Here is a 144,179-nt window from a genome sequence, read left to right on the forward strand (position 1 = left end):
GAGGGGGAGGCTTGGAGGAGGGAGGCTGATGCTGAGGGAGGCTGATGCTGAGGGAGGCTGATGCTGGGGGAGGCTGGGAGAAGGGAGGCTGATGCTGGGGGAGGCTGGGAGGAGGGAGGCTGATGCTGGGGGAGGCTGGGAGGAGGGAGGCTGATGCTGGGGGAGGCTGGGAGGAGGGAGGCTGATGCTGGGGGAGGCTGGTAGGAGGGAGGCTGATGCTGGGGGAGGCTGGGAGGGGGAGGCTTGGAGGAGGGAGGCTGATGAGGAGGGAGGCTGATGAGGAGGGAGGCTGATGAGGAGGGAGGCTGATGCTGAGGGAGGCTGATGCTGGGGGAGGCTGGGAGAAGGGAGGCTGGGAGAAGGGAGGCTGATGCTGGGGGAGGCTGGGAGAAGGGAGGCTGATGCTGGGGGAGGCTGGGAGGAGAGAGGCTGATGCTGGGGGAGGCGAGAGGCTGATGCTGGGGGAGGCTGGGAGGAGAGAGGCTGATGCTGGGGGAGGCAGGAGGCTGATGCTGGGGGAGGCTGGGAGGCTGATGCTGGGGGAGGCTGATGCTGAGGGAGGCTGATGCTGGGGGAGGCTGATGCTGGGGGAGGCTGGGAAAAGGGAGGCTGATGCTGGGGAGGCTGGGAGAAGGGAGGCTGATGCTGGGGGAGGCTGGGAGGAGGGAGGCTGATGCTGGGGGAGGCTGGGAGGAGGGAGGCTGATACTGGGGGAGGCTGGGAGGAGGGAGGCTGATGCTGGGGGAGAGAGGCTGATGCTGGGGGAGGCTGGGAAGGGGAGGCTTGGAGGAGGGAGGCTGATGCTCAGGGAGGCTGGGAGGCTGATGCTGGGGGAGGCTTGGAGGAGGGGGGCTGGGAGGAGGGAGGCTGATGCTGGGAGCAGGGAGGCTGATGCTGGGGGAGGCTGGGAGGAGAGAGGCTGATGCTGGAGGAGGCTCATGCTGGGGGAGGCTGGGAGGAGAGAGGCTGATGCTGGAGGAGGCTCATGCTGGGGGAGGCTGGGAGGAGAGAGGCTGATGCTGGAGGAGGCTCATGCTGGGGGAGGCTGGGAGGAGAGAGGCTGATGCTGGAGGAGGCTCATGCTGGGGGAGGCTGGGAGAAGAGAGGCTGATGCTGGAGGAGGCTCATGCTGGGGGAGGCTGGGAGGAGAGAGGCTGATGCTGGAGGAGGCTCATGCTGGGGGAGGTTGGGAGGAGAGAGGCTGATGCTGGAGGAGGCTGATGCTGAGGGAGGCTGGGGGGAGAGAGGCTGATGCTGGGGGAGGCTGGGGGGAGAGAGGCTGATGCTGGGGGAGAGGCTGCTGCTGGAGGCGGGGGGAGAGAGGCTGCTGCTGGGGGAATGGGAGAGAGGCGCCAATGCTAGAGACAGAGGACAAGGGTTGAGGGATAGAGCAATGACAATATCGATGGGGGGGAGTGTAAGGACTCAGAATAAGAGGGGGGGCAGCATTGGGAGCTCATTATGGAGAAGGGGCAGCATGTGTGGGCTCAGTATGGAGTGGAACAATGTAGGGGGAGTCAATATCAAGAGTGGGGTAGTGTGTGTGTGTGGGTCTCAGCATAAGCGTTAGTGTGGTGGTCTTAGTATGATGAATGGGGCAGCATGGAGGTGTCATTATGGAAAAGAGGAAGGCAGCATTAGGAGCTCATGGAGAGGGGCAGCATGCACGGGACACTGTGAGGAGGGGGCAGCATACACGGGACACTGTGAGGAGGGGGCAGCATGCACGGGACATTGTGAGGAGGGGGCAGCATGCATGGGACACTGTGAGGAGGGGGCAGCATGCATGGGACACTGTGAGGAGGGGGCAGCATGCATGGGACACTGAGGAGGGGGCAGCATGCATGGGACACTGAGGAGGGGGCAGCATGCATGGGACACTGTGAGGAGGGGGCAGCATGGGACACTGTGAGGAGGGGGCAGCATGCATGGGACACTGAGGAGGGGGCAGCATGCATGGGACACTGAGGAGGGGGCAGCATGCATGGGACACTGTGAGGAGGGGGCAGCATGCATGGGACACTGAGGAGGGGGCAGCATGCATGGGACACTGTGAGGAGGGGGCAGCATGCATGAGACACTGTGAGGAGGGGGCAGCATGCATGGGACACTGTGAGGAGAGGGCAGCATGCATGGGACACTGTGAGGAGGGGGCAGAATGCATGGGACACTGTGAGGAGGGGGCAGAATGCATGGGACACTGTGAGGAGGGGGCAGCATGCATGGGACACTGTGAGGAGGGGGCAGCATGATGTGAGGACAATGTGCAGATCATATTTCATAATTGAGGAAGGTGTGGTGGGTATAATTTATAAGGGAGGACAGTGTGTAGTTTATTAGGGGCAGTGTGACAGTCACAGTATATAAGTGGGGATGGTGTGGTGGAAATATTTTATACCCATGCTATGTTTTGATGTGCCCGTGGTGATCCCCATTGGGGGGGGGGGGGGGGTTAGTGCCCTTCGTTTCTCATTGATACTTTTTAGGCTATGTGCGCACGTTGCGCAAATACATGCAGTTACGCTGCGCTTTGTAGCGCAGCGTAACTGCATGCGTCCTGCGTCCCCTGCACAGTCTATGGAGATTGTGCAGGGGCCGTGCGCACATGGCGCTTTGGAGCGCAGCGCTTCGGCTACTGCCGAAGCGCTGCGTAAAAAGAAGTGACATGTCACTTCTTTCCTGCGCTTTTCCGGCAGCTCCTGCTCTGTCTATGGCAGGAGCTGCAGGCAGAGCGCATGGAATCGGCGCTCACTACGGACATTTTCTGCAGCGATTAGAAGCGCACATGTGCTCTTCAGATCGCTGCAGAAATTTCTGCAGTGAACTGTACGCAACGTGCGCACATAGCCTTAAAGTGTTTTACAGAGTAGATCTGCCTTAAACAGATGTCGTGTGCGAAAACTCAGTTTTACGTTGTCAATAAGGGGCGCGACCACTTAAAGTGCCTAGGGCAGCACAAAGGCAAAATACAGCCCTGCTAGGCGGCTTTATTCTTCAGGTCAGGCGATTGCAGCGATATCAGATTTATAAAGTTTTTTTTTAAATTTGCTATTATTACACTAAAAAAGCTTTTCTACAAAATAAAGGTTTTTTGCATCACCAAATTTTGAAGACTATAGTTTTTTTTTATTTTTCTGCCAACAGAGTCATGTGAAGACTTGTTTTTTTTTTTCAGAATGAGTTTGAGCTTTTATTGGTACCATTTTGGCCCACATAATATTTTTTGATCACTTTCTATTCTGATTTTTGTGAGGCAGAATCAAGAATAAACAGCAATTCAGGAACTGTCTTTTTTTTACGCTGGTCACCATGAAGTAAAAGTGATAAATAGTCTTATTCTTCAGGTCAGTACAATTACAATGATACCACATTTGTATTTTTTTTGTTTTCCATTTTTACACCATAAAAACTTTTATAGAAAAAAAAATTGTTTTTGCACTTCTATGTTCTGAAAGCTATAGCTTTTTTGGTCTTACGCTGACAGAACTGTATGGTGGCTTGTTCTTTACTTGCATCAGTGATACCATTTTTATTTACACAAGACTTTTTGATCTCGTTTTATTCCACTTTTTTGACGATAGGATGAAAAAGCAGTTTTTTGCATCCTTCTTATGATGTTCACTGAAGGTGTTAATTACTGTTACAGTTTTATAGATTGGATCATGCTGGATGCGGTGATACCAAATGTGTACTTTTTTATTTTTACACAAATATTATTTATTGGTATCCTTTTGTCTGCTCTTTATTTTGTTTTTAGATTTGTACAATGTAACTTTTTTTTTTACTTTCTGGTACATTAATGTTAAGTACCGTACATACTCGAGTATAAGGCCTTCTGTTTTTCCTTGCTTTTTTAATCAATAAAAGCAAGAAAAAAAAATCATCCCAGCAAAGTCTATGAGAATTGTGACTTCTTGTGCACACATTGCTTTTTTTGTTGCTAAAAAAAAAGCTACATTTCAATTGTTTTAGCGTTTTTGCCTGCTTTTTTCCCCCAATTGACTTCAATTGAGTCAGTGAAAAACGCAGGAAAAAAACGCATGTGTAATGCTTACGTTGCTTTTTCTGTGCTTTTTGAGGTCACTGGGGTACCCTGCAATAGAGATTAGCGATCCTGATAGGCAAAAAATGTACAATCATTGGCCGGATCGAACATCCAATCATTTACCGCAAAAGATCTTGCCAAGGATTGGTAAAATGATCGGATGGCAAAAATATCCTCTCCCTGCTCTTCTCAACCATGTCAAATGTTGGCATGGCTGTGATTGGCCACTGTAAAAAAATAAATAAATAAAAAAAAGGAAGCAAAAGAGTTAAAGCACTACATACTTTCAGTGTCCCCGCAGCTGCAGCATTACTTCTGGGCCCAACAATTATTTCTAATGAACATTCACTGCTTTCCATGCCCACCGGTGTATCTGATAGGCTGCAGTCAGTCTCCACCCCCAGACAGTGTCTGTTGGTTGGAATCACAGGCGCTGTCTCGGGGTCTATATCATAGTATAAAATAAATAAAACAATTGGCGTAGGGTCCCTCCCCATATTGATACCAGCCCAGATAAAGCTGGCTTCAAGCTGCAGCCCCCAGCCTTGCGCTTATCTTGGCTGTGTATCAAAATAAGAGGAACCACATGCCGCATTTTTAAATTATTTAAATAAATAATTTAAAAAAACAACGTGCAGTCCCCCTTAATTTTGATACCCAGCCATGATAAAGCTCAACAGCTGGGGACTGCTATTCTCAGCCTGGGAAGTTCTATGATTATTAGGCCGCACCCCAGTCTAAGAATAGCAACATGCAGGCGCCCGGGACTGTCGCATCCATTAGATGTGGCAAGCCTGACGTTTTATCTGGCTTTTCCATTGTGCTGTGGCAATCAGGGTGATACAAGAGGTTTGTAACAGGCCACAGCTGTCACTAAGCTTTAGATTAGCGATGGAAGGCATCTATGACATCCCCTCATCACTGATCTGTAAGTTAAAGTAAATAAACATAAACACCGGAAAAATCCTTTATTTGCAATAAAAGAAAAAGAAACACCCTCTTTCACCACTTTATTAACCCCAAAACACCCCTGAAGGTCCGACGTAATCCACACAATGTCCCATGACGATTCAGCTCTGATACATCTGACATTACAGCATGGAACATGACAGAATGCTGTAACTGCAGGCAGAAAGTGAGCTGTCATTAGGCTCCTTTCAGATTGCGTTTTGCCTTACGTTCACAGGTTCCATCGGAGCATCCGTCCGAACCGCCCCTCCCCCACTCTGCAAAGTGTGTTTCGGACGCATGCGCCAGCAGGGCCATTGACTGTAATGGAGCACACTCCGTTAGCGTGTGCTCTGTTTTGTACCATTTTAGCACATATATGTTTTCTGCAGACGGACACCCGAACGTAGTCGACTACCTTCTGCCTTCTGCAACCGCAGTGATCGCAGCATTTAAGGGGTTAGATTGTCGGGAGCAGCGCGAGTACCACAGTGAGAGTCCTGGCTGTAACATCAGCTGGAGACTCGGCGGCGAGTCTGTGATCAGCTGTCAGTGCTCAGTTGTCAAACAAGTATAAAACTGATATATGTTCATGTCCTCAAATGGACACTGTACCCGTGATCACTTTCCAGGGACCCGATTGCCGGAGAGAGGTAATAGATCCCTCGCCCCGCCTTCTGACTGCTGCAATTGCACTGATCGGAGCATTCAGGGGGGTAAATTGCCGGGAACGGAACCCCTGCAATTGCCATGAGTAAAAAAGCACAAAAAAAGCATGGACATAAGCATAAAAATAATGCATGAAAAAAGCACATTTTTCAGCAGCTTTTTTCCTGCCAAGACATGCTTTTTTGTGCTGAAAAAAAGCACTGTGGGAGTTTTTTAGCACATATTTTTAGCTGAAAAAGCCCCCTCATTGTTTCAACAAGACTTTTAGGAGTTTAGTGTTAAGGCCCAGTCACAAACAACGACTTACCAGCGATCCCGACAACGATACGACCTGATAAGGGTCGCTGGTAAGATGTCACACAGTCAGACCTTACCAACGATGCAGTAATGATGAGCGACCTGTATAACGATCTCGGCGGCGGTGGGACCGTTAGGAGGTTGTTAGTAGTCAAACACAGTGATGTGTCCTTCCCAGCAGGACATCGCCTTTGAAGAAAATGGTCTGGACCATTCGGCAACGACTAGCGATATCACCGCAGGGGCCTGATCGCTGGTAGGTGTCACACATAACGAGATCGCTAGCGAGATCGTTGCTACGTCACAGAAACTGATTAGTGATCTCGTTGTGTGTGACAGGGCCTTTAAAGTTCTTGTTGACTCATGTAATTGCCTTGGCCAGTGAAGGGCAGATACCCAGACAAATCAATTATACGAACCTCCCATTGTATTACTAGGTGTATTGCTAGATGCGATGTAATTTAGCTGTGTCTCCCTCGTGTCTGCCAGAGACCATTACTACTAGGGATATTTTGTATACGGCTTGAAATCTAGCCAATAAGAGCCCAGTCTTATCCACCAATCGTGAAGACCCCAATGGTCTGAAAGGAGAGCTCAGGGGTATAAGAAGGAGGACAGTCCATTGCACAGGTAGACTCTTGCTACAGGATCTGCGGATCCAATTGGCAAGCCATAACCGAACCTGGATTATAATACTACATAGTCTTCAGCATCGAATGCAAGGATTCGGCTGAGATATCAACGACTACCTAAGGAAGGAATCCAGCTTGGGACAATACAGTCACCTGACTACAGGCTTTGCGGACTTCAGCCAGCTTCCTAAATCCAGCGTTATTCCATTCTCGGTGGGTGCCAGCCGAAAGCGGGGTGCTGCTGGTTTGGAGTAACTAGGACTCATATATGTGATAACAACTAGGGAATAACAATATACGTGAACATAGACTGTCCCTATAAAACTTAAATACTTTATTCACTTATTTAAAACCACACTGTGATTACTAAAAGTGCACAGGATAGATTGCTAGCCCTCAATAGCTGCACCTATCTGTGCACTGCCTATCAGCGGGGGTTGGCACCCTAAAAATGCGATATGGCGCCCCCACTCCACGACGACTCTCCCTGCTGCCCCTGAAGTCCCTGCTGGAAAAAGGTGCAGTGCCTAAGATAAGTGCAACAGACAAATTGGTGTGGCAGGTGGACAGTAGGGAGGAAGACAACTTATCTCATTGCTGTAAACCGAATGATAATTTCAAGCCTCAACGCGTTTCTCCCAGAAGTGGGTTCTTCAGGAGGCCAATAGTAAACTACAATGGTGGTTCAGGGAAACCATCTGTAGCCAAATAGATGATTCAGAGAGGGGATCCTGTTGATAAATAGCACACTGCAGACCCAAATAGGGCTGGTGTCCAAGCGAAAACAGCCTATTCAATGAGATCACTGAATAGTGTTTTCCCTTGGATGCCAGCACTGTTTGTGTCTGCAGTGTGCAGTGGGGGCGCCATATCGCATTTTTAGGGTGCCAACCCCCGCTGAAAGGCAGTGCACAGATAGGTGCAGCTATTAAGGGCTAACAATCTATCATGTGCACTTTTAGTAATCACGGTGTGGTTTTAAATATGTGAATTAAGTATTTTAAGTTTTATTTAAAGTAAGTAGCCCTGGAAGTTCTGAGACATGGACATTCTAATCCCTGGTGAGCCAGCGGAAGGGTGAGAAACTGTTGCCGGTTACATTTTGTGGTTTTGCTGTTTATGTGCCATATGCCGTTAATGGTTTGGGGATCTAATAAAGTCTTAATATTGTGATTCCCTCATCCTGTGTTGTCTGAGTAGTGTTACACCTATGGTTAAGGAGGTTGGGCGTTCAGTTGGGATGAGCCCAGGGCCATGCTGTTTTTCTAAAGGCGTCCGGATCAGCGGACGAGAACACCCACTGACTTCCGTGTCTCCACACCCACTTCCGGATTATAAAACAGGGGGGGGGATGGGGGTGCGTTTTATAATCCGGATAATACTTACCAGGTCAGCGCGGGGGTCACAGAACGGAGGGTCGGCAATATTGTGGCTCCGGGCTGTTGTGGTGGTGTCATGGTTCAGGAGAGTTGGCAATACTGGGGCTGCTGCGGCGGTGTCATGGCTCAGGAGGGTCAGCAATACAGTGACTCGGGGCTGTTGTGGCGGTGTCATGGCTCAGGAGGGTCAGCAATACTGTGGCTCGGGGCTGTTGTGGTGGTGTTATGGCTCAGGAGGGTTGGTAATACTTTGGTCGGGGCTGTTGTGGCAGTGTCACAGCTCGGGAGGGTCGCCAATACTGTGGCTCAGATGTGTTGTGGCGGTGTCATAGCTCAGGAGGGTCGGTGATACTGTGGCTCAGGGCTGTTGCGGCAGTGTCATGGCTCAGGAGGGTCGGTAATACTGTGGCTTGGGGTGTTGTGGCAGTGTCATGGCTCAGGAGGGTTAGCAATACTGTGGCCTGCGGCTGTTGCGGCGGTGTCATGGCTCAGGGGGTCGCCAATACTGTGGCTCAGGGCTGTTGCTGCGGTGTCATGGCTCAGGGGGGTCAGCGATTCTGTGGTTCGGGGCTGTTGCGGCGGTGTCATGGCTCAGGAGGGTCGGCGATACTGTGGCTCGGGGCTGTTGTGGCGGTGTCATGGCTCAGGAGGGTCGGCCATACAGTGGCTCAGGGCTGTTGTGGCGGTGTCATGGCTCAGGAGGGTCGGCGATACTGTTGCTCGGGGCCCTTTTTGGCGGCGATAGTGTGGCTCAGGGCTGTTGTGGCAGTGTCACAGCTCAGGAGGGTCGGCGATACTGTGGCTCGGGGCTGTTGTGGCGGCGATAGTGTGGCTCAGGGCTGTTGTGGCAGTGTCACAGCTCAGGAGGGTAGGCGATACTGTGGCTCAGGGCTGTTGTGGCGGTGTCATGGCTCAGGAGGGTCGACGATACTGCGGCTCGGGGCTGTTGGTGCGGTGTCACGGTTCAGGAGGGTGGGGGACATTGTGGCTCGGGGCTGTCGCGGTTCAGGAGGGTCGGCGATATGAGGAGCTAAGAAGTGTCGCAGCTTTCTGCGGGGCGGGCTCTGTTGAGCCGGAAGGCAGTTCACGCGATAGACTTCAAGAAAACGGCCGCGGGAGCGGCGCATGCGCAGATTGAGATATCGGCTCTCAGCTCTACGAGATCTCAATCTGCGCACGCGCCGCTTCCGCGGCCATTTTCTTGAAGTCTATCGCGTGATCCGCCGGCTGGCTCAACGGAGCTCGCAGACAGCCGGCAGGCTCAATAGCACCCGCCGCGATACCCTGGTCCCCCAGTATCACCTACCCTCATGAGCCGCGACACCCCCGAGCCATAAGCATTGTCAACCTTCCGTCCTGTGACCCTCTTGAGCCACGGACACCCCCGTCCTCTGAGCCCGCAGCATCACCGACCCCGCCTCCTGAGCCACTCTGGTGAGCTAATTAATATAACACTACAAGGCCACGTGCACACGTGGGGATATGGCGAGTTTTTCACCTCAGTATTTGAGGCGTGGGTGATGCATACACCGTGGAGCAGAGCTTCTATTCTACTTTTCCTCTGCTTGTTGCACTCCTGTTTTTTATTTACAAATATTGAAGTAAAAAAAAACAAAAACAGCTCAACAAGCCCTGTGCACGTGGCTCCGAGCGACCCCCATTGTAACATTAAGCATTATTTTTTCCAAATCTATCCTAGGTTTATAATGGAGTCAATAGGTTTACCCAGTATTTGGTGGTAATTAGCTGCCTCGTCATATGCTGGGGTCGGCTTATATTCTGGTATATACGGTAACTGTATTATTGTAGTTTAACTGCTGGCTGTTTTGGATTACAGAATAACATGGACAATCCAGAGGAAGTGTCTGCACCTGGAGAACCTGCAGATATACCGCCAAACCATCACCGTCCTGGAGCCGACAATGTGCCGCCTTATTCAGCAGAGCCCTGCGCATCTGACCTGGCCCCGCTGCCTGTGTGTACTGATATCATACATGAAGCGGCCCACGCTGCACCCCCAGGAGAGGGCTCGTCCCATGATGCTGGGGTACAGATCATCACTGAAGAGGGTACAGCGTCTCGTAACCTGGAACCCCATGAAGATATGGAGGTAGCCGAACACCTGGAAGGCTTATATTTCAAAAATCATACCATAGGGGACCACAATGTGGGGGCTGTGAATGATTGTCCTCGGGATTATATTAAAATAGAGGATGAAGATAGTTCTTCAGAGGACTCCTCATCACACAGGTAGGATACAGTGTGCTTTGTCTCTTGTTTTAGATTTCTTAGCTTAGTATGGTATCAGGGTCATTTCCCTCTGATCCCCCATGTACCACTCATAGTTTATCTGCTGCAGTGTCTTAAGCCCCCGTCACATTTAGCGACTTACCAGCGATCCCGAAAACGAAGCGATCTGATAAGGATCGCTGGTAAGTCGCTGGTGAGATGTCACACAGTCAGACCTTACCAATGACTCAGTAACGATACAGGTCACAGTAGCGACCTGTATAACGATCTCTACTGTCTTTGGGACCCTGTCACACAGTGTCAAACATAGCGATGCGTCCTGCCCAGCAGGACATCGCCTTTGAAGAAAATGGCCCAGGACATTTAGCAACAACCAGCGACCTCACAGCAGGGGCCAGGTTGTTGCTGGATGTCACACACCGCGACATCACTAGCAAGATCGCTGTTGCGTCTCAAAAACCGTGACTCAGCAGCGATGTGGCTAGCTATGTCACTTAGTGAGACGTGGCCTTAAGTTTCACTGTGATTATTCATTATTACAGGCAACCTGTTAGTCAGTGGCTGCCACTTAGTAATAGGTTCCCTTTAACCTCTTATCAAGATGTGATGCACATGTATGGCAAGTGGTAGGTGTGGGTGTATGGAGCAGGCTCTGGAGCTGAGCCTGCACTATAGCTGGAAGATGGCGTAAGTATTTTACAGCTGGCATTGGCCTGTAACACCAACAATCGTGATACTGTTGACCCCCTTAATGCCAGTGTCAATCTATGACTGATGAGTTTAACCCCTTCAGCCCCGGGGCACTTTCCGTTTTTGTTTTTTGCTCCCCTTCTTCCGAGAGCTGTAACTTTATTATTTTTCCGTCAATCTTGCCATATGAGGGCTTGTTTTTTGCGGGACAAGTTGTACTTTTAAATGAAACCATAAGTTTTACCATATAGTGTACTGGAAAACAGCAAAAAAATTCCAAATGCGGAAAAATTGCAAAAAAAGTGTGATGGCACAATAGTTTTTGGGATGTTTTATTCAGTGTTCACTATATGGTAAATCTGATGTGTCGGTGTGATGCCTGAGGTCGGTGCAAGTTTGTAGACACCAAACATGTATAGGTTTACTTGTAACTAATGGGTTAAAAAAAAATTCACAAGTTTGTCCAATAAAAGTGGCGCACGTTTTGCGCCATTTTCCGAAACACGTAGCGTTCTTATTTTTTGGGATCTATGGCTCAGTGACGTCTTATTTTTTGCGTCTCGAGCCGACGTTTCTAATGGTACCATTTTTGTGCAGATGCTACGTTTTGATCGCCTGTTATTGCATTTTGCGTAATTCTTGCGGCGACCAAAAAACGTAATTTTGGCGTTTGGAATTTTTTGCCACTACGCCGTTTACCAATCAGATTAATTGATTTTATATTTTGATCAGGCATTTCTGAACGCGGCAATACCAAATATGTGTATATTTATTTATTTTTTAACCCTTTAATTTTCAATGGGGGGTGATTTGAACTTTTAGGTTTTTTGTTTTTTTTATTTTTTAAAACTTTTTTTTTTTTACTTTTTTTTTATTTTACTAGTCTCCCTAGGGGGCTATAGCGATCAGCAATCCGATCGCTATTATCTATCTGCTGATCACAGCTATACAGCTGTAAACAGCAGATACAGTCACTTTCTTTTTCCCTCTGCTCCGTGCCGAGGGAAAACGAAAGTGAAACATCATAGCTGCAGGCGTCATCACATAACCCTGTGCTACGATGGCAACCACTGATAGTCACGTGATCATGCACGTGACTTCCGGTGGGGGCGGCGGTAAGTAAAAAACATGGCCGCGCGCATTTGGATCTTGCTGCCAGACTTTGGCAGCAAGATTTAAGGGGTTAATGGCCGCGGGTAGAAGCGATTCCACCTGCGGCTAGCAGGCACACATGTCAGCTGTTAAAATCAGCTGATATGTGTGCCAACCGCCGCCGCCTGCCCGCGGCAGGGGGCGGGGCTTAACGGGACACGCTCCATAACGGATATATCCGTCCATGGTCGTGAAGGGGTTAAAGTGAACCGGTCAGGTGCAATATGCACCCTGAACCACGAGCAGTTCTGGGTGTATATTACTAATCCCTGCCTAATAGTCCCTGTATACACTAGCATAAATTGATCTTTCGAAAAAGTATTTCTAAAAATCATTTATTATATGCTAATGAGGCCAGCGACTAGTCGAAGAGGTGTTAGTTCCCTTGGCTAGTCGGCGCACATAGCATATTAGCCCACAAGGGCGTACTAACATGCTAATGAATTCACAGTGACACTGAACATACCTCACTTTTGATGGCGGCCGGTGGAGGGTGGATGCTCATTGCACATGATCCAGAGTTCCAGGCATCCATCCTCCGCCATCAAGAGTGAGGTATGTGCAGCATTGCTGCGCATTTATTAGCATGTTAGTATGCCCACAGGGACGTACTAACATGCTGTGTGGGCTGACCAGCCAAGGAAAGTAATGCCCCTGCGACTAGTTGCTGGCTTTATTAGCATATCATATAGGATCTTTAGAAATACTTTTCTTTATCTATGCTAGAGTATACAGGGACGATTAGGCGGGGATTAGCAATATACACCCAGAACTGGTCATGGTTCTGTGTTCATATTGCACCTGACAGGTTCACTTTAAGGTGCGTTCCTGGGATGCGCTTTCAATGACTATTGCTTTTTCGTGACCAAAAGCCATGCGATCATGTAGTGCTAATGGATCACCATTGTAGTCAAAAGAAAAAAAAGTTGGTGGTAAGATAAATTTCTGACTGTATATATTAATCCCCTCAGTATACAACACATTATATAATTCCCTTTAGTATACTGCACATAAAATATATAATATAAATCTATATCTCTATATCTCTATATCTCTATATATATCTCCCCTCAGTATACAGCACATACCGCCAACTCGGGAACCATTTTATTGAAGACACGGTCTCTGAAAATCCCCAGTTTGTTTCAGATGATATTTGTAGACAATGTCTTCAATAAAACGGCGCCACAGTTGGCGGTATGTGCACACTCTAACTCCGACGCCATTTTATTGAAGAATTCAACTTCAACGTGAACATAACACTGTGCACACGACAGCCATAGGGATGATAGCCATTGCACAAAATTGAAATAAGGGAGGAAAGCCGCCAGGGGAGGAATAGATACCCATTTTTATACCCAGCCATGATAAAGCCCAACAGCTGGGGACTGGTATTCTCAGCCTGGAGTCCTATGGTTATTAGGCCACCCCCCCAGCAACCTGCAGCCGCCGGGATTGTCACATCCATTAGATGCGACAACCTCAGCACTTTACCCGGCTCCTCCAGATTGCCCTGGTGCGGTGGCAATCGGGGTAATTAAGGGGTTAATAGCAGCCAACAGGTGCCGCTAAGTCTTAGATGAGTGATGAGGTGTCTTGAGACACCCCCATCACTAATCTGTAAGTGAAACAAACACTGAAAAAATCCTTTATTTGAAATAAAATAGGAAAAAAAACTTTCACCACATTATTAACCCCCCAAAACACTCCTGCAGGTACGATGTAATCCACACAAGGTCCCACAATGATTTCAGCTCTGGTACATCTGAAGGCATAGTGCACGATCATGGAGCATGACTGCCCGCTGTGAACTCCTGGCAAAGAATGAGCCGTGCAATCAGCGGTGACGTCACTCAGGTTAGCCACAGCTGGTGGATCCCACGATCATCCACCTGTGATTGCAGGTAACTTGACCTTAGGTGACTTTAGTGACCTCACCTGAGTTCATTGAGGTCCCCTGATGTCAGGTTACCTGCGATCACAGTGGAGAACGTTTGGAATCTCCAGTCGTGGCCGTGGCTAACCTGAGTGACGTTACTGCTGATTGCTTGGCTCATTCATTCTCTACCTGAACCTCACAGCGCTTACTCATGTTCCATGATCGCACGCTGTGACTTTACATGTAGCAGAGCTAGAATCGTCGTGGGACCTCGTGTAGATTACGTCGGACCTGCAGTAGTGTTTTGCGGTTAATAAAGTGGTGAAAGAAGTTTTTGGGGTTTTTTTAATTTTATTTCAAATAAAGGATTTTTTTTGGTGTTTATTTCTTTTCACTAACAGATTAGTGATGGGGGGGGGGGCTCCGATGCCTCTCATTACTCATCTAGGGCTTAGTGGCAGCTGTGGGCTGCTATTAACCCCCTAATTACCTCGATTGCCACCGCACCAGGGCAATCTGAAAGATCCAGGTAAAGTGCTGGGGTTGTCGCATCTAACGCAACAATCCTGGGTGGCTGCAGGCTGCTATTTTTAGGCTGGTGGCTCCCAATAAAAGTGGGTCTCCCCAGTCTGAACATCCCAGCCCCCAGGCGTCTACACTACGTTTTTAAAATTATTTAAATAATTTAAAAAAAGCCGCATGCGGTTCCTCCTATTTTATTATACAGCCAAAATAAGCGCACGGCTGGAGGCTGCAGCCTGTAGCCGTGGCTTTATCTGTGCTGAGTATCATAATATGGGGGGGACCCTACGTCAATTTTTTTTTTTTTTTTTTTTTTACTGTACAATATAGACCTGCAGACTGGGTCTGTGAGCGGGGTAAACAGTAAATATATATGAGCCTAAAGAGCTGCCTCGAAAGAATGAGAGGCTGCGGGAGCAGTGTGACACCTACACTGGTGATTCGGTAAGTATGAAATGCTTGCTCCTACCCCTTTGCGCTGGATTCTGGTCCCCACAGATTTATATGGGGACCAGCATCCGGCCAGATACCAGGGATCAATCCCCTGCCGACCCCGAGTTGGCGGGGATTGATTTCCGAGTTTTCCCATATCTAGTGGGAAATGCAGGGACCAAACACAAAAAGAAAGAGCATGCTGCAGTTTATATTTCAGAAGTTTGTGACAAACTGCAGATGAAAAAAACTGCAAGGTGCGCACAGCAAATCTGAATTCTGATAGACTTTGCTGGAAGTCAAAAGTGAGAACTTTCTGACAACAAAACTGCACCAAAAAATGCGTCCAAAATGCAGCGAGGGCATGTAGCCTAAGGCTAGGTTCACACACTGCGTTTTTTTGACGCTGCGTTTTTGTGCGTTTTTTGCGGCAAAAAACGCACAAAAACGCACCAGTGTCAAAAAAATGCTGCAAAAAACGCACGCGTTTTGCCGCGATTTGGTGCGTTTTTTTGCTGCGTTTATTCTCGCTGCATCTTTAGGCTATGTGCGCACAGCGCGTTTTTCGGTTGCGGTTTTGGCCTTAAAACTGCAGGACTTTGCTTCCCCAGCAAAGTCTATGAGTTTTCATTTTTGCTGTCCGCACACATCTGTTTTTTTTACCTGCGTTTTTGAGTTAAAAAAAAAAAATGGACATGTCAGTTCTTTCCTGCGTTTTCCTGCGTTTTCCGCCCATGCAATGCATTTGAAAAACGCAGAAAAACGCAGCCAAAAACGCACCAAATCGCGGCAAAAACGCATGCGTTTTTTTATGCGTTTTTTCGACGCAGGTGCGTTTTTGTGCGTTTTTAGCGGCCAAAAACGCAGCGTCAAAAAGACGCAGTGTGCGAACCTAGCCTTATGCAGTTTTTTTTATCAGTGAACAATGCCATTAAAGATTGTTGAAAAAAAAAAAAAGGTCTGATGTCATTTCCTTCTTTAATATGTTCTTCATTCTCCACTAGTGTATGCAATAGAGCAGACAGCTGCAGAACTACAAGGCTCAGCATGCTCCATACAGGACTGTATGCTGGAGAGAGAGGCAGAGGGAGCAGAACTACAAGGCTCAGCATACTCCATCCAATAGTGTATGCAGGAGAGCAGACAGCAGCTGCAGAACTACAAGGCTCAGCATCCTCCATCCAGGACTGAATGCAGGAGTTTTTTGCCCCCCAAAAAAATGACGTGGGCTTCGCCATATTTTTGTATGCTAGCTGGGTACAGCAGGCAGGTACAGGCTGCCCCCAACCCCAGCTGCCTATTTGTACCCGGCTGGGAACCAAAAATATAGGGAAGCCCTTTTTTTTTCTATACTTCATGAATTTCATGAAATAATTTAAAAAAAAATGACGTGGGCTTCGCCCAATTTTTGAGTCCAGCCGGGTACAACTAGGCAGCTGGGGATTCGAATCCACAGTGCAGGGTGCCCATGCTTTCTGGGCACCCCCGCTGTGAATTGCAGTCCCGCAGCCACCCCAGAAAATGGCGCTTTCATAGAAGCGCCATCTTCTAGCGCTGTATGTAACTCTTCCAGCTGCCCTGATGCCGGGTGGCTCGCTGGGTAATAATGGGGTTAGGGCTAGCTGTATATTATCAGCTGGCCCTAAGCCCGAAATTCATGGCGTCACGCCAATATTAGACATGGCCACCATGAATTTCTAGTAAAGATGAAAACAAAACCACAACACACAGAAAAATATTTTTATTAGAAATAAAACACAACACAATTATTGACTCCATCTTTATTGAAATAAAGAACCCCCCTCCGCAGTAATCCTGGGTCAGGGTTCCGCGCCGTCCAATCCGTATCCAATATAATCTGATGGGTTTGCTGGAAGGCAAAGCGATCAGATGATGTGTCAGGTTCTAGGGGCTGAATCACATCACACATCAGCTGATTGTATAAAAGCCGTTTATACAATCAGCAGATGCATCGGTGCAAAAAAAAAAAAAATCACTTATGTGCTGATTACCGGCAGCTCCTGGAGCGAGTCTGATCCCGTCCGATCGCTGCAGCAGCTGTCGGTAATCAGGGATGAAGTCTCCTGACGCATCCGCTGATAGGTTAAACCGGCCGGGCGCCCGCGTCACCGCGATACTTACGATCAGCTGATGCGTCAGGTGACTGCATCAGGTGATCCATCACCAGGTCCTGCATCTATCGGAGGTGACCCGGCCGTCTGCACACAGCTGGAGCGGCGATACCGTGAGAGGAGATGGGAGCGGGCATGGCACCGGGACCCTGCAGACAGGTGAGTATGACTTTTTTTTTTTTTTTTTCTACTGTTCACTTTTGTTTTCGCAGCCGCTTCCACCTCCCGCCCGAACATGGCGTCGCACGGCAGCATACATGCACAGGACTGGAGGTGGACGCGGCGGTGACGGTACCGGGAGGATTCACGCTTCTGTGTTTACTGACAGAAGGAATCCTCTTCCTGTACATGTCACTTTACTACCCACCTCCTGCGTTTATAGCTGCGTTTTTGGTCTTAGAAACGCACTAAAATGCACCAAAACGCAGGTATTTGCGTTTCTCATTGCGTCTTTCAACATCCCATTGCACTCAATGGATGAAAAGCGCAGTGAAAAATGCGGGAATAATTGACATGCTGCGTTTTTGTGGCACCACAAAAAACGCAGCTGAAAAAAACCGCTGTGTGCAGACAGCAAAAATGAAAACTCATAGACTTTGCTGGGGAAGCTAAGTCATGCAGTTGTCTGAGCAAAAACGCACCCGAAAACTGCGCAGAAACGCACTGTGTGAACTTACCTTAAGCTTGCATATAAATTTCTATATACAGTATGATCCCACACACAACCACCCTACATACATCATGAGACCCCATATAGCCCCTCTATCTACAATGAGAGCCCCCACATAGCCTCCTATATAAAGTATATAAAGTATGAGCCTCCAGTTTCCTATATACATTGAGCCCCATTTTGCCTCATATATATATACTGTATGAGCCCCACATCCACATAGCCTCCTATAGAATATAAGCCCCACTTAGCCTTTTAAATGCATCCACATAGCCTCCTGTATGGGGGTTTGCGGCCACTTCAAATGTAAGGGGATATTTACAGGCTGGGGGCTGGTATTTTTAGGGGATGAATGTTTGTGACGCCACCTGCGGATTGCGGTAAAGGGGAGTACCGCCACTGCCGAAGGCAGTACCGGGGCAGATGGTGTGGGACAGCCAGGTGTCAGTCCCTCCACAGGTAGTGAAGACCCCGGATAGTGGGGATTTGGTGATTGGGTAGCTTGCCTGGCCTTGGGAAGCAAGGTGCAGGGGTTCTTGTGCTGGATCAGGTGGATTAAGTAGACTCTGTCACATGATAAACCAAAGTCTCTAGGCACCGCAGTCTCTACGTGGGGAGCTCGTCCAGGTCCCGCTCCCACCAGTGTCACTTTGTAAGTCCGGCCTCCGTGCACAAATTGTTTAACAGTTGTTGCCCCTTGGCTTGAAGCTTTCGGGGCCCCGCTACTAGTGTGTATGGCAGCTGTGCTTTTGGTGGCTGGCACTTGGGATTTCAGTGGGTTGTGTGTTTTGGAGAACCCTATCCCTCGCGTTGTGCTGATGCCTCCAATCTCTGAGCTCTTGGGGAAAGTTCACAAAGAAACTATCCTCCACAGGTTAATTATCAGGTTGCTTGAAGCTACTCCCCGGTCTAGGGTCCTGTACCCCGCCGTGCTCTGTACCGGTAAGGTGGCTGGGCTTTCTGGTGCCAACAGTCCTCCTAGACTGCGTCTGTTACACTCCAGTCCAGTGTCCCTAATACCGGTCCCTGACTTCTGTGGTCCCGGACCACCATCTTCTACCCAACCTGGGAGCTCCAGCTCCCTATCACTTTGAGAGCTGACTCCAAACTGACTTCCTCCCTCCCACCAGTCTGACCCCTAGGTGGGCGGCCGTGCTCCAACTCGACTAACCCACTGGTGTGTCTGTCCAGCCCTGGTGTGAGGTGTGGTTGGGATGTGTAGTGCGGATGTTAGTGACACTGTTGATGGGACACTTGGAACCACGGGGGGGTAGGCCCTGCACCCTGGGGTACAGGATGCAGTTCCCTTTAGCACCCTGATATAGTCAGGGGCGCTACATTATGAGCCCCACATAGCCTCTCTATATACATTTCTGAGCCCTCACATAGCCTCCTGTACACATTTTTGCCCCCACGTAGCTTTGTATACACGTGTGCCCCCACGTAGCTTTGTATACACATTTTTGCCCACTTATAGCCTTTTATATGCATTTCTAAGCCCCACAAGGACTCCTACATACATTCAAGCATCCCATACACATGAAAAATAAAATACCACTACCTACTCTCCTTGCTCCCGCTCCCTCAGCGCTTTACTCCAGCCTCCGATGCCCTGACACTCCGCACAGCACACGCAGTGATGTGACGTTATCGCGTCTACTGTGCCTCACCCTGATTACTGACAGACTGAGCGGGCAGCGCCATCCTCCACCGTTGTATTCTCTGCCATCCTGAGGATGCACACAGCAGTGACATTAGAAAGTGAGCTTCAGATTTTTCTAGAAGTAAAATAAACCAAAATCATACTTTTATATTACATAAACTCCAACTTCTTCTAAGGTCTGAGACTCTAAGGGTACTTTCACACTTGCGTTATTTTCCTTCCGTTACAATCCGCCCTTTTGGGAAACAGCGGAATCCGTTAACGGATTCCGCTGTTTCCCATAGACTTGTATGGTTGACGGATTGTACCAAAAGGAGCTGCGTTGCTTCCGCTGGGCGACGCTCCGTTGCTTCCGCCCAGCGGGAGGAACGCAGCATGTAACGTTATTTTGAGCAGCGGAATCCTCTGGATTTCACTGCGCATGCTCTTTTTTTTTTTTTTTTTTTTAAATCAAACTTTATTTTGGCTCGCGGTGGCCGAACGTTCAGCTGAGCGCCCGGCCGTCGGCAAGCGACAGCGCTCAGCTGAATGACCGGCCACCAGCATGCCCGGCCGCCGGCAAGTCACAGCGCTCAGCTGAGCGCCCGCCCGCCGGCATGCCCGGGCGCCGGCAAGTGACAGCGATCAGCTGATCACCCGGCGGCCGGCTGCAGGGAGCGATCAGCTGATCACCCGGCGGCCGGCTGCAGGGAGCGATCAGCTGATCACCCGGCGGCCGGCTGCAGGGAGCGATCAGCTGATCACCCGGCGGCCGGCTGCAGGGAGCGATCAGCTGATCACCCGGCGGCCGGGAGCGATCAGCTGATCACCCGGCGGCCGGGAGCGATCAGCTGATCACCCGGCGGCCGGGAGCGATCAGCTGATCACCCGGCAGCCGGCTGCAGGGAGCGATCAGCTGATCACCCGGCGGCCGGGAGCGATCAGCTGATCACCCGGCGGCCGGGAGCGATCAGCTGATCACCCGGCAGCCGGCTGCAGGGAGCGATCAGCTGATCACCCGGCGGCCGGGAGCGATCAGCTGATCACCCGGCGGCCGGCTACTGGGAGCAATCAGCTGATCACCCAGCGGCCGGCTGCAGGGAACGATCAGCTGATCGTTCACTATAGTCTGCCGCTGGTAAAACCGGGAAAAAAAAAAAAAAAAAATCAAAACGAATTGCGTTGTTTTGCAGCATCCGTTGCATCCGTTGTGTCACTATATGCAACACATCCGTTGCATCCGTTACACAACGCAATGCAACGGATACCGTTCAACGCAAGTGTGAAAGTAGCCTTACCCTCCTCACCCTTGTCTACCTTACATCTGAAGGATATCTCTCCTACATACAGCTCTGACCTTTCCATGTGGAAACTAGTGGTGTACCAGTGAAGATGAGTCTCTGCAGAGAACGTGTTCCCATAAACTCCTAACAAGCCTTTCAGTTCTGCTCTATTTCCTTAATGTCTATTTCACTGTAATAGGAGCAAGAAATGTTTTAGACATAAAGCGCATCCTCTTTTTTTGGTAACAAAAGTACAATTATGGTTTTTCATGCTTCACAAACTTATTTTTTCCTTTTAAAGATCGGCCTTTTAGTAATTTAATCGAGGTGAATAATGCTAACATTTCATTTGTATACCAGTTAACTGTTGAAAAGCTTTGATAGAGATGACTTCTATGTGTATTTATGTCACCATGAATTTTTAGACAAATAGAAATTCTTATATTTAAAGGCAAGCTGTCACCAGGTTTTTCCCTTATGAGCTGCGGCCACCACCAGTGAGCCCTTCAGCATAACAGAATACTGTATATAAGAGCCCAGGCCTCTGTGTAACGTAAAGAATACCTTTTAGGCCTTGTGTGCACTAGGCGTTTTTGCTGCGTTTTTAGCGGCGTTTTTTACCGCGTTTATGTGCTGAAAACGCAGGGACATTGCTTCCCCAGCAATGTCTATGGGTTTTCATAAGTGCTGTCGACACACAGCGTTTTTTGTAGCTGCGTTTTTGTGGTGACCACAAAAACGCAGCATGTCAATTATTTCTGCGTTTTTCACTGCGTTTTTCACCCATTGAGTTCAATGAGATGTTCAACAACGCAATGAAAAACGCATATAGCTGCGTTTCTATGACTAAAAACGCAGCTATACACGCAAGGGGTGGGCAGTAAAGTGACTTGTACAGGAAGAGGATTCCTTCTGTTGGTAAACACAGAAGCAGGAATCCTCCCGGTACCGTCACCGCTGCGTCCACAACCCGCCCGGTGCCATGTCAGCTCCGTGCGGCGCCATGTCTGGGCGGGAGGTGGAGGCAGGGGCGAAAACAAAAGTGAACAGTAGAAAAAAAAAGTCGTATATACTCACCTGTCTGCAGGGTCCCGGTGCCATGCCCGCTCCCTGCTCTTCTCCCGGTACCGCCGCTCTGGCAGTGTGCAGTCTCCCCGGGGCACGTACGAAGCTTGCAGGACCTGGCGGTGGATCACCTGATGCAGTCACCTGACGCATCAGCTGATCGTAATTCTCGCGGTGTCGCCGGCTTTTTCGCGCCCAGCCGGCTATCAGCTGATCCTGCCATCAGGAGACTTCATCAGCTGGTTACCGGCAGCTGCTGCAGCGATGGGACAGGATCAGACTCTCATCCGATCGCTCCAGGAGCTGCCGGTAATCAGCACAGACGTGAGTATTTATTTATTTATTTTTTTTTTTTTGCACCGATGCATCTGCTGATTGTATAAAAGCCATTTATACAATCAGCTGATGTGTGATGTGCTTCAGCCCCTAGAACCTGACACATCATCTGATCGCTTTGCCTTCCAACAAACCGATCAGATGATATTGGATCCGGATTGGACGGCGTGGGACCCTGACCCAGGATTACTGCGGAGGGGGGTTCTTTTTCAATAAAGATGGAGTCACTAATTGTGTTGTGTTTTATTTCTAATAAAAATATTTTTCTGTGTGTTGTGTTTTTTTTTTATCATTACTAGAAATTCATGGTGGCCATGTCTAATATTGGCGTGACACCATGAATTTCGGGCTTAGGGCCAGCTGATAATATACAGCTAGCCCTAACTCCATTATTACCCAGCGAGCCACCTGGCATCAGGGCAGCTGGAAGAGTTGGATACAGCGCCAGAAGATGGCGCTTCTATGAAAGCGCCATTTTCTGGGGTAGCTGCGGGACTGCAATTCACAGCGGGGGTGCCCAGAAAGCATGGGCACCCTGCACTGTGGATTCCAATCCCCAGCTGCCTAGCTGTACCCGGCTGGACTCAAAAATTGGGCGAAACCCACGTCATTTTTTTTTTAAAATTATTTCATGAAATTCATGAAATATAAAAAAAAGGGCTTCCCTATATTTTTGGTTCCCAGCCGGGTACAAATAGGCAGCTGGGGTTGGTGGCAGCCTGTACCTGCCTGCTGTACCCGGCTAGCATACAAAAATATGGCGAAGCCCACGTCATTTTTTTGGGGGGCAAAAAACTGCTGCATTCAGTCCTGGATGGAGGATGCTGAGCCTTGTAGTTCTGCAGCTGCTGTCTGCTCTCCTGCATACACTAGTTCTGGAGCTGTCTGCTCTCCTGTCCTGCATACAATGAACATTTTGAAGAAGGAAATTACATCAGACTTTTTTTTTTTTTTTTTTTAATGGCATTGTGCACTGATTAAAAACACAGTGAGCAAAAACGCAGCAAAAAACGCACCAAATCGCGGTAAAAACGCATGCGTTATCGCGTTTTTTAGCCGCGGGTGCGTTTTTTGAGACAAAAAGACACATAAAAACGCAGCGTGAAAAAAACCGCCTAGTGCGCACATACCCTTATACTCACCTAGGGAGAGATTGGGGGAGTGACTGGTCTCTGATCCGGCGCCTCCTCCATCTTGTGCAGTTGCCTTCCTCCTTCCTAGCTCTATCTGTATGACAAGTCCTCCATCATCCACACAGTGGCCTCTTTTGCGCATCTGCACTTTGATCTGCCCGGCTGAGGGCAGATCAATGTATTGTAGTACAAAAGTGCTGGTGGCCTTTGACCTTTCCCCACACAGGCACATAAGTACAGGAGCGCAATCGTGGCCTCTGTGTGGATGACGTAGGACGCATCATCCACACGGAGCTGGGAAGGAGGACGGTGATGGAAGGAAGAGAGGAAGTGCCGGATCGAGGGCAACAAAGCCCATCAGACCTGACCACCCCCAGGTGAGTATATTAAAAGCTCTTTTTTTATGTTTTACAGAGCAGCCTGGGCTCTTATATAGAATGCTGTATAAAAGAGCTTACTAGTGGTAGCTTACAAGGGAGAGTCCTGGTGACAGGTTCCCTTTTTAAGTTTTTTTTTTTTCTTATCTATCCAGTTCTACCTGGGTCCTTCTGTTTTGATCTGACAGCACAAACCCTTTTAATATCAATGAAGATACGCAGGGGGTGGTGTCCCTCGCACACAGTGTCTGCGGCCTTAGGCATTGTGCACACGTTGAGTAGTTGGTCAGCCTTTTACCTCCCTTTTTGTAGCCAAAACCAGCAGTGGGTGATAAATACAGAAGTGGTGCCCGTGTTTCTGTTCTACTTTTCCTGACTGTTCCACTTCTGGTTTTGGCTTATAAATATTGAGGTAAAAACTCACCAAATACTCAATGTGTGAGGATCATTTTGGAGCAACTAGAGGCTGCGTTAGATTGTGCCTCTTGGCCTTCTCACGTAATTTCTGCACAGCTCCGATAAGGTGCACTGAGTTGGGATGGGTGTAGCGACCACCGCTCATCAAATTCATGACAAGTGGTGGAGCTCACTATATTTTAGGTCTTACTCCAACATGGACTGGAGTATGACTGACTTGTGAGGCACACGCTACTCGCCAGATTCATGAATCGGGAGCGTCTGACTCCAGTGCATCTCCTCAGGACTAGATTCAACAATGCCGGTGTTGCTCTATCAGACCTTTTGGCCTGCACTGTAGGTTTTTCAATATTTGTGAGGGGTGTAAAGAAGCTGTGATCCACGTGTATTTCCAGGTATTTTTTCTGATTGTTAGTTTTTCTTTTTTTGTCTGCACTCATTTCAAACATTATTGTATTTTTAGAAAAATATTCTAATAGTCGTTTTGTGTCTTTCAGTGACAGTGATTCTGATTCATCATCTTCCTCTTCTACATCATCATCTTCATCTTCTCTAGCTTCAATGCTCCAATTTGATGAAGAACCACCAGAAAACAGTGATGTGCCTTTGAAGACTAAAGATGAGCTACTAATGGCTGTGAGTGAATCCTATCACTATATTTTAGACTCCAGACAGTTTTACTTAAGTTTCACATTATGAAAGGGAACTTGTCACCAGTTTTGGGGCCTTTAAGCTGCGTCCACCACCAGTGGGCTCTTATATATAGCATTCTAATATGCTGTATATAAGAGCCCGGGCCGCTGTGTAGAACATAAAAATGACTTACTAATATTTAGCTAAACGGTCGGTGCTGTGCAGATGGGTGTCTCAGTTCTCCGGGTGTGGCGCCGCCTTTTTCGGCCATTTTTGTCCTCCTTCTTCTGAAGCCTGGGTGCCATGACCCTTCCTGCGTCATGCACACAGGCTGGCATTGAGGTTCTGTGCAGGCGCATTTTGATCGGCCCTGAGCAGGGCCGACCAAATTATTGTAGTGTGCATGAGAGGGACCTCATTGCTGGCCTGTGGGCCTGATGTAGGACGCGTCATGCACCCAGGCTTCAGAAGGAGGACAAAGATGGCCGAAAGAGGAGGCGCCGCACCCAGGGAATGGAGACGCCCATCCAACCAGTCTGCACCGCACCGACCATTTAGCTAAGTATTATAAAATCATTTTTACGTTCTACACAGCGCCCTGGGCTCTTATAAACCGCAATCTGACATGCTGTATACAGTGTGTCCACCCATATCCTGTCCACCGCCATTAACTTGAGAACAGCGGCAGCTATAGGCATAGAAGTGGTGTCTAGGTATAGTAAAGTAGCCATACGCTACCCAATGAAACCACCTATTGCGCCACCTGGTGGAAAACTGAGTTAGCATTTTTATCTCGGAAACGGAAGGAGATAGAGAAAAAAGTGAATTAAAAAATTGTAGGGCATCATCAATTCAATACGAAGCGACACCTTGCATACAGACATGCTATGATAGGAAACCTATGACCCCCCCCCAAAAAGATTGAAGGCTGGTCACGCATATGGCGCTCATTTAACTTTGATGCTCAAAGTGGCCACCGTCAGCTGCAATGCACATCTGGACTCTGGACAGCATACTGTATCTTGCTGCACGTTCTGCAATATGGTAGGTGACACGTTTGCACAAGCATCTGTGATACGTCGACGTAAGTCCTGCAATGTTGGTGGAGGGGTCGCATACACCTGCTGTTTGATGTGACCTCACAGAAAGAAGTCCAATAGGGTTAGGTCAGGTGAGCGTGGAGGCCACTCTATGCAGCCACCATACCCAATGACTTGTAGGAAGGTCTCCATGAGGTATCGCTTTACGTCCGCAGCCTTGTGAGTTTTACACATTCTAATAGCATTTCTGTATGTAAGGTGTCGATTCGTATTGAATTGATGATGCCCTACAACTTTGTAATTCACTTTTTTTTCTCTCTCATTCCGTTTTCGAGATAAAAATACTAACTCCGTTTTTTTCCACCAGGTGGCGCTATAGGTGGTTTCATTGCGTAGCGCATGGATACTTTACTATACCTAGACACCACTGCTATGCCTATAGCTGCCGCCATTCTCAAGTTAATGGCGGTGGACAGGATATGGGTGGACACACTGTATAAGAGCCCAGTGGTGGTGGCCGTAGCTTATAGTCACCAAATCTGGTGACAGGTTCCCTTAAATAAAACAAAACCCTTTTAGAGTAGGAATTACCAACCATTTCACCCTAACAGCAGCAATCAGTTCTGAGAGGTGATCGTTTATAGCATATTAATTCCAATGTAATGTGCCTGCTTATAAAGTAATAAGTAGTGATGATTGGACTCGCAGATAACCATGACTGACTGATCCCGGTGATCCGGATTTTAAAAGCCGGTTCCGGGCCAGATTCCGGTCCCTATATAAGTCTACTAAGTGTACTTGCCAACGCTCCGGCATGGCTGTACACTGCTCCCAGGCCGCCCGTTCACTTGTGATGCCGCTCATTACGTTCATTGAATATGTACTGCTTTCCCTGCCCACTGGAGTCTGTGATTGGTTACAGTCAGAGACGCCCCCACCCTGAGCGACAGTGTGTCTTGACTCTTCTAATCACAGGCGTTACATGTATCTATTGTGGTATAAAAATAAATAAAATATTTGGCGTAGGGTCTCCTCATATTATGATACCCAGAACAGATAAAGCATACAGCTGCAGCCCCGAGCCATGCGCTTATCTTGGTTGTGTACAAAATAGGAGGTACCGCATACGACTTATTTTTTTTTTTTTTTATTAAAAAAAAAAGTTTAAAAAAACCCCCAAAAAATAACTGTGTGCGGTTTCCCCCCCCCCCCTCCCCAATTTTGCTACCCAGTCAAGATAAAGTCCAACAGCTGGGGACTGGTGTTCTCAGACTGGGGAGGCCAGGCCTAAAAATAGCAGCCTGGCAGCCGCCCGGCATTGTCCATCAATTATATGCAACAAGACCATCGCTTATTCTGGCTCTTCCTGATTGCCCTGATGCAGTGGCAATCTGGGTAATATAAGCGTTTAATGGCAGCCCACAGCTGTCACTAAACCATAGTTTAGTATTGGCAGGCGTCTGAGACCACCCCAATACTAATCTGTAAGTGAAAAGAAATAAAACACAAACACCCCTAAAATTCTTTATTTAAAATAAGACAAAAAGAACCCTCTTTCACCACTTTATTTACCCCAAAACACCCCTGCAGGGCCCCCCTCTGCCGCTAGGGCCCCCCTCTGCCGCTAGGGCCTCCCTCCTCCCGTCGTCATGTAACCTCATCAATGACAACTGCCATCTCCTATCTCAGTAATGGGAAAGTTTTCGCTGAATACGGATATGACCTCAGAATTGAGAATTTTGATAATGACCGATCAGTTCTGGCAGAGGAAGACGCAGATTCCTCTTTAAGATATGTTACAGTGTTGCTTATTTTCATGGCACTAATGAAAACATCGGTTACGCTTTTAGTTTACTTGCTGTATTTTGTTCATTACTGTTGCTTATTCTACCTTGTGCAAAGTATGAGGAGTTTGGATTCTTGTCTGAGGATTTTCTGGTCGTTGCTAGAATTTCCTTTTGATGTATTTTTTTTTAAGTGAATATAGATCAGGATTAAAAACTCAAAGCATCTGTGTTTACCATTAATCTACTAAATTGCAGTTATTTGTATGAAAATTAAAGTCATTATTCTGCCTTTATCACTTAATTATCTAATTAAACTACTTACATTTTTTGTTTGAGTAATTGCGGAGTCCATACTTCTAGGAACTTCCAGCTAATGCCAGGCACATTTGCCTCTTCAGCTTACAGGAGGGCTATCCTACCTCAATTATACCGAGTGTTGCATTTTATACAGTGTATATTTATAGTGCATGTTTTTGTGTTCGTATATTACCTACATAGTGCAGATTTTCATTTAGTAAACTTATTCCTTTCTTGTCGGCTTAACGAAGCTTCCTTTCAATCTAATCTGTTTGTAGCACAGTTTTGTCGGGCTTCAAAGCGTTTTTAGCAAAGTTAAGCACTGTTCACACTTAGGTATTTTGCGTCAGTATATGCCATGTATTATTTTTATTATTCCATGTGTAACTGCTACTTGCAGCATTCTGTATCTGCTTTCTGCGTTCTCCGTTCTCCTTTCTGCGTTCTCCTTTCTGCGTTCTCCTTTCTGCGTTCTCCTTTCTGCGTTCTCCTTTCTGCGTTCTCCTTTCTGCGTTCTCCTTTCTGCGTTCTCCTTTCTGCGTTCTCCTTTCTGCGTTCTCCTTTCTTTTATCTTCTCCTCATTAGCTGAGAATGGCATAAGTCATTGGTCTGCAGTCCAGATATATTACATGTTAACCCTTGGAAGGAATGTGCAGCTAGTTTTTCTGCCACATGGATTATCCCCTTTTGTGTTTAATTGTAGCTAATCTTTTTCTTCTTTAATTTTTTTTTCTTTGACATAATCCACAGCAGTCGTGAACACAATGGGAACAATTTATTAAGACTGACATGATGTACGCCAGTCTTGATTAAGTGCTCACTGCAGTACTCTGACCTGATTTATTAACCCCTTCACCCCTGGGCGATTTGCCGTTTTTTTGTTTTGTTTTTTTTGTTTTTTTTTGCTCCACTTCTTCCGAGAGCTGTAACTTTTTTTATTTCTCTGTCATTCTTTCCATATGAAGGCTTGTTTATTGTGGGACGAGTTTGTAGTTTTAAATGAAACCATAAGTTTTAGGCTATGTGCGCATGTTGCGTACTAGCCCTGCAGAAATTTCTGCAGCGATCTGAAGAGCACGCGTGCGCTTCAAATCGCTGCAGAAAATGTCCGTAGAGAAAAAAAAAAAGCAGATTCCATGCGCTCTGCCTGCAGCTCCTGCCATAGACAGAGCAGGGGCTGCCGGCAAAGCGCACGGAAGAAGTGACATGTCACTTCTTAGAACGCAGCGCTTCGGGCAGCAGCCGAAGCGCTGCGCTCTAAGACGCCACGTGCGCACGGCCCCTGCACAATCTCCATAGACTGTGCAGGGGACGCAGGACGCATGCAGTTACGCTGCGCTACAAAGCGCAGCGTAACTGCATGTATTTACGCAACGTGCGCACATAGCCTTACCATCTAGTGTACTGGAAAACAGCAAAAAAAAAAAAAGGTTTTAGGATATTTTATTCATGTTCAATATATGATAGACCTGATGTGCTGATGTGATGTCTTAGGTCGGTATAGGTTTACTTTTATCTAGGGGGTTAAAATAAATTCACAAGTTTATCCCAAAAAAAGTGGAGCACATTTTGCGCCATTTTCGGGATCTATGGCTCAGTGATGGCTTATGCTTTGCGTGTCGAGCTGACGTTTTTAACGGTAATATTTTTGCGCAGATGATACATTTTGATCGCTTGTTACCACATTTTGCGCAAAATTTGCAGCGACCAAAAAAGTAATTGGCGTTTCGAATTTTTTTGCCGCTACGCCTTTTACTGATCAGATTACTTGATTTAATATTTTGATCAAGCGTTTCTGAATGTGGCGATACCAAATATGTATATTTTTTTTTTTATTATTTTTTCTTACCCTTTATTTTTCAATGGGCCGAATGGGGGTGATTTTAACTTTTTTAGGTGTTTTTATTTTTTTACGTTTTTAAAACTTAACCTTTTTTATTTTTTTCTTATTTTATTAGGTCACCAAGGGGAATATAACGATCAGCAATCTGATTGCTCTTCTATTTCTCCAGATCACAGCTACACAGCTGAAATTTGGAGAAAAGCTGCTTTACTCTCACACGCTGCCCTCTGCCGGCATTGAGAGAAAGTGACTCATGATAGCTTCAGGAGTCATCACATGACCCTGTGCTACCATGGCAACCACCGGACGTCACATGATCACGTCACGTGACTTCCAATGGGGGTGGGTAAGTTATCTTTACGGCAGCGCGCTCTTACATCTCACTGTCAGAATTTGGCAGCAAGATGTAAGGGGTTAATAGACACTGGTGGAACACAATTCCATTCGCGCCTGGCAGGAACACGTCAGCTTTTGAAATCAGCTGATATGTCCGCGGATCACCGCACACTGCCCACGACAGCCTGCAGGGATTAACCTCACATGAGCCATGACGTACCCCATATGTCATGTTTCGTGAAGTGGTTAAGCAGTGATCACCGCTTAATGAATCGGGTGCGTGCATGTAGCACAGAGTGCGTAGCCGTCAAAAATGTACACCAGGCGCGCTGGCGTACACTTCTGCAGTAAGCATTTTAGTGGCTATCTTATCATGAATATTTGACAGGTAAGCTTGACCCACACCACTGCCATATTGGCATAGCTGGCCTGTACTGGCATATAAACACCAAGAGTCGCAGAATTTTTGTGCTAAGTTGTACAAAAATAATGGACTTCTTACTCTTTTTGCCAGATTTCTGGTGTAAGCACTTTTTGGCCCCTATTTGAATTTTAAAAACCATGGTGTGTTCGTTATTCTGAGTATATATTTTCCAAGTCATGTAGCTAAGGTATAAAATCCTTTTCCACATAGCAGAACTATACCGGAGCACCCTTAGTACTCTGCATGGAGCTGTGCCTCTGTATTTCTTTGTGAAATCTATTAATGAAATGAGAACTGTGCATTAATTGATTCAGCCTGTGAATATGGTGTATCCTGCCATGTACAGTGCAGTTGGGTGTAAGCTTTACCACAGTCCTGATTGCTAGAATTTAAGAGAACCTTTTTGTACGATTTTGTAATGTAAACTTCAGACATGGCTGTAATGGTGCTGTAATCCTGATTAATTTGATACCTTTGGTTGATGAATTCCATTTTTTGGTTCTTATTTAATGACCATTTGAAGTTTTCCACTAATTAAATTTTGGTGCAGAGGAGTCAACTGTACACTGGGTCTTTACCTCCCTGTTTGTGATTTGAATGAGGAGTTAGTGCTGAGATTTCATACAGAGGAGTATTACTGTTTTTCTTATCTTAGCATTTCTGGCATCCCAAGTATTAGATCAAAAAGACACTGCGGACAGCAGTGTGAGCAGCCCTTTCTTACCTCGGCACCCCGGAGATCTCCAGGATGGGTAGCAGGGTGAACAGCAGTGTGAGCAATCCCTTCTTTCCTTCGCATCCTGATTTAAAAAAGGAATGCTGACACTTATCCACCTTGCCTCTTTGATCTAACAGTTACTATTGCAGGGGTGCTGAAGTAAGAAGAGGCTGCTCACACTGCTGTCATCCCGGTCTTTCTCAACTAATGCTGGAAACGCCAGGATTGCTGAGGTAAGGACAGGCCGCTCATACAGCTGTCTACTATGCCTTACTGAATATTGAGCAGCAGCTTGATAGTACAAGTGCATCTCAATAAATTAGAATATCATCAAAAGGTTAATTTATTATAGTAATTCAATACAAAAAGTGAAACGCATATATTATATTGTCATTGCAAAGAGTGATCTATTTCAAGTGTTTATTTCTGTAAATGTTGATGATTATGGCTTACAGCCAATGAAAACCCAAACTTTATCTCAGAAAATTAGAATATTATATTAGACCAACAGAAAAAATAATTTTAAACTCAGAAATGTTGGCGCCTACTGAAAAGTAAATACAGTAAATACCTCAATACTTGGTTGGGGCTCCTTTTGCATGAATTACTGCATCAATGCGGCGTGTCATGGAAGTGATCAGCCTGTGGCACTGCTGAGCTGTTATGGAAGCTCAGGTGGCTTTGACAGCAGTCTTCAGCTCATCTGCATTGTTGGGTCTGTTGTCTCATCTTCCTCTTGACAATGCCTATAGGTCAGGTGAGTTTGCTGGCCGATCAAGCACAGTGATACTGTCATTATTAAACCAGGTATTGGTACTTTTGGCAGTGTGGACAGGTGCCAAGTCCTGCTGGAAAATGAAATTCCCATCTCCAAAAAGCTTGTTGGCAGAGGGAAGGATGAAGTGCTCTAAAACTTCCTGGTAGACGGCTGCGCTGACTTTGGTCTTGATAAAACACAGTGTACCTACACCAGCAGATGGCATGGCTCCCCAAACTATCACTGATTGTGGAAACTTCACACTAGACCTCAAGCAGCTTGGATTGTGGCCTCTCCACTCTTCCTCCAGACTCTGGAACCGCGATTTCCAAATGAAATTCAAAATTTACTTTCATCTGAAAACAACACCTTGGACCACTGAGCAACAGTCCAGTTCTCCTCCTTAGCCCAGGAAATAAGCTTCTGCTTGACACAAGCAATGCGACAGTTGTAGCCCATGTCCTGGATACGTCTGTGTGTGGTGGCTCTTGAAGCACTGACTCCAGCAGCAGTCCACTCCTTGTGAATCTCCCCCAAATTTTTGAATGGCCTTTTCTTAAGAATCCTTTCAAGACTGCTGTTTCCCGGTTGCTTGTGCACCTTTTTCTACCACACTTTTTCCTTCCACTGAAGTTTCCATTAATATGCTTGTCAACAGCCAGTTTCTTTAGCAATGACCTTTTGTGGCTTACCCTTTTTGTGGAGTGTGTCATGACTGTGTAGCCTACTGAACCAAAATAAGGGACCATTTTAAATGCTTAGGAAGCCTTTGCAGGTGTTTTGTGGTAATTATTCTAATTTTCTGAGATCATGACTTTTGGGTCTTCATTGGCTGTAAGCCATAATCATCAACATTAACAGAAATGAACACTTGAAATTGATCACTGTAATGACGCTATATAATGTGTTTCACTTTTTGTATTGAATTACTGAAATTAACTTTTTGATGATATTGTAATTTGAGATGCATCTGTATGTGGTATAGGTTATCTACATGGCATAGCAGTGGCGCTTCCTTCTGCATGTGCTCACGTATGCCTGTCCCGGTTAACATTCTAGCACAGGTCTCTGACAATGTACCAACATGGCTGCCCCTTTGATGTATTACAGGGATTCTCTCTAAACAAAAATGGTTGTGATTTGCTAATTAAAGGTATGTTGGAATTTTATTTACAATGACGTTTTCTTTTCTTTATTTCCCAAGGACCCCCTTTAAAGAGAACCTGTCAGGTCGCCTTAGCTGGTTTCACACTACGTTTATTTAACATCCGTCCATAACGTTTTTTTAGCGGAAAAACGGATCCAGTGCAAATGCGTTTTCACTTCAATGCATTTGCAATGGACTCGCGTCCACCTGCGTTCGCATGCGTTTGCGTACGTTAGACACAGGATCCGTACTTTTGCGTTATTTTAACACGTTTCAAAAACGCTACTTGTAGCGTTTTTTACCTTTGTCAAAATAACACATCTCACAGGATCCTTCACATTGCGCCGCGAGCTGCAATGCATTTCAATGAGCGCTGGATCCTGCCTAGCAGAATGCGTTGAGTTGCGTTGTAACAGGATCCTGCTTTTGTACTGAGCATGCCCAGAAAGTACTGAGCATGCCCAGAACCAGTCTCGCGTGATCTGTCTCTCTCTCCTCCTCCCTCCCTCACCCTCTCTATCTCTGTCTTTCCCCCTTCCTCTCCTCCCTCTCTCTCCCACCTGAGAGCTGCGGACACTCTTAACCAAGGTAAATATCGGGTAACCACTTCTCTTAGTTACCCGATGTTTACGTTGGTTACGTGTGCAGGCAGCCCTGCTCCTAGCAGCTGCAGACACTCGTAACCAAGATAAATATCGGGTATCCAAGCCCGATGTTTACCTTGGTTACGAGCGTCTGCAGCTGTCAGAAGCCGGCTCCCAGTCTGGCACGTTTAGTTCCCCTCACTCCCGATCACATGACTCCAATGCCCGCCCCTAAACATCCAGTGACAGGATCCTGCAAAATAACATGCGTTAGCATGCTTTTTTGCTGTAAAAGCAGGATCCGCTTTTGCAGCAAAAAACGTTCCTGACGCATGTTAAAAAAACGTAGTGTGAAAGCAGCCTAAGCCCTACAGCAGAAGTCATATCCATGTTTAAAAGAAGTATTTATAAGCTCCACTTTTCCTATGCTAATTATTGTGTTGACTAGTTGAAGTGTTATCTGCCCAGGCTAGTTGGCCCTCCTTCTGTGTTGGTGTGATAACATGATTTCCAAGAGCTGACATCATCGCCAGGAACTGTCATTGCTGCCTCTGAAGCTGGATGTCCATGTCCCGGCCTCAGAGAGGCGCACTGCGCATGATTGGAAGAACAGCTTCTGCATTTCTGATCATGCGCAGCGTGCCTCTCTGAAGCCGCAATGCGTACACCCAGCTTCAGAGGTGCAATGATGCTTCCTAAATAATGCATGCACAATATTTCAATCATCTGGCGATAACTGGCTTTTGGAAATCATGTTATCATGCCCACAGCGGTGTGATAACATGGAAAGAGGACAGACTAGTCTGATTCGCCATCGACTAGTCAAGGCAATAATTAGCAAAGGAAAAGCTGAGCTTCTAAATACTTTTTTTAAACTTTGAATTAAGTGTGAATAACATTATACAGGGCTGGTTAGGCAGGCAATTTAGTCATGCGTATGTGATTACTGGGTTAGAGGGCAGAGGGGACCTGACAGGTTCCCTTTAATGTCACACAGTTCCACATTCTTTTACTTCACTGATTTCTTGTGTTATGGGTCGATACACACTAGCTCTGTGCCCGGCTGCAAATTCAAGCTGTGTTTCTTGTGACTTGATCCAGTATTAGTCGAGCTGCAGACTGGTTACAACGTCGTCCTAATGGTTTTACGGAGAGCATTTGGCTTGCATGAATTTCTCTATACTGGCAATAGTAATTAGCTGCTATTTTCTAACATTAGTACAATCGTGATCCTGCTAAATCCTCCGGTCTTGCATTCCCGTACTTGCTGTAAATAAGAATTTGACCTTTCCATTTTCTGCCAGAAGTAGAGTGTTACACAGAGTTTTCTAGGTTCATAATGTCCACTAGGAATAGATGTGAAGCTGCTTATGCAATTGCTTTACCCATAGCCCACTAATCTGGAAGATTATCCTGATAAATATACAATATATAATTAGTAGCTGGGATTATTTTCAGCCTCTGGTTGACCACAAGCTTGAGATTTCCGGGATGTTTGTCTTTTTGTGTGAAGGTGCACACATTGCAGCAGAGTGAAGGCAGATAGCCGTAACGTACATGACTGAGGCAGTGATAGATCCAGGAAAGGGTTAAGGCTATGTTCACACTAGAAAAATGATTTTTCTTAAGAAATTTCTTAAGAAATTTCTTAAGAGTGCACCTGTGTTAAAAAACGCACCAAAAACGCACCTGCGTTTTAGGTCCGTTTTAGGTCCGTTTTAGGTCCGTTTTAGGTCCGTTTTAGGTCCGTTTTTACCGCTGGTTGCTCCCTGCGTTATTGTGCCAATTATCTATGGCAAAAAACGCAGTTAGCTGCAGAAAAGAAGTGACATGCTCATTCTTTTTCTTAAGAAAATCTACTGAAAGAATTTTCTTAAGAAAAAAACGCAGTGTGTGCACAGCTAATTTTTTTTGCCATAGGTTTTGCTGGGGAATGTCTGCAGAAAGGTTACAAGAATTTCTCAAGAAATTTCTGCAGCAAAAACGGACCCAAAACGGACCCAAAACGCAGGTAAAAAACGCAGTGTGTGAACATAGCCTAAGGAGTAAGGGATGGGGTTTTTACCTAAGGAATGTGGTGGTGGACAGCGAGCAGGAGGAGAGACGGGGGGGGGGGGGCAGGGGCCATATAAGAAATAGGTCCCATGTTAAGGTGTCATTCCTTTGTCCTGGACTCAAAGACTGAACCAGCAGTATGGATGCCTTGCTGAGGACTGTTCAGGCTGCGGCTTTGACATGTAGGCCCGAATGGATTCAGGCCCAGCTAGACGAATTGCTGAAGAGTGCCCGGGATACAGCATCTGTCCCTTCTGAACTTTCTGAACATCAAACTCTAAGAAGATCCAGACCTCCTGAGAGACTAACTTCTGAAATGGCCAATAGGACTCACAATAGGATCATAAGTCCTTCTGTTACTTCTAGGAAAAGAGCAAAGCGCAGCACGGCCTCTGATCCTTCTTACAAACTAGGAAGGAAACTACAGTACAAGAATAACAAGGTACAGAGAAAAGAGCCCGACCATCTAACCAGAGTGACACCAAGAAGTCCAAGGAGAAAGTCCAGCTTTACTGAGGTGCCAGCCAGAGAAGCAGCCACACAAGCTACAACTGACGTGACGACAGCCCACCATGGATCCTTAGAACTTCCTCAACAAACTTTGCATCATTCTAGAGGACATCATACGGTCTCACCCCAGGAACTGAACCAACACGGGGGGATGGGCTTAGGACACACAACATTTCCGGATCCGGGTTCTCATTACACGAGGAGTGGTAGGAATCCAAAAAGACAACTGCGCAAAAGTACTTTAACCAGACAAAGACTTCATCGGCCGGCTCAGGATTTGAGTCAGGCAATAAATCTACAGCTACAAGACTCAGCAGAGATTCCAGACAATGACTATGACACAGATAACGACTCCCCACTAGAGGGCAGCAGCACGCAGCACTTCAATAATGAAGGGGCTGTAGAGACTATAACTAATACGTCACGGACGGCTGGTCAACCTAGGACGCAGCCAGGTATTGGTGAGAACACTTTTTCTTGTCCTATATCTAGTGTAACAACACCTGTAATGAGTCCAGTGGGCGCAGTTGGGGGTACAGTTCCCGGCAATGTAGGATGGGATCTTAATTCAGTAGTACAGCAATTAGTGTCAGGGGTTAAGGAGGCTTTGAGTCAGTCTAGCTTACCCATAACTTCTTCTCCTATTGCTGCATGGTGTGGAAATGGTCGCCGGACATCGGAGGTGATAAGTCAGTCGTGTGCTGATCCAGAGACACAGGAGGACGCAGTAATTTCACAAGGGGTTACATTATCTGATGCAGCAAAAGGAGAATTATATGTATGTTTTGAGGGTCCTCTAGGGATTCATTTGAAACAGGAGGTTAGGGAGAAGATTTGGGCCGACGAATATGTGGAAATATTTTCATTATTGCCCTTAGAAAAATATAACTTGGATAGAGTAAGGTTTGATGAGAGAAAAAGAGAGGAACAAGAAAGACAGTATCGTCTCATCCCCCAAACATTTGCCAATTGGTTCCAGGCCTTTGCCATATTAGCAAGTGTAATAGGCCAAAAAACTCCTGAACATTGCTCTGCTTTATTTTGTTACATGGATTCTATCGGGGAGGCGCACCGTGTGTATGGAGGTTTAGCATGGCTGCGCTATGATGAGCAGTTTCGCCAACGAAAGGCTGGTCGCCAAGGGATTCGTTGGGATCACAAAGATATTGGGTTATGGATGCGTCTCATGACAGCGCCACGTGGGGTTAATCAGCCCTTTCAGGGCTATGTCGGCAGATCACCAGCAATCGGATTGTCGGCAGCAAACAGAAAAGGTTGCTGCTGGCAGTTCAATGATAGCCAGTGCAGATTCGGAAACACATGCAGGTACAAACATGAATGCACCTTCTGTAGTGGAAACCATAGCCTATCAAAATGCTTTAAACGAAATAAAACCCCAACAGCAGAGATTAACCAAAAAGGGGGAAACCCCAATTAGACTCGGGGAGATGGTGGGCTATCTAAGCAGGTACCCAGATAGAAAAGCAGCACAATTGCTGGGGGAGGGTTTCTCAGAAGGTTTTAAGATCCCATCTACTTCAGGCCCATTAACCTGTTCTCGTAACCTTGCTTCAGCTTATACATATTCTCACATTGTCTCCACAAAACTAAACAAAGAAATTGACCTGGGCCGCATGGCAGGCCCATTCCCCAAAATGCCAATAGAAAACTTAAGGGTCTCTCCATTGGGAGTGGTCCCAAAGAAGGAACCCAATAAGTTTAGGCTGATCCATCATCTGTCCTTCCCTCATTGAAGCTCAGTTAATGATGTAATCGATCAGGAACTTTGCACAGTCTCGTATACTTCATTAGATACAGCGATTGCATGGGTTCAGAAGTACGGCAGAGGAGCTTTAATGGCAAAAACAGACATTGAAGCTGCTTTTAGACTCCTACCAGTCCATCCAGAAAGCTTCCATCTCTTGGGTTGTCAGTGGCAGGGAATGTTTTATGTAGACTTGTGTTTACCAATGGGCTGCTCCATCTCATGCTCCTTGTTTGAATCATTTAGCACATTTTTGGAGTGGGTAGTAAAGAAGGAAGCCGGCGTGCGTTCTGTCCTGCATTATCTAGATGATTTCCTATGTATTGGTCCACCAAAGTCATTTGTTTGTGCTTCATTATTGTCAGCGATTCAGTCGGTTTTTAAGTGTTTTGGAGTACCGTTAGCATCAATTAAAACAGAAGGCCCATCTACACTTATCAAGTTTTTAGGAATTTTGATTGACAGTGAGGCCATGGAGTGCAGATTACCAGATGACAAGGTCAGTGATCTGCTGGAGGCAGTCAGAGAAGCTAGATCTCACCGTAAGATCAGATTAAAGGATCTACAATCGCTGTTAGGAAAAATGAACTTTGCGTGTCGCATTATTCCAATGGGTAGAGTTTTTTGTAGGCGCCTAGCTGCAGCTACCTCAGGCATAACCTTTCCACATCACTTTGTGCGGCTGGCTAGAACATTAAAGGACGATCTGGCGGTATGGGAACAGTTCTTAATGGAGTTTAATGGGAGGTCATTGTGGATTAGACCACCGGTTTCAAATTTTGATCTAGACATACACACTGATGCAGCGGGGTCAACTGGTTTTGGTGCATATTGTTCTGGACAGTGGTGTGCAGATAGGTGGCCAGAGAGTTGGAGAAACAACGGGTTAACACGAAACTTAGTCCTCCTTGAATTGTTCCCCATAGTGGTTGCTTGTGAAATTTGGTGCAATATTTTCCAAAACCGAAAAGTCAGATTTCATTGTGATAACTTGGGAGTTGTAGAAGTCATCAACAAACAATCAGCATCTTCCCTGCCTGTTGTTACTTTGCTGCGTCATCTAGTGCTGCGCTGTTTAAAGTCAAATTGTCAGATTACAGCTGTGCATGTCCCCGGTGTGTGTAATTCTGTGGCTGATGCTCTGTCTCGTTTTCAGTGGGACAGATTCCGTTCGTTAGCCCCGATGGCAGAGGTACAAGGCAAGAAGTGTCCGGATTTTCTGTGGTCACTGCCAGTGACACCGCATACGCTCTGATAGAACGGTCTGTGGGTGTAAGCACATGGCAGAGGTACCAGTCAGCATGGAGGGAATGGGAAGACTTGTGTGCTCTAGTGGGACATGATGCCAGGTTACATGACAATGTTTCCTTGTTGTTATTTTACATTAGCAGGGCCTTTGTGGACGGTACTTCATTGTCCAGTATTAATAGTAAAATGTCTGGATTAGCCTTTTGGTTTAAGTTGCACGACTTCACTGATTACACAAAGCATTTTTTAGTTAAGCAGGTCCTAAAGGGTTACAGGAAAAGTTGTAAGAAGACCAGAGATAAACAGCGTCCGATTTCTTTCCAGTTATTGCAGCAGATACTGAGTGTACTAGGCCGAGTCTGGAGCAGTCCGTTTGAAGTGTTATTCTTTAGTTGTGCATTCACACTGGCCTTTTTTGGAGCTTTTAGAATCAGCGAGTTAGTGTCGAGTAGCTCCATCAGACGTGGGGGTCTACAAGCTGAGGACATGCATCAGTACACAGACAGATTGGAATGTTTTCTGGCAAAGTCAAAAACTGATCAACAGGGTAAAGGAAAATGGATCACATTGTTTCCTTTAAGCGGTTCCAGGGCCTGCCCGGTCATCTGTTTTAGAAACTATGTCTCAAGAAGGCCAAATATCCAAGGTTCATTACTAATTCATGAGGATTGTAAGTCATTGTCACAATTTCAATTCACAGCAGTTCTTAAAAAATGCCTGACAATATTGGGAGAGTCTCCAAACGCATTCACTTCACACTCATTTAGGATAGGAGCAGCAACAGAAGCTGCTAGATGGGGCTTAGGGCCTGACATAGTTAAAAAAATCGGGAGATGGGAATCGAGCAGATTTAAGAGCTACATTAGATTGCATTTATTATAAATGGCGTACATGTATATATATATATGTGTACAGGTTGGTAATCTTATAGTAGTTGTGTCTTCATTTAGACAATTGTGTGATAATTGTGTTTTGTTTTTGTTTTAGCTGAACAGCAATGCCTGGTTTGGATCATGGGACATTCATTTGTTTTTTGGGGGGCCTTACGTGCAGCAGTCAGGCCTAATGGCAAACAGTTGGGGTTGCCCAGTTCCTTGGCACGGGTGACATGGATAGGAAAGAGGAGAATGCAGGGGCATCAGCTGTTAAAAGAAATCCAGTATCATGTGGAGTTCTACCGCCCCCCGGACGTCTTACTTATCCATTTAGGTGGTAATGATTTAGCAATAAGAACATCAAGACATTTAGTTAGGAACATAAAGCTCGATATGTTGAATTTATGGAGGTCTTACCCAGAAACAGTGGTGGTCTGGTCGGATATAGTAGCTAGACAAATGTGGAGAACAGCGCGATCAGTGGCTCGCATCAATAATACAAGGATAAAGGTTAATAAAAAAATAACAAAATTTGTGTTGGAAAACGGAGGGGTTGCCATACGTCACCAGATGCTTGAAAATACAAAGGAACATTTTTGGAGAGATGATAAGGTACATCTTAATGACATTGGCATTGATATATGGATGTTGGGAATACAAGAAGGAGTAGAACGAGCCATTAAGTTGTGGAGGAACTCACTCTTGTAAGGTGTCACAAGAGCGAGTCTTGGCGGGATGTGGTTGTTTAAACCCCCTCTTTGTTGGTTGGAGAATTATGTTTTTAATGGGGTCCCTGGGCCAGAGCTCAGCGGACAGTGGAATATGGGTCCCTGGGGAGGAGCTCAGTGGACAGTGGAATAGATGGGTCCCTGGGGAGGAGCTCAGCGGACACAAGGAAAATGATTAAGGGGTATACCCAAATTCCCCCTTGAGCTAGGTGTACACGGCGGAGGGGGATATGGGGCTGGGATTTATAACAACCACATCTCTGGGCCGATAATCTTGTTTTTTCTTGTTGATGTTTTTTCTTATAAAAATAAAGGGCTGCTGTGGCCAAAATTTTAATCCATGTCACGCAGTGGTGTGGTGTCTTATTTATTAGGTTACCAGGAGCGCAATTCACTAGTCCATCAGTCAAGCAGAGTGAAGGCAGATAGCCGTAACGTACATGACTGAGGCAGTGATAGATCCAGGAAAGGGTTAAGGAGTAAGGGATGGGGTTTTTACCTAAGGAATGTGGTGGTGGTCAGCGAGCAGGAGGAGAGACGGGGGGGCAGGGGCCATATAAGAAATAGGTCCCATGTTAAGGTGTCATTCCTTTGTCCTGGACTCAAAGACTGAACCAGCAGTTGTCCCACCCACCCTCCCTATAATAAAGGGAAATGTATCAATATCAGGACTTTGCAACACTGTCAATATGCTAACAATGTTATTGGTATTCAACATCATCGGTATTTTATCAACATTATTAGTATTGTATCAATTGTTATCAGTAATGTATCCAAATTGACAATGTCATATCAACATATTAATATTGTATTAACATTTTAATATTGTATGTTACAGCAGCATTTGCGGCGGGATGTGGTTGTTTAAACCCCCTCTTTGTTGGTTGGAGAATTATGTTTTTAATGGGGTCCCTGGGCCAGAGCTCAGCGGACAGTGGAATATGGGTCCCTGGGGAGGAGCTCAGTGGACAGTGGAATAGATGGGTCCCTGGGGAGGAGCTCAGCGGACACAAGGAAAATGATCAAGGGGTATACCCAGATTCCCCCTTGAGCTAGGTGTACACGGCGGAGGGGGATATGGGGCTGGGATTTATAACAACCACATCTCTGGGCCGATAATCTTGTTTTTTCTTGTTGATGTTTTTTCTTATAAAAATAAAGGGCTGCTGTGGCCAAAATTTTAATCCATGTCACGCAGTGGTGTGGTGTCTTATTTATTAGGTTACCAGGAGCGCAATTCACTAGTCCATCAGTCATGAGTTCCCTTCTGTCTTTCTCCTTCTGTAGGAGTTACCCGAAGTTGAAGCGCTGTCCATCATCCTGCCAGATCATGTTGAATTAAAGCCATTTGGAACAATCTCCAGCATCATTGAGCAATTAGGTAAGAGGCATTGTGTGGTAATGAAGGCTGTGTCTCATGTGATCAGTATTTGACAATATAGTCAGCTTCTTGTTAAAGTGTAACCGTCATGTTAATTTTCCTCATAAATCTATAACACACATGAAAATAAGCAATTTTGTAATACCGTGTTTCCTCGAAAATATGACACATTTTTTTTGCCCCGAAAAATGGGCTAAGGCTTTATTTTGGGTAGGTCTTATTCTTGGGGAAAGTTTACCTCCCCAAAAAGTAGTACGATTTACTGTATAAGCTCCCACATTTCCTATGCTAATTAGGGCCTTGACTAGTCGTAGGGCGATAGTTTTGCAGATTAGTCGTCCATGTTATCACGCCCCTGTGTGTGTGATAACATGATTTCTACAAGCCTGTGCATCGCCAGCTCCTGGAAATCTTGTGCATGTGCGCAGCTCATTTTGGCAGCGTCACTGCGCCTCTGAAGCCAGGTGTATGCGTCCGGCTACAGAGAGGTGCACTGCGCATGATCTGAGGTGCAGAGGCTGTTTTTCCGATCATGCGCAGTGCACCTCTCTGAAGCCACTGCCAAAAAGAGCCACGCATGAGCGAGATTTCTCTTTGCTCACAATAACACAAGCTCATGGAAATCATGTTATCATACCGATAGGGGTGTGATGACATGGAAAGAGGGCTGACTAGTCTGGGGAACTAACACCCCTGCGACTAGTCAAATCCCTAGTTAGCATATGGAAAGCGGAGCTTCTAAATCCTTTTTTTTTAAACATTCTTATTAATGAGTAACACTATACAGGGCTGGGTAGGCAGATAATTTAATCATACAGATGGGAATGCTGCTAGATTGGAGGGCAGAAGAGACAAAAACAGGTTCCCTTTAAGTAATCGTCCTGCTGGCATGGCAATCCTTTGCATCTTGTGATTGCAGTTGTTTGTGGGTTGAAGAGGGTGGAACAATGGCCACTGCTATCCGTAAATGACAATGGCATATAATTGATTTTTTTTCAGCAGCGAGTGGAGCAAATCTCTATTAGATGGAATCTGTCACCAGATTTTTGCTCCCCCATTTGAGAGCAGCAGAATGACAGAGACCCTAATTCCAGTGATGTGTCACTTTGCTGTTTGCTGTCATTTTGATAGATCTGCAGCGGAGAAAACATTGATTTTATCAGTTATACAGAGTTCATGAATATGCTGGACTATCTGGCAGCACAACAAGTAGTCCTGTAAAGATAAAATCACTGATTAATCAGCAGTACATTATCAAAACTATGCTAAGCAGCCCAGTGACACATCGCTGGAATCAGGATCTCTGCTCCTACATCATGCTGCTCTCAGATTAGGTGGCAAAAACCTCGGACAGATTCCCTTTAAAGGCATTTGCTGGCAGGAATTGAGCCCACCCCTTACATATAAAAGGGGGGAGGTCTCAGGCTACGCCAGAGAATTTTTCAGTTGCTTAAGGCTATGTGTGCACTGGAAAATGGAATTTTCTCAAGAAAATTCCACAGGCATTCAAAGATTACCGCACCCGCGGTAAAAAAAACGCGGCAAACCGCACCCGAAAACCGCATGCGGTTTGCTGCGGTTTTACCGCGGTATTGTTCGCGGTATTGCCGCGGTTTTGCCGCGTGCGGGTTGTTATGTGCTTTATTGCATTCAATGCAATAAAGCACATTGAAAAAAAAAAGAAAAAAAAATCATTTCCTTCTTTTAGATAGATAGATAAAGAGACAGAATAGATAGAGGGATAGATAGAGGACAGATCGCTGCATTTTCCCACGGTCGGCAGTGAGTTCACATTACCGGCCGTGGGAAATGACCGGTAATTACCTCTGCTGTCTCGCTGCGAGGCTGCATTCATTCAGCAGTGTCTGTGTCAGTCGCGGCTGGATGTAAGCAGCGCAGGACCTGTGGATTACGCCGGATCTTTGTTTCGGGAGGGGTTAATAAAAGGGTGAACGAGGCTTGTTTGTGTTTTATTTAAAATAAAGGATTTTTCTGTGTTTTTTATTCACTTCACTTACGGGTTGATCATGTCAGCTGTCACATAGACGCTGCCATGATCAAGCCTGGAGTTAATGGCAGTGATCCACCACCATTAACCCCTTGTATTACCCTGACTGCCACTGCTACACGGCTGAAGGAAGAGCCGGGGACACGCCGGTACTGCCGCATAATGCATGCGACAGTCCCTGGGCAGCTGCGGCTGATATTCTCGGCTGCGGGAGGGGGAGTGAGGCGGGGGACATTAACCCTGCCCCTCTCCCTCCCCAGCCTGAGAATACCGGGACGCCGCTGTGTGCTTACCTCGGCTGGACGGTAAATATACAGCGGAGCCCACGTGCTTTTTTTTTTTTGTATATTTCCGTTTTCTTTCTATGTGTGTTCTATGCGTCTGTGATGTCTGTGTGTGTCTGTGTGTGTGATCTGTGTGTGTTTACTCTCTGCTCCGCTTCCTCTTCCTGTAATGACATCACTTCCCTGAAAAACTGCAGACAAGCGATGTACATTACCGGAGGTAAACCGCGAAATACCGCAGGGAATAACGCAGGAAAACGCAGTGAACCGCACAGAATTTGCTGCGTGCGTTATTCCCTGCGGGATTTCACGATTACATTGCAGTCAATGGAGTGAAATCCCGCAGCGACGTGCGGAAAGAATTGACATGCAATTGTTTTTGCTGCGGGAATCCCGCAGCAAAACATGCAGCTGTCAAATTCTGCCTACTGCGCACAGGATTTTTTTCCCATAGGTTTTGCTGGTGATTCACTGCAGAGATGTTATGAACATTTTCTGCAGCGAAACATGCAGCAAAACCGCAAAAAATCCGCGGCAAAATCCGGTAAGTGCGCACAGGGCCTAAAGGGGTTTTCTAGTTGCAGAAAGTATTTGTCCCTAGGTACAATTATTTTTATGCTTTAATTACCCTCCCCGGGTAGAACGCTAATTTCCCGCCACTGTTCCCGCTTGCCTCTTGTTGTCTGCAGCGCTGAAATCAAATCTCCAGTGCTACAGCCAGTAAGCGAGTCCAGCAGTCTCAGATACTGAGCTCAGTGATCGGCTGCAGCTGTGACAATGTCAGCTCAACCCTTCAGACATTAACTCACACAGGGGGCAGCAGCAGAGTCTTGGCGCTGGACCCAGGGAGAGTAAGCAAGGAATATTTTGTATATTTTTTTTTTTTTTTTAACGGTTCTTCTGAAACCAAAAAATCCCTTTTTGAGTTCAGTATACAGACATGGGTGATGTACAGGGGTGATAGAAGGTAGCGTCTTTATGCACAATACAGCCAGCCTGCGGTCTTGTCCTTCAGACGTGAGGGTTTGTGTTCTCTGGAATTGTAGATCGGTTTTTATTTTTCTCTGAACAGATTTGTCCATTTTTTGGAAGACACTGTTGATTTTAACCATCGCAGCTGTTCCTTAGCAACACTGCGCTGAGACTGATGAAGCTTTCCCAGTGATCTCTTACCACCTCTGTCCAGACCTCTGATTTGTTTTTAGCACATGTTCTTTGATGGAGCCTGTAAACGCCTTTTGATTAGGACCCTGTGTCCCTGCTCTTCTGTTTTATACTATTTTTAATCGTCCCTTTAGCGGGCTCCACAATAGCTGGACACATGGCTGATGTCTTCAGACGCATTTACATTAAAGCTTTCTAAATGTACTCGTAATTCAGAGCGTCAAGTATTAATTATAGAGGCAATAATGACTTGGAAACGGCCCATCTAAGTCCGGCGTGTTGACTTTTTGTGCTTAAGGCCCTGTGCGCACTAGGCGTTTTTACCCGCGGTTTTGCTGCGGAAATTTCTTGAGAAATGCTTGTGATCTTTCTGCAGACATTTCTCAGCAAAACCTATGGGGAAAAAAAATAGCTGTGCGCGCACTGTTTTTTTTTTCTCAAGAAAATTCTTTCTGAAGATTTTCTTGAGAAAATGTGCATGTAACTTCTTTTCCGCAGATACCTGCGGTATACTCCCGGTATTTCCCTCCATTCACTGTAATGTAATCGCGAAATACCGCAGGTATACCGCAGGTAGCAAATGATGTGCGGTATACCCCCGGTATAGCCGCGATTTACCTGCGGTAATGCTCATCACCTACTGCGGTTTTGCAGGGGAGTGATGTCATTATGTCAGGAAGAGGAAGCGGAGAAGAGTAAACGCACACGTCACACTCCCTGGACGCCGCACAGAAGCACTTCCGTGTGACCTCCAGGTGCCCGTGCAGTCTGTCCCGCTCCAGCCCCGCCGCTGCCAGAACAGCAGTGTCAGTGTCTGCCCGCAGTATCAGCAGCTTGTCACCCTGTAGTGCGTGCAGCCGCAGGGATGCCGAGCGCTGCTGTCAGGAGGTGAGATGAGATCATTACCTGCGATGACGATCTCCTGCCTCCTGACATCACTGCCGTCTATGCCCGCGGCCCGAGACTGTCACTAGCGGTGACGTCACAGGCTCTCGCGATACTGCTGAGAACGCGGCGGGCATAGAAGGCACTGTTTTTTTTTTCTCAAGAAAATTCTTTCTGAAGATTTTCTTGAGAAAATGTGCATGTAACTTCTTTTCCGCAGATACCTGCGGTATACTCCCGGTATTTCCCTCCATTCACTGTAATGTAATCGCGAAATTCCAGGGGTATACCGCAGCTCGCTGAGAAGGGGGCCACTCCCTGTTTGTACTGAATACAAAAAAACTACATAAAAACAAAAAAGTGAGCCGGAGTATGAGATGGTATACATGGAACTTGTGAGACCATGTTCACACTGGCCATGAGACAAAGAGAAACCAAGGAAAAAAATTGTGAAAACATACCCTGCTGTAACTAAATAAAATCATAGTGCATATAAACATAGGGTACTTAGTAAACACTGTTTTTGATCAAAAAAAGCATAAAGCTATCCCACCAAACGTCAAGGTGTACCCAGTTGGGATAGTACCTACACTCTCTAATATTAAAACCTTACCATGGGTCTAAAATAGGCCTCAATGTGGCTAAGGGCTGAGAGCGACCGGGTCACAAGTTCCATGTATACCATCTCATACTCCGGCTCACTTTTTTGTTTTTATGTAGTTTTTTTGTATTCAGTACAAACAGGGAGTGGCCCCCTTCTCAGCGAGCTGGACATTTCATTCTGTGAATCCCCCTGACTGTGTGTGTCCTGTTGGGACCCGGTCGCTCTCAGCCCTTAGCCACATTGAGGCCTATTTTAGACCCATGGTAAGGTTTTAATATTAGAGAGTGTAGGTACTATCCCAACTGGGTACACCTTGACGTTTGGTGGGATAGCTTTATGCTTTTTTTGATCAAAAACAGTGTTTACTAAGTACCCTATGTTTATATGCACTATGCTTTTATTTAGTTACAGCAGGGTATATTTTCACAATTTTTTTTCCTTGGTTTCTCTTTGTCTCATGGCCAGTGTGAACATGGTCTCACAAGTTCCATGTATACCATCTCATACTCCGGCTCACTTTTTTGTTTTTATGTAGTTTTTTTGTATTCAGTACAAACAGGGAGTGGCCCCCTTCTCAGCGAGCTGGACATTTCATTCTGTGAATCCCCCTGACTGTGTGTGTCCTGTTGGGACCCGGTCGCTCTCAGCCCTTAGCCACATTGAGGCCTATTTTAGACCCATGGTAAGGTTTTAATATTAGAGAGTGTAGGTACTATCCCAACTGGGTACACCTTGACGTTTGGTGGGATAGCTTTATGCTTTTTTTGATCAAAAACAGTGTTTACTAAGTACCCTATGTTTATATGCACTATGCTTTTATTTAGTTAAAGCAGGGTATGTTTTCACAATTTTTTTCCTTGGTTCCTCTTGGTAGCAAATGATGTGCGGTATACCCCCGGTATAGCCGCGATTTACCTGCGGTAATGCTCATCACCTACTGCGGTTTTTCAGGGGAGTGATGTCATTATGTCAGGAAGAGGAAGCGGAGAAGAGTAAACACACACGTCACACTCCCTGGACGCCGCACAGAAGCACTTCCGTGTGACCTCCAGGTGCCCGTGCAGTCTGTCCCGCTCCAGCCCCGCCGCTGCCAGCACAGCAGTGTCAGTGTCTGCCCGCAGTATCAGCAGCTTGTCACCCTGTAGTGCGTGCAGCCGCAGGGATGCCGAGCGCTGCTGTCAGGAGGTGAGATGAGATCATTACCTGCGGTGACGATCTCCTGCCTCCTGACATCACTGCCGTCTATGCCCGCGGCCCGAGACTGTCACTAGCGGTGACGTCACAGGCTCTCGCGATACTGCTGAGAACGCGGCGGGCATAGAAGGCAGTGACAGCACTGACGTCAGCAGTGCAGGAGATCATCACAGCAGGTAATGATCTCATCTAACCTCCTGATGGCAGTGCTCGTCATCCCCTGCAGTGACCTGGGCTAACCTATTGATGTTAGCTCAGGTCACTGCATTGCTCTCCCAGCCAATGGGGGAACATTTTGTTTTTCATTGACTGGGACAGTGACTATGGTATGAATTGCTGTGGGACCCCCTTATGGGATTATGCCGGAGCCGGATTCGATTGTTCTTGTCAATAAATTGGTAAAAGAGGAAATTTTTTGGGGAGTTTTTTCCAAAAAACCTTTTTTGTTGTCTATTTTTTATTTATTACTGACTGGGTTGGTGGTGTCAGGTATCTGATAGACGCTTGACATCACTAACCCCAGGGCCTGATGCCAGGTGACATTACACATCTGGCATCAACCCCATATATTACCCCGTTTGCCACCGCACCAGGGCAACTGGGTGAGTTGGGGCGAAGCGCCAGGATTGGCACGTCTAATGGATGCGCCACTTCTGGGGCGGCTGCAGCCTGCTATTTTTAGGCTGGGTAGTGTCCAATAATAGTGGACCTCCCTAGTCTGAGAATATCAGACCCCAGCTGTCCACTTTACCTTGGCTGGTGATCCAATTTGGGGGGGGACCCCACGTTTTTTGTTTTTAAATTATTTTATTTAATGTAAAATAACAGCGTGTGGTGCCCTCTGTTTTGGATTACCAGCCAAGGTGAAGCTGCCAGCTGTGGTCTGCAGGCTGCAGCCATCTGCTTTACCCTAGCTGGCTACAAAAGATGGGGGAACCTCACGTCGTTTTTTTTTTTTTTTATTTATTTATTTTTTGGCTAAATACAAGGCTAGGCACCCTTTTAGTGCCACATGAAAGTCACTAAAGGGTGCCAGCTTAGAATATGCAGGGGGGTGGGACATTATATAGGTCTTTCTCATTTATCTATCTATCCATCTTTCCCTCTATCTATTATCTGTTTATCGATTATCTATCTATTATCTATGTTATTTATTGCAGTTCAGCATAAAAAAAACCGCAGGGACCAACCTGCCGGAAAACCGTGGGACTAACACACGCGGTTTTTTACCGCAGGTGCGGTAATCTTCAACTCCCAGAAGTTTCTCAAGAAATTTTCTTGAGAAAAATCACTTTTCTAGTGCGCACATAGCCCAAGTCTTCAGAGCAGCCTAATTGTGTGCTGATGCCAGGCAGCGGCCGTGCTTGTGCCAAGGTGCTAGGGGTAATAGGCTGCACTCGGACATCTGCACTCAGCTCTGTGCAGTCATTATGTATTTAATGTCGAGAATCGTTTTGAAGTTTTGTTTTTTTTTTTTTCCTTTTTTTATTTTGGCTTTGCATTCTTATGGCTGGATCAGATCCAGTACTTGATAAGAAACCTTCAGCCAGAAAACAGAGCCTTGTCAGAGCTGCGGATTTGACCTGAGGACCTGAGGATAATCTGAAAAGCCTTCTGTAAAGGCTGCTACATTTCTTCAGTAGGTTTCATTGTTTCGTCTATAAATCACAAGCTTTTAGATTTTATTGGCCAGATCAGTCTGCTGTAAATTTGTCATATCACCTTACTGGTATTGGAAAAAAGTTGTGTGCGTGTAACCTACTAATGAGCAGTGTCCTAATGGCGGATCACTGGGGCTTCTGGCGCTGGCAGTCTTTACACCTCGGGTTTACACAACAAATTATTTTCCGTTTCTTTTTCAGTAATTATTGAATCTTTGCGAGACATTTTGCCATTGAATGAAGACACTATTGTCTTTAAGGAGGATCGGAGCACTGTTGGAAAGGTAAGGCTTTAAAACTCTAAAAAATGCATTAGTGTTTTGTTTTTTGTTTTTTTTTTTTTAAAAAAGGAGCTGTTGCAGTAGCATGACCTATCGAACTATAGGCTATACAATTGCTTGAATCGTCTATTAACTATCATTAGGATTACGTGAGGTATGTGAACACGTTAAAGGGTACTTTTCACCAGGTTTTTCTCTTATGAGCTGCGGCCACCACCAGTGAGCCCTTTTGCCCAGGCCGCTCTGTAGTACATAAACGCCTTTATTATACTCCCATAGGAAGGCTGTCAGGCGTTGCTGATTTCGGTCTGGCGCCTCCTCCATCTTATGTAATTGCCGTCCTCCTTCCCAGCCCTGTGTGGACGATGCATCCTACGTCATCCACACAAAGGCCTCCATTGTGCTCCTGCGCATGCACACTTTAATCTGCCCGGCTGGAGGCAGATCAGAGTACTGTAATGCGCAAGCGCAAGAAAAAGTCAGACCGCCCACGCATGCACACTACAATACTTTGATCCGCCCTCAGCTGGGCAGAGAAAAGTGCGCTTCCACAGCAGTGCAATTGCGGCCTTTGTGTGGGTGATGTAGGACACGTCATTCACATGGAGTTGGGAAGGAGGACGGCGACTGCACAACAAAGTGGAGGCGTCGGACCTAAGAGCAGCGATGGCTATTGGACTGGACTGACCTCTAGGTGAGTATAATAAGGGTATGTGCCCACGATCAGGACTTACTGTGTCCTCTGCAGAAGAACGCAGCTACTCGTACCGACGATCAGGGTTCTGTGCGGTCTCTTGCTTGTGTTCTCCCTACGGAGGATGCATGAGACTGCAGCAAACAATTGACATGCTGCGGTCTGGAAAGACGCTCCGCAGGTCAGTGTTTGTTGTGGAAAAAACAAGCACAGTGGGCATGGGAATCCTAGAAATCCATCCATTATACTTGTACTGTACGACACAGCGTTTTGGATGCAGCTGAAGCAGGCTGCGTCCAAAACGCTGCAAACACTGATCGTGGGCACGCACCCTAAAGGTGTTTTTTTTTCTATGTTACACAGAGCAGCCTGGGCTCTTATATACAGCCTTCTAGATTACTGTATATAAGGGCTCACTGGTGGTGGCCGCAGCTCATAAGGGAAAAAACTGGTGGCATGGTCTCTTTTTAAGTATTTTCTGTAGACATTTGGCAAGAAATACGCTGCATAATAAACGTGTATAGTGTACATTTTGATGCATTTTCTTCCCCACAACTGTTAGACTGGGGGAAAAAGGAGGAAATGAATTGACATGCTGCCGAATTGAAACTACTTCACATCTGAACATGTGCTTCAGATTTCAGAAATCTCATTCACTGCTGGGACAGGGAAAGGCTGCATATTTTTCATTGTAAAAACACGTGTGAACACATCCTTATGCTTATTAACCCCTTCAGCCCCGGGGCACTTTCCGTTTTTGCGTTTTTGTTTTTTGCTCCCCTTCTTCCGAGAGCCGTAACTTTTTTATTTTTCCGTCAATCTTGCCATATGAGTGCTTGTTTTTTGCGGGACAAGTTTTACTTTTAAATGAAACCATAAGTTTTACCATATGGTGTACTGGAAAGCAGCAAAAAAATTCCAAGTGTGGAAAAATTGCAAAAAAAGTGTGATGGCACAATAGTTTTTGGGATGTTTTATTCACGGTGTTCACTATATGGTAAAACTGATGTGTGGGTATGATACCTGAGGTCGGTGCGAGTTTGTAGACACCAAACATGTATAGGTTTACTTGTATCTAAGGGGTTAAAAAAAATTCACAAGTTTGTCCAATAAAAGTGGCGCACGTTTTGCGCCATTTTCCGAAACACGTAGCGTTCTTACTTTTTGGGATCTATGGCTCAGTGACGGCTTATTTTTTGCGTCTCGAGCTGATGTTTCTAATGGTAGCATTTTTGCGCAGATGCTACGTTTTGATCGCCTGTTATTACATTTTGCGTAAAACTTGCGGCGACCAAAAAACGTAATTTTGGCGTTTGGAATTATTTTGCCACTACGCCGTTTACCAATCAGATTAATTGATTTTATATTTTGATAGATCGGGCATTTCTGAGCGCGGCGATACCAAATATGTGTATATTTATTTATTTTTTAAACCTTTAATTTTCAATGGGGGGAAAGGGGGGTGATTTGAACTTTTAGGTTTTTTGTTTTTTTTTTAATTTTTTAAAACTTTTTTTTTACTTTTTTTATTTTATTTTACTAGTCCCCCTAGGGGGCTATAGCGATCAGCAATCCGATTGCTGATCGCTATCTGCTGATCACAGCTATACCGCTGTAAACAGCAGAAATAGTCACTTTCTTTCTTCCTCTGCTCCGTGCCGAGGAAGAATGAAAGTGAAACTTCGTAGCACCAGGCGTCATCACATGACCCTGTGCTACGATGGCAACCACCGAACGTCACGTGATCACTCACGTGACGTCCGGAGGGGGCGGCGGTAAGTAAAAAAGATGGCCGCGCGCATATAGATCTCGCTGCCAGACTTTGGCAGCGAGATCTAAGGGGTTAATGTTCCGGGTGGAATGCGATTCCACTCGGAACATGTAGGCACACATGTCAGCTGTTGAAAACAGCTGATATGTGTGCCGATCCACGGCGCCTGCCCGCGGCAGGGGGCGGGGCTTACCGGGACACGATCCATGACGGATATATCCGTCCATGGTCGTGAAGGGGTTAAAGCACCACTCCAGTGGGTTGTTTTTTTTGTTTTTTTTTTTGTTTTATTTTACCACAGGAGTGGTGCTTTTAAATGTAAGCTATCTGTCTTATACTTACCCTCCGTCTGTTATTGATGGTACTCCAGTCGGTCTTCTTAAGTTTGTGACCTGCCGGCTGCTCCATTGTTTCATGGGGCGCAGCGGAGGTCACAACTCAATACATTCTGGTTCTCATAAGCTTGAATTGGGAGCTTGGGACTAAGCTTCTGACTTCCGGACAGTCAGAAGTTACGGTTAGAGATGGGCGAGCACTAAACTGCTCAGGTGCTCTGTTCTAGAGTTGAGCAGGTCAGATGCTCTGAAAGGTCTCAATTCGAGTATCCAGTATAATGAAAGTCACCGACAGTTTATAGCTGGCTGTATGTTGGCGGAGACATAAAAAACATTTCCAGGAAGGGGGAGTTGGGGATTATGTTGGGGGTGTTTCTTTTGACACACTGCATCTAAAAGTTGCTTTAACTCCAATGAAAGCTAATCAGACTTTGAAAGGCCCCGGTGGTGTCTACACACCTCATGCAGTGAAGCAAGCCTGTGTGTTGTAGTTCTTCTTTCACGGACGCAACATCAAAGCACATGCGATACTTGCCCCAGATCTGTGAGTACGCAAGCAGCCCAAAGCTCGATCGAGTAACGAGCACTGTTGAGCACGCTCTCTCATCACTAGTGACAGTAACAAGATGGCGCCGCGGGACCAGAGTGACACCAGAAAAAGGTGAAGCCATCGGAGCGTGAGTATTAGACAGGGGGCAGGGACTGTGGATTTAACACACCACTCTTAGGGGTGAAATAAAGCACCACTCCAGCATGTTTTGGTTTTTTTTTCTGTACTTACTGCATGATGCTTGTATGCTGCTAGGTGGTGTGACGAGCCCTGCCGCTATGTTGGGGCAAAGAGTCATCTACAGGTTCAGAAGCACAATAAATTAAAAGCAGGTCGCCAAATATATTTTCTGGTCATAATAATGTAAGATGTCTTGTTTTATATTTTACTGTAGGGTTTCTTTGAGAAATGTCTTACTGAATACTCATCCATCTGTGTGTATTAAAATTTTCTGGAAGATTTTTTTCTATCTTTGGATGAATGTTGAGCTGCAGTTCACGGAGTTTAAATAACACCGTACATGGAAAATGTTTGCCCCAAACAAGGCAGGACATGAATCGTGTAAGACGTCCTGCCATGAATAAATGTGCACGTTTGTTTGGGAGCAGACAAGGTAATAAAGCAGTGTGTTGAGCCTTTTATACCTGCGCTTCATAGTGCGGCTGATTTAGTGGAGGAGTTCTAGTGAAAAGAGACAGACTGTAGAAGAGACACCAATATAAATTGCCATACCCTACAGCTTCGAGAGACGTACATACTTTTGCAAGGGAAGGTATTCCAACATTCAGAGGAGGTCTCTGCTCACAAATACTTCTTGCATGCCTCATTCGAGCAGGGATCGGACACGTGTTTTATCAGCATTTTGGATAAATGTATAAACTCATGATCTCCACTAATTTTACGCCTATTGATTCACATGCACACGAAAAAACTCATCCTTTCATAATCTTTAACGTGGCGTCTATGCCTAAAAAATAGTTTTATAAAAGCGTGAACAAAGACGTGATTAGTAAAATTGTCAACCGTGCCACACTACTGAAATTTGTCACTATTTCCCGCTGTGGTTACTACAGTGGATACACAGTATCTTAACCTTTTGAGGTCATAATTTGTACTGTCCAAAGCACATTTATATATAGATTTGATCACAACAACAAATGTGTTGCAAGAATAAATATACAATTCTGAAATATTAGAAACTGAGTCACAACTGACTCGCAACTGATTCAGAATATCACACACAAATCCTGTGGTTTAACATAGACCTATTGCAACTCAATCCCAATAAGCAACTACACCATACATGTAGGATTTGACTTTGGTCCAGAATCCTCAAGGTTAAAGACACTTATCAAGGCTTTCATTTGATCGACAGTGGACAAATCCAAACCTGACATCCATACATGACAAGGTTTCATTCCCAAAAATTGGAATTATCTCACCCATTCATGAAGAGTTCTGCAGGTAAAGTCAGCAGCATCTAGGTGTATATCGGGTGGTCCATAGAGGTGCTCCTCGGGCTTAAAGGTCCTTCCTTTGAAACAATCTGGACCTCACCATAACAAGAACAGACCACAGATTCCCTGTGATCTGATCTAAGTTAGTCATCCGTGTCTCTGCCCAACGCGTTTTTTTCCTTCAAGGATTCATCAGTGGAAAAAATAGAGAGGACCACAGAAATGCCCAACATATCTGCACGATAGCAGTAATTGCAATGAAAGAACGTTTGCCTTTAGGCCTGAGGGGCAGAACTATGGACCACCCGATAGACACCTGGTTGCTACTGACTTTACCTGGCTCTTCATAGATGGGTGAGATTACAGATGGAAGAAATTACTTGCTAGATGTGCAGGACCTGCGGTTACATCATGCCCATGCGACTCATGGGGAAGAGCCAGGAGATAAAGGAGAAGCGGTAGAAGTTGAGGGCACGTGTTTAAGGTAATAAAAGAGGAGGAAAACATGGGGAGTGCGGACTGTGACCCGAGGGGAAGGGGGGGGGATGCAGACTGTCACAGAAGGGTGCAGACTATGTGGGATAGAGGGGCGCAGGCTATAACAAAGGGGTAAACACGGTTACCTGGTTAGGGACACATTCAGACGTTTTTCTCCTCCTTGAGTCTAACACCTAGCTACGCTTCTGGTTACAAGATCTCTGATGTAAATTTGGTGTTTTCGCTCATACGTTATTTGACTGGTCAGTGAAATTTTAACATTGCATCTCATATCAAAGAATTCTGAGTATCTGAAAAAAAGAATTGTTGCTCTACGTAAAGATGGTCTTCGCTATAGAAAGATCGCCAGCACCCTAAAACTGAGCTGCAGCACAGTAGTCAAGACCATACAGCGGTTTAACAAGACAGGTTCTACTCAGAACAGGCCTCGCCATGGTCGACCAAATAAGTGGAGTGCTTGTGCTCAGCATCATATCCAGACGTGGTCTTTTCAAAGTAGATGCATAAATACAGCCAGCATTGCTGCAGAAGTTACAGGGGTCGAGGGTCTGCCTGTCAGTACTCAGATTATGTAATGCACACGGCAAAAAATTGTTCTGCATAGCTGCTGTCCCAGAAGGAAACCTCTTCTAAAGATGATGCGCAAGAAAACCCGCAAACCGTTTGCTCAAGACAAGGAGACTTAAGGACATGGATTACTGGAACCATGTCCTGTGGTTTGAGACCAAGCTGAACGTATTTGGTTCAGATGGTGTCAAGCGTGTGTGGAGGCAACCAGGTGAGAAGTACAAAGACAAGTGTGACTTGCCTACAGTTAAGCATGGGAGTGGGAGTGTTATGGTTTGGGGATTCATGAAAGCTGTCGGCCGTGGCAAGCTACAGTTCATTGGAGGAAATATGAATGACAACATGTACTGTGACAAACTGAAGCAGAACATAATCCCCTCCATTCAGAAACAGTTGCAAGGCCGTATTCCGACATGGTAAAGACCCTAAACATACCAACAAGACCACCACTGTCTTGCTAAAGAAACTGAAGATAAAGGTGCTGGACTGGCCAAGCATGTCTCCAGATCTGAGCATCTGTGAGGCATCCTCAAAAGGAGGGTGGAGGAGCACAAGGACTATAACATCCACCAGCTCCATGATGATGTCATGGAGGATGGAAGAGGATTCCAGCAGCTCCTAGAAAGTGCTAGTGAATTTCCTGCCAAAGAGAGTCAAGGCAGTGCTTGAAAATAATGGTGGCAACACAAAATGTTGATACTTTTACATGAAAAGATATAATAAAGTATGCTGCATAGGTATGTTACTTTCTCTTTTGGTACCTTTTTCTTAGTCTTCATATATTGCCTGGAACTCCACATTTAATAAGTGTTGCCCGCTTGCCATCCTGTACTCTCCTTTCCTAGGTCCACCAATGAATGTCCACCAACGACTCTACCGCTGCTCCTGGTGTGTGCCAGTGTCAGGCAATCTGTGAGCTTCGTGCCTCTGCATGACACGTTACAGAGGGAACACCCAGCTCTGAGCCGCTGAGATCACTGATTGACTGTCAACATTTCATCAGTACTGCAGCTAATGCAATACAGCTGGAGCAGTGGCGGAGACTCGTAAAGTGAGCGCTACATGGTTTATATTTTAAAACCTTACACAGCGAGGGGCAAATTATATTTAAGAGAAGAACCTCTTTATTTCCCGTGCTAAGTAGTTTGTTGGCTCATTTTAATGAGATGTTCTAGGGAAAAGACATACATATTGCAGTCCTTTAGGGATTCTGGAAATGTTCTTACTTCTGCAAGGAAATGGACTCTGGTGTCTTCTCAATGACCACTACTGATGACGTCACCTTCCATGTCTCAGTTGCTTCCCTTGGTAGCAAAATACATATCCTTCCTTCCCAATTACAATAAATTCAAAACTGTTATTTGACTTTAATATAGATCTTAGCAGAATATTGTCACACTAAAGATTATGCAAAACACTTTAGTATCAATCCGACATTCAGTCAGCGTAAACAACTATCACACCCAGTGACTTATGGAGGACACATGTTCCGATTGGAGCCATTCACGTTCTTTTTTTTATCCAGGTTTTTTTTTTTTTTTTGCCAGTTTCACTGCTACAGTTAATCTCCACCCTCTAAAACAGGAATTCACAACCTTTTCTGATATGAAGGTCAGACGCGATTGAACAAATCCTAATGGCCGTAGTTTTCATTGTAGAAAGTATGAAACTATGTATGCATGCACCTCTCTTCAATGTAGTTTATGTAGTACGATCTTTAGCTGCGAAGTGTTTCACTACTCCCTTAAGACATCCATTTCAAAAGACCAGCAAACCGGCACTGTTGCAAGTATTTAGTACTGAAGTATGCAATGCTCATTTAAAAGAGAACACCAGACATGGAGATGCTCATCTGTGCAGCAATACAATCTTTAAGTTATGAGCATAGAAGGCAAATGAGGGGTACTTGGCACTGGCAAATTATTTTGTGTTATTTTTCCGAGGTCATATGGGAATACAGAGTGAAGACAGGCTGGGTTACAGCTGTTTCACGTCTAATTATGCTTCACCCTGGCCTTTTCTCATAACTACCGTACTACTGTGAAGTTTCATATATACATGACCATCTGTGCACATCTACGCCCTACTATAGTGCCACATGGGTAAGGAGACCCCAGTTTTGTGTCTACATGGTGTTCCAAACTTGGCCACATTGCTCCATTATTGCCTGTCTTTGCTCCTGCCTACGAACCAATCCTCTCCTATTTTTACATGGAAAATTCATATGCAGCCATATTTTTGTCACATTTTGCTTTGTAAGGCAGCCCCGATGTGTTTAGGTCAGGGCTTTGTACCCAGAGCAGAGCTAGTGACCTGACTTTTGAATTAGATAAGGCGCAACATTAGCATAGTTTGTAGGCTCTTCCTGTGGTTGCATTAATTTAATTTTGTTTAGCCAGTGTCCACCCACATTACAAAATTACTATTAAATTGGTCTGTGTAATTGTCCTTTTAATATAATGTAATTATTATGCCTACGTTCTTCTGGACCACACATTTTCTCATGTTTAGTCATTTTACCTTGTGTCCTTTGTTTGCTTCCCATTGCCTCCTCTTCCCAGCAGGGCTGTGGAGTCAGTAAGCCAAACCTTCGACTCAGACTCCTCAATTTCCCTTGCACCGACTCCAACTCCGACTCCACGACTCCGACTCCTACATATATTGCTTATAGTTAAGTTAAAAATTTATTGTAGTACATGAACATGTGTATGTGAACATCAAACATTTAATAATTTTTCTGATACAATAATCAAGATATTTGGATAGAACATATAATATATTTATTGGAATGTAACTTTGTGTTCTCAACTGTAATAAATTGTAAATATGTAATACACTATGTAATTAATATACAGTAGATTACATATATATCTTGTGTGTGTGTGTGTGTGTGTGTGTGTATATATATATATATATATATATATATATATATATATATATATATAATTGCCTTATTCTGTTTGTCTGTCTGTCTGTCTTGCTCCAAACTTGTGTCCTTACGGTGACACAAAGCTGATTGGCCGCTGGGCTCGCTATGGCCCCGCCCCCCCACACGAATTGGCCACTCGCCCAGACTGCGCCCCCACACGGATTGGCCGGCCGCTCGCCCAGGCTCCGCCCCCCCCACAGATTGGCCTCTCGCCCCGGCACCCTGCAGGCATTGGCAACTCGGCCACGCCCCGCCCCCCCTCACGCAATGCACGCTAGCTCTGGCCCCGCCCCCCCCCCCCGCATTCCCCGAACCGACACGGTCACGGAGCTACGACTACCAGGTGAGTACTGTACCCCTGGGAGCCCACATCAGCGTACGCCGCCAAACCAGCCGACACATACCCTCGCATTGCTGGGGCTGGCCGGCGTATGCTGGTGTGGGCTCCCGTGCGAGCGGGGGATGAGATGCGCTGGTAACCATGGTAGCATAGTTACCAGCGCATCAAGGTCCTGCAGCGGCGAAAAATACACACACGTACATACATAACAGCACACACACATCAGATCACACTCACTCTCACACACACATCACATCGCATCCACATACTCACAACATCCTGGGATATCGCTTGCTTCTCAGCGGCGATATTGTGCTGTGAGCTTCCAGGACCTGCCGGAGGATCACATGGCCAGAAGCATGTGGTATCTCCGGATGTTGTGAGTATGAGCGCGTATGTGCAATATCGTCAATGTGTGTGTGTGTGTGTGTGTGTGAGTGTGTGTGAGTGTATGTGATCGGATCTGTGAGTGTCGGCAGAGGAGCACGGCGTGCTGGAGGAGGCTGGGAGGAGAGAGGCTGATGCTGGGAGGAGAGAGGCTGATGCTGGGAGGAGAGAGGCTGATGCTGGGAGGAGAGAGGCTGATGCTGGGAGGAGAGAGGCTGATGCTGGGAGGAGAGAGGCTGATGCTGCGGGTAGAGAGGCTGATGCTGGTGCAGCATAGGGGATGGAGCACGATGGGGGGTGCGCAGCATGGGGGATGGAGCACGTTTGGGAGTGCGCAGCATGGCGCATGGAGCACGTTTGGGAGTGCGCAGCATGGCGGATGGAGCACGTTTGGGAGTGCGCAGCATGGCGGATGGAGCACGTTTGGGAGTGCGCAGCATGGCGGATGGAGCACGTTTGGGAGTGCGCAGCATGGCGGATGGAGCACGTTTGGGAGTGCGCAGCATGGCGGATGGAGCACGTTTGGGAGTGCGCAGCATGGCGGATGGAGCACGTTTGGGAGTGCGCAGCATGGCGGATGGAGCACGTTTGGGAGTGCGCAGCATGGGGGATGCAGTACGATGGGGAGTGCGCAGCATGGGGGATGGAGCACGATGGGGAGTGCGCTGCATGGGGGATGGAGCACGATGGGGAGTGCGCAGCATGGCGGATGGAGCACGTTTGGGAGTGCGCAGCATGGCGGATGGAGCACGTTTGGGAGTGCGCAGCATGGCGGATGGAGCACGTTTGGGAGTGCGCAGCATGGGGGATGCAGTACGATGGGGAGTGCGCAGCATGGGGGATGGAGCACGATGGGGAGTGCGCTGCATGGGGGATGGAGCACGATGGGGAGTGCGCAGCATGGCGGATGGAGCACGATGGGGAGTGCGCAGCATGGCGGATGGAGCACGTTGGGGAGTGCGCAGCATGGCAGATGGAGCACGATGGGAAGTGCACACCTCCCCCCAACACACACACACACACACACACACACACACACACACACACGCGCGCGCGCGCGCAATGCACAACACACCGCACACACTGGGAACCACAAACAACTGCCCTACACAGACACCCACACACACAGACAACGCTGCACACACAAATATACGCACATACCGCACAACACACATTGCACAAAACATACCTCCCCCAAAACACACCACACACACAAACCGCGCAACACACACACAACGCTACAGACACACAGCGCTCCACAAACAACGCAACACACATACAACACCGCTCTCACCCCCGTCACACCCAGACAACACCCAGAACATGTACAGCGCCCTACACAAACACTTGGTAACTACACACAACAACATCTATGTTATATATATATATATATATATATATATATATATATATATATATATATATATATATAACAATCATACAGGAACTACACAATACGTAAATTCTAGAATACCCGATGCGTAGAATCGGGCCACCTTCTAGTATATATATATATTTATTACATATTATATTACATATTTATAATTTATTACTTTTTTGTGTTCTAAAGTTGTATTCCAATAAATATATTTTATGTTCTATCTAAATATCTTGATTATTGTATCATAAAAATGATTAGATGTCTGATGTTCACATTGTACTACAATAAATTTGTCACTTAACCCCTTAGGCTATGTGCCCACGCTGCGGATTTTGCCGCGGATTTCCCGAAAATCTGCAGCAGCGACACTTCCAAGCCATTTCAATGGCATTTTGGAAATGCTGTGTCCATGCTGCGGATTTTTCCGCTGCGGATTTGCCGCGGATTTTGATCCGGAAAAATCTGCAGCATGTCAATTGTTTGTTGCAGATTTGGTGCGGATTTTGGGTATAGAATGGGGGGAAAAAAAAAATCCGCATCAAAATCCGCGGCAAATCCGCGGGTGCGGATTTGCCGCGAAAGTCGCGGATTTTCATGCAGAAAAATCCGCAGATACATTCTACCGTGGACACATAGCCTTAGTGACGGAGCTAATTTTCACCTTAATGACCAGACCAAATTTTGCAGTTCTGACTAGTGTCACTTCATGAGGTTATAACTCTGGAACGCTTCAACGGATCCCGGTGATTCTGAGATTGTTTTTTCGTCACATATTGGACTTCATGTTAGTACCAAATTTAGGACAATATTTTTTGCGTTTATTTATGAAAAAAATTGAATTTTGGCAAAAATGTTGAAAATTTAGCAATTTTCAACTTTTGAATTTTTATACCGTTAAACCAGAGATTTCTGTGACACAAAATAGTTAATAAATAACATTTCTTTTTCGCTCCTAATTGGGAGACCCAGACAATTGGGTGTATAGCTATTGCCTCTGGAGGCCACACAAAGTATTACACTTAAAAGTGTAAGGCCCCTCCCCTTCTGGCTATACACCCCCAGTGGGATCACTGGCTCACCAGTTTTGTGCTTTGTGCGAAGGAGGCAACACATCCACGCATAGCTCCACTTTTTAGTCAGCAGCAGCTGCTGACTATGTCGGATGGAAGAAAAGAGGGCCCATACTAAGGGTCCCCAGCATGCTCCCTTCTCACCCCACTGTATGTCGGAGGTGTTTGTAAGGTTGAGGTACCCATTGCGGGTACGGCGGCAGGAGCCCACATGCTGATTCCTTCCCCATCCCTTTTTACAGGGCTCTGGGTGAAGTGGGATTTACCGGTCTCCAGGCACTGAGACCGTGCTCCATCTACAGCCCCTGGAGAAGATGCTGGATGGAGCGGAGTACATCAGGGACATGGCCCTGCTTCCTCAAGGTACTCTGTGTCCCCGTGCATTTGGCGCTCACACCGCAGCATGCTGGGTGTTGTAGTGCGCCGGGGGACATCAGCGCTGCGGCGCCTGTGCCATGGCCTCATTCAGCTTCGCTGAAGCAGGCTCACTTATGGGAATTGGTCGCGCCGGCCGCTGGGACTGCGGCGCGGCTGGCACTTGTAGTGCGCCGGGGACTTCAGCGCGGCCTGCGCTTTTACGGCGGCCGCGCTGATAACTAGAGTCCCCGGCTTTTGCGGCCTGCTTCCGTTCGTTCCCGCCCCCAGACCTGCCAGTCAGGAGAGGGGCGGGACGCTGGCCACTTCTAGAATCGGTCGCGCCGGCCGCTGGGACTGCGGCGCGGCTGGCACTTGTGGTGCGCCGGGGACTTCAGCGCGGCCCGCGCTTTTACGGCGGCCGCGCTGTTAACTCGAGTCCCCGGCTTCTGGGCCTAGTCTCCCTTCGTTACCGCCCACAGCCCTGACAGTCAGGGTAGGGGCGTGACGCTGCATAGCACTGCAGCGCTGAGAGCTGGAGTATGTTTTGCATACTCCACCCCTCTCACTGTGTGCACTGTGAATCCGGATTCCCGCACTTTCTCAGGCACGCCCACGGCTTCCTTCTCTACAAGGACACCGGCAGCCATTAGTGTCAGTTTCTGTAATACAGAGACAAGTGTGGAAGACCCTGGCATTCTGATAGTCACACAATCGCTGCAACAGGCGTTAAGCAGCACCTGTGGTGCTAACCCCACTAGTGCAGAAGTGCACTTATAGATATGCTTGTACTATATACATTGCACTGTTTGGTCGCACGTTGTATATACCCTCCTGGATTATGCGGAGGAGTTATCAGCATATTCTCTGTGTAAAACAAAGGTGCAGAACCACATGTTTTTCTATACAGCTGGTACAGCATGTACGGCTATACGGCCGGCAGGTTACATAGACTCCCATTGTATGCACTAATGGCCAGGGGATGAGGACGGTGTCTGCAGTATTTACTGACAGTTTTTCTGAGACTATGGCTATGATACTAGAAGCCTAGCAGTCCGGACATGTCTCTCACAATATGGGCACTGTTGAATCATTGATCCATGGCCCCCCTCAGTGTGAACAACTAACAGCTCCGGGAATGTCACACGCATCCCAGAGTCACGGCTCTGCACGGACGTCAGTCCCAGACAGCCTAAGCGGGCTCACTATGAGCGGCCTCGGTTTCATCAGGGTCCTAGCAGAAGGACTCGCTGTGTAATGAGGCGGAAGTAGCGGCTCAGGATTCTGATCCTGAGACCGCTCTCAATCTGGATACACCTGATCGTGACGCCATAGTAAATAATCTTATAGCGTCCATCTATAGAATGTGGGTTATTTCTCACAGCTCCTCCAGTGGAGGAGTCAGCTTCACGTATTTTTCTGGACCACTCTGCCTTCAGAGAGGCAGTCCAGGAACACCACGCTTATCCAGATATGCGCTTCTCCAAACGGCTTAGGATACACGTTATCCCTGTCCCCTGACTTGGTCAAGGACTGGACCCAGTGTCCCAAGCGGCATCCTCCAATCTCCAGGCTGGTAGCTAGATCCATAGTTGCAATGGGAGATGGAACTGCACTCAAAGATGCCACTGACAGACAGATGGATCTCTGGTCGAAAGCCATCTATGAGGCTGTCGGCGCACCGTTGGCTCCGGCATTCTCTCCCTTTTGGCACTCCAAGCTATTTCAGCTTGTCTTACACAGATTGACACGGTTACACGTACATCTGTGCCGCAGGTGGCATCCTTAACCTCTCAAATGTCTGCATTTGTTTCTTACGCGATTCAGGTTGTCCTGGACTCTGCGAACCGTGCGGCGGTAGCCTCCGCTACTCCGTGTTTTTAAGCAGAGCCTGGTCTGCTCGTTAAGTGAATGGAAGGCAGATTCTGCTTCCAAAAAAGGTTGCCTAACCAGTTGCCTTTTTCTGCTGACCGACTGTTTGGTGAGCGTTGGATGTAACCATTAAACAGTCCAGGGGTAAGGATTCATCCTTTCCTCAGCCCGGACACAACAAACCCCAACAGAGCAAGAGGCAGTCGGGGTTTTCGGCCTTTTCGAGGCTCGGGCAGGTCCCATTTTTCCTCGTCCAATGTGGACTCAAAAGGATCAGAGGAGCTCAGATTCTTAGCGGGCTCAGTCACGCCCAAAAAAGCGACAGTCTGAAAACCCGCTTCCAAGGCGGCTTCCTCATGACTTGCGGCCTCGGTCGGTAGCAGGCTCTCCCGCCTTGGCGATATTTAGCTGCCATAGGTCAATGACCATTGAGTGTGAGACATTCTGTCTCACGGGTACAGGATAGAGCTCACTTCTCGTCCTCCAACTCGATTCTTCAGAATTTCTCCACCTCCCGGCCGAGCCGCTGCTCTTCTGCAAACAGGGTGCACTCTATAGGCAGAAAGAGTGATGACCCCCGTTCCTCTTCAGGAACAAGGTCACGGTTTTTACCCCAAATTCTTTGCGGTACCTATAACAACGGGCCGTTCCGTCCCGTTCTGGATCTAAAAATGCTCAGCAAGCTCGTGGACACCAGGCGGTTCCGGATGGAATCCCTCCGCCATGTCATCGCCTCAAGGTCCCAAGGATATTTCCTAGCATCATTAGGCATCAAGGATGCTTATCCACACGTGCCGATTGATCCAGAGCACTAGCGTTTCTACGCTTCGTTATAGGAGACGAACACCTTCTGTTCGTAGCTCTACCTTCCGGCTAGCGACAGTCCCACTGGTCTTCGCCAAGGTCAGGGCAGCAGTAGTCACAGTCCTGCACTCTCAGGGTCACTCTGTGATCCCGTATTTAGACGATCTACTTATCAAGGCACTCTCTTAGGAAACATGCCAACACTGCCCGAACGTTGCGCTGGAGACTCTCTAGAGTTTTGGGTGGATCATCAACTTTTTAAAGTCAGATCCGACCCCGACCCTATCGATAACATATCTAGGCATAGAGTTTCTTACTCTCTCAGCGATAGTGAAGCTTCCGCTAGACAAACAGCATTCACTACGGGCTGCAAGCTCTTCTTTAAGAGCCAGTCGCACACATTGAGACGCCTCATGCACTTCCTACGTAAGATGGTAGCAATGGAGGCAGTTCCTTTCGCGCAGTTTTACTGCGTCCACTACAATAGGACATTCTCCGCCAATGGGACGAGGAGTCGACGTCCCTCAACAGAGTCGTCGTTCTTTCTCAGGCGGCCAAGGAATCTCTACGGTGGTTGGCTTCTTCCCACCTCTTGGTCAAAAAGAAGGTCCTTCCTATCCCCATCCTGGGCGATAGTTACGACAGACGCGAGTCTATCAGGGTGGGGAGCAGTTTTTCTCCACTACAGCGCTCAGGGTACGTGGACTCAGCAAGAGTCCACCCTTCAGATCAATGTTCTTGAACACAGAGCAGTGTATCTTGCCCTACAAACCTTCCAACAGCGGCTGGAAAGCAAGCATATCCGACTTCAGTCGGACAGCTCCACAGCGGTGGCATACATCAACCACCAAGGAAGAACGCGCAACCGGCAAGCCTTCCAGGAAGTCCGGCAGGTTCTGATGTGGGTGGAAGACACGGCATCCACCATATCCACAATTCACATCCCAAGTGTGGAAACTAGGAAGCTGACTTCCTAAGTCGCTGAGGTGTGGCCGAAAGAGTATGGTCTCCTCACCCGGACGGGTTTCAGGAGATCTGGCGCCACTGACAGAGGCCGGACGTCGATCTAATGGCGTCACGGCACAACAACAATGTGCCAGCTTCATGGCACGGTTTCACAATCATCGAGCTCTGGCGGCAAACGCTTTAGTTCAGCATTGGTCGCAGTTCCAGCTACCTTAGGTGCCACCTCTGGCATTGTTGCCCAGAGTACTGCGCTAGATCAAGACCGACTGCGGCCGCGCCATCCTCGTCGCTACAAATTGGCCGAGGATGTTGTGGTATGAGTCCTGGAACCTAGTGTCGTCAGGATTACCTCAGGACGTGGTTGCCACCATGAGACAGGCTAGCATACCAACGTCCGCCAAGATTGACCACAGGACGTGGAAGATATTCTTATCTCGGTGCTCGGCGCAGGGTGTTTCTCCCTGGCCGGTTGCATCGTCTATGTTTCCTTCCTTCCTGCAATCTAGGTAGGAAAATGGGTTGTCGCTCAGTTCCCTTTAGGGACAAGTCTCAGCGCTATCTGTATTTTTTCAGAAACGACAACTTCCTCAGGTACGCACGTTCCTACGGGGAGTTTGTCTTCTCAGCACTCCGTACAAGCGGCCGTTAGAGCCCTGAGATCTGAACAAGGTTCTAATTGCTCTCCAGATGCCGCCTTTCGAGCCTTTGAAGGATGTCTCCCTTCCCGCTTTTCACGGGAAGTGGCCTTCTAGTAACGGTCTCGTCTCTTAGGAGAGTTTCCGAGCTAGCAACGCTCTCATACAAACTCCCTTCCTGGTCCTTCACCAGGACAGGGTAGTTCTGCGTCCGGTTCCGGAATTTCTCCCTAAGGTGGTATCCCACTTTCATATCAATCAGGATATCACCTCACCTTCTTTGTGTCCTCGTCCAGTCCATCAATTTCAGAAAGATTTGCATCTGTTGGTTCTGGTGAGAGCACTCAGGTTCTACTTCCCGCATGGCGCTCCTGCGCCACCCGGATGCACTCTTTGTCCTTGTCGCTGGTCGGCGTAAACAGTCGCAAGCTTCCAAATCCACCCTTGCTCGGGGGATCGAGGAACCAATTCTTGAAACCTACAGTTCTACTGGGCTTCTGGTTCTCTCAAGGCCGAAGGCCCATTCTACCAGAGCCGTGGGTGCATCCTGGACATTACGGCACCAGGCTACGGCTCAGCAGGTGTGTCAGGCACCTACCTGATTGGGTCTGCACACTTTTACCAAGCATTTTCAGGTGCATACCTACGCTTCGGCAGACGCCAGCCTAGGTAGATAAGTCCTTCAGGCGGCAATTGCCCACCTGTAGGAAAGGGCTGTTTGACGGCCCTATCACGAGGTATTCTTTTACCCACCCAGGGACTGCTTTTGGACGTCCCAATTGTCTGGGTCTCCCAATTAGGAGCGAAAAAGAAGAAGGGAATTTTGTTTACTTACCGTAAATTCCTTTTCTTCTAGCTCCAATTGGGAGACCCAGCACCCGCCCTGTTTTCTCTGGGTTTTTTCTGTTTTGTCGGGTACACATGTTGTTCATGTGGTATGGTTCAGTTCTCCGATGTTTCCTCGGATTGAATTGGTCTTTAAACCAGTTATTGGCTTTCCTCCTTCTTGCTTTGGCACTAAAACTGGTGAGCCAGTGATCCCACTGGGGGTGTATAGCCAGAAGGGGAGGGGCCTTACACTTTTAAGTGTAATACTTTGTGTGGCCTCCAGAGGCAATAGCTATACACCCAATTGTCTGGGTCTCCCAATTGGAGCTAGAAGAAAAGGAATTTACGGTAAGTAAACAAAATTCCCTTCTTCCCACATGTCTACTTTACATCAGCACAATTTTGGAAACAAATTTTTTTTTGTTAGGAAGTTAGAAGAGTTCAAAGTTTATCAGCGATTTCTCATTTTTACATCAAAATTTACAAAACCATTTTTTTAGGGACCACATCACATTTGAAGTGACTTTGAGGGGCCTAGGTGACAGAAAATACCCAAAAGTGACACAATTCTAAAAACTGCACCCCCCAAAGTACTCAAAACTACATCCAAGAAGTTTATTAACCCTTCAGGTGCTTCACATGAACAAAAGCAATGTGGAATGAAAAAAAGCAAAAATTAAATTTTACCTAAAAATGTTGCTCTAACCCAAATTTATTCACTTTTAGAAGAAATAACACAACAAAATGGACCCCAAAACTTGTTACCCACTTTCTTATGAACGCGCCAATACCCCACATGTGGTCAGAAACCTCTGTTTGGACAAATGGGAGGGCTCGGAACAGAAGGAGCAATATTTGAATTTTGGAAAGCAAATTTGGCTGAAATAGATTGCGGGCACCATGTTGCATTTACAGGTCCGCTAAGGTACCTAAACAGAAGAAACCCCTCACAAGTGATGCCATTTTGGAAACTAGACCCCTCAAGGCTTCTATCTAGGGGTATAGTGAGCATTTTGGATCCACAGGTACTTCACAGATTTTGTTATCGTTAGGTTGTCATATTGAAAATTTTAATACATTTCTCACAAATGTTGCTTTAGCATTCATTTTTTCACTTTTTTAAGAGGTAATACCAAAAATTTGACCTCAAGGTTTGTTACCCACTTTTTTATGAGCGCGGTGATACCTCACATGTGGTCTGAAACCTTTGTTTGGACAAATGGGAGGGCTTGGAACGGAAGGAACAATATTTGAATTTTGGAAAGGAAATTTGGCTGAAAAAGATTGCGGGCACCATGTCGCATTTGGAGGTCCCCTAAGGTACCTAAACAGCAGAAACCCCGCACAAGTGACCCCATTTTGGAAACTAGGCCCCTCAAGGAATTTATCTAGAACTTTGGTGAGTACCCTGAACCCCCAGGTGCTTCACAGAATTTTATAACGTTGAGCCATGAAAAAAAAAAAAAAACAAATTTACCACAAAATTGTTATTTCAACCAGGTAGCTTTTTTTTTTACAAGTGTAAAAGGAAAAATTTCTGCATAAAATTTATTGTGCAATTTCTCCTGAGTTTGGCGATACCTTATATGTGGTGGAAATCAACTGTTTGGGTGCATGGCAGGGCTCGGAAGGGAAGGAGTGCCATTTGACTGCAAAATTGGCTGGAATCAATAGCGGACGCCATGTTGCATTTGGAGAGCCCCTGAGGTGCCTAAACAGTGGAGGTCCCCCACAAATGACCCCATTTTGGAAACAAGACACCTCAAGGCTTTTATCTAGGTGTATATTGAGCAGTTTGAATCCAAGAGTACTTCACAGAATTTGATAAGCTTAGGTTGCCATATTGAAAATTTTCATTTTTTTTCACAAAAATGTTGCTTCAGCATCAAATTTCTTACTTTTTCAAGAGACAACAACAAACCGTGGACCCCACAGGTTATTATCCAATGTCTTATGAGCACAGGGATACCCCACATGTGGCCAAAAACCTCTGTTTGGATAGATGGGAGGGCTTGGAATGGAAGGAGCACCATTTGAATTCTGGAAAAGTTGAAATAAATTGCGGGCACCATGGGTCCCTATACAGCAGAAACCCCCCCACAAGTGACCCCATTTTGGAAACTGGATTTTATTCAGGAGTATAGTAAGCATTTTGAATCCACAGGTACGTCACAAAAATGTTGCTGTAGCAACAAATGTCTCACTTTTAGGCTATGTGGCCATGATCCAGCGACACGGCGTCTAGTATACAGTGTCAGCCTTCCTGCAGAGATGTGAGTGTTGTCCACGGGAGAACGCAGCTGCCCATGCCCAGGATTTGGGTTCAGGCCGCTGTGGAGCTCTATGCTACCTGCAGAGAACACTCATCTCCGCAGCATGAATTGACATGCGGAGGCTCGGGAAGCTGCGCCACACGTCAGTGTATTCTTCGGAGAAAAGAAGCACAGGGGGCACGGGATTTCTAAAAATCCTTCCACTGTGCTTCTACTGCACAACGCAGCGCTATGGACGCAGGGAAAACACTCTGCGCCCAAAACGCTGCAAACCCCGAATGTGGGCACATAGCCTAAAATGCTACAATGGATGAATGGATAGATGTCAAACAAATATAACGTCCCATTCCCCTTCATATTCTAAGCTGGCGCCCTTTAGTGCCTTTCATGTGGCACTAAAGGGTGCCTAGCCTTGTATTTAGCCCCCCAAAAAATTAATAATTAAAATAAACGACGTGGGGTCCCCCCTATTTTTGATAGCCAGCTAGGGTAAAGCAGACAGCTGTAGCCTACAAACCACAGCTGACAGCTTCACCTTGGCTGGTGATCAATTTGGAGGGCTCCCCAGGCGTTTTTTAAAAAAAAAAAAAAACGTGGGGTCCCCCCCAAATTAGATCACCAGCCAAGGTGAAGCGGACAGCTGGGGTCTGGTTTTCTCAGGGTGGGAAGAGCCATGGTTATTGGACTCTTCCCAGCCTAAAAATAGCAGGCCGCAGCCACCCCAGAAGTGGCGCATCCATTAGATGCGCCAATCCTGGCGCTTCGCTCCAGCTCATCCCGCGCCCTGGTGCGGTGGCAAACGGGGTAATATACGGGGTTGATACCAGCTGTAATGTCACCTGGCATCAAGCCCTGGGGTTAGTGATGTCACGGCATCTAAACAGATACCCGACATCACTAACCTAGTCAGTAATAGAAAAAAATAGACAAAAAAAATTTATTTGAAAAAAAAACTCCCCGAAACATTCCTCTTTTACCAATTTATTGAAAATAAATAAATTTCGGTCGCTGTAATCCATTTTGGAGGTCCCTCGGCAACTCTGGACCTTCTAGAATATGGGGGGCACGTTCAGGGAACGTATCCCCCATTTTGTGGAAGAGCAAGCTCTCCATGAGCAGTGTGGGTGCAGTAATCTGAGAATACTGCACTCACACTGCCCCGGTCCAACCTAGGGCAGAGTGACCTGCAGTAACCTCATTCTAGAATATGAGGGGCACGCTCACAGAACGTACCCCCCATTTTCTAGAACAGCAGTCTCTCCATGTGAGGAGTGTGGCTGCAGATTACTGCACTCACTCTCCCCCGGTCCACAGTGGAGCAGCCTGTGCAGCAGCGACGTCAGCGTCCCTGCTTGCAGGGATCCAGCTGACAGCCGCTGTCTGCGCATGCGCCGCCAGCTTTCAAGAAGGAGGCGGCGTGATCGCGGGGACGGAGCACCAGCAGCCAGGTCACGTAAAACCGGGGGCTGGGGAGGGTGACTGGGGGTGACGGCGGGACCTGGGGACAACTTTCTGCCGCATGTGACGTGTCACATGCGGCAGAAAGAGCAGGATGAATGCGGCTGCGCGCTACTGTGCGCTGCGCGCCGCCATCTTCCACGCTCCGGAGGGGGGAGGGGGGGCGGCTCTGGAGACCCAGAGGGGGCTCCGGGGACCAGAGATCTCCGGTGTACCGGAGGAGGGGTCAGGGGGAGGACATTTCCCTCCGATCTGAAATGTTTGATCATTTCAGATCGGAGGGAAATGAATGCAGAGCCGGCGGCGGCGGGAGTTTTCAGCGCGCGGCGGCGCCATCTTGGATTTTCCGGAGGGGGGGAGGATGTTGGATAGATTTCTCCGGTACCGGGGGCTTTGGGGGCACTAAGGGCTCATATTTATTTCTCATCTGACATGTTTGATCACGTCAGATGAGAAATAAATCAATTTTACCGGCCATTTTTTTTTTTTTAATGTCGTCGCCGGTATACGGTGTATACCGGCGATCGCATTAACGGGGTCCAGAAAAAACACCCCGATTCATAACCTGGGGGGTCTCAGCTACCCCCGGTAGCTGAAACCCCCGAGATTTTTGGTCGCTGGGGGGCGCTACACAGGGCTGTGGAGTCGGTAAGCCAAACCTTCGACTCCGACTCCGACTCCGACTCCTCAAATTCTCTTGCACCGACTCCGACTCCGGCTCCGACTCCGGCTCCGACTCCGACTCCGGCTCCGACTCCTACATATATTGCTTAGTTAGGTGAAAAATTTATTGTAGTACATGAATATGTGTATGTGAACATCAGACATTTAATAATTTTTATGATACGATAATCAAGATATTTGGATAGAACATAAAATATATTTATTGGAATACAACTTTAGAACACAAAAAACTGTAATAAATTGTAAATATGTAATACACTATGTAATATACAGTAGATTACATATATATCTTGTGTGTGTATATACACTGTGTGTGTGTATATATATATATATATATATATATATATATATATATATATATATATTACATATTTACAATTTATTAGTTTTTTGTGTTCTAAAGTTGTATTCCAATAAATATTTTATGTTCTATCCAAATATCTTGATTATTGTATCATAAAAACAATTAAATGTCTGATGTTCACATTGTACTACAATAAATTTTTCACTTAAATATAAGCATTATACTAAATGTTATTATTTAGTAAAATATTCAGCACATTCTGCATTGCACTCCTGTCCCCAATTTATTATATATTTTAGGAGTCGGAGTCGGTGCATTTTATACCGACTCCGACTCCGACTCCACCAAAATGAGCTCCGACTCCGACTCCACGACTCCGACTCCGACTCCACAGCCCTGGCGCTACAGGGTTTTTTCGGTCCGCCGCTTTAAAGCGGCGGAACAGAATAAGTACCCTGTTTTGCCGCCGCTTTAAGTCGTACGGCCGTCGTTATGAGGTTAAATATCTTAAATATAAGCAATATACTAAATTTTATTATTTAGTATGTTTTTGTTGAAAACTGTTTTTTCCCACTTACTTAGTTTATTACATAGCATATAGTGTTATATATAACACTATGTAATACACTATGTAAGTGGCAAAAAAAGTTTTCAACAAAAACATCCTAAATAACATTTGTGCACTCTATGAATTTGTTGTAAGAAATAGAATTGCCTCCATCAGATCCTCCTTCGCAGATGACCTCAAATCTGACCTAATAATTTTAAGGCTAGAGAACAACCTCTCTACAGTAACTTGGGTTGGAGACAAAGCCGTAACCACATGGGCAACATCTCTAACAATTTCCGGGTATAAAGGAATTCCCTCATGCACAGTCAGTTTTGATGAGCGATTGAATTTTTCTATTTCTTTGAGAGCAAGTGAAAATTTTTACTGAAATCTGGTCAATCTGCTGCTATAGGAGACGGAGTGAAATCTTTTTCCTTGCGGCAACACTTTGCTGCTCCATGTCATTCAAATACTTGTCAAGGTTAAACTCCTCATCTGATGAGCATGAAGATATGGCAGCAATAGCACTGTCAGGCCCCAAGTCCTCTTCCGCCTGGCAGTCCTGTAGCCGCTCATCCTAACTGCTACCTCACTCAAAACTTCTTTTCCTTTTGTAAGCTGTTGATCATCAAGCAGTATATGATGACTTGGGTCCACAAACAGCTGCCAGAAGAATTTTATTTTCCAATAGCTGTGTCTCTCTTCGTTTCATTGAAGCAGAAATGCCATCTGCTATTAAACCTCCTCTCTGGGACAGGCAAAATAGCAAGTTTTTCCACTCCCTTATGAAAATGCCAGGAGTTAAATCCTCAGCTTGTAATTTTTTAGTCACGGTAAATGGGTGATCAAGCAATTCCTTCAATTCAGCCACTTGTGTCCATTGACCTTCATTTAACCCCTTCACGACCTTGGACGGATCTATCCGTCCAGGATCGTGTCCCGTTAAGCCCCGCCCCCTGCCGCGGGCAGGCGGCGTGGATCGGCACACATATCAGCTGTTTTCAACAGCTGACATGTGTGCCTGCTAGCCGCGGGTGGAATCGCTTCCACCCGCGGCCATTAACCCCTTAAATCTTGCTACCAAAGTCTGGCAGCAAGATTTAAATGCGCGCGGCCATGTTTGTTACTCACCGCCGCCCCCACCGGAAGTCACGTGTGTTATCACGTGACTATCGGTGGTTGCCATCGTAGCACAGGGTCATGTGATGACGCCTGCTGCTACGATGTTTCACTTTCATTTTCCCTCGGCCGAGAGCAGAGGGAAAACCAAAGTGACTGAATCTGCTGATTACAGCGGTATTGCTGTGATCAGCAGATAGCGATCAGCAATCGGATTGCTGATCGCTATAGCCCCCTAGGGGGACTAGTAAAATAAAAAAAAAAAGTAAAAAAAAAAAGTTTTAAAAAATAAAAAAAAACAAAAAACCTAAAAGTTCAAATCACCCCCCTTTCCCCCCATTGAAAATTAAAGGGTTAAAAAATAAATAAATATACACATATTTGGTATCGCCGCGTTCAGAAATGCCCGATCTATCAAAATATAAAATCAATTAATCTGATTGGTAAACGGCGTAGTCGCAAAAAAATTCCAAACGCCAAAATTACGTTTTTTGGTCGCCGCAAGTTTTACGCAAAATGCAATAACAGGCGATCAAAACGTAGCATCTGCGCAAAAATGGTACCATTATAAACGTCAGCTCGAGATGCAAAAAATAAGCCATCACTGAGGCATAGATCCTTAAAAATAAGAACGCTACGTGTTTCGGAAAATGGCGCAAAACGTGCGCCACTTTTATTGGACAAACTTGTGAATTTTTTTTAACCCCTTAGATACAAGTAAACCTATACATGTTTGGTGTCTACAAACTCGCACCGACCTGAGGCATCACATAGATACCTCAGTTTTACCATATAGTGAACACGGTGAATAAAATATCCCAAAAACTATTGTACAATCACACTTTTTTTGCAATTTTTCCGCACTTGGAATTTTTTTGCCGTTTTCCAGTACACTATATGGTAAAACTTATGGTTTCATTTAAAAGTACAACTCGTCCCGCAAAAAACAAGCCCTCATATGGCAAGATTGATGGAAAAATAAAAATGTTACGCCTCTCAGAAGAAGGGGAGCAAAAAACAAAAACGCAAAAACGGAAAGTGCCCGGGGGCTGAAGGGGTTAATGTTACTTGAGGGCTCACCATATCTATTAGAAATGATTTTAGTTCAAGCAATCGTTCAGTCAAGCCTCACCGAGTGGCTTGATCAACAATTGCCCCTTTTCCAGCACGTCTCTTCAAGATGGAATCAATTTTAGGAGTTCTGGCGGCAATAACAGACTTCCTCACTTTTCCAATTAGATTTGCAGCATGTCCGCCCAGTTTCACACATCTGGCTTTTCGCTGGTTTGGTGGATGCGGCGCACGCCAGTACAGTGCGATACAGTACAGTGGCAGCGCCGCAACTTCCGGGTTACATGCTCCGGGTTACATGCTCCGGTCACATGAAAGCATGTGACCGGCGTTTGTCGCGCTGCCACTGTACTATATACACTGTACTGGAGTGCGCCGCATCTGCCAAACCGGCGAAAAGCCGGATGTGTGAAACCGGGGTCCCTCTTGCAGACTCTCTCTTATTGCCAGCTGCAGCGTGTGCACAACGCAGCGCATGTGATGAATATGAAAGTGTTTTGAAGCAGCTTCAGCAAGATCATCTAATCCTAAAGTATCATTTTGCGTTTCAGGCCTTAGCGGCCCTTAGTCTTAGACTAAGGGACGCTAAGGCCTGAACCGCGTAAGACGTTTTTTCTTCAGCGCTCTATTGGGAGACCCAGACGATTGGGGTATAGCTACTGCCCTCCGGAGGCCACACAAAGCACTACACTAAAAAGTGCAAGGCCCCTCCCCCTCTGGCTATACCCCCCCCGTGGTATCACGGGTTCTCCAGTTTTAGCTTTGTGTGCGAAGGAGGCAGACCGGTGGGTGACGGACATTGTGCTCACGTGCACAGGACAGTGTTCTGTTCTCGTCCTCCGACTCCATTCTTCAGAACGGCCCCACCTCTCCACCGAGCAGATGCCCTGCTGCAGGCGGTGGACGCTCTAAGAGCAGAAGGAGTGGTGATCTCTGTCCCCCCTCAGGAACGAGGGCGAGGGTTTGTACTCCAATCTCTTTGTGGCTCCAAAAATGGACGGTTCCTTCCGTCCTGTTCTGGTTCTGAAACTGCTCAACGAGCATGCGAACGCCAGGCGGTTCCGGATGGGATCCCTCCGATCCGTCATTGCCTCAATGTCTCGAGGAGACTTCCTTGCCTCAACAGACATCAAAGATGCCTATCTCCACGTGCCAATTGCTACGGAGCACCAACGTTTTCTACGTTTTGTGATAGGAGACGAACATCTTCTGTTCGTAGCTCTGCCATTTAGTCTGGCGACAGCCCCACGGGTGGGCACCAAGGTCATGGCAGCAGTGGTAGCAGTCTTGCACTCTCACGGACGTGATTCCGTACTTGGACGATCTACTCGTCAAAGCAACCTCCCTCGAGGCATGCCAACGCAGCCTGAATGTTACGCTGGAGACTCTCCAGACTTTCGGGTGGATCATCAATTTGGCAAGGTCAAATCTGTCTCCGACTCAATCACTAACGTATCTCGGCATGGAGTTTCATACTCTATCAGCCATAGTGAAGCTTCCGCTGAACCAGCAGCGTTCACTGCGGACAGAGGTGCAGTCTCTCCTTCAAGGCCAGTCGCACCCCTTAAGGCGCCTCATGCACTTCCTAAGGAAGATGGTGGCAGCCATCGAGGCAGTTCTCTTTGCGCAGTTTCATCTGCGCCAACGGCAATGGGGCCAATGGGATGGGCAGTCAACCTCCCTGGACGGGAAGTCTCCCTTTCCCTGACGGCCGAGGACTCTCTGCAATAGTGGCTTATTCCCACCTCATTGCCATAGCCCCCATCCTGGGCAGTGGTCACGACAGATACGAGTCTGTCAGGGTGGGGAGCAGTTTGTCTCCGCCACATGGCTCAGGGGACGTGGACTCAGCAGGAGTCCACCCTTCAGTTCGATGTGCTGGAAATCGGGGCAGGGTATCTTACCCTATTAGCTTTCCAAAAGTGGCTAGAAGGGAGCAGATCCGAATCCAGTCGGACATCTCCACAGCGGTGGCATACATCAACCACCAAGGAGGGACACGCAGTCAGCAGCCTTCCAGGAAGTCCGGCGAATCCTCATGTGGGTGGAGGACACAGCATCCACCATATCCGCAGTTCACATCCCGGGCGTAGAAAACTGGGAAGCGGGCTTCCTCAGTCGCCAGGGCATGGACGCGGGGGAATGGTCCCTTCACCCGGACGTGTTTCAGGAAATCTGTTGCCGCTGGGGGGGGGCCGGACGTCGACCTAATGGCGTCTCGGAGGTCCCGGCATTTATGGCACGATCGCGCGATCACAGAGCTCTGGCGGCAGACGCCTTAGTGCAAGATTGGTCGCAGTTCCGGCTCACATATGTGTTTCCACCTCTGGCACTCTTGCCCAGAGTACTGCGAAAAAATCAGATCCGATTGCAGCCGCGTCATACTCGTCGCACCAGACTGGCCGAGGAGATCGTGGTACCCGGATCTGTGGCATCTCACGGTCGGCCGACCGGGGTCACTACCAGACCGACCAGACTTACTGTCTCAAGGGCCGTTTTTCTCCATCGGAATTCTGCGGCCCTGAACCTGACTGTGTGGCTTGTGTGTCCTGGATCCTAGCGTCTTCAGGATTATCCCAAGGGGTCGTTGCCACCAGGAGACAGGCTAGGAAGCCCACGTCTGCTAAGATCTACCACAGAACGTGGAAGGTTTTCTTAATCTGGTGCTCTACTCAGGGAGTGTCTCCCTGGCCATTTGCATTGCCTATCTTTCTTTCCTTCCTACAATAGGAGTTAGAAAAGGGCTTGTCGCTAGACTCCCTCAAAGGGCAAGTCTCAGCACTATCCGTGTTTTTTCAGAAGCGTCTAGCACGTCTTTCTAAGGTGCGCACGTTCCCGCAGGGGGTTTGTCATATCGTACCCCCGTACAAGCGGCCGTTGGATCCATGGGATCTTAACAGGGTTCTAGTTGCTCTCCAGAAGCCGCCTTTCGAGCCTCTGAAGGAAGTTTCCTTTTCTCGCCTGTCACAGAAGGTGGCGTTTCTCGTTGCGATCACATCGCTTCGGCGAGTGTCTGAGCTGGCAGCTCTGTCATCCAAGGCTCCCTTCCTGGTGTTTCACCAGGACAAGGTAGTGCTGCGCATCATTCCGGAGTTTCTCCCTAAGGTAGTATCCTCGTTTCATCTTAATCAGGATATCTCCTTACCGTCCTTTTGCACTCATCCGGTTCACCGGTATGAGAATGATTTACGTTTGCTAGATCTGGTGAGAGCACTCAGAATCTACATTTCACGCACGGCGCCCGTACGCCGTTCCGATGCCCTTGTCGCTGGTACGCGCAAGAGGTTGCAGGCTTCTAAAGCCACCCTGGCTCGATGGATCAAAGAACCAATTCTGGAAGCCTACCGTTTTGCAGGGCTTCCGGTTCTTTCAGGGCTGAAAGCCCATTCAACCAGAGCCGTGAGTGCGTCCTGGGCGCTACGACACCAGGCTTCGGCTCAACAGGTGTGCCAGGCAGCTACCTGGTCGAGTCTGCACACTTTCACCAAACATTATCAGGTGCATACCTATGCTTCGGCGGATGCCAGCTTAGGTAGAAGAGTCCTGCAGGCGGCAGTGACATCCCCGTAGGGGAGGGCTGTTTTGCAGCTCTAACATGAGGTATCTCTTTACCCACCCAGGGACAGCTTTTGGACGTCCCAATCGTCTGGGTCTCCCAATAGAGCGCTGAAGAAGAAGGGAATTTTGTTACTTACCGTAAATTCCTTTTCTTCTAGCTCTTATTGGGAGACCCAGCACCCGCCCTGTTGTCCTTCGGGATTTCTTGGTTGTTTGCGGGTACACATGTTGTTCATGTTGAACGGTTTTTCAGTTCTCCGACGTTATTCGGAGTTAATTTGTTTAAACCAGTTATTGGCTTCCTCCTTCTTGCTTTGGCACTAAAACTGGAGAACCCGTGATACCACGGGGGGGTATAGCCAGAGGGGGAGGGGCCTTGCACTTTTTAGTGTAGTGCTTTGTGTGGCCTCCGGAGGGCAGTAGCTATACCCCAATCGTCTGGGTCTCCCAATAAGAGCTAGAAGAAAAGGAATTTACGGTAAGTAACAAAATTCCCTTCTTAATTACCACCTGGATGTTCATCTGACCTATGTGGTTTTTAGTTTTTTTTCTGAAATAAGTGTTTTTTTAATCATTTATCTGGACGTGCTGCTGGATCGTATTCCTTCCACCCTGTTGTGATGAGCTTTACTATCTTTTACTGCCAGTGTCTTACTAACCATTTCTTTCTTGTTACAAACATATCGAACATTGATGGCAAAATAATTCAGTGAAATGCAGTGACTCTGAACATCCCAGCAAAGGCAATGGGTTTCAAGATAGGACAATCAGACACAGCGTTTTGTAAGGATCCTCACAAATAATGAGCATGTCTGTTTGTGGCGTTTTTCTAATCTGCTTTTGCTATTTAAAACATTATTTATGAACTCAAAAACCTTTCAGGTGATGCGGTTTTTTAAAAAGCTGATCTGCTTTTGCAGCTGACAAACGTATCCTCAAAAAACGCAGCAAAAATGCTGTGTGAATGTAGCCTTAGAACAAACATTTATAGGACATTTCATAACTTTTTCCCAAATTCCTATGAAAAAATTATTCAGCACATTCTGCATTGCACTACTGGCCCCAATTTATTATATATTTTAGGAGTTTGAGTCGGTGCATTTTATACAGACTCCGACTCCACCAAAATGATGTCCGATTCCACGACGCCACAGCCCTGCTTCCCAGTCTGGCCTTCCATGCCTGCTACTTCCAAGATGGCTGCCGCAATGGCATGGGAACTGCAGTAGTAAATCTAAACCACTGCTCTCCAGCCTTTCTTACACTAGAGCACAGGAAATCCAGGTAAAGCATGGTTTAGGCTACTGTGGCTTTCCTCTTAGAAGCAGGAGGACACAAAATGGCTATATGAGCAGAGGAGACAGTGGAAGGCATACGTACAACAGTCAGATTTAGGAGAAAGCTGCTGCAAGACTCCTGAGGCTAATCTCCCCTGAAAACAAAATGATTGGCCTTTTTATTTACCAATGTCCCAATTCTTCTTCCCCCAGTCATGATATATTAAGGTGAGAATCTGAAGTCCCGCATATACATCAGATGTTATTATACATTAGTTGAAGATTGAGATTTAGATTTTCATAAAGTTTGCTGCTACAATTCTTAGAATAGCTTGCATTAATTTAGGTGTTTATGAAGTGTGATCACATGAATTGCAAGCAATTACATAGTCATTCCTTGCCAGGAAAATGTATTTAAATCCCTCAAAAAAACATTTGCACTGATTTTCAGCTTTGCCACAAAATGACCTGCTTACATAATTTTAGAGATATTTTCATTAACCCCTTCACCCCTGGCCACTAAAACACCCTAATGACCGGGCCATTTTTTGCAATTCTGACCAGTGTCACTTTGACAGGTTATAACTCTGGAACGCTTCAACGGATCCTGGCGATTCTGAGATTGTTTTTTCGTGACATATTGTACTTCATGTCAGTGGTAAATTTATTTGTGAAAATTTAGGAAATTTTGCGAAAATTATGAAAATTTCGCAATTTTCAAACTTTGAAAATTTATGCCCATAAATCTGAGACATAGGTCACACAAAATAGTTAATAAATAAACTTTCCCACTTGTCTACTTTCCATCAGCGCAATTTTCGAAACAAAATTTTTTTTCGTTAGGAAGTTAGAAGGGGTCAAAGAAAAATTTCTCATTTTTCCAACAAAATTTACAAAATTTTTTTTTAGGCACCACATCACATTTGAAGTGACTTTGAGAGGCCGAGGTGACAGAAAATACCCAAAAGTGACCCCATTCTAAAAACTGCACCCCTCACACTGCTCAAAACCACATCCAAGAAGTTTATTAACCCTTTAGGTGCTTCACAGGAACCAAAGCAATGTGGAAGGAAAAAATGAAAATTTTACTTTTTAACACAAAAATGTTACTTTAGCCATAAAATTTTCATTTTTACAAGGGAGAAAAGAGAAAGTGCACCCTACAATTTATTGTGCATTTTCTCCGGAGTACGCTGATACTCCATATGTGGTAAAAATCAATTGTTTGGGCGCATAGCAGAGCTCGAAAGGGAAGGAGCGCCATTTGAATTTTTGAACGCAAACTTAGCTGCACTCATTAGTGGATGCCATGTCGGGTTTGAAGACCCCCTGAGGTGCCTAAACAATGGAGCTCCCCCACAAGTGACCCCATTTTGGAAACTAGAACCCTCAAATAATTTTTCTAGATGTTTGATGTGCACTTTGAACACCTGGGGCCTTCACAGAAGTTTTATAACGTTGAGCCGTGAAAAGAAAAAAAAAAAATTTTTACCACAAAACGGTTGCTTCACCTAGGTAGCTTTTTTTTTTCACAAGGGTATCAGGAAAATATGCACCATAAAATGTCTTGTACATTTTCTCCTGAGTACGCAGATACCTCATATGTGGTGGAAATCAAATGTTTGGACACACGGCATGGCTCGGAAGGCAAGGAGCCCCATTTGAATTTTTGAGTGCAAACTTAGCTGCACTCATTAGTGGACGCCATGTCGGGTTTGAAGACCCCCTGAGGTGCCTAAACAATGGAGCTCCCCCACAAGTGACCCCATTTTGGAAACTAGAGCCCTCAAATAATTTTTATTATTTAATAAAAAAAATTTTTTTACCACAAAACGCTTCAAGTAGGTAGCTTTTTTTTCACAAGGGTATCAGGAAAAAATTCACCATGAAATTTATAGTGCGATACCTCATATGTGGTGGAAAATAATTGTTTGGGTGCATGGCGGGGCTCAGAAGAGAAGGAACGCCATTTGACAGCAAAATTGGTTGGAATCATTATCGGACGCCATGTCACGTTTGGAGACCCCCTATAGTGCCTAAACAGTGGAGCTCCCCCACAAGTGACCCCATTTTGGAAACTAGACCCCTCAAGGAGTTTATCTAGATGTTTAGCGAGCCCCAAGGGGCTCCACAGAAGTTGATAATGTTGAGCCAGGAATACAATTTTTTTTTCACCTCAAAACTGTCACTTGAACCAGGTAGCTTTTTTTTCCACAAGGGTATCAGGAAAAAATGCACCATAAAACGTATTGTGCAATTTCTCCTGAGTACGCAAAATTGGTTGGAATCATTGGAGCTCCTCTATGGTGCCTAAACAGTGGGGCTCCCTCACAAATTACCCCATTTTGGAACTAGACCCCCTCAAGGAATTTATCTAGATATTTGGTGAGCCCTTTGTACCCCCAGGGGCTCCACAGAAGTTGATAACGTTGAACCGTGAAAATTTTTTTTTTTTTTTAACCACAAATTTTTTGCATCAATCAGGTAGTTTTCGTATTTGGCAATTTTTCCTGAGTACGTAGATACTTCATATGTGTTGGAAAGTAATTGTTTGGGTGCATGGCAGGGCTCAGAAGAGAAGGAACGCCATTTGACTCTTCAAACGCACAGACGCGGTTCACTGATCGGCCGCTGCAGGACGCACGGACGGATGCGATATAAAAAGCGTCGGGGATACGGAAAAAAGTCACGCCAAAAATTGAGCAGGGATGCAGATACGTTATCTGCATCCCTGATCAGCGCTCGGTGGGACGCACGGACGGATGAGGTGTAAAAATGGACAGGGGATACAGAAAAAAAAAATGTTATACTCACAGTACCCAGAGGATCACTGACCAGAAGAGCTGCAGGAGGAACAGATGGCAGAGAGATGGACAGCTTTACAGGAGCAGCAGGCAGGACGTTGGGCAGATCAGCAGAATGCCCAGGAAGGACCCAGCGATGGAGGCAGATGTGATCGGGCCAGTTAAGACCTCGGACGACCCGGTGAAGACAGGTAGAAGAGCAGAGGGGGAGAGCAGAGGGGGGGGGGGGGGGAACAGAGGGGGAGGGGGGGAGAGCAGAGGGGGAGACCGGAGAGGGAGCTGCAGAAGCAGAATAGAGATAATTGGGGAGGCAGTCAGTTCGCGGGGGGAGCAGGCAGATCAGGGCGTGGGGGGGCAGATCGCAGGGGGACACGGGCAGGGGCCATCACGGGAGCGCGCACGGGCTGCAAGGTGAGCACAGTACTCACATGCAGCAGGAGCGGTGACCTCAGCTGCGGCAGCAGCAGCGGTGGCGTGGTACCACAAGTACCAGCCACTGCACGCTGCAGACATGTTGGGGGAGGGCTCGCAGGCCAGCACAGGCCTGGGGAGGGTGGCCACCGGCAGATCAGACCGCCCCACTGCACACTGATTGGAGCGATTGCGCGTCATAGCACGATCGCTCCAATCAGTGCTGCAGGGGCTGGGGGCGACATTTTAGAGCTCCGGCTATGATTTGTTGAAGCTGCTAGAGCAGATCATAGCCGGATCTCACAGTATCGCAGTAATTCTGGCATTATTTTTGCCGAAATTAGTGCGAACGATGTGGTTGGCGGTTCAGATTTGAACAGTCAATCACATCGATCGTCGATAGGGGGTGGTGATGCCACCCCCCCTGGGGTCAAGCAAAGGTCCCCTGCTGTAAGAAACAGCAGCGGGCATCATTTGAAAGCCGTTGCTATGGCCACGGCAATCAAATGAAGTTTAGGCCGTAAAATTACGTCCCTGGTCGTTAAGTCACGTTAAAATAGGACGTAATTTTACTGCCCGCGGTCGTGAAGGGGTTAAATCAGAAGAAAGAATAAATTAAGTTATATCACTCTGTCGTGCATTTTTAATTCTATGACAAAATCACTTTCTCTTAAAGGGTCTGGCAGTTGAAATCATTTTTCTTTCTTCGGTTAACCATGGTTTAAAGAAAAAAAAACATTACATTACTGCTTTACATCAAAAAGGCTTTACAGGAAAGGACATTGCCGTGTGTACGATTGTCCCTAAATTGAGCATCTAACGGATCATCATAGCAAACAGAGAGGTTCAGGTGATGTGAATAAGGCTTACATGTGCCAGGATAGTCTCCTGTAGAGGATTCAGGTGCATGACTGGTTCAGCATCCGTGCAGAGCTTGGGAATTGCTGCAGGCATGTTAGTGTATTTGCATGCATGGTGAGGTGAGGGTTTTTGCAGGGTGACCTGCTCTAAAGGGTAGCAAAGAAGCTGCTTCTTTCCAAGAAAATAGACTAATATTCTGCAGGAAGTACAGGGACTGGACTGCAGAGAGAACTGGGGTAAAGATATTTTTTTTACTGATAAAACCCTCTTCAGACTTTTTGACCTTCTGAAAGAATGACTGCTGAGGAAAAATAAGCTGTGAGCGCTGCCATGAGTCCTGTGACATGCCAACTGTAAAGTATGCCAAGACCATTCATGTGTTGATGTTGCTTTTCATCCATGGCAGTAGTTTCACCCACAATTTTGCCCAAGATCACAAGCACGATCATCGATAAAGAATGGTATCAACTTCCCCCAGAAGCATTTTTCCCAACAATCCAGGAGCAATTTGGTGATGAACAGTACTCCTTCCAGCATGATGGAGCATCTGATGACAAGGCAAAAGTGATAACTTGGTGAATCTCAACAGAACATTGAAATTTTAGGGCCATGGCCAGGATTGCGATTGAGAACCTGTGGTCAATCTTCAATATTAATTGAACCTTTAAGCACTGATTAAGGCCCCCTTCACACATCCATGTCTCCGGTCCATGTGATGTCCGTTTTCAGACGTACCGGAGACACTGGCACATGTAGACCCATTAAAATCAATGGGTTTTCCCATGGACCGTGTGTCCGTGTTCTCCACACGTAGACATGTCTGTTTTTCTCCGGCATCATGGGTGTTACACAGACAGCATGGATGTGATCCGTGTGACATGTACTGGAGAAAACCATATTTCTGTGAAATAAAATTAATTTCTACACTCGCCTTCTCCAGCACTGCTGTCTGCCACTGCTGTCACTTGCTTCCGACCCAAGCTCATTATGCTCATCGCATATTCACTGCGCCGAGGACCGGAAGTAGCAGTAGTGCCAGACACGGCAGCACTATGGACAGGTAAGTATAAAAATTCATGCTGTCCGTGTGCTATGCGGATGTCACACGGATAGCACACTGACAGCACATGCTGAACATACACACGGACGTACGCACCTACACCCTGGATCGTGCAAAACGTGTGTTTTTGCACGGATGTGTGAAAGAGGCCTAAAGCTGACTAGTGAGTTACCATCATCAGCCCAAAAGATCATATCCAGCATGCCAGAAGACTTGCAAAATATGAGTCATCATATTGGTTACAGCAACACAGTTGGGCAATGTATAGCAATAAAAATATAAGATATCCCCTGAAAATAAGCCCCAGCACATCTTTCTGTGCCAAAAATAATATAAGATCCTGTCTTATTTTGGGTGAATCATGGTATAGAGACAACTGATGAACACGTCTAAAAACAGTGAAGCAGCCAAGTGTGAGAACTCAAGTTTCAGTCTAAAACGTTTGGGCTTTATACTTTGGAAAATTTTCTTTTTAGCAGTTAAAGAACATTTTATAAGGCTACACCAGTCCTTCTTAATTTGACCTTTGGCAGCACTGACACCTGTTCTATGTTGTGTGTTCTATGTTTTCCTTCTTCTATAAATCGATAAATGGTTTGTTACATGGTCTTACTATAGAAGGTTAATAATAATTATAGCCCTGTAATAATATCTTCCCTGTCATCAGCCCCATAGTGAAAAATATTCCGATATGAAAGGTCACCTCATCCATTACTGTGAATGTATGTTGCAGAGGAGCACCAGATAACTGGCAGCTGTTGTCACATATTGTTTCCTCTCTACGTGTGCAGAAAATGCTTCCATAAGGTCCCGTTACCCTTAAGTAGGCCAATCGCGTCCTCATGTTCAGGGAGTAGTTGCCAATATACCCTTCTTCCATTGGTATTGAAAGGCATAGTTTACTAAACTTTTCAGTAATGAGGCATATATAAGAGGTAATGGATATCCAAGAGAAGAAAACAAATCACCTTTTTCACCAAATAGTTGTTCGCTTCCTTTTAAACCCTTTACCCATGGGCGTGTTTCCATATTTTTTATTTTGTGCTGTTCTAAGTTATCCTCCCGACTTCCTGTCTGCAATATCGCCCAGGTTTGTGTGTGTGTGTGTGTCTGTCTAACCGCCCGCCCGCAAGCAAGCAGGAAGTTGGTAGGACAACTTAGAACAGCGCACTGATAATGGAAGTGGAGCTGACTAGCCAGTGCATGTGCAGTAGATTCAATGGGGAGTGAATAAATACAGGCTGAAGAACACTACTGCACACGCGAGGCATTTGCCAGCTGTGACGTGGCGCTGAGAGGAGGTGACAGGAAGGATAATGCAGCACAGAGGCGGGGATTTCTTACAGGGAAGCAACTGCCCAGTAGCCGAAGCACAATGCCCAGTAGCCTGGTAGACTAATGTGCATGTAACAATCTAAAGTAATATCTGTGGAACAAGGCATCTACTATGAGGCATACAGGTAGGACTACTTTCACCATCCTATTACCTGTATGCCCATATTAATAGCTTAAAAAGGTCAAAGGGTGTGACAGATTCCCCCCCCCAGGTGCAAAAGGGGGTGATTTGAACTTGTGGTTTTTTTTTATTTTTTATTTTTCATACATTAAACTTTTTTTTTCTTTTTCACTTTTTACTAGTGTACTTAGGAGACTTGGAGCTGATCATCTTTACTATAAAGAGCAGTGCTGATGCACAATCTCCTTTGACTGCCGGCCATGTGAGCCCTATCATCATGTCATGTCGCGGGTGTATTATAATGCACCCCCTTATTGCTGTATATATTTTAATGCATTCCCATAGTTCTCCATATATTATAATGCCAGTTTAGTCCTTCATATATTTTATATTGCTGCACCATAGTTCTCCATATATTATCATGAACCACCGTCCTCCTCCAAATAGTATAATGCATCCCCCATAATCCTCCATATATTATAATGCACCCACATAGTCCTCCATGTAGTATAATGCACACCCCATAATCTGCCGCCAGTGTACTCTCCATTTATTTATTTATTTATTTTTTTAAAAGAAAAAAAAAATTCCTCCTTTCTTCTGTTGCTCCACTGGTCTCCTTAGCGTGTGTTCTTCAGCTCTGCACATCTCAGCACACCAGGCTCGCAGTGATGACATCATCGTGCCCCAGTATTGGGACGTCTGAGTGCAGACCCAGAGAATGATGGAGGAAGCGGACTGCTCTGTAAACACAATTTGACATTTGCTATCAGTTCCAGACAATTTTGCATTCCAAAAGTCTAAATTGCGCTCCTTCTCTTCCCTGCCTTACCATGCCCCTAAACAGTAGTTTTCCACCACATATGTGGTATCTGTGTACTCAGGAGAAATCACACAAAAAATTGTACTGTCCATTTTCTCCTTTCAAACATGCAAAATATGGGGATAAAGCAACATTTTTGGGGGAAAGGTAAAGTTTTATTTTTCTTTCTTTCTACATTTGCTTTAATTTTTGTGAACCACCTGAAGAGTTCATGAACTTCTTGGATGTGGTTTTGAGCTCTGAGGGGTTCTGCTTTTAATAGTGCCACTTTTGAATGTTTTCTGTCACGTAGGCCCCTCAAAGTCACTTCAAATGTGATGTGCTCCCTAAAAAATAATTGGTCTTGTAAATTTTGTTGGAAAAATGAGAAATTGCTGATAAACTTTTAACCCTTCTAACTTTGTTTAAAAAATAAAAAAAAAGTATCAAAAATGTTGATAAAAAGTAGATGTTATTTTCTAACTTTTTTGTGTGATAGAACTGTCTATAGGACATAAAAGTTTGAAAAATGCAAAGTTCAGACTTTTGCACAAAATTCTGATATTTTCACAAATGAAGGCAAAAAATATGCACCAACATTTACCACTACCATAAAGTACAATGTACCATACGAAAAAATACACTCAATCACTAGGATATGTTGAAGCGTTCCTGAGTTATAACCACATAAAGTGATGCTGGTCAGAATTGTCAAATTTTGTCCTAGTCAGAAAGGTGAAAACAGTCTTCAGGTGAAGGGGTTAAACACCTACTCTATCTGGCAGTACCATCCTATGTCCAGTTTAGTACTTATTCTCTCAATCCCCTATGTCAGGATACAGTATGTGCAAATATGATATTCTATGTTTGAGATGGGTGAGTAGACCATCTGGAGACCTGCTATTCATGGCTGTTTGCTCTAGACCTGGTGCTAATGCACCACTTTGACCGACAGCCACTCATGGTCCTGCAAGCAATATTTGGCTCCTGAGCCTCAGGTTGGGAATCCCTACTCTAAATTATTACTTAATGGTGTTTACTTCAGTTGGTATCTTACTTGATGCACTAGATAATTAGTAAAGGAATGCAACTGAGTTGGTATTATTGTGGGTACACAGAGTATCTTTGTTTATGTGGATATTTTTGACTTTTTGGACTGCCTTTAGAAGTGTTTGGTCTGGAATTGCCTCACTTGTGGTAACAGTGAATACTCCTGGATTACGTTGCTATCCTCCTACTGAAGGTGGCCAATGTGTTTTTGGATATACCGTCCATTTATTCCATTTGTCTGAGAATTGTCTCTGGTACCACCTATATTATGGCTCTTTTTAAAGTCAGCCACTGATTGATATTTTTAATATGTTTTACAGATATTTGAGATCTTTGGACCTGTTCCGCATCCATTTTACGTGGTTCGCTTTAATTCTAAAGATCACATTGAATCCTGCGAAATCAAGATAAAAGATACCATGTGTTTTGCTCCATCCGTTGAGGACTTTACGCAGTATATTATTCCTGATGCATTGAAAAGGTATATGATTATGTCTGTCAAGAGTGCTTAGTTTTATGTTGTGGTTTATACTTGTATAAGGGTTCAAAATGGTCACCCCTAGATGAATACCTTGAGGAGTTTCCAAAATGCATTCACTTCTTGGGGTTTTCTGTTTTGGCACTTCAGGGGCTCTGGAAATGTATTATGGCATCCACAATCTATTCCAACTTGTGCACCACGAGTCAAATGACACAGTTGCCATGTGCGCAAACAGATGTTGACCACATCTGGGGTATTACCACATTTGGGAGAGATTGCTTTGCAAGTTGTAGGGTCTATTTTCTAGTACTGCTCCATGTAAAAATGAAATATTTGCAACATTTTAGCAGGAAGGAAAAATGTGTTAATTTTTGCATCCTAATGATATATGCTTTAGTGACGCAACTGTGAGTTCAAAATCTTCACCACACCTCTAACTGAACGCCTCGATGAGTGTAGTTTCCAAAATGGTATTATTTTTTGAGTGGGTTTTGATCTTTTGCTACATTTGGGGCTCTGCTAAATCGACACACTGTCCAGTCTAATTCAGCCAAACTTGTGCTTCAGAAGTAAAGTAGCATAACTTGTCCATACACTTCCATGTGTCCAAATGGTAGATTCCAACCACATGTGTAATATCGCCACTTTTAGGGGTAATGTATTTTTGGTTTTAGAAGACACACTGGGTTATAAAACTCACCCCAAATTTAGAGAAAAAAGTGGAAAAAAAATGGGGTCCGTTTTATAATCTGGTAGTGTTTTACTGGTGGTGGTGGTCAGCAGCGATGGTGGAGTGGGTGTCACAGGGGGCAGGGGCGGTGCTGGAGTATGGTGATGCTGTGGGGAGGGGGGGGGGCAGATGATCACTGCAAGCGTTGGTGCTGTCCTGGGGCAGTGGGCGCTGTTCTGTGCTGGTGCTCGCTGTGGGCAGTGAGGCACCGGCCATTCTGAAGATGTCTCCGGTGCAGGCTTCAAAAAAATGGCGGCCAGAGTCGGCGAATGTGCAGATTGAGTTATTGACTCAATAACAAGCCAATATCTCATCTGCGCACTCGCCACTTCCGGGCACCATTTTCCATAAGTCCACTGCTGGGACATCAATGCATCGGATGCGGCACATGCACAGATGAGATCTTGAGCCGAGAGCTCCATCTCTGCACGCGCCGACTCTGGGCGCCATTATTTGAAGCCTTCACCACCGACATCTTCAGAACGGCCCGTAACTCACCGCCCGCCACACAGAGCTGCGCCGCCTGCCATACAGACTAGTGCCCACAGCCCCTGCACAGAGCAGCGCCCAAAGCACAGCGCACAGCAGTCACTGCCAATTGTGCCTATCTTCACCATCCCCTGGGTTACTTACATTTGGATTTTAAGACTCACCCCTCAGTTTCCTTCTAAATTTTTGGGAGGAAAAATACGGTAATTGCATGATTAATTTTGGGGGTGCATTTTCTCTCCACACTGAAAATGAAAAATTTAAGGATAAAGCAACATGTTAGTGGAAAGTATTTGCGAACCAGGTTCCTGAATCCAATTTTTGATTGCGTATTGAAGTTTTTAAAATGGTATCACTTTGGGGGGGTTTCCTGACTTACCGTATTTTTCGCTTTATAAGACGCACCGGATTATAAGATGCACCCCAAATTTCGACATAAAAAAAGGTAAAAAAAAATAAAAATGGGGTCCGTCTTATATTCAAGCTTTGTCTTACCTGAGGAGGGCAGCAGTGGTAGTGAAGCGGGGTCACGGGAGGCAGAGGTTGTGCTGGCAGGTGCAGTGGTATGCAGGTGCGGCAGGGTCCGTGGTATCCAGGTGCGGCGGCAGCAGCGGGTGAGTGGTGCAGTAAGCCGGTGCGGTGAGTGTTCCAGTGTCCGCGGTCCTGGTTCAAATGATGGCGCCTGGAGCGGCGCATGCGCTGATGGAGCGCTCATCCAAGAGCTCCATCTGCGCCCGCTCCTGGCGCCATGATTTGAAACTGGGACCACGGACACACTGTAACACAGGGTAACCTGCTGCACAGCCGCATGCACAGAGTAGCAGCCAGTAGGCTGCCCGCCCAGCCGGCACTGACAAGCACCCGGCTGCCGCCCGCATGGAGGCACAGGCACCCGGCTGCTGCCCGCAGCCACAGGCACCCGGCCGCCCGATCGCCGCGCAGACAGGACCCCCAGGTAAAGCTGTATTCTGATTTTAAGACTCACCCCTCATTTTCCTCCCATATTTTTGGGAGGAAAAGTGCGTCTTATAATCCGAAAAATATGGTATTTTTACCTCCAGTCAATTTAAAAATGAATATTTTGTTCTTTATACAAAATGTAAATAAAATTGCCTCTAAACTTTCAACACTTTTTAATATTCTAAAAAAATGGAAAATACATATTGTAGATGTTTTTTTATCTATTTTGTGTGATATCCAGGGAATTTTATGCTCTTCGAACAGTTTGAAAATTGGAAATTTTTGCCAAAATTCCAATATTGTCATAGCTATATGCAAATCTTATCATGATCGTAAACGCCTCAGTGTCACGAAAAAAACATTCACTGTTTTTAGGATTGGGAGAAGCATTCCAAAATGATCCCAGAAATTAATACATCAGATTTGAAAAAAAAATCGGGCATTGTCAGGGAGGTCAAAATTGGCTTCAGAAGCAATTACCGTATTTTTCGTTTTATAAGGCGCACCGGATAAGACGCACCCCAAATTTAGAGTTAAAAGAAGGTAAAAAAAAAAATATGGGGTTAGTGTTATAATCTGATTTTGTCTTACCGGGGGGGGGGGGGGGGGCAGCAGTGGTGGTGAAGCGGGGTCACAGGAGGCAGAGGTTGTGCTGGCAGCCGCGGCGGGTTAGTGGCATCAGCCGCAGCCGGTGTCCGTGGTGGGAGCCGCGGCGGGTGACAGGTGGAGCAGGCCGGTGAAGTAAGTGTCTGTGTGTCCGCCGTCCCGCTTCAAATGATGGCGCCTGGGGCGGCGCGTGCGCAGATGGAGCTCTCATCCAAGAGCTCAATCTGCGCACGCGCTGACTTCCGTCACCATCATTTGAAACTGGGACCGCGGACACACTGGGACACCTGCCACACAGCCACCCGCCCAAAGCACACACGCACAGAGTGACAGTGAGCAGGCCGCCCGCCCGACAGCACAGAGAGGCAGGCGGCACCGACAGGCACCCGGCTGCCCGCACGCACGCACAGAAAGGCAGCCGGCACCGACGGGCACCCGGCTGCCTGCCTGCACGCACGTACAGAGAGGCATCCGGCACCGACAGGCACCCGGATGCCTGCACGCAGGCACAGGCACCTGGCCACCAGAACTCTCCCGGTCGCCGCACAAACAGCACCCCGGTAAGCTGTATTCGGATTTTAAGACGCACCCCTCATTTCCGGTAAGCTGTATTCGGATTTTAAGACGCACCCCTTATTTTCCTCCCAAATTTTTGGGTGGAAAAGTGCTTCTTATAATCCGAAAAATATGGTACTTTAAAAGGTTATTCCCATCTCCAAAATTCTATGCCAATATGTAGTAGGTGCATTAATACTAATACAGTGGAACCTAGGTTTACGAGTAACTTGGTGTGCGAGTATTTCGCTATACGAGCAAAGCTTGCTATAAATTTCTAACTCCGTTTACGAGCAAGCTTTGCTGTCCGAGCAAATACTCACCACACACTTCCGGTTTCGTACTTTCACCGTGCTCTGACCCGCTCTTGCAGTCCGCACAAACACATATTATGCTCACCTTACCTTCTGTTCCCTCGCCGGCCTCCTGGTTCTTGTAGTCCGCAATGTACAGCATGTGTATCTGGTAACCATCGCCATGATGGAGGAACTTCCGCTGTCAACCGCTTCTCAAAGGCAGCGCGCTGACCAATCAGAGGCAAGTGGCTCTTGCCTTTGACGTCAGCGCTCTGGCAGTGGAAGCTCTGGCATCGGTCGCGATGGTTACCCGATACACATCCTGTACCGGCAAACTACAAGAACCAGAAGGCTGACAAGGGAACAGAAGGTAAGGTGAGCATAATATGTGTGTGCGTGTGTGGAGTGGCACAATAGGGGACTAGGATGGGACATTGAACAAGTTGTGGAAGGAATTGTCTGAGCTTACATTATTTCCTATGGGAAATTTTGCTTTTTTAGACAAGTAACTTGGTTTACAAGCACACTCCCAGAACAGATTGTTCTCGTAAACCAAGGTTCCACTGTATTACAAAATACCTCCAATTAGAAATGTAGTATTTCTAATTGGATAGTTAGATCTCTGATTAGCTATGTTACTTACCTTATGTGGAGGGCATTACATAGTTACAATTAACTGTCACAATGCTCTGCACAAGGGGTAAGCGACTTAGCTAATCAGGAGAAATATACTACAATTTTAATTGGTGGTATTTGCTAATATTATTATTTATTATTAATAATAATAATAAGAATATTATTATTATTATTACACCTACTACATATTGGTATAGGGTCTTAGAGATGGAAATACCCCTTTAAAGGGAATCTGTCAACAGGTTTTTGTTATGTAAACTGAAGACTGCATGCTGCAAGGGTTAACACAGAGAATTCAGGGATGCATGTTTTGTCAAAGTCTGATCTGTTTACTTGCTATGTTTGTTTAAGCAGCAGGACTTATTGCTCGGGACTTCAATGATACACTCATGGCTCTCCGGTATACTCTCTCCTCTGGTTGATACGTTACTGTAAATGTACAATCTGTATGGAAAGCCTAGTGTGAGCGGGGGCAGCTCTCTCAACTCGGCTACATGGCTAAATCTAAAAATTCTGATTGTGTCAGAATGGCTGCAGCCAGTAATCTAAGTGATTCAATGTTGGATTCATGATCTCTGCCTATATCATGCTGCTCTCAGAGAAGGTAGCAAAAACCTGCTGACAGATTTCCTTTAAGGCTATATTGTGCATTAGAATTCCACATTTAGGTGTCCCAACTATTTTGATCCATGTAGATTAGTAAATAATGGAAGAATTAATGTACGTAGGAATGCTTATTCCAGACTAATGTGCCCGAGTAAACATGCCAGCAAAACCCCAGCAAATCAGCAAAATGCTTGTTCATTAAATGGCGTGATTCTTACGCTGGCTTTGTACCCTAACGATTATATGACAGCTGATGTCCCATGGCATCTGTCCCTACGAGCGGCATCGTGGGTGCCGATTGTTGCCATGGTACATGAGTACTGCAATGCATGAGACCAGCGCTCAATGTGAAGAAAAAAAAAAGGGGGGGGGAAGCCTTTTCGTTACGAAAAAGGCAGCGTTTGCGTTACAACGAAAATAAACAAAAATCTGCATAGCTGTAATTGTCACATTCAGAATATCCTTGTGTATAATGCTGGCACGTTATTTACGCCATAGGGAAAACATCATAATAAAACTTAATGAAAAAAAAAACACCAAAATGTGGCTTTTTCATTACGGACATATAAAAAGCCATCAAAGTCATTTGTAAAAAGAATTATATACATGAAAGCGCCAAACAATCCCATAAAAAACAAGTCCTAATATAGTTCATTGAGGGAAAATAATAGTTATCCCTTTCAGAATATGGTGATGCAAAGAAAAATTTATTTTTTATAAACTATAGTTTTTACTATGTAAAAGCAGGAAAGCATAAAAAAAACCTATAGAAATCTGGTATTGCTATGATTGTACGGACCTCAAGAATAAATCAGTCTGATTTTACTTTTACTGCAGTATGCACAGCTACAAAAAAAATATATATACTGTATTTTTCGCTTTATAAGACGCACTTTTGTTCCCCCAAATTTTGGGGGAAAGTAGGGGGTGCGTCTTATAATCCGAATATACGGGTCCAGGGAAGGTGGGGGCAACTCTGGAGCGGTGCTGGTGGAGGCTGGTGAAGGCTGCAGCGGGAGATCTCCTGCTCCCGCTCATATAATATGCACTGACGCTGTCTATCACCGTAGTGCTGAAACCACACCGTGGTGATGGGCTGGGGGAGCGGCACATATTATATCTGCCTGCGTCCCCCTTTGATCGCACATGCCCCCCCTCCCCCGTGTTAGATATGGCCCCATGCTGCTGCCCATCCTAAAATAAAAAAGCTTTACTTACCTCCTCCAGCATCTCTCCCGGTGTCTCCCCAATCTCACTGCTGCCGCTGTGATCAGGCACGCCGAGATCATGTCACTCTGCTGTGCCGATCACAGACATGACCGGCACAGAGAACCAGGAAGTGCAGGAGCCCAGCAGCACGGAGGGAGACACGAAGGATCACAGCGCTGGAGAAGGTAAAGTAAAGTGTTTATTTTACTATGGGCAGCAGCATGGGGGCCATATCTAACACAGGGGGACGTGTCCCAGCTATAGGAGACCTGTGCCAGCTGTATGGATGTGTGCCAGCTATAGGAGACCTGTGCCAGCAGTATTGGATGTGTGCCAGCTATAGGAGACCTGTGCCACCTGTATGGGATTTGTGCCAGCTATAGGAGACCTATGCCAGCTGTATTGGATGTGTGGCAGCTATAGGAGACGTGTGCCAGCTATAGGAGACGTGTGCCAGCACAGGGGGACATGTACCAGCACAAGGGGGCTATATTCAATATAAGGGGGCCATATCCAGATTAAGGGGGCTAATTATAGGATGGGGGGGCTATAAGAGATATACCCTATATGATTTGTTAGACGGACACTGGCATTATAAGACTGACCCCATTTAACATTAAAAAAAATATATCTTTTCCTTCACCAAATTTGAGGGTGCGTCTTATAAAGCAAAAAATACTGTGTGTGTGTGTATATGTACCATATTTTTCGGACTGTAAGACGCACCGGACTATAAGACGCACCCTGGTTTTAGAGGAGGAAAATAGGAAAATAAAACTTAAAGCAAAAAAATGTGGTCATGACACACTGTTATGGGGCGAGGATCTGCTGCTGACACTGTTATGGGGGTAATGTCCCCAAATTCTCTACTAAGGTACCCCATCCTGGTAATGATCCTCCTGCCTTGTATATGATCCTGCTATAAACCCCCATCCTGCTCATATACCCCCATTCTGCTCATATACCCCTATCCTTCTCATATTCCCCCATCCTGTTCATATACCCCCATCCTATTGATATACCCCCCATCCATCCTGCTCATATACTCCCATCCTGTTCATATTCCCCCATCCTGTTCATATACCCCCCCCCATCCATCCTGCTCATATACTCCCATCCTGCTATATGCCCCCATCGTGCTCATAACCATCCTGGTATATGGCCTGTATCCTATAGCACAGAGAAAAAAAATAAACGTTTATGCTCACCTTTTCCTCACTCCCTGCAGCACCGATCATTTTCCTCTCTGCGCCACTGACCTGTGTGTGTGGAGCCGTCCCCCTGCAGCATCGCAATGTCTTCCTGTCTGTGCCGATCAGCTCAGATCAGCTGACCGGCACAGACTGGAAGACATCGCGTGCTGCAGGGGGACGGCTCCACACGGGGACAGGTCAGTACACTGATTCACTGCACCCCGCGCTGATGATGACGCGCGGGGGGCAGTGAATACAGCCGCACATGATCACTCCACGCTGTAATTGTCAGGGGTGATCATGCGGGCCGGCTCTTTACTATGTGCGCGTCCCCCGCTCGTCCTCCCGCCCACCTGTCAGCGCCGGCTTCTGCGAGAAATGGGCAGGAGGATGGGCGTGCATATGTAATGAGCGGGCCCACGTGGTCACGGCAGACGCTGCTACAGCCTGCTCGTGCCCCCGATGACCCGCTCCACTGCAGCACCCTCATTCCCGGCCGCAGCTCTATAGTCATACCATAAGACGCACCCCCAACTTTCCCCCAACGTTTGGGGGGAAAAAAGTGCGTCTTATGGTCCGAAAAATACGGTATATGTATGTATATGTGTAATATATCTATGTATCTCTCTATCTCTTTTATATATATATATATATATATATATTATATATGAAAGAGGTAAGAGTCCCGGTGCACCACCTACTCCGCGTGTAACTACACGTTCAGCTACTTGAGCCCTACTGAGCCATGGAGGGGATCATGGTGCAGACTTGCGGTGAAGACCAAGATAAATCCAAAGGAGAAAGAAAGTCGCACTCCAGATGATCACCATATCACTCCGTCTTTATTGCAGGGGAAACATGAAGGTACAAGCGGTGGGGAGGGTGAGACAAGGAGTGATATGGTGATCATCTGGAGTGCGACTTTCTTTCTCCTTTGGACATTATATATATATATATATATATATATATATATAATTGCCTTATTCTGTCTGTCTGTCTGTCTGTCTGTCATGCTCCGAAATTGTGTCCTTACGGTGACACAAAGCTGATTGGCCGCTGGGCTCGCCATGGCCCCGCCCCCCCACACGGATTGGCCTCTCGCCCCGGCTCTCTGCAGGCCCCGCCCCCCTCACGCAATCCACGCTCGCTCTTGCCCAACTGACACGGAGCCCCGATTCCCAGGTGAGTACACACACACATCAGATCACACTCACTCTCACACTCACTCTCACACTCACTCTCACACACACCTCACACATCACAACATCCTGGGATATCGCTTGCTTCTACACCGGCTCCGTCAGGATCCCGGCAGCGCCAGACATAACCTTGCGATGCTGGGATCTTCACGGAGGCCGTGAAAGCTGGTAACCATTATACACATCGGGTAACTAAGGTCCCTTAGTTACCCGATGTGTATCATAGTTACCAGTGTACACCGGCTCACACTCACTCTCATACACACCTCACACACACATCACATCGCATCCACACATCAAGGTCCTGCAGCGCCGGAAAATACAGACACATAACAGCACACACACATAACAGCACACACACACACACACACAAATCAGATCACACTCACTCACACACACACATCACATCGCATCCACATACTCACAACATCCTGGGATATCGCTTGCTTCTCGGCGGCGATACTGTGCTGTTAGCTTCCAGGACCTGACGGAGGATCACATGGCCAGAAGCATGTGATATCCCCGGATGTTGTGAGTGTGAGCGTGGATGTGCGATATCGTCAGTGTGTGTGTGTGTGAGTGTATGCGATCGGGTGTGTGTGAGTGTATGCGATCGGGTGTGTGTGAGTGGATGCGATCGGGTGTGTGTGAGTGGATGCGATCGGGTGTGTGTGAGTGGATGCGATCGGGTGTGTGAGTGTCGGCAGAGGAGCACGGCGTGCTGGAGGAGGCTGGGAGCAGAGAGGCTGATCATGGGGAAGGCTGGGAGGAGAGAGGCTGATGGTGGGGGAGGCTGGGAGGGGGAGGCTGGGACGAGGGAGGCTGATGCTGGTGGAGGCTGATGCTTGGGGAGGCTGGGAGCGGAAGGCTGATGCTGAGGGAGGCTGGGAGGAAGGAGGCTGGGAGGAGAGAGGCTGATCCTGGGGAAGGCTGGGAAGGGGAGGCTGATGCTGGGGGAGGCTGGAAGGAGAGAGGCTGATGCATGGGGAGGCTGATGCTGGGGGAGGCTGGAAGGAGAGAGGCTAATGCTGGTGGAGGCTGATGCTTGGGGAGGCTGATGCTGGGGGAGACTGGGAGGGGAAGGCTGATGCTGAGGGAGGCTGGGAGGAAGGAGGCTGGGAGGAGAGAGGCTGATCCTAGGGAAGACTGGGAACGGGAGGCTGATGCTGAGGGAGGCTGGAAGGAGAGAGGCTGATGCTGGGGGAGGCTGGAAGGAGAGAGGCTGATGCTGGTGGAGGCTGATGCTTGGGGAGGCTGATGCTGGGGGAGACTGGGAGCGGAAGGCTGATGCTGAGGGAGGCTGGGAGAGGGAGGCTGGGAGGAAGGAGGCTGGGAGGAGAGAGGCTGATCCTGGGGAAGGCTGGTAAGGGGAGGCTGATGCTGGGGGAGGCTGGAAGGAGAGAGGCTGATGCTGGTGGAGGCTGATGCATGGGGAGGCTGATGCTGGGGGAGACTGGGAGCAGAAGGCTGATGCTGAGGGAGGCTGGGAGGAAGGAGGCTGGTAGGAGAGAGGCTGATCCTGGGGAAGGCTGGGAAGGGGAGGCTGATGCTGAGGGAAGCTGGAAGGAGAGAGGCTGATGCTGGGGGAGGCTGGGAGGAGAGAGGCTGAGGCTGGGAGGAGAGAGGCTGATGCTGGGGAAGGCTGATGCTGAGGGAGGCTGGGAGGGGAAAGCTGATGCTGGGGAAGGCTGGGAGGACGGAGGCTGGGAGGAGAGAGGCTGATCCTGGGGAAGGCTGGGAGAGGGAGGCTGATGCTGGAAGGAGAGAGGCTGATGCTGGCGGAGGCTGATGCTGGGGAGGCTGGGAGAGGGAGGCTGATGCTGAGGGAGGCTGGGAGGAGGGAGGCTGGGAGAGGTAGGCTGAGAGAAGAGAGGCTGATGCACACACACACACACACACACACACACACACACACACACACACACACACACACGCGCGCGCACTGCACAACACACCACACACACACACACACTGGGAACCACAAACAACTGCCCTACACAGACACCCACACACACAGACAACGCTGCACACACACAACACCCAACACACAAACACCGTGGCACACACAAATATACGCACATACCGCACAACACACACATTGCTCAAAACATACCTCCCCCCAAAACACACCACACACACACAAACCGCGCAACACACACACAACGCTACAGACACACAGCGCTCCACAAACAACGCAACACACGCATCACACATACAACACCGCTCTCACCCCCCGTCACACCCAGACAACACCCAGAACATGTACAGCGCCTACACAAACACTTGGTAACTACAGACAACAACATCTATATATATATATATATATATATATATATATATATATATATATATATAACAAAAATCATACATGAACTACACAATACGTAAATTCTAGAATACCCGATGCGTAGAATCGGGCCACCTTCTAGTATATATATATATATATATATATATATATATATATATATATATATATATATATATATATATATATATATATATATATATATATATATATATATATATATATATTCATATATATATATATATTCTATATATATTCTATATCTCTAGATAGATAGATAGATGTCATATATATATATAATGTATGTGTGCAGATACATGCGCGGACTGTTGTTTTATGTTCATTCATCATCTGAAAATTCTGAATAAAAAGCAAAAACTAAGCCCTCATACAACTGCTGGGGGGGGGTGACTTACAGCTCTCAAAATATGGTGACAAAAAAATCTATTTTGTATTACAAAAAGGTATTTTTTTGAGTGTGATAGTAGCAAAATATAAACCAACACTTTTATATACATCTGGTATTGCTGTAATCTCACTGACCCGAAGAATAAAGCCGCCCTATCACTAATATCGCACGGTGAACCGTGCAACTACAAAAATAAGAACAATTCTTGTACTGCCATCTATTTGTTTATTTTACAAATCAAATTAATGCTCCCTTCACATTTATACTGTATTCTTTTAGGAGTACTTACATTGTGGTTTCCTTGTAAGGCTAAGTTCACGTGTGCCGTAATATACTTCCTAAATACATTTTTTTAGGTAATTTCTTTGAAAATATGAAAAATTTGCAGTTAAGTCTTGAAACAAAATGTTGACATGTGGTAAATATTTATCTAATTTGTTCAGTTTGGCTATCTGTTTCAATAGCATTAAAATCTCTGAATCATTTGGATACAAAGAAGCATTCCACAAATTTAGCACTAAAGTTGACGCGTCCAATTGATTCTTGTCAGCAAGTTCTCAACTAGCTGTGGTGAGAAGGGGTTAAACCATTACACAGAATAATATGTACAGAATACTTTTCGCTTTTTCTACGCTGATCCAGAAAAAAAGAGAAGCAGCCCTCTTGTAAATCAAGTGCCACTGCTTGGTGAAACACTAAATTGCCTTTTAGTATTTCCATTTTATACTTGCTCTTCAGCTGTACCATGTAAGAGCCTTGAATCATGGCAATGTTCATACAGCCAACGCCACGTAAAAGAGGAATACTCAAGTCTATTACTAACTCTCTTCAGATACCATGCAGTTGACTATAATCTTCACTGTAATCTGTATTCAAAAGGTTTTTTTGGCCTAAAGCAGTTTTCTGTGCTCTGTTCACTTAGTGGCTGAAGATTGTAGCTTGTGTAACGGAACATGGGACACCCAAGCGTACTGTTCAGAAAGTAATATCGGTAGTGTATTCACACATCTGATTGTTAGATTCCTCCTGTAAGGTCTGAATCAGTAATCCAGAGGGTTTATTTGTCATGTGATTAAGTTCTATCAAGAAAAATCATTTCAGAATTTTTCCAACTTTTAATGTCACTCATAATCTGTACATACCCATCGAGAAACAACTGAAATCATTTTGAGGTGGAAAGTAAAAATTAATCTAAAATAATGTGGTTGCGAAAGCATGCGTCATAATTTGCCATCCTGTTACATAGTAGCCAGTACACAGCTGCCATCATAGTGATTTTGATTAAACCCATATGAAGTTTAACTCTTCTAGTAGGCTTTTCTGATTTTTTTTTTTTTTTTTTAGTTGCATTTTACTGCAAAAGTCATGGTCTATAAAATGGTTTTCATCACAGCAAACGTAAAGTTAGAAGTGTACAAAAAAAACTTCCAAGGCATTAAATGCATCATAAAACACTGTGAAGGCAATACTTCAATTTGGCACAACAGTAACATTACCTAGAACTGGAGGAAGGGAAAAATGGAAAGTTCGGTGTTTACGGGTGCTGCTGAGTCCATAGGAATCTGACTCGGCAGCACTCTCAAACACCACATTTTCCATTTTTCTCTACCCTCCATTTCCATGCCTGACTTGTGCTTGCAATTTCCTGAGCGGCTCCCTTGAGTCTCTATTTCTGCTTCCTGCTCTTGTATTACCTTGAACTGGACATCCCTGATCAATTGATAAAAAGACCAGATGACAATTCTTCCTGGAGTCTGCCGAGAGGATTACAGCAACATTAAAGAAGCTGCAGGAATTTCTGTCGAGTACTGTTCACTGCATGAGACCACAATCCACCACATTCTTCTTATGTCTAGCCTGTCACATAGGCTGGCAAGATGAAAGCGTTTTGCTATCAAGATAAACATCCAAGCCTGGCTATGTGTTGCCAAAACCTACATCAAGTCTGCCAAAAGCATGTGAGAAACCATGTTATGGTCTGATGAGACAAAGGTTTAATTTATCAGCTATATTTCTAAAAGATATGTTTGGGAAATAGCCAACACTGCTTATCACCAAAAGAACACCATTCCCACAGTGAAGCATAGTGGAGGCAGCAATATGCTTTGGGACTGTTCTTTGGCAGCTGGAACTGGGGCTTTGGTCAAGATTGAGGGAATTATGAACAGGTCCAAATATCAGTCAATTTGTGCTAAAGAGCTGAAGAGGATTTTGACCTTTCACAACAATGACGACCACAAGCTTACCTTCAAATCAATAGAATGGCTTTGCCAGAAGATCAAATTTTTGGAATGGTCAGGACGTGAATCAAATTGAAAATCTGAGGGTGACCTAAAGAGAACATGATATACATGATATACATTCACAATGTGACATATAGAGCTACTGGAAAGAAGAGTGGGCAAAAATTGCCCATTGTAGATGTGCCATTCTAATAGACTCCCTCCCTAAAAGGCTGTTGTCATAAATTGAAAGGTTAGTTGTTGTTTTTTTCCACCCCAAAAAATATCAGTTTATTTTTTCAATTGAATTATATAGGTTATGGGTGATACCAAAAGTGGAAAAAGTTCTGAAACTATTCTCTAAAATTTGGATGGGTTCTTCTAAGGCCTCATTCAGATGTCATTGTTTATCACAAATACAAAAAGAGATGATGCTAGTGTCACGAGAATTTTTGATAAGTTGGTTATCAGTGTTTTGTCAGTGCCATTAGTGTCTTTCAGATATGGATAAAAATGTAGAAAGCATCTATTATTCTTTTGCAATATTAAACATGTACTCCTAGACTGATATTGGTACTTTTCATTTGTGCTCCTTCGGGAAAAAAAATGTTCATGTGAACAGCTTCATAGACTATAAAGGGTATGTACATGTTCGTCACAGAACACGTATGTGCTACGTGGCGTCTGAATTAGGCCTAATCATGTGTTAACCTTTCATGTCTTATGCCCCATTTGCTGAACGTTTGGTAGTTACCGTATTTTTCGGACCATAAGACGCACTTTTTTTCCCCCAAATGTTGGGGGAAAGTTGGGGGTGCGTCTTATGGTCTGACTGTAGGGCTGCGACTGGGAATGAGGGTGCTGCAGGTCATCGGGGGCACGAGCAGGCAGCAGCAGCGCCTGCCGTGACCATGTGGGCCCGCTCATTACATATGCACGCCCATCCTCCCGCCCATCTCTCAGCGCTGAAGCCGGCGCTGACAGGTGGGCGGAAGGATGAGCGGGGACGCGCGCATAGTAAAGAGCCGGCCGCATGATCACCCCCGGCAATTACAGCCTGGAGTGATCATGTGCGGCTGTATTCACTGCCCCCCGCGCGTCATTACCAGCGCGGGGTGCAGTGAATCAGTACACTCACCCGTCCCCGTGTGTGGAGCCGTCCCCCTGCTGCACGCGATGTCTTCCTGTCTGTGCCGGTCAGCTGATCTGTGCTTAGCTGATCAGCTGATCGGCACAGACAGGAAGACATCGCGATGCAGCAGGGGAACGGCTCCACACACACACACACAGGTCAGTGGCGCACAGAGGAAGATGATCGGCTGTAGGGAGGGAGTGAGGAAAAGGTGAGTATAAACGTTTATTTTTTTTCTCTGTGCTATAGGATACAGGCCATATACCAGGATGGTATATGAGCACGATGGGGGCATATAGCAGGATGGGAGTATATGAGCAGGCTGGATGGGGGGGTATGTGAACAGGCTGGATGGGGGGGGTATGTGAACAGGCTGGATGGGGGGGTATGTGAACAGGCTGGATGGGGGGGTATGTGAACAGGCTGGATGGGGGGGTATGTGAACAGGCTGGATGGGGGGGGGTATGTGAACAGGCTGGATGGGGGGGGTATGTGAACAGGATGGATGGGGGTTTATAGCAGGATCATATACAAGGCAGGAGGATCATTACCAGGATGGGGTACCTTAGTAGAGAATTTGGGGACATTACCCCCATAACAGTGTCAGCAGCAGATCCTCGCCCCATAACAGTGTGTCATGACCACATTTTTTGCTTAAAGTTTTATTTTCCCATTTTCCTCCTCTAAAACCAGGGTGCGTCTTATAGTCCGGTGCGTCTTATAGTCCGAAAAATACGGTACTTGACTTGTATTGATGCCCTCTCTCCCTTTCTACACTTTTGTGGCAGTATTTTCTCTCCAATACATCACTGCATACAATGGTTTCTCTTATTTTGTGTTCTTGCAAGCGTGTTTTACTGAAACCGACATGTTGGGAAGGTGATGGGTCCTCGATAAATCGTGTAGTTTACTGTAACAATTGCCTTCTCTCAACCTTGAATTAGAAATATACCCAGTCTTTGATAAGTTGATTGCTATATTACTTGGCTGACATTAAACCCTACAGTTCTGCAACACTTGGTTTTACAGCATAGCCGTACTTATCCTGTGCCGCTTCGGGGCATTGATGGGACAGGACAGATCCATGATCTCCTCTAGTAGTCCTGGCATGGAGATTGACTTTAGCCACTTGGGTAATTGAAAGTGTAAAGGTTGCTAAAACATTTCAACAAGCAGTAATAATACCAATTGTAGTAATTCCATATAATCTAGCTGATAAACATACTGCATATATAAAACAGTTGTCTTGGGGGGAAATGACGTAGCATGCTTCATTTAAGAACTGACATTACTGTGACCTTCACCAGCCCTAAGACTTTTTCATTGTTTGCCAATCTCCCCTGCAACAAAATGAAAGGTAAAGTTCATGCTCTGTGTGTATGAGAAAATGTTAATCAGCGATGGTGGTTTTGTTTGCTCGTATTACTATTCCAGAGACATATTCAAAATTAATATTCTGCTGGATCAGCAGTCCATTCAGCCATTGTGTCTCTAGCTGCAAGCTTATCTGTAGCCAGGGGGACTTCAGAGTAGAATTGAATGATTTTTGCTATGAAATCATAAACCACTAAGCATTGTGAAATCTTTTCTGATATGTAACGTAGATAATTATTTGTGTGAAATTCATTAGTAGATAACTGTTCCTTTTCACACAAAAGACTTTGCTCATTGTTTGGTAGTGACATGGCAGTAAGCTGATATCTTCCATTGTTGCTCATCCTCCCACTTGTCAGAAATCTGACTTGTATGTGTACAGCTTGGTTATTCATTTTGCTATTGGCATACCTCACCGCTTATTCATTTGTCTCTCCACATTATGTAAGTGACAGAAATATGTCTTTAGTAACCTTTTGAAAAAGCTCAAGGGCCTTATTTTCATGGCCAATTTCCATATGCACAGATTAACGCTTTCATTTCAAGTCTAATGTACTCAATTTATCACATTTAGCTTCATGTGGTGTGGAAGAACACCTACCAGAAGTGAGGTCCTGTTGTTACCATATTGTGAGTCCATTAAAATAACACATTATCCATTAGTATATCTTTCACTTATTTTCTGTATGGAGTATATTGAATGAAATAACCACAAATTAGCTAGCTCTTATGTTCTATGTAATCAGCGTACTAGTCATGCGCTTCCTGCTTGCCCGTCACTGTGCGCTCATGAAAATTGACAGTTTAGGCAAGCAACATGGTTGCGCTACTAGCTCAAACTAGGCACTCTCCTAAGCCTCAAGCCAAGGCAGCTTTGCCTCTACAGCATCAGAGGAAAGCAGGAGCAGCACGACTTAACGGCCTATGATGTACATTTTTTTAAATAGATTACAAAGAAAGAAATGTATGAAACCAGCTGAAGACCTAAGCTTGCTGTATACTTGGCACTTTGAGGATTTTCCGGTGTCAGTACCGGGAATGGCAGTCATGTGACCGCAAGTATTCAACATGCATACACTCTACAGGAATCCGACTAGACTGTTTTCAGCTTGCTCAATACAAGCGTATCGCGTGAGGCCACACAGTCTAGTCAGATTCTGGCTGGTAGTGTTGATATCACAGTGACGCCAGGGGCGGAACGATCACAGTCGCAGGGATTGCAGCCGGGCACGGGGGTACAGGGTGCTCACCCACTCCAGCCACTGCTTCAGTTGGATGTGCTGTTGAAGACCTCCTGTGCTTGTCGTTACGGAGCTTCCTTGAAAGACCATGATTTTTGCTATATACAGTAATACTGTGCCATGGCAGTATATAGCACAAGCAATCAGATGATGAAAACGGTAATAATAATAATAATAAATAAATAAAAACACAAGTTCAAATCACACTCCTTTTCCCCAATTAAAAATAAAAATACAAAAAATACACGTCATATCTCCGCCTTCAGAAAAGTCTAATCTATCAAAATATAAAAACTAATCCAATCGGTAAACACCGTAAAAGGGAAAAAATTAAAAAATGCCCAAATAGGGTTTTTTTTGTCCATGCAATACTACAAAAAACACGCTGTAACAAGCAATCAAAATGTCATATCTATCCTAAAATGGTATAGATAAAAAACATTCTTGCCCTTGAAAAATAAAGCCCTCACACAGCTCCATCAGCCAAACAATGAAATCTTTTCGGGTCTGAGAAAATGGTGACAATCAGAAAACCTTTTTTTTTTTTTTTTTATTAAAGTTATGATTTTTTTTTAACCACTAAAATAATAATAATTGAAAAAAAACTGGGTCGCCTGTTGATGAATAATGAATGAATATCCACCCCTTCCCCCCAACCCATTATCCCGCTCACCCCTCTACTTGCATCGGTAATTGGAACTTGTGTTAATGAAATAATGAATATTCACCCCCGTTCCCCTGCCCTCCCCTCTGCCTGCGTCAGTGATTCACTCAGGCTGTCATATTACTGCCAGAGGATCGCAGCGCAGTGCTTGCACTGACTGTTGGCTCTTCTAACCCGAGTATGTCAGCGTGTATTTCTATGGAGCTGTCACAATAAAGTGAGGAGAGCCTCCAGCCAGTGTGAGCATTATGCTGCTATCTTCGGGCAGTAGTACGGCAGTCAGAGTGAATCACTGACACCCGGCACAGAGGGGTGAATGGAGATGGGGAGAATATTCATTATTTAATTAACAGAAGTTCCAATCACAGACGCCAGCAGTGGTAGGTGGGGGAAGGGGGTCAATATTAATTTTCTTATTAACACAAGTTTCAATCACTGACGGAGGGCGGGAAGAGAGCTGAATATTCATTCCCTTAACTAGCTGGCATGTGACTATAAACTTCCGTGAGTTACAGCAACATACAGCAATAATAGTTACATATCTTGAAAGGGCTGTCCAAGCCCTATTTCATGATACTATTAGTATGATGATTCACAATTAGGGCTATTCTTAGAGTAGGGTTTATATTATAAGCATACTCCAAAAAGCCATAAAAATCCTGCTGGTTTTTTTCGGAGTAAGTCTTATTTGGGGGGGAAACGTGGTAGTAGCATTTAATGTCAGCCACATAAAACGAAAGGTATTAAAGAAATAATCTTTTAAGATTTTTTGTTTTTCATTGTTTCCTAACCTCTTTGTTTTGCAGGGAAAAAGGTTCTGATGCTTCATGGACAAATGATCAAGAGCCACCCGTAGATGTAAGCATTTTCAATAGGAATATAACTTATATTGAGTAGTGTCACTAGTTGTTTTTTTTTTGTTGTTTTTTTTTTTTAAATAAATTGCTTTACCTATGTATAGTATTATTTATTTTGCATACATAGTGCTATCGTTTTCCACAGCTTTTTAGAGACTTTATCATCATTGTTTCAATTAAGTAATTTAGATTGTGAGTTCCTATGTCTTTGGAGTGTGGGATGAGTACCTGGAGGAAAGCCACACAAATACGGGGAGAACATACAAACCAGTTGAAATGTTGTCCTTGGTGGGACTTAGACTTCTGGACCCAGCGCTTCAAAGCGGTGGAAACTATTGAGTCGCCGTGATGCCCAAATATGTTAGGCTCCCCCCCACACTAGTTACAAGGCATCTACTGCAGAGGACTGGTATGATAAATCTATGGTAGGATCACCCATTCAGTTAACTAAATGGGTCTTTTTTCTTTCTTTTTTCTCCTTCCAGACCTCACAGATGCATGAAACCAGGTTAATTCCTAGTTATTTAATCAACACATTGTAGCTGATGTGCACACATGCCAATAATTTGCTATTTTCTTTACCACTCCTCAACTGTAGATGCCTAAGATTGTACTGCTGAAAAGGCTGTGTGTGTATATGTATGTATACATATGTATGTGTGTATATATATATATATATATATATATATATATATATATATATAATTATATATAATTATGTATGTACCGTATTTTTCGCTTTATAAGACGCACTTTTTTTCCCCCAAAATTGTGGGGAAAAAAGGGGTGCGTCTTACAAAGTGAATGTAACTTACCGGGCAGTAATCCGGCGGTGGAGTGAGTCACAGGAGGCTGGTGCGGCCGCCATGGATCCCGCGGCAATCGGCTGCGGTGGCGGCCGCCATGGATCCCCCGGCAATCGGCTGCGGTGGCGGCCGCCATGGATCCCCCGGCAATCGGCTGCGGTGGCGGTCACCATAGCCGAAATCTTTATCTGCGCCTGCGCTGCCTCCAACGCAACTTCCGGAAAATGGCTGCGGAGGTGATGCAGGTGCAGATGGAGATCTCAGAGAAGAGAAGCGAGATCTCCATCTGCGCATGCGCTGCCTTCCGTAGCCATTTTCCTTAACTTCATAGCGTCGGAGGCTACGCAGGCGCAGATAGAGATCGCGGCTCTCGAAGATCGTGATCTGCGCATGCGCGGGCTCCATTTTAGATCTCCGCAGCAGACGGAGACTATCATAAGAAAGAGGAGAGAGAGAAGAACGATTCTTCCTCTCCTCGCTAGGGCTGGATGCTGATTGGTGGAGACAACTTCTGCAGAGCTGCTTCTACCAATCAGTGATCTGAGCCTGACAAATGTCAGGAACATGGGGGAACAATGGGGAACACAACCCCCATCATCAGCCTTCAGAATACACTGTATCAATCGGTGTATTCTGAAGGATGATGGGGGCTGTAGTCCTTTAGTGTAAACACTCCAGGGAGGGACTAATGTAGTGGCCAAAGTGTAAATGTGACTACCACCCCCCTCATCTTTCAGAATACAGCCATGTATGGTATACAGTACATGGGTGTATTCCTAAGGATGAGGGGGGTGGTAGTCCCAGATCCCCATAAAAGTGCATCATGCAGGTCCCCCATAGTCGTGTCATCCACGGATCCCACATAACAGTGCATCATCCACAGGTCCCCATAATAGTGTGTCATCCACAGTTCCCCCATAGCAGTGCGTCATCCACAAGTCCCCCATAGCAGTGCGTTATCCACAGATCCCCCACAGCAGTGTCATCCACAGGTCCCCCATAATAGTGCATCATCCTCAGGTCCCCCATAACAGTGCGCCATCCACAGGTCCCCCATAGCAGTGTCATCCACAGGTCCCCCATAGCAGTGTCATCCACAGGTCCCCCATAGCAGTGTTATCCACAGGTCCCCCACAGCAGTGCATCATCCACAGATCCCCCCCCATAACAGACCCTCCTGTTGAGTCTAAATTGTTAAAATAATGTTTTTTTTTAATTTTATTAAAATGTTTTAGCACACTATTTGGCTCAATTTTTTTTTTTTTTTTTAATTTTCCTCCTCTAAAACGTAGGTGCGTCTTATAATCAGGTGTGTCTTATAAAGCGAAAAATACGGTGTGTGTGTGTGTGTGTGTGTATATATATATATATATATATATACATACACAAACACAAATACTAGCTGTACTACCCGGCTTCGCCCGGGTTAATAACTGTTGTTAACAAAATAGAATGTATTAACAAAAATGTATTCTGCACACAAAAAACACAAATTAAGTAGAAGTGTAATTATTAAAAGGCAAAAACTAAGCTAATAGAAGCATTTCACAACATATATTTCAACACCACAGATTTAACTAAATTGGCCAAGTAATGTGCTCCGTCTGTCTCTTTCCCAGTCTGTCTCTTTCCCAGTCTGTCTCTTTCCCAGTCTCTCTTTCCCAGTCTGTCTCTTTCCCAGTCTGTCTCTTTCCCAGTCTCTCTTTCCCAGTCTGTCTCTTTCCCAGTCTGTCTCTTTCCCAGTCTGTCTCTTTCCCAGTCTGTCTCTTTCCCAGTCTGCCTCTTTCCCAGTCTGCCTCTTTCCCAGTCTGTCTCTTTCCCAGTCTGTCTCTTTCCCAGTCTGTCTCTTTCCCAGTCTGTCTCTTTCCCAGTCTGTCTCTTTCCCAGTCTGTCTCTTTCCCAGTCTGTCTCTTTCCCAGTCTGTCTCTTTCCCAGTCTGTCTCTTTCCCAGTCTGTCTCTTTCCCAGTCTGTCTCTTTCCCAGTCTGTCTCTTTCCCAGTCTGTCTCTTTCCCAGTCTGTCTCTTTCCCAGTCTGCCTCTTTCCCAGTCTGCCCACCGACATCTTATTACCTCACATATAAGCTTCTTATACCATGGTTGCTATAGGAACAAAAGAAATTCAATCACAGCTCCTACTAATAACCTGTAGTTCCAGGCTCCATTTACTTTAATGGAGGCATGTTTTTTGGAGAGTAACTGTAAAGCGCGCGGGTTAAATTTTCCTGTCCAAACATAGTCTACGACGTTCCCTGGGTCACATGAGGTGTCTGTGCAAAATTTCGTGATTGTAAATTCCACGGTGCGGATACACTTTTCGTTTCACTTTTTCCCCATTATCTAGATAGGGGCAAAATTGATTGGTAAATTGGAACGTGCGAGGTTAAAATTTTGCCTCACAACATAGCCTATGATGCTCTCTGGGTCCAGACGTGTGAGTGTGCAATATTTTGTGGCTGTAGCTGCGACGGTGCAGATGCCAATCCCGAACATACATACACACACACACACACACACACACACACACACACACACACACACACACACACACACACACACACACACACACACACACACACACACACACACACACACACACACACACACACACATATATATATATATACATACATACATACACACATACACACATACACACATACACACATACACACATACACACATACATACATACATACATACACACATACACACATTCAGCTTTATATATTAGATAATGCTTACCGTATTTTTCGGACTATAAGACGCACCGGACTATAAGACGCACCCTGGTTTTAGAGGAGGAAAATGGGAAAATAAAACTTTAAGCAAAAAATGTGGTCATGACACACTGTTATAGGGTGAAGATCTGCTGCTGACACTGTTATGGGGGTAATGTCCCCAAATTCTCTACTAAGGTACCCCATCCTGGTAATGATCCTCCTGCCTTGTATATGATCCTGCTATAAACCCCCATCCATCCTGTTCACATACCCCCCCCCATCCAGCCTGTTCACATGCCCCCCCATCCAGCCTGTTCACATGCCCCCCCATCCAGCCTGTTCACATGCCCCCCCCATCCAGCCTGTTCACATGCCCCCCCCATCCAGCCTGTTTACATGCCCCCCCATCCAGCCTGTTTACATGCCCCCCCCCATCCAGCCTGTTTACATGCCCCCCCCCATCCAGCCTGTTCACATGCCCCCCCCCATCCAGCCTGTTCACATGCCCCCCCCCATCCAGCCTGTTCACATGCCCCCCCCATCCAGCCTGTTCACATGCCCCCCCATCCAGCCTGTTCACATGCCCCCCCCATCCAGCCTGTTCACATGCCCCCCCATCCAGCCTGTTCACATGCCCCCCCCATCCAGCCTGTTCACATGCCCCCCCCATCCAGCCTGTTCACATGCCCCCCCCATCCAGCCTGTTCACATGCCCCCCCCATCCAGCCTGTTCACATGCCCCCCCCATCCAGCCTGTTCACATGCCCCCCCCATCCAGCCTGTTCACATGCCCCCCCCCATCCAGCCTGTTCACATGCCCCCCCCATCCAGCCTGTTCACATGCCCCCCCCATCCAGCCTGTTCACATGCCCCCCCCATCCAGCCTGTTCACATGCCCCCCCCATCCAGCCTGTTCACATGCCCCCCCCATCCAGCCTGTTCACATGCCCCCCCCATCCAGCCTGTTCACATGCCCCCCCATCCAGCCTGTTCACATGCCCCCCCCCATCCAGCCTGTTCACATGCCCCCCCCATCCAGCCTGTTCACATGCCCCCCCATCCAGCCTGTTCACATGCCCCCCCCATCCAGCCTGTTCACATGCCCCCCCCATCCAGCCTGTTCACATGCCCCCCCATCCAGCCTGCTCATATACCATCCTGGTATATGGCCTGTATCCTATAGCACAGAGAAAAAAATAAACGTTTATACTCACCTTTTCCTCACTCCCTGCAGCGCCGATCACATCTTCCTCTCTTGCACGCTGATCTGTGTGTGTGTGTGGAGCCGTTCCCCTGCAATACGCGATGTCTTCCTGTCTGTGCCGATCAGCTGACCAGCTCAGCACAGATCAGCTGACCGGCACAGATCAGCTGACCGGCACAGACAGGAAGACATCGTGTGCAGCAGGGGGGCGGCTCCACACACGGGGACGGGTGAGTGTACTGATTCACTGCACCCCGCGCTGATGATGACGCGCGGGGGGCAGTGAATACAGCCGCACATGATCACTCCAGGCTGTAATTGCCAGGGGTGATCATGCGGCCGGCTCTTTACTATGCGCGCGTTCCCGCTCATCCTTCCGCCCACCTGTCAGTGCCGGCTTCAGCGCTGAGAGATGGGTGGGAGGATGGGCGTGCATATGTAATGAGCGGGCCCACGTGGTCACGGCAGGCGCTGCTGCTGCCTGCTCGTGCCCCCGATGACCCGCAGCACCCTCATTCCCAGCCGCAGCCCTATAGTCAGACCATAAGACGCACCCCCAACTTTCCCCCAACATTTGGGGGAAAAAAAGTGCGTCTTATGGTCCGAAAAATACGGTATATGCTTCTGGATCATAATTTGCAATTACCACAGGTTTTTAGCAGAGAATCTGCTTTTATATCTTCCTGGACAGTAGCTATCAAAGCAGATTGTGTGCAAATTGTGATCTAGAACCATGTATTTGCGATGTTAGCTTAGGCAGTACAATCTTAGGCCTCCTTCACGTATTTGCAGTATGGTATTTGTTTTTTTCACGGCTACTACAAGTACCCATTATAACCTGTGGGGCTGCTCACATGTCCATATTTTTGCATGGACCATGTGTACGTGCAAACCACATGGAGACATGTCCGTTTTTATCTAGCAGTACAGATGACAAAGGCCTTTACAACTCTATGGGTCCCAGAAAAACACACTGTATATGTTTAACATTGAAAAGTACAGGAGAAGCTTTTAATTTCTTTAGCCATGCTTGAAAAACACTGATAACAGATGGTAAAAACAGGCACACTGATAATACACTGATGGCACACTGATCCGAAACACTGACTGACATCGGTACTATTTTTTCACATACATGTTTTGTACGGACGTGTCAAGGAGGCTTTAGAGTGTGATCAAGTCACCAAAATACATTTTACTCCCCTTACCTGAAACCTATACCTCATCTAGGAAATGTAAGCTTTTTATTTCATAAGTAGCTTTGTTCCTGGTGAGCAGTCCGCCTGGTGCGGAGGTATTCAGCTGCCAATCAGAGTAGCTAGAAGGGAAATTAACGCCTCTATTCACACCGTATCTCATTCAACTCTGTAAATCGGCTTTTTATTAATTAGTTACACAGCAGCCTTAGGTTATGTTCACATGTAGCGGTTTTTTTTTTGTTTTTTTATTTCTTCTGCAGAAAAGCTTTGTTTTACAGTACTATCAAACGTTTCAGATATTTCATGCACACTCACTATTTTTTTTTCTTTACTTAAAGGGAATACTGTCACCAGATTTAGCGACTATAAGCTTAAGGCCACCACCACTGAGTTGTTATATACAGCATTCCAGAATGCTGTATATAAGAGCCCAGGCCGCTCTGTATAACATAAAAAACACTTTTATACTCACCTAGGGGGCGGTCCGCTCTGATGGGTGGCGCTTCTCTCCAGTCCAGTGCTGTCTCTCTGCTGCTATATCCATCCTCCCTTTACCCAGCCCAGTATGGATGATGCGTCTGCATCATCCAGACAGGCTGACATTGCGGTCCTGCTGAGGGCAAATCAGAGTACTGTTATGCACAGGCGCAAAGAAAGTTTAAAGACCGCCCGTGCATGCACACTACAATACTTTGCTTTGCCCTGAGCAGGGCAGATCTAAGTGCACCTGTGCAGGACCTCAATGCTGTCTAGTGTGGATGACTTGGGACCCGTCATGCACACGGGCCTCATAAGTAGGAGGACGGCGATCGCCGCAGAGAGGAGGCGCTGGACCAGAGAGCAGCAACACCCATCAGAGTTTAATACTAACTCAGTGTAAATGCTGATAGTCATAAGTGATGTACCCAAAAGTGACCCATAAGTGAGGAGAGTAGCTAAATATTGAGGATTGAGTTGTTCTCAAAGTGCAACAAGAACCATGTGCCCACTAAAATAATGCATGGATCTGCAGTGCCTTTCTCTGTACACTATTAACATCGGCTGCCAGCAGAGGTGATAATTATCAGCTTCTGTTAAGAATAGTAATACTTGCAGTGCCTCTAGAGCAGGGGTCTCAAACTCAGCTGGGTGTATGGGCCGCACAGAGGAAAACATTTATTTGGGAGGCCGCATTCTTTGCAGGACAAAGTGACATTGTTATTGGTACCATATATATATTTTTACACACCTTTGGATAACTGATTTTGAACATTTTTCACTTGTTTATTATAGTAAATGTGCACATTCTTTGTTTAAATATATATAAAAAAAAAAATGTGATGGTAAAAAAAAGGCATGCCTTATTTTTTGTTTTGTTTTTTTTACATTTTATCCCTTCTTGTAACTAATAGTGTTACAATTATCACTATATAGAAATTTTGGCCAACATCTTTTAGTAATGTTCCCCATCTTGTTGTAATGTGCCCATCCTTGTCCCCTTGTAGTATTGTGCCCCATCCTAGTCCCCATCCTACAGTAATATGCTCATCCTTGTCCCCATCCTATATTAATGTCCCCAGCCTTGTCCCCATCTTGTTGTAATGTTCCCCATCTTTGTCCCCTTGTAGCAATCTCCCTATCCGGTAGTACTGTCCCTATCATATAGTTGTTCCATTCTATAGTAATGTGCCTATCCTACAGTAATGTCCCTATCCTATAGTAATGTGCCAACCTTGTCCCCATCCTATAGTAATGTCCCCAGCCTTGTCCCCATCTTATCATAATGTGCCCATCCTGTAGTAATATGCCCATCTTAGTCCCCATCCTATAGTAATGTCCCCATCCAATAGTATTATGCCCATCCTTGTAATGTCCCCATCTTTTAGTAATGTTCACAGCCTTGTCCCCATCCTATAGTAATGTGCTCACCTTGTCCCCATCCTATAGTAATGTGCCCACCTTGTCCCTATCCTATAGTAATGTGCCCACCTTGTCCCTATTCTATAGTCGTGTGCCCACCTTGTCCCCATCCTATAGTCATGTGCCCACCTTGTCCCTATTCTATAGTCATGTGCCCACCTTGTCCCCATTCTGTAGTAATGTGCCCATCCTGTAGTAATGGGTCGGTGGTGGTGGTGGGGGGGCTGGGGGAGTGGCGGCGGCTGAAAGAGGGCAGTGGCTATAACTTACCGATCGCTCTCAGCTTCAACAGACGCTGGAGTGAAGCTGAGGGGAGCGGTCTCCGGCCCCAGATTTACAGTGATTGGAGAGATCGGTCACAAGGCCGATCTCTCCAATCAGAGCTGGGGGCGGGTGAAACAGAGGTCACCCAGCTCCAGCCAATGATCAGTGCTATAGCTGCACTGATAATGGCTGGATTTCAATGTTTCAACCATTTTCAATGGCTGAAACATTACAGTGGCTGTTATTGGCTGACAAACGCCACTCAGCCAATCCCAGCCTCCGTAGGTCCGGGGAGGAGACACCACCCCTCCTCCCGAATCTAAGATATTTGCAATGCAAAGCGATCGCAGCCACCGGGGCTCTGGGGCCGCGATTTCGCCATGACGTACTGCGTATGTCACGGGTCCTTAAGTACCAGGGAGCCATGACGTACCCAGTAAGTCATAGGTCGCTAAGGGGTTAATGTGCTGTCCTTCACATACACACACACAAAAACACCATTCTTCTCACCTATCCCGCGTTACCTCGGCTGCCTCATCTCTGCTTCGTGCTGTCTGCAGGCCCGTGCCCCCGGTGACTATCGCGGCCGGTGCTGGGGCCGCAGCCACTGTCTGCACTTTGTTAGATTAATGTTTTGCCGGCGCTGCGCGTGCAGTGTCCTTAACTGTGAGAGCGCAGCACCTGCAAAACATCTAACAAAGTGCAGACAGTGGCTGCGGCCCCTGGACCGACCGCGATAGTGAACAGTGGCACGGGCCTGGGGGCAGCACGAAGCAGCCTGAGGGGCCGCGTGTTTGAGACCCCTGCTCTAGAGGGTGTATGGTGTCAGGTCTTCACCTTTTTTATGTGTGACCTATTCTAAGGGATAAATAATCAATCTAAAAATAAAGTAAATCCCATTTCATCTGTAAGCATTTTGTTTCATTAAACTTATATATTTTTATTTAAAGGCAGTAGAATACAGTGATGATGAAAAGGAACGAGATGCAAAACAGAAGAAAAAAGCTCACAATGCAGGAAAAAAGAAGCAAAAATTTGATCAGAACAAGCCATGTAAGTGGATTATCTCTTCTGACTAGGTTACGTTCATAATGGACACATGAGAAATACTAAAGTGGAAAGTGGTGAAATTCATTTAGTGGCGCACACACAGTTCAGTGACAATATATATTGTACAGGTGGGGGAGTTTTTTAGCAGTAATAGCTTGAGGAATTAAAAATCCTGCTCAATTTATCCTGCTCATGGCTTTTTCTAATCACATGGAAATTTAAGTAATTTGCTAGGTAATTTTAGACTTTCTGTGCAATACAAAGTGGTTTCGGATGCGCTGTTGAAGGGGTGGAGTAGTTTGTATGCATACATATACTTTGTCAGCTTTTGTAAATATGCCCCTTAGCACTGTGCTCAACGATATGAGATAAAATTGTGATGAGGAAGGCAATGCTTTTCAATGTTCTTAACTGTTGTTTCTTTTTTCCTTTTGAAGCAACGAGTGCCCAGGTATCAAATCAGTTCTCTGCTGCTCAGACATTTCCAAGAAATTATGCAAGAAATGGTTCTGCATCTCATATCTCTCAAGGTCGGGGTTCACATTCACAAGAAACTGCATATGGACACCATCACCAACCATATTACCCTTCAGGCTTTCCAGGACAGAATATGATTCAGCCATCATATACTTATCATAATGCTAATACTCAAGAATACACTATGCCACTGCCAAATAATGGTTATCATGCCCCTATGCCAAACTTCTTTGGACATTATAGTAATATGCAAGCATTTTCGCAGCCACCACCTCCAGATATGAATTGGCCAGCACAAAACTTGCATTATCCTTATATGCAAAATTTGCACTTGTACAATCTGCCGCCACCACCACCACCACCACCTCCTCCACCACCTCCCCCTGCTCCTCCAAATTCTGGAGAGTCTAGCTACTGAACTACAAGTTCACCTTTCCAGAGTTTAAAGTGTAACAGTCATTTTAATTTTTATAGTACAATTAGCAATTTTGCAATATATCTTATCCCAACTAATCTTTTATTCATTCTCTTCAGGGAAGACAGATTATTACATTTGAGATAGGAAATAGTAATTGTTACTGACTAAATTCTATGCAGAAAGAAGGAGAGCGCGAGAAGGAGGTGCTCTGCCCCTAGCGCCTCCCTCTGCCCCTAGCGCCTCCCTCTGCCCCTAGCGCCTCCCTCTGCCCCTAGCACCTCTTTCTGCCCCTTGCGCCTCCCTCACTCCAGCTCCTGCCTATAGCTACACCCTTCTCCCTGCACTTCTTTTACATGTAGCAACTATTTCCTATCTCAGAAGTGTAATAATCTGTCTTCACTGCAGACAATGAAAGGTCTATTGCGATATATTGCAAAGTTGCTTATTTTTCATTTGTACTATTGATTTATTAAATAAAAATTAAAAAGATGGTTATGCTTTAAATGTTGAATGTTCTTTTTTATTTTCATAGTATTTTTTTAAGTTAGATTCAAAATGTTGATAATGTAATTTCTGAAACTTGCAATGTATTGTAAAGGTAATGTTTGTATGCAAACAACTTAGAGGTTGTCCACTACTTAGACATTGAATACCTGTCCTTAAGATAAGTAATCAACATCTGATCGGCCGAGGTCTGACATCTGGCACCCGCGCTGATCAGCTGTCCTCTGTGGCAGCAGCCTATGGCTGGAAGTGCTCAGTTCTGGAGCTGCTCTGTCAACTGATAATGGCTGCAGCTTGGTACTGCACATTAGCGTCCTTTAGATATGAATGAGAGGTGGATGTACAGTACCTGGTCGCAGCCACTGTCAAAAGACGGGGCAGCTCTGGAAATGAGCATTTTCGGCCACAGGCTGCTTCCGCCGACACTGAGGACAGCTGATCGGTGCAGATGCCGGATGTCTTACCCCGGCCGATCAGACATTGGTGACATATCCTAAGGATAGTCCATCATTGTAGAACTAGTGAACAACCTCTTTAAGTTTCTGTTAACCAATATTTCTATAGTGAAATGTCTACAGATTTGTAGGACTTTTTAGGTTTACACTGACAAGTCTTACTTTTTTCTAACAAAGCTTTTGTATAAAGTTGGTATTTTTAACAAAGAAGAAAATGTGACAATCTTTTTATTTTTTGATCTTTATTTTATTCAGAATGTTATCAGATGTATTTAAGACCTTACTAGAAACTTTATATTGTATCCACTATAGTAAAATAATGCAGAGTGTATTAAGGTTGTAAATAAATTTGTACAACTAGAAATTTTTCTTCATACATTTTTTTGCTGTTTCTGCTTCTTTGTTGTCATTGTTGTATGTGATTTCTCATCGCCAAAGGCACAATATAGGATAATAATAAAGGCAATGGCTTAGTAGTAACATTAAACAGTTTCCTATAAAAATATACAAATTTTATTAGAAATTATTAAAATATCAAGAACAAGCCTGACACACAGAAAATATGTGTACAAAAAACACTGACAATAAATGCAGAGTGGTGAATGGTCAGTTAACAGGAATAAGTAGATCACAGGGGCCTAACATGACCCTATCCCAATCTAACCCTGCCTGACAACGTGCTAAGAAATAGCGTCCCGATTCAACGGTGACTGTCCCTCCCTCGCAATATATCTCCTATTGCTGATAAATATAGGGACAGAGAAAGGGGGGGGAGAGAGGAACAGAACAACAATCTATATACAATTGCATGAGAACCAAAGTCCAGATACATCAGAGTAATTCATATAGCTCCAGACGTTGATACTTAACTTTCTAAAGGAAAATCCTTCAAGATTCCTTATGTTCAAATATAACCATGAGCTAATCATTCAAGGAACCCCATGGAGCAAGATCCACTGTCTCTTGTATGGACAAAAATATGAAAGGTCCTCTAGAGAAGGGTGCAATTGTTATATATGCCTCGACGCGTTTATTACAGTTCATCTGTAGGCCCAATGTGCATGGAAATCCAAACTGACTGATAAATGACCTGAGGTAGAGAGATGAATACCCTTGTTACAGCTCTCCCACACCGCAGAATCGGAAACAGAAGGGGAACAAAGGAAGTACCCTTTCTCTGTCCCTATATTTATCTAGGGTCTAAGCGGAAAACTTCTCCTTGCGGAAACTGACAAACCAATCTGACTGTCGGTGGTGTCAGTCAGTCTCATAGCTGCAATGCTCCTCTGGGTAATATTCAACTTGTCTGTTCAGGGAGGAAGGAGACTAAGGCGGGCTTTACACGCTGAAACATCGCTAGCATCGGCTAGCGATGTCGCGTGCGATAGCACCCGCCCCAGTGGTACGATATGTGGTGATCGCTGCCGTAGCGAACATTATCGCTACGGCAGCGTCACACGCACATACCTGTGCAGCAACGTCGCTGTGACCGTCGAACCACCTCCTTTCTAAGGGGGCGGTTCTTTCAGCGTCACAGCGTCGTCACAGCAGCGTCACTGAACCGCCGCCCAATAGAAAAGTAGGGGAAGAGATGAGCGGCCGGAACATCCCGCCCACCTCCTTCCTCCTTTTTCGGTGGACGCAGGTAAGGAGATGTTTGTCGTTCCAGCGGCGTCACACATAGCGATGTGTGCTGCAGCAGGAACGACAACCAACATCGTTACTGCAGCAGCAACGATAATTGGGAATGGGGGTGATGTCACTGATAAGCGATTTTGAACGTTTTTGCGACGATTCAAAATCGCTCAGAGGTGTCACACGCAACGACATTGCTAACACGGCCGGATGTGCGTCACAAATTCCGTGATCCCAACGAGATCGCTTTAGCGATATCGTAGCATGTAAAGCCACCCTAACTCTAGTGCCACCTATTGGAAGTAGCAATCCTAAAAGTCAAAAGTGGCCCTTTAACGAGCCTTTTCATATGACCTAGGATTTATATCAGATCAGAACCTCAATTTGCAGACACGGTGTTTCGGGATGATTGTCCCTCATAAGTGCAAAGTATGAGATCTGATCTGGCAGTATGAGAACTCCACTGGGGTCTCGGGGGAAAACTTTTCTCCTTGCGGAGACTGACAAACCAATATGGCTGTAAGTTGTGAGGATATTTATCAGTAGTAGGGGATATACTGCGAGGGAGGGACAGCCACCATTGAACAAGGGCACTACTTTTTAGAGCGTGCTCTGTTGTCCTGAAAGGTTACATTAGGATAGGGTCATGTTAGGATACTTATAGGCCCTGTGATGTAATTATCCCTGTTAACTGACCATTCACCTCTTTGCATTTATGGTCAGTGTTTTTTGTACACTTACATATTATCTGTCTGTTTTTGTTTCAGGCTTGTTCTTGATATTTTAATAATTTCTAATAAAATTTGTATATTTTTATGGGAAACAGTTTAATGGTACTTTCGCATCGCCAAACTGGAAATATTTGTTTTGGTAAGTTCTTGTTTTTCCCATGAAATAACAATGATTTTTGCAATGTGCATTTATTTTTACAAATGTGCAGATAAATTGACCACTGGACATTACTAGTCGGTAAGGCTAGGTTTGCATTCATACCCTGCTTTATGCTGAGTTTTTATCTAAATCTCTGGAAAATTAGGTTCATAATAAAGCTCCGATAAAGCTATTCAATGTAATATTGCAGACTGGGAGCACCGAAAAACAGAATTCAAGAAACTGCTATGGAATATTATGCCCGCTACGACATACAAGGGCTACAAGCATCGGCTGAGTGAATAAGTTTGAAAAACACAGAAATAAAGTATTCAAAAGTACTGCCTGGCCTTAAACTATAATTGTCATGTGTAGTATAACTGAGCTTGTGATTCCATCACCTTTACCAGAGATATAATATTTTACAAAAAAAAGCCGACTTTTCTAGATTTGTTAAAAAAAAAAAATTCACACTGATGGTTAAAATAAGCAAAATTGAGGTGTCTGACCTTTAGTGTATGGTTGTGCTAAGCAGTACCTTATTTTGTGTTTACTTTTTTTTGCTGTGTTGAAGGCTTTTACAGTTGAAACAGTCATTGTCTGAGTAAGAACAGTGTTGTCTACACTGGCCAAGGGTCTCCTGGCCCAAACTCAAAAGCCTCATATATGTCCATGAAGTTATTTAGGACCAACGACTGATTCAGACATCACAACCAATACATAGACCTTTTGGACTTCTGAAACTAGCTTTAAATGTATATTTTGTAAACAGTCCTCATACATGTGCACATAGCTCCCATTTAAGTTAAGGAAGGTGACTCCAATAGCACAGTCTGGGCGTAACATATTAGGCACTAAAATGGAATACTTTTATTTTAAACCATCCTTTTTGCATTATTTCTGAAACACACCTGTCTGTCAAAATGCTCACTACACTCTGCTTCGGACAGGAATAGCTTAGGCCCACCTGAGAAAATCATTCTTGGTACCGACCATGCTCAAGGCTCACAGTTTTCATGGTTAAAGATAGACCCAAGTCCATCCAGTTCAACCTATAACTTAACATGTTGATCCAGAGGAATGCAAAAAGTCCATGGGGCAGACATTAACAGCTCTATATTAGGGGGAAAAATTCTTTCCCGACGCCATATACAGCAGTCTGTTTATTTTCCTGGATCAATGCCCAATCACAGAATCTACTGCCCTTAATATTATATTATTCCCATAAGGAATTATTGTGCAGAGGTCACATTCAAGGTGCTTAGAAAAGTGTCCCATTTTCTTTGTGTACTTTTATTCTTCAAGACCTTGTCCCATTTTATGGTAAGAGCATCTCTTAACCATCGGAAATTTGCCTTCCAGAAATTGTATCCTTCAAGCCCTTCTACTAATACATCTTATTAAATGACACATGAAAACTTATTATTTTGTGATAACTATTACCCAAGTGATCCCCAACCCGTATAGTTGATGTGTTCCGATCTATTAGCTAATATTAGGTTTAGCAGTGTAATACCAGCAAAATGAGGCAGCCACAGAGGTAGAGCTGTGCTGCACTACTTCCTTGAATTTGTTTGTAACAATACCAACAATTATAGAGGATTAGTTTAATACATAACTTTTATTAATAATCCTAAAATAAACACATGTAATAATTTTAAAGTGCAATAGTGACAAAAAAATGCTAACAAAGTAATCGTCTAACAGGACACCAGTTAATAAACCAAACTTGTGAAGCTAAATATCACCCAGTACATCGGGTGGTTAACCAGATCGCCGGATAAACGGCAAATCATGCCTATGATTTCGAGGTTACAAACAGCTGACAAAACAAATGTCCCACAGGAATAACAGACTAGGAAAATTAACAAAAACTTTAACATAATGATATTCCAACATACACTGTATGAACAATGGTTAGTCCGTGTAACCTGTTAGATTAGTTGAATGTACCCTTGGTCAGACAACTCCGTGCTAATTATTGTATACCCGACATAATGAATGTCACAGGAGCACCACAACTGGCATACATGAATTAATGTTTTATATAGAAGACTCCAATTAGGCAGAGGCATTTTGGTTAGTTTATCAGGATCACAGTGGTGATTCAAATTGATAAAAAGGATTGATCTCACCCATAAGTGCAGGTCTCAAGGGATAGGGGTCATAACAGATGATGATACAAGGCGTCCATCCATCTTCAGTTGTTGAGCTCTAACCCTGTGATGAAACTATACTGGACCCCTGAGTTATTTGTTGGAGTTTGGAAGTAGGTCTATATACCTCACTTTTAACCCCTGTACCTATTGAGCATCTTCCCTGATGAATCCTGGTGGAGGAAATGCGTCAGGAGGCTTGGAGGACTTATTAGGGCTTTTGCATTAGTGCAAGGACTGCCATTGTTAGGGCGTGAGCTTGTGGGTACATAAGGTCCAGTATAGTTTTTTGTATTGATATTCTCTTGCATGAATATCGTACTCTTACAGAAAGCAGCAGTACTTTGTGTATCCACCCTGGAGACCAAGAAAGAGGGCAACCGCATTTGTCACCACAGAGGGGCCACAAATGTTTGTTGCAGTTCAGTCACCTAAACCTCTGTTTCATATTGTCATAGATTTTTTTCATGTGGGCAGCATATTCAACTAGAATTGAAGGTACACATTGCCATTATGCAGCAAGATGGCTTATAGGCTTGTTTTGGATGAATTCATGAAGAGCTTCTATTTCTCTGTATTATGACTTTGCTTTAGAGCGTCCATTAAACTCTTGATATTGTTGCATGCCACAAAATCGCTCACATCGAAGTAGTATTGGACAAGATCTTTCTCACGTTTGCAGAACAAAGAAACCTTAACATCATCCCGCTAGCAGATTCCACTGCTGTAGCTGGGAACCTAAGAGCTCAGCCTTACTCTTGGACAGATCCAAACATCCAACAAGATCATTAATTTCACTTTGTGTTTTATAAGTTGTGGTTTAGTAAAGGTTGTTTACAGAACGTCTGTTAGGAGAGCAAGATGCTCATGACACCAAAAGCACTTTTCTTTATCGCTTCATTGGGGGACACAGAGACCATGGGTTGTATGCTGCTGCCACTAGGAGGCGACACTAAGCAAAAAAAGGTAAACTCCTCCTATGCAGTATACACCCACCAACTGGCAATCAGTCCTCAGTTTAAGCTTAGTGTCCATAGGAGGTGGACACACTTGGGGCTGCTCTCAGCCCCCCAGGTTTGTATTTTTAATATTTCCCTTTTTCTTTTACAGACACAGCTCGTCGGGCGACAGGGGGTAATCGCTCACCCTGCTCTCCCCCCTAGAGACCGGTCGCACAGAAGTGGGGTCCGTCCGCCACTTCCGTCGTCCTCCGTGTCTGTCTGGCAGGACCCTACCCCCCTAACACTTTCAAGATGGTTTGGGGGGCATCCGCACAGAGGGACAGGCGGATGGTCCTTGCCCCCCTCCCCCTGCATGCTCGCCGTCCACAGCCGGCCTGATCAGGCAGGGGAGACGAAAATCATACAGGCAGGACGACCGATGCCCGTCTCCCTATATCTATTCCAGGATCAAGGAGGGACTATCAGCCGTCGGGACAGGTACCCTCCCGTTCCCCGGGCCATGAGGGGGCTCCGTTTATAAAAAAAAAAAAAAAAGGATTCATGAAATTAACTACCCCGGGTCAGCTCCCCTGTGCGCTCGCCCTCCCTCCACAGTCCCGGCCCCGTCCTCGGCGCTGTCCACCGTTTCCTCCTGCGGCCTCATTTCTAATTTAGTCCCCGGCTTTTCCCTGGCCTAGCTCCCATCCGGCCCACGCCCCCTCCCGGCCAGCCTATCGCGCGATTCCTCGCTCCCCAGCAGGCCCGCCGCTCCAGCAGCCAGTCACAGCAGGCCTCTCTGTGCGCCCTTTCCAGCCAATCACGGGTGCTCTCCCTCTCGGCCATCCCTGAGCCAATCCCTGCAGGTTTACCTCTGCAGCGCGCCTGTTTTGCGCGCTCTTTTACGGCTCCTCCCCCGGTCCGGGTGCTCTCAGCCTCTCCAGCGCCATCGCAGCCCTGCTGTTACTCTGTGCGGCGGCAGCGTTCCACGTGCAGCCACCGGCCTCATACCCCTGCAGCTCCCCGGAGCCCTCACCTCTGCTCCCTCTGCCTGCAGTCTGACACACCAGCGGGACACAGCGCCAGCAGACACAGGACGCCAGAACCTGGTTAAGCCCTGCCACTGGGAGGGCAGCTCCTTCCCCAGTACCCCATCCACCTGGCATCCTCCGGTCTGTTCTCTCTCCGCTCTCTCTCCCTTCTGTCCCATGTCCAGCACAAGAGACTCCCGCTCTCAGCCACAGGCCATAGTCCTACACTTCGCCTGCACCTCTTGTTTAAAAAGATTTCCCTCAGGGCAGTCCTCTCCCATCTGCCAACCCTGCACCACCCCCAGCATGACTACTACGGAGCCCTCCACCGCCCGTAACGAGGACTCGGCCCCCACACCTGAGTGGGCTGCAGCTCTCTCACAGTCTGTGGACAACCTAACTAAGGTATCTCAAACCTTGGTTTCAGCCAAAGAGCGTCTGCCCTCCTCCACCTCTGGAGCCCCCCCGGTGGCCCAGAGCGAGTCTGAGCCCGCAGCGCTATTAGCCCGGCAGGGCAGGACGCACAAGAGGTCTAGGAAGCGGTCCTTCTCAGGATCGTCCTCCACCTCTCCTAACCCCTCCACGGCCTCCAGAGCGGTACGCTCTCCCTCTCCTACCTCATCTGCGGCAGCACCGGATTCGGACCAGGACCCTGATTCGGACTCCGATCTGGACTCTGAACATATCTCCAAGCTGACCAGTATGATGGACAGTCTGGTTATTGCCGTCAACCAGACCCTAGAGGTAAAGGATGTAGATCCGACCCCTACCAGTCAGTCGGTTCCTTTCAAAAGGGCCAAAAAAACGCCAAGGATCTTTGGCAACCATAGGGAATTTGAGGACATTTTCTCTAGACAGTGGGAGCATCCCGACAAGCGTTTCCAGAAGCGCAAGTGGGCACAGGTCCTTTACCCCTTTGCACCGGAACTTCTTCAGAAGTGGTCAACGTCTCCTTCAGTGGATCCTCCAATCTCCCGACTTTCATCTAGTACCACCTTACCACTCTCTGATGGTGCCTCCCTTAAAGACCCCTCTGACAGGACCATAGAATCCCTTGCCAAGTCGGCCTTTGAAGCCTCCGGTCCTGCTATCAGTCCAGCCTTTGCATCCACCTGGGTCTCCAAGGCTGTCTCCGCCTGGGCAAAGCTACTGCGGCGCGGTATCCTGGCTTAAGCTCCCGGTCCTGAGCTGGCGGATCTGGCAGATCAGATCGCCCATGCCGGAAAGTATCTAGTTACTGCGTCCCTCGACTCCGCTGCTTCTGCAGCTCTGGCAGCCAGTAACATTGCCGCAATCCGCAGAGCCTTGTGGCTTATGGCGTGGAACGCGGACTCAGCATCCAAAAAGTCCCTCACCAGTCTCCCCTTTTTCGGGGCCAGACTCTTCGGAGAAAAGCTGGACAAGATCATTTCTGAGGCAACAGAGGGTAAGAGTACCTTCCTTCCCCAGCGAAGGGTTCCTCGAGCCCCTCCCAAACGACGGGCTTTTCCCTTTCGTCCCTTTCGTCAATTTGCTGCCAACAGCAGCACCCGTCGAGAGCGGTCGCCAGCACGTCAAGAGAGACGGAAGCCCTCCTTTAAGGCAACACCCCACTGGCGTTCCTGGCGTTCCCGTGGCCAGCAGTCCAAGACCTCCAGCTCCAGATCCAACAGATTCTCCTCTGCATGACTGGGCTCCCATTCCCGGATTCTCATCCAGGGTCGGCGGTCGCCTCCGTCTGTTCAGAAGCGTGTGGCTTTCTGTGATAGACGACGCCTGGGTCCGAGACGTCGTCTGTCACGGCTACAAGATAGTTTTCTTCTCTCCCACATTCACGCTTCGTCAAGCCCAAACCCCCCAAGGATCCCTCCCTCACCAAAGGTTTCTTCGCGGCCATCCAGTCCATGCGAGATTCTGGGGTCATCACCCCCGTCCCCCCTCAAGACAGATTTCGGGGTTTTTATTCAAACCTTTTTGTTGTTCCAAAGAAGAATGGCACCGTCCGCCCCATTCTGGACCTGAAGCGGCTCAACAAGCGTGTCCGTCTCCGTCACTTCCGCATGGAGTCTCTGCGCTTAGTGATTGCATCCATGGAACCCGGGGAGTTCCTTTGTTCGGTGGACATCCAGGACGCCTATCTTCACATCCCGATCTTCCCAGCTCATCAGAGATTCTTACGTTTCGTGGTTCAGGATCAACACTTTCAATTCACAGCTCTCCCATTCGGGCTCTCAACGGCTCCCAGAGTCTTCACCAAGATAATGGCAACCGTCATGGCTATTCTTCGGACCCGGGGAATCCTAGCCATCCCGTACCTGGACAACATTTTAATCAAAGCTCCCTCGGCATCGGAGTGTCGCGAAAGCCTCAGCATCATCCGGGATACTCTAGCCCGTCTCGGCTGGTTGATCAACAGACCAAAGTCATCTCTGATCCCGGCACAATGCATCGCATTCCTTTGCATGGTCTTTGACACCACACAGGCGAAGGTTCTTCTGCCCGAGGACAAGCTCTCGGCTATTCTCAGGGGAATTTGGAAGCTACAACGCGCTCCCCATTGCTCTCTCCGGTATTGCATGAGCATTCTCAGGAAAATGGTGGCATCAATGGAAGCGGTGCCCTACAGTCAATTCCATACACGTCCTCTTCAGGGTCTCCTTCTATCAAGATGGGACAAGTCCCTCCGCTCCCTGGATCGCCCAGTCGCGCTCCCTACACGAGTCAGAGAGTCACTGGAATGGTGGAAACACTCTCCCCTCATCCTCCAAGGGAGATCATTTCTTCCCCCTCGATGGAAGGTCATTACGACAGACGCCAGTCTATTAGGCTGGGGAGCCACATTCCAAGACCTTACAGTTCAGGGTCGCTGGACCGAGCCGGAAACGAACCTTCCCATAAACATTCTGGAGCTCAGGTCAGTTCGATTGGCTCTCCTACACTGGGAGACCCTGCTCCTAGGACACCCAATTCGGGTACAGTCCGACAATGCAACAACTGTGGCCTACATAAACCACCAAGGTGGAACACGCAGCCGAGCGGCAATGAAGGAGGTGTCTCAGATCCTCGACTGGGCCGAACAGAACATTCCAGCGATATCAGCGATTCATATTCCGGGAGTGGACAATTGGGCCGCCGACTTCCTCAGCCGAGAAGGCCTCGACGCGGGAGAGTGGTCCCTCAATCCCAGCATCTTCCAGCAGATCTGCTCCAGGTGGGGGACCCCCGACGTGGATCTCTTGGCCTCCAAGTGGAACCACAAGGTGCCCCAGTTCGTGTCCAGAGCAAGAGATCCACTGGCGGTCGCAACAGACGCCCTAGCGATCCCCTGGTCGCAGTTCTCTCTGCCGTACCTCTTCCCTCCGCTTCCGCTGATCCCCAAATTAGTCAAGAAGATCAAATCAGAAGGAGTCCCGGTGATTCTCGTGGCCCCGGATTGGCCCCGTCGTCCATGGTATGCAGAACTCGTGCACCTTCTTGTCGACGTCCCATGGAGACTACCAGACATCCCGGACCTACTCACTCAGGGACCATTCCTCCACCAGAATTCACAGTCGCTCAATTTAACGGCATGGCTGTTGAAGCCGCAGTACTAACTTCCTCAGGATTCTCAGAAAGGGTCGTCCAAACAATGATTAGAGCAAGGAAACCCTCCTCCCGCATATACCACCGTACGTGGAAGGCCTACTTCCGCTGGTGTGAAGCTAACCAGGTCGCAGCCATGACCTTCTCCTTACCAGTTCTGCTGTCTTTCCTGCAGTCTGGTCTGGATGCGGGGTTGCCACTCAGCTCTCTTAAGGGGCAGGTGTCTGCTCTTTCCATTCTCTTTCAGAAGAGGATTGGCTCTCGCTCACAGGTTCGCACATTCATCCAAGAGGCCGCTCATTCTGTTCCCCCGTCCAGCCTCCAGTGGAGCCTTGGGACCTCAACTTAGTTCTGTCGGTTCTTCAGCATCCCCCCTTCGAACCTATTCAGGAGGTGTCTCTAATGTTCCTTTCTTGGAAGGTCGCCTTCTTAGTTGTCATCACGTCAATCAGGCGTGTATCTGAACTAGCGGCGCTTTCCTGCCGCTCCCCCTATCTCGTCTTCCACCAGGATAAGGTATTCCTTCGGCCAGTACCGTCCTTTCTTCCGAAGGTGGTCTCCTCTTTCCACCTTAACGAAGACATTGTTCTTCCCTCCTTTTGCCCAAACCCGTCTCACCCTCGTGAGATTCTTCTCCACAAGCTGGACTTGGTCAGAGCCCTCCGCCTGTACATTTCCAGGACGTCTCATTTCAGAAGGTCAGATTCTCTATTCGTGCTTCCATCCGGTCCGCCCAGAGGCCTCCCCGCTTCCAAGTCCTCCATTGCACGATGGATCCGTTCTACCGTACTAGAAGCCTACCGGGTAAGGGGCAGAGCGCGCCCACTCAGGATTACAGCCCATTCCACCAGGGCGGTGGGAACCTCTTGGGCGGTCCGTCACCACGCTCCAGCGTTGCAGCTTTGCAAGGCTGCAACCTGGTCTTCGCTCCACACTTTCACGAAGTTCTACAGGGTTCACACTTTCGCATCATCTGATGCGAGCCTCGGTAGATGCGTTCTGCAGGCTGCAGTGGACCAAGGTCAGCCCTGAGAGTAACAATAGACCCACCCGTGGGACTGCTTTAGGACGTCCCATGGTCTCTGTGTCCCCCAATGAAGCGATAAAGAAAAGTAGATTTTGGGTACTCACCGTAAAATCTCTTTCTTGGAGCCTTCATTGGGGGACACAGCACCCGCCCTTGTGTTGGATACATGTTACTGTTGAATGTTGATTCTAATGTTCACTTCTGTAAGATTGTTCGTTCTTTCTTGTTGTCTCCTATTGCTTTCTCACTAACTGAGGAATGATTGCCAGTTGGTGGGTGTATACTGCATAGGAGGAGTTTACCTTTTTTTGCTTAATGTCGCCTCCTAGTGGCAGCAGCATACAACCCATGGTCTCTGTGTCCCCCAATGAAGGCTCCAAGAAAGAGATTTTACGGTGAATACCCAAAATCTACTTTTCTTCCTCTCTTGACTCGACTGAATGTTTCTCGTGCTTTTAGAATTGGCAGTTCTTCTGTAGGTGGTACTGAGCGTATTGTAGATGGAATGTTTGGAAACTGTAAAGTCCATTTCTTAATTGAAACTCCTTTCCTAAACGATCCATGATCGTTTGGCTCTCTCCAGTTCATTGGGACTCCAATGGGACTCACTGGGTAAGATGTGATATCCTGATATCACCAACTGTTTGCTCAATTATTAGAAAATGGAAGAAACATATGATGACTGTCAATCTTACTCAGTGTAGGGCTCCATACAGGATCTGGGGTAAGGATGATTCTGAGAAAGGTCAGGAATCAGCCCAGAACTACACAGGGGAACTTGGTTAATGACCTGAAGAGAGCTGGGAGCACAGTTTTAAAAATTACAGTTAGTAACACACTACGCCATCATCGATTTAAATCGATGCAGGACAGGAAAGGTCCCCATGCTCATACCAGCACATGTTCAGGACCGCTTGAGTTTGCCAGTCACTATATGGATGATCCAAAGGAGTCATAGGAGAAGGCCATGTGGTCAGATGAGACCAAAATAGAACGTTTTGGTATCAACTCCCTTCACCGTGTTTGGAGGAAGAAGGATGAGTACAACCCCAAGAACACCATCCCAACCATGGAAACACCATACTTTGAGTGTTCTTTTCTGCAAAGGGGACATGACAACTGCACCGTAGTGAAATAAGAATGGATGGGGTTATGTACCGCAAGATTTTCATTAACAACCTCCTTACCTCAGTAAGAACATTGAAGATGAGTCGTGGATGGGTCTTGACCTGAACACACAGCCAGGGCAACTGAGTGGCTCTGTAAAATGCATTTTAAGGTCCTGGAGTGGCCTAGCTAGTCTCCATACCTGAACCTAATAGACAATCTTTGGAGGGAGCTGAAAATCAATGTCGTCCAGCGACAACCTGGAAACCTGAAAGTTCTGGAGACGATCTGTATGGAGGAGAGGGCCAAAATTTCTGCTGCAGTGTGTGCAAACTTCTATTGTATAAAATACTTATTTTATGCAATAAAATGCAAATTAAGTAAAAATCATACAATGTGATTTTTTTAGATTTTTTTTCCTATTCTATCTGTCACAGTTGAAGTGTACCGACGATAAAAATTACAGACCTCTCCATTCTTGGTAGGTGTTGGGAAAACTTGCAAAATCAGCAGTGTATCAAATTCTTATTTTCCCCACTGTATGTATTTTTAATTTATTGATTATGAGCTACTATCCCTGACCAAACCGTTCAGAGACACTTTTCACCAATGGATCGTTCTGATAGGAGTTTGTGCCTTTTTTATCTGTATTTTTATGAACTCTCTGAACTGATTTATGACCACAGACCTCATCAAAGCTGAGCCAAACTTTGGTATGGTCATAAATAATTTGAAATTTGATGCCGTTTTTCAGTGAATGTACAAATTCTGACCAATTTCACCTAGTGTAGTAGCCAAGCAAAGGAAAAATAAGCCTCTTCTTTTTAACAAAATGCATTATAAAGTTTTCCTTTGGTCTCGTACTTGCAACAAAAATACTTTTTTATACAGTGCTCAGCATAAATGAATACACCTTCTTGGAAAAGTGAGGTTTTATCTCACTGAATACAAAAACAATTTCTAAAATGTTGACTAGACTGCGCTTCATAAAATATTTGTTTAAACCACAAGTATCATGAATTCACAGATCTATTGGTCTGTTTTGAAAGAGAATATGCTATCACTCCATGCCCTTGCTGGACGTGCACTTTTCCAACATGACAATGTCCCATAGCAAAAAAATAAAGTAAAAAGTCAGCTCATCAATCTTGTAGTGGTAGATAGCGTTGTGTCCCTGGTGTTCCACTCTCGGAGAGGGTCAGAGCTACCGTATATTGAATAGGGAAGAGGAGAGAAGTCCAGTGAAGGATCCTCATCCAGGGGTATGTAAAAATTAGCTTTTATCTATAATTCTATTAAAAATACATATATAATACTGGCAATACATCTAGTCCTACTCAAAACTAGGGATTTCAGCTATTTATGCCTTCATCATGGTCTTAATTATACATAGTCTGTCTGACATATTTAAAAGAAAAGAAAACTGTTCAAACAATGGTATTGTGGGTAAATCCTGTAATTAAAAAGGGGACTAGTACTCACACATCAACTCAGACTGGTGAACCAATTTCTTGAATCACGTTAAAAAGAATTGCATGGGAAATACATTCTTCAAAAGGATGTTACAATACAATAAAGGATGTTACAATAGTAAATGGTTAAATCAAGGAGGCTATAATATATGATAATAAAGATCATTAAATTTAACTGTAGTCAAATATTAAAAAGAATATAATATATATTGCTAAATACCCAATAAGTAAGTACGGTATATCTGTAGCCTTATCAGGTATCTTCAGGAAAAAAATATTTTTTAGCAATAGATAAATATATAAATATTTGAAAAGGTTATATATATAGTATGTATGATAACAATTTCATCAATCCAATAAATATTTGATATATTTCATTAAATTATGTCTCTTAACTCCACAAATACATTACTTTTAATATTTTTACAATGTAACTTACAATATTAACAAAAGAATAACAGAATTAGAAGGCCTATATAATACAGTTAGGTCCAGAAATATTTGGACAGTGACACAATTTTCGCGAGTTGGGCTCTGCATGCCACCACATTAGATTTGAAATGAAACCTCTACAACAGAATTCAAGTGCAGATTGTAACGTTTAATTTGAAGGTTTGAACAAAAATATCTGATAGCAATTGTAGGAATTGTACACATTTCTTCACAAACACTCCACATTTTAGGAGGTCAAAAGTAATTGGACAAATAAACCAAACCCAAACAAAATATTTTTATTTTCAATATTTTGTTGCGAATCCTTTGGAGGCAATCACTGCCTTAAGTCTGGAACCCATGGACATCACCAAACGCTGGGTTTCCTCCTTCTTAATGCTTTGCCAGGCCTTTACAGCCGCAGCCTTCAGGTCTTGCTTGTTTGTGGGTCTTTCCGTCTTAAGTCTGAATTTGAGCAAGTGAAATGCATGCTCAATTGGGTTAAGATCTGGTGATTGACTTGGCAATTGCAGAATGTTCCACTTTTTTGCACTCATGAACTCCTGGGTAGCTTTGGCTGTATGCTTTGGGTCATTGTCCATCTGTACTATGAAGCGCCGTCCGATCAACTTTGCGGCATTTGGCTGAATCTGGGCTGAAAGTATATCCCGGTACACTTCAGAATTCATCCGGCTACTCTTGTCTGCTGTTATGTCATCAATAAACACAAGTGACCCAGTGCCATTGAAAGCCATGCATGCCTATGCCATCACGTTGCCTCCACCATGTTTTACAGAGGATGTGGTGTGCCTTGGATCATGTGCCGTTCCCTTTCTTCTCCAAACTTTTTTCTTCCCATCATTCTGGTACAGGTAGATCTTTGTCTCATCTGTCCATAGAATACTTTTCCAGAACTGAGCTGGCTTCATGAGGTGTTTTTCAGCAAATTTAACTCTGGCCTGTCTATTTTTGGAATTGATGAATGGTTTGCATCTAGATGTGAACCCTTTGTATTTACTTTCATGGAGTCTTCTCTTTACTGTTGACTTAGAGACAGATACACCTACTTCACTGAGAGTGTTCTGGACTTCAGTTGATGTTGTCAACGGGTTCTTCTTCACCAAAGAAAGTATGCGGCGATCATCCACCACTGTTGTCATCCGTGGACGCCCAGGCCTTTTTGAGTTCCCAAGCTCACCAGTCAATTCCTTTTTTCTCAGAATATACCCAACTATTGATTTTGCTACTCCAAGCATGTCTGCTATCTCTCTGATGGATTTTTATTTTTTTTTCTGCCTCGGGATGTTCTGCTTCACCTCAATTGAGAGTTCCTTAGACCGCATGTTGTCTGGTCACAGCAACAGCTTCCAAATGCAAAACCACACACCTGTAATCAACCCCAGACCTTTTAACTACTTCATTGATTACAGGTTAACGAGGGAGACACCTTCAGAGTTAATTGCAGCCCTAAGAGTCCCTTGTCCAATTACTTTTGGTCCCTTGAAAAAGAGGAAGCTATGCATTACAGAGCTATGATTCCTAAACCCTTTCTCCGATTTGGATGTGAAAACTCTCATATTGCAGCTGGGAGTGTGCACTTTCAGCCCATATTATATATAGAATTGTATTTCTGAGCATGTTTTTGTAAACAGCTAAAATAACAAAACTTGTGTCACTGTCCAAATATTTCTGGCCCTGACTGTATATACAATAGTGTCCATTACCACCACTACTAATATGATCTATATATACCAGCACCAATTTTATTTATTCTTTTGTATTTGTTTAGTAACGCAGTAAGTATCCAGTTAAAAAGCACACCCACACAGTGAAAAAATAGTTTATTTGAATAAAGACTCCCTCACATTCCTTCGTTCACCAATTTATTAATTAAGAAAGAAATCCTCAAAGTCCCGGTGTAATCCAGTGGTGTAATATCTCACAACGTCCATTGAATGCTATGGAGCTTTGTTCTGAGAACGCGGCTCCATAGGTCACTCACGGTAAGCGGCAGGCACAAAAATTCAGTGCTTGCAATTGACCGGCAGTGACCTAGGGAGCTTCATTCTCAGAATGAAGCTTCATAGCATTCCATATACTTTGTGCTACATTACACCATTGGAATACGTCGGATCTTTGAGGATTTATTTTTAATTAATAAATAGGGGAACCAGTTAGTAGGGGGGAGTCTTTATTGAAATGAACTTTTTTTCCCCTGTGTGTGGGTTTTGGGTTTTTTTTGTAACTGTATACTTACCGTGTTAGTAATGGGAGTGTCTAATACAGTAGATGCCTCTCCATTACTAACTTCTTAGCTTGATGCCAGCTGTCAATTCACAGCTGACAACCCCAAAAGTATTACCCCGAATTCCACCACACTAGGGCAATTGGAAAAACCGAGCAAAGTTCCAGAATTTGCACAAGTAATGTAGATGTCAATTCTGGGATGTCTGCGGTGTGCTATTTTTAGACTAGGAAGGATCAAATAGCCATGGGCCTTTCCAGCCTGATGATACTAGCCCCCGGCTGTCTGCTTTACCTTGGCTGGTTATCAAAAATAGGAGGGGCACATGTCGTTTTTTTAATTTTTAAAATAAAACAAAATGGCATGGGATCCCCACTATTTTTGATAACCAGTCAAGGTAAAGCAGACAGCCGAGTGCTGCAGCCCACAGCTGTCTGCTTTACCTGCGCTTTTTATCAAAAAAAGGGGTAACCCAACATCTTTTTTTATTTATTTGTTGTTCGCTGCAGCCTACAGGCATCTTCCATATGCCATAAAGCTTGTAGATTGGCAGCACTGCAGCCTTTCAACAAACTTTATTATGAACAGCACCTGAACTCGGACACAAACTGTTTTTAAAAGTCTATGTTCAAATTTGAGCCACGAACACCAGTTGTCCAGTGCAAACCCCGAACCTTACCATTTGGGTTTGTTCATCCCTGCTCCTAACATGATCCCAACTGAACCACCTATAGGAAATTTTTAAGAGACAATATGAACATCGCTGTCCATCCAGACTCTAAACTATGTCATTCATGAAGAATAGAAAAAGATAGATGTTTCAATATGTCGCCAATTTGTTCATTCAATGCCTAGTAGACTTAGTGATGTCCTTAAAAAATCATGAAGGTCATACAAAATACTATCTGTAGTTGTTTTTTATGTGGGGTGTATTTTTTTTTGCATCCACTAATCTAAGTAAAACTGAAGATTTTTTAATGAAAGTTAAATATAATTAAACTTTCATGTTATGGGTTAAAAAAATGTTCTGTGAAACTCTGTTTTGTCACATTTTTGGAAATTGTTCTTCTATTCAATGTGAGTACTTTCAAGGAAGTGTATTAAATTATGCTGAGCACTTATACAAGAAAAAAAAATCTACATAAGAAATTTATAAAAATACAAATATATTTTTTTAATTTAATGTCAAAATGTTTGGATTTGTATTTTGAACAAAAGCAAAAGTTGATCTTTTTTTTCCTTTGCTTTAAGTTTTCATGAAGCATAATTACCCATAAGAGCGATTTAAAGGAATTGTAAGCTTTACAAATTATTACTATGATTTCATCTGAAGTGAAATTTTGTACTTCCTCATACAGAGATCATTACACATATCTCTTTGCACCTTTTAGTTATAAGTTATACACAGTAAGCCATCATCACTATAGTTGTACAATTAAGTCAGAGAAGAAACCCAGGAGGCATTTCATAAAATTATTGCAGCTCTTTTTAATGTTGTGTTAATCCCCTGCTTTGCTGCCAGATTAAACATTTATAAGGTAATCAGAAAATAATGATTGTGGGAAGTAGTGATTATGATCAAATTAAATAACATACATTTCCATCTCATGCTGTGCTTAAATTAGCCTATAAAGAATTTCCTTTAAAGTTTATAGCTGGAATTTTATTCGCAATGTAATAAAACAGATAATCTTATTGTGAAATAATTACCGCAAGTTAAATCTTCAGCGGCTTAAAGCTGATAAAAACATAGACTGCTATTAATATGTGATCAATTTGGGTTGTTTTCCTGAACAAACTTAATGAAGATTAAGTCTTCTGCTGAATTAGTGTCCTGGGGGTAGGACACCCAACAATCAACCGTAAAGATCAAGATCAATATTTACTCCAGGAAAACGTCTATAAGACTAAAGGCCCCGTCACACTAAGCAACATCGCTAGCAACATCGCTGCTAACAAACAACTTTTGTGACGTAGCATCGATGTTGCTAGTGATGTCGCTGTGTGTGACATCCAGCAACAACCTGGCCCCTGCTGTGAGGTCGTTGGTTGTTGCTGAATGTCCTGGGCCATTTTTTAGTTGTTGCTGTCCCGCTGTGAAGCACAGATCGCTGTGTGTGACAGCGAGACAGCAACAACTAAATGTGCAGGCAGCAGGAGCCGGCTTGTGCGGAGGCTGGTAACCACAGTAAACATCGAGTAACCAAGAAGCCCTGTCCTTGGTTACCCGATATTTACCTTTGTTACCAGCCTCCGCCGCTCTCACTGTCAGTGCCGGCTCCTGCTCTGTGCACATGTAGCTGCAGGACACATCGGGTTAATTAACCTGATGTGTGCTGTAGCTAGGAGAGCAGGGAGCCAGCGCTAAGCATTGCTCTGTGCAGCTGCACCCTGTACTCTATACCCTATATATGTACCCTGTGCAGCTGCACCCGGTGTGCGCTGCTCCTTGCTCTGTGCACATTTAGCTGCAGTACACATCGGGTAATTAACCCGATGTGTGCTGTAACTAGGAGAGCAAGGAGCCAGCGCTAAGTGGTGTGCGCTGCTCCCTGCTCTGTGCAGCTGCACCCTGTACTCTATACCCTATATATGTATCCTGTGCAGCTGCACCCGGTGTGCGCTGCTCCCTGCTCTGTGCACATTTAGCTGCAGCACACATCGGGTAATTAACCCGATGTGTGCTGTAACTAGGAGAGCAGGGAGCCAGCGCTCAGTGTGCGCTGCTCCCTGCTCTCTGCACGTGTAGCTGCGTGCGCTGGTAACCAAGGTAAATATTGGGTCGGTTACCCGATATTTACCTTAGTTACCAAGCGCAGCATCTTCCACGCGGCGCTGGGGGCTGGTCACTGGTTGTCAACTCGTGTAGCGACGCTCCAGCGATCCCTGCCAAGTCAGGTTGCTGGTGGGATCGCTGGAGCGTCTCAGTGTGACATCTCACCAGCAACCTCCCAGCGACTTGCCAGCGATCCCTATCGTTGTTGGGATCGCTGGTAAGTTGTTTAGTGTGACTGGACCTTAAGCTTTTTTTAACTGTCATTGGCTGATACACCTTTTATCCCAAAATCTTTTTTTTTTACTTAAAGGGAATCTGGAAGTAGATTCATACTGCTAGAATCACAGGCATCATGAATCAGACACTTGCAGCTGTGTATAGTTCACTCTGAAACCATGCAACATTTTAAGAGAAAAATACGTTGACCACTGGCTGGGGTATGTTCCTGATACTCACTCTCCTAAATTGACAGATCTGTTCCTATGTTTGTTTATAAGGAGAGACCCATCAGTATGTAGCAAAAACATTCATGCAGCTAAATGCAAAATTCATATTAATTGTACCTTTGCCTACTTATTATGTGTTCATCATATCTGTGTTCCCATGGCTTCCTGATTAGAGATGAGCGAAACTGAACAGTAAATATTGTTGTTCTCACCGAACATAGACTTTTTAAGATCAGTGTTCGAGTTCGGAGATTGGGTGCTTTATGTATCCAAACCACTCGATTGAGCATCTACGTGCTCAGGTATGCTCGGTGCTCAGCCTAGTGCGTGCCGCTTGCAGTCTTTGAATGGCTCACACTGGGGGTAAAAACAGTGTTATTGGATGTAGTGTGCACAAGAAATGATTAAAAAACATGCCCTCCCTCCCCCGGAAGTGCTCTGTTTATGGCTGGTTGCACATGGACGTAGACCCGAACTGCCGAATCAGTGACTGCCATTGGGGTTCAGGTCAAATTCATGTCCCGAACAGAACTTTATCTAAAGTCTGGCTGAACCCTCCGAACTGTCCTTCCATGGGTCCACTCATCTCTATTTCTGATATTTTCTCAAAATTGTTGGGAAAATATACAGCCCAGCACTGGCAAACCAAAAAGACTGCTCATCGCCATATAAAATACTACATTACCAAGGAGCAAGGAATGCTTTTGTGCATGCTCAGCTCTAGCGGTCATCTAGCTGAGTAGCATCAATAGTAAAGGGTTGAGCTACAGCTACATTGGAGCCCTGTGCAGTGAGAAAGCTGTTATTGCTCATGCTCCCATTTTCCACAGAACCAGTGTGATCCATTGTAAAATAAAATATGGAAAACTTATATGAATATAAAAGTAAAAAGCTAAAATAAAGTAATTGGTAATTGCTGCCAAATTCTATGAACCATATTTTTTAGGATATTTCATTAGGGGTTTTTTTGCTGGATGACCTGTACATATGTTTTGATTGCTTTTTATTTCACTTTATTGTGATGATTGAACCTGAAAAATGGAAACTGTCTTTTTATTTACATAATTGATTTGCGCCATCATATTCTGAGAGCCATAACTTTTTTTTTGCTTGTCTCTGTATTTTTGCAATAAGAAATGTAGTTTTTACTATTGCCATTTTAGTGTATATAATGTTTGTCACTTTTTACTTTATTTCTTATCACCATGCAATGATAAATAGATTAAACATTTTTATACCCAACAATATAAAATATGAGAGAATATCAAATCTTTTAAATTTAAACAGCTTAGTAGAAATGTTACCCAAAATGTGTTTTTCAAGAAACTGAAAAGCATCAAATAGAGCAAATCGCAAAAATGCAAAGCTTCCAATTGCCCTGCAAAGACATGGTTAACAGTCTGAGATTTGCTAGCATTGCATTCAACCCCTTTCAAGCTCTTTTTAATGTAAACACAGCCTTAGTACTGTCCAAGTGATCTTAACATATCTGCCTTTGGGTAAATATTTCATGATTATCATTAACATACGGTACTTACAGACTTTATATACTTTTAAAAATGTAAAAAACATATTCTTGGCTGCAGATGAATACCATGCTGATGTTAATACAGAGGTTGTGTGCTTGGAAGAAGCCATAGCTTTTTGACAAGTTTTGGTCTAAAAATTGTCCTTGTGTGGGGTCTAAAAATTGAACTTATTTGCTCCCCAAACAAGGACAAAATTGTCCTTGTTTGGGGAGCAAAAATAGATCTGTTCCTTTTAAGTGAATAAACTATAGCTTTCTTAGCAAGCCTTCCAAAATTGATCCCTTTTTGGAATAAACATCAGACTTGCTGTTTAAAAATAGAAGATGCAATGGCTTGTTAAAAAGCCTGTCAAAATGATATCTGTTGTAGGATCAGTTACCGGTTTTCCATTTGGAAAATGAAGAAGCAATGATGTTGCTCCAAGCTACGTAAAACTTCTCCATTTTGTGGGAGTAATTTCAGCTTTATTTACCCTGCACAGGGTAAGGTGCCCAACAGCAGTACTGTATAGCTATAAAACAAAATGAAAAAGTTGGAAATCTGTGTGGCTAGTTATCATCAGTGGCAATGGAAGATATAGTGACAGGAAGCACATTGTCTGTCGCATTATATTCTCTACTATGAGAGGTCCAGCTGCATCAGACCTACTCTAGGATCCCCAACAGCATCAGAAGCACAGTACACTGTGTGCAATATTATTAGGTAAGTGAGAATTTTGACCATATTATCATTTTATTTAAATTTTCCAACTCCAAGCTCCAACTTTCAAACAAATTGGTTTTGTCTTTTCAATATATTTCTCAATTTAATAACATCAGATCTATAATCGGTATTTACCTACTCTCAGTGATGATCCCAATCTTGCCGTTTTATTGCAACCTGGTTGCGGTATTGTGGCTAAGAGAGTGCCATCACTGGGAAACATTTTGTCTCCCAGTATGTTTATTACAAATAAATGCACCTCCATTTGGCTACTGAATAATGTTTTTTATAAATGCGGCGCTAATCGTTGCCGCACTTGTGATTTTGTGGCTCGCCGCACCACCTTTGATAATTACAATGGTACGGCCTCATTTTTCATACGTGACTATATAAATTGCAACTCAGAGAACGTAGTTTATTGCATCAAGTGCACAGAATGCAATATTATTATATGCAATAATTATTATATATAGTATGTAGTACACGTAGGTTAAAATACGTATTAATGAGCATATCAGGGATATCATTAATTCTAAAAATCATACCGTAACTCAGACATTTATCTACTGCAGCGAAACACTTTGTCATTCAATAAAGCTGCAATATTAACTCTTTATGGAATTGAAAGGGTTAAAGGTTCTCTACAAGGAGGTGATATTGCACATCGAGTCCTGGCTCGTGAGGCTTATTAGATGTTCCATTTAGGAACAACATCAACTAATGGTTTAAACTTGAGACGCAATGTCATGTTTCATTATTAGATTTTTATACATTTGCATGTTTGTACATATTTATACTTCACATGGTTTTTTTGTATATGTTTCTGTTATTCATTCTGATAACGTGTTTTGTATGTTTCTGGTGATTAAGTCCATTATATATATGATTGGTTGAAGTGGACTTATGTACCTCATGTGTTAATTTTCCCATCAGACTTGACAAAGAACACAGACCATGTTTGAAACGCGTTGCCATTTCCTCTGCTCCTCTGGTCTTTCTTTATTACTTTGATGCATGTCCGTGTTTTTTCTGGATTTTAATTAATACAATTTGAAGAATTGTAAGGATTAATCAGAAGCTGGATCTATTCTTCTCAGAAATGCGACATGGTGCCCGCAATCTGTTTGAGTCAAATTTGTTTTCCAAAATTCAAAATTGCTTCTTATGTTCCGAACCCTGCCATTTGTCCAAACAAAACTTTTTGACTACATGTGGAGTATTGCGTCATGCATAAGAAAGTGGGTAACAAACACTTTTGTCAACTTTTTAGTGTTACCTCTTGTAAAAGTGCAAAATTAGAAACTAAAGAAACATTTGTTTGAAATTTTTCAATATGCCGACCTAATGTTATCAAATTCTGAGAAATAAATTTGGGTTAAAATTCTTGGTATACCCCTGGAAAAAATCCTTGTGGGGTCTAGTTTCCAAAATGGGGTCTAAGATGTTTAGGTGCTTAGGGACCATGCAAGTACGAAATGTTGCCCGCAATCTATTTCAGCAAAATTTGCTTTCCAAACTTCAAATATTGCTCATTCTCTTCCGAGTCCTCACGTTTGTACAAACAGGTTTTGTACCACATGTGTGGCATCAGCATGTCAAAAGAAACTGGGTAACAAACTTTGGGGTCCATTTTGTTGTGCTATTTCTTGTAAAACTGAATATATTGGGGCTAAACAGCATTTTTAGGTAAAATGTATTTTCTTCATTCCAGTTTGCATTAATTCCTTTAAAGCACCTAAAAGGTTAACAAACTTCTTTGATGTGGTTTTGAGTATTTTGTGGGGTGAAAGTTTTAGAATGGTGTCACTTTAGGGTTTTTACTGTCACCTAGACCTCTCAAAGTCACTTCAAATGTGATGTGGTCCCTAAAAAAATGGTTTTGTAAATTTTGCTGGAAAAATGAGAAATTGATGATAATCTTTTAACCCTTCTAACTTCCTAACAAAAAAAATATGTTTCAAAAATGGTGGTGATGTAAAGTAGACATGTGGGAAATGTTATTTATTAACTAATTTGTGTGACATATCTTTCTGGTTTAAGGGTAGAAAAATTAAAAACTTAAATTTGTTTTGCCAATTTTCTATTTTTTTCACAACAAATATCATAAATTTACTACTTAGATATATATAATATGTTGCGAAAAACTTTCTCAGAATCACTGTGATCCATTGAAGTGTTGCAAAGTTATTACATCATAATGTGACACTGGTCAGATTTCTAATGTTTTGCCTGATCATTAAAGTCAAAATTAGCTCCGTCACTAAGAGGTTAAGTCACAGATAAGAGTATGGAAGCCAACAGTAACATTTGGTTATGTTCACATGTGCACTTGGATTTCATTCATAATGAAAGCCACGACATTGTGCCATATGATCTGTCGTTCATTGATTCCTTACTTTTCTTTTGACTAATAATAAAGTTCAAGCTGTAGTGTTCTAGATAATTTTGACACAACTGTTAACAGCAGCTTTTAATAAGAAACTTCTTTAAATTGTTTTATTTAATCTGCATTTGCCACAATTGGCAAAACCAAAAGTAGCCACATATATAAATTAGTATCCAATTTGTCACCATTTAAAATTCTTTTTACTATTAAATTCAAAGATTTCAGAACCAGCATAACATCACAAAGAACTGTAAGGTTAGTAGGTTATACTTTTAAGTTTTAATGCAGTTTTAGAAAATATATATTTTGTTTCATGGATTTTCATGTGGATAATATGTAGGTATGTGAGTATGCAGTATTACAATGTGATTTAGGTTACTATAGAGGCTACTATATACGTATTTTAAGTATAATAATGATATTAACATATCAGTTCAAAATGTTCTTTGAAGATTAATTAAAACATTGCAATTACTTATCTTCCTAAATAGTGATATGATTCTCCATAGGGAATCTTTAATCAGAAATATCTCAGGAAGAGAAAGGGCAACATAACATATTCATAAGGCATAATTGATCTTTGAAGTCTCAGCATAAAAATTATAGATGTAGATGCCTTACATGGAGATCACAATGTCTTAAAAATACAAATTTGGAATTTAAGAATATAAATTGGAAAAACATAAACTTTTAAAAAGGCGTTGATAATATATTTTCTGCAGGTAACGGGTGAGACTAAATTTATCAACCAGACTCACTGGCATACACATTTTATTCTATCATAACTAGATTTTAGTGGTACAAATGTAATTATTTTTTTTCTTCACTGCCCAATGGTATAACATTTTGTAAAACATATGTGATGTCAATATGTTCACTGCACCCCTAGATGATTTCATTATGTGATATAGTTTGTAAAAATGAGTTCACTTATGGCGGGTTCTGCCAATGTGACATGGCACCTGCAAACCATAAGAACAGTCTAATCTGCACTCTGATATGGCACTCTTTCCCCTATGAGCTTTGCACTGTGCCTGAAAAGTAGTTTCTGACCACATATGGGGTATTTCTGTACTCAGGAGAAATTAGAAACCAATTTTTGGTCCATTACCCTTGTGAAAAATAAAAATAGGGGTATTCTGTCTCTTTTTTTTGTTGAAAAAATATTTAATATTTCATTTCAACAGCCCAATATTATAAAATTATATGAAGCACCAATGGGCTCAAGATGTTAACCATATTCTGAGATAAATTCCATAAGGGGTGTAGTTTCCAAAATGGTGTTCCTTTGGGGGGGGTTCTCTGTCTTGGAACCTTGGCAGCTATCCAAATGCGACATACCATCCGCAATCTACAGTGCTTGCCAAAAGT

At 45.5% G+C, this 144,179-nt stretch overlaps 1 protein-coding gene across 1 annotated transcript; it reads left to right on the forward strand.

The window, feature by feature from the left end:
• The first annotated feature begins 9,185 nt into the window (after nucleotides 1–9,185).
• Nucleotides 9,186–118,986, forward strand: NAF1 (nuclear assembly factor 1 ribonucleoprotein). The gene is made up of 9 exons (XM_075335197.1): nucleotides 9,186–9,404; nucleotides 9,808–10,220; nucleotides 24,448–24,586; nucleotides 41,985–42,078; nucleotides 50,080–50,162; nucleotides 88,656–88,816; nucleotides 107,449–107,500; nucleotides 116,542–116,644; nucleotides 117,079–118,986. Exons 2-9 carry the CDS (start codon nucleotides 9,814–9,816, stop codon nucleotides 117,534–117,536), a joined length of 1,497 nt encoding a protein of 498 aa, XP_075191312.1. The 5' UTR covers nucleotides 9,186–9,404; nucleotides 9,808–9,813; the 3' UTR covers nucleotides 117,537–118,986.
• Nucleotides 118,987–144,179: the final 25,193 nt, after the last annotated feature.

Source organism: Anomaloglossus baeobatrachus, chromosome 1 (genome assembly GCF_048569485.1).
Source record: "Anomaloglossus baeobatrachus isolate aAnoBae1 chromosome 1, aAnoBae1.hap1, whole genome shotgun sequence".
NCBI lineage: Eukaryota > Metazoa > Chordata > Amphibia > Anura > Aromobatidae > Anomaloglossus > Anomaloglossus baeobatrachus.

Bases quoted from the DNA above. Each gene is read 5' to 3' on its own strand.
- NAF1 (XM_075335197.1), top strand. From the start codon at position 9,814: ATGGACAATCCAGAGGAAGTGTCTGCACCTGGAGAACCTGCAGATATA. The intron at 24,587-41,984 runs GTGAGTGAATCC...CTCCTTCTGTAG, and splicing joins AAGATGAGCTACTAATGGCT to GAGTTACCCGAAGTTGAAGC. The intron at 88,817-107,448 runs GTATATGATTAT...TTTGTTTTGCAG, and splicing joins ATTCCTGATGCATTGAAAAG to GGAAAAAGGTTCTGATGCTT.